This window comes from Vanessa cardui, chromosome 10 (assembly GCF_905220365.1).
Source record: "Vanessa cardui chromosome 10, ilVanCard2.1, whole genome shotgun sequence".
Lineage (NCBI taxonomy): Eukaryota > Metazoa > Arthropoda > Insecta > Lepidoptera > Nymphalidae > Vanessa > Vanessa cardui.
In genome coordinates this window covers 11,964,410-12,108,588 of record NC_061132.1, presented here as the reverse complement: position 1 = coordinate 12,108,588, position 144,179 = coordinate 11,964,410, and the positions used below count along the sequence as shown (strand labels likewise).

The 144,179-nt window shown below is 34.8% G+C and overlaps 3 protein-coding genes, 1 long non-coding RNA gene and 1 other non-coding gene across 5 annotated transcripts; all 5 read left to right on the top strand.

Moving 5' to 3' along the window:
• Positions 1-5,062: 5,062 nt before the first annotated feature.
• Positions 5,063-9,284, top strand: LOC124533127. Its single transcript, XM_047108291.1, has 4 exons — positions 5,063-5,132; positions 6,826-6,939; positions 7,491-7,681; positions 9,054-9,284. Exons 1-4 carry the CDS (start codon positions 5,063-5,065, stop codon positions 9,195-9,197), a joined length of 519 nt encoding a protein of 172 aa, XP_046964247.1. The 3' UTR covers positions 9,198-9,284.
• Positions 9,285-11,023: 1,739 nt separating this feature from the next.
• On the top strand, positions 11,024-15,711 carry LOC124532888. The gene is made up of 4 exons (XM_047108001.1): positions 11,024-11,129; positions 13,585-13,698; positions 14,177-14,367; positions 15,335-15,711. The coding sequence occupies exons 1-4, from the start codon at positions 11,060-11,062 to the stop codon at positions 15,476-15,478; spliced, it is 519 nt and encodes a 172-aa protein (XP_046963957.1). The 5' UTR covers positions 11,024-11,059; the 3' UTR covers positions 15,479-15,711.
• Positions 15,712-40,506: 24,795 nt separating this feature from the next.
• Positions 40,507-116,166, top strand: LOC124532941 (somatomedin-B and thrombospondin type-1 domain-containing protein). Its single transcript, XM_047108073.1, has 6 exons — positions 40,507-40,606; positions 62,248-62,576; positions 108,043-108,237; positions 112,941-113,064; positions 114,875-114,951; positions 115,721-116,166. Exons 2-6 carry the CDS (start codon positions 62,345-62,347, stop codon positions 115,921-115,923), a joined length of 831 nt encoding a protein of 276 aa, XP_046964029.1. The 5' UTR covers positions 40,507-40,606; positions 62,248-62,344; the 3' UTR covers positions 115,924-116,166.
• On the top strand, positions 61,006-61,077 carry Trnat-cgu. The gene has a single exon. It is a non-coding gene; the product is annotated as a tRNA-Thr (tRNA).
• A 12,761-nt stretch (positions 116,167-128,927) lies between the features above and the next one.
• LOC124532719 lies at positions 128,928-135,046 on the top strand. The gene is made up of 3 exons (XR_006966661.1): positions 128,928-129,185; positions 130,866-130,963; positions 134,992-135,046. It is a non-coding gene; the product is annotated as an uncharacterized LOC124532719 (long non-coding RNA).
• Positions 135,047-144,179: the final 9,133 nt, after the last annotated feature.

Here is a 144,179-nt window from a genome sequence, read left to right as displayed (position 1 = left end):
ACAGCTAATTAGTGACTTCTTGTAACAGATAAGAGTGAGCATTATACGGTTTTTAGTGTCGGGTAATATAAAAACTAACACAAGGTTTATCACTGTACGTCTATTTAGCAAGTAGTCCTTTATGTAGCCTAAATTACTTATTACTACCTGCCAGTGAAAATTCCGTACAAATCGGTCCGGCCGTTTAAAAGATTAACCAGAACAAACTGACAGTAAAGTAAAAAAAAATAACGTAACAGCCTGGTAAATTTCCCACTGCTGGGCTAAGGCCTCCTCTCCCATTAAAGAGAGGGTTTGGAACATATTCCACCACGCTGTTCCAGTGCGGTTTGGTGGAATGCAAATGTGTCAGAATTTCAATGAAATTAGACACATGCAGATTTCCTCACGATGTTTTCCTTCACCGCCGAGCACGAGATGAATTATAAACACAAATTAAGCACATACATATATATTGTGGTGCTTGCCTGGGGTTGAACTCGAAATCATCGGTTAAGATGCACGCGTTCTAACCACTGGGCCATCTCGGCTCAACAAACAGACAGACAGACAGCAATTGTAAAAAAAAAAATATTTTAGTATATGTACCGTGTAAATACATATGCATTTAGTAAAAAGGGTTACACTAATATTACAAACAAACATTCCAATTTTATTACATGTATCTATTGCTCCGAACTGTCGTTTAAGTCCAGGATCAATGATTAATAACTAAAATAGTTCCATAAAAGTATTCTATCCTAAACAAAGTTCATTATTATTATGATCGACACAAATATACTTGTAATACAAAAGGATTGGTCTTTCGAGAGGCAATTTTATTCTCAATTTTCTATTTCATTTAACATCCAATCCGTTCAATTGTTTCGGGCGAAATAATCTCACGCTCCTTTTACTTAATGCGTACAAATCGTCACGATCTACAACAGTTACCTTCTAAATGAAGTAACAGAAGAAAATTCATAGTTTATGCATGTGTATCATATACGTTCAACGGCTTGACAAACCCGTCGTGGAGGAAAAAGGGAAGCTTTTTATTACGCTAGTTCATTGCCTGTGGATATACAGGGTTATTGGTAATTCGACGTATATCCGTTTGGAGGTGATAGGGGTGACTATTTGCAATAATTTGCATTCAACCCCCATATGCATGTTGCAAAAGTTTGACTATTTTTGAGTTATCCCATTTTTTAGCTTTTTTCAAAATTTGTCAAAAATGCAATTTTCTAAGCGCAGGGTCGTGTTTTTCTGGGTTCAGGAGCTTAAGGTTTAATTTTGAGGGCCCCCTAAAATCCGGGGGCCTGGTGCACCACCTGCCCTACGATAGCTACGTCAATGTGTGTAATCAGTATAGTACACCTTAAAAATATCTAACATAAAAGGCTCGCGATGGTATATATCTTAGGGTTAACGCACAATAACAAGTATTATCTTATACTTTTTCCAGAAATTATAGCTGATATGAAGCAATACAAAATTAATTATCCAATTATGTACATTTAATGAATTGTTCATTATTAATAAAGATAAACTGATATGATATGACTAATGGTAGCTTCACTTGATATAGTTGTTAATATATTGATTTGATTTGACTAAAAATTGAAAATGTTATATGTAAAGAACTTCTGTAGTATATTTGTTTTCAGCATTGCACTCGTGCGAAGCCGGGGCGAGTTTTAGTTTTAAATAAAACTAAGTACAAGACGAATTTGTGTTTGCTCGGGTTTAAATTTGCATTTATTATTATTTAAGAGTTTTATTTAATCGATACAATAACAACAACAACAGCCTGTAAATGCCCACTGCTGGGCTAAAGGCCTCCTCTCCCTGTAAGGAGAAGGTTTGAAACATATTCCACCACGCTGTTCCAATGCGGGTTGGTGGAATACACATGTGGCAGAATTTCTATGAAATTTGTCACATGCAGGTATCCTCACGATGTTTTCCTTCACCGCTGAGCACGAGATGAATTATAAAGACAAATTAAGCACATGAATCAGCGGTGCTTGCCTGGGTTTGAACCCGCAATCGTCGGTTAAGATGCACGCGTTCTAACCACTGGGCCATCTCGACTCGACTTTAATCGATAAATGCGTCACAATTTAACTTAGATGATAAGTTATACATATGTATATCAAAATGGCAGTTTTGTCCGTCCGCTTCGATATTTTATTAAAAAAAACACAAGTGTTTTGATAACCGTGTATTTATGTTTGTTTTCGTTTATAATTGTTTTTGTCCGTGTTGTTGTATTGGAATCTTGTTTCGCCTTATTTTCGAGGTCATTGGACTCAGAAACCTCCGATTTTAATAACAATGTATCGTTGTATGTAAGTTTTTGGAAAAATACGGTACATGTTTTGGTCAGACATTATGTTAAAGATCCTATCGACCTTATCGTATAATGGAAACACTTTCGACTCTGTGCAATAAATCAATTCAATTTTATTCAAGTTAACTTCACAATGAAGCGTTTTTGAATCGTCGATGTTTAAATAATAACACCGTTTCGGAAAGCAGCCCGCATTGAGAAAAAAAATTGCTCTTTCCAAATAAACAAATTTACAATGCTGTTCATTACAATAATTAGTGTCCTGTGATCAATGATGTTGTAGTAAACAGATATGTTATTAACGCGCAAAAAGTGAAGACTAGAAAACGTCCTAATTGGGACGTTTGCCTTTAGTTGTTTTACGTAGTAATACGTTATAATACATCATAATTACGTAGTAATACGTTTTGCGTAATTAAAACATCTAGTTATCCCTTTTATTTATTGTTTTTATCAAGCTATCCTTTTTACTTTTAATGAAATTTAAAAATAAACTAAAATAAACGGTCCCCGACTCGGCACACTTTTTTCTGTTGTTTAGTATGGATATAACATATCTGTTTATTAGAATATCATTGCCTGTGATGGAAACAAATCCAGGCATTTTTGTCTTAAGTACTCTTAATAAATGATTAGATTAATTTAGTTTTAGTTCTTGTCGCACATGTGGGCGAAGCCACGGCAGGATACTAGTTATTGTTAATTAATCAAACAGCTTTCATCATAAACCTTGTATATCTTAAGGTACGAAACCTCAACATATGTAACTGTAATTGATAATAGGTAAATTATCATTATATAGTATAAAACAAAGTCGTTTACCGCAGTCTGTCCCTATCTCTTTAAAATTACCCAATGGATTTTGATGCGTTTTTTTTTTAAATACATAGTGATTCGTGAGGAAGGTTTTTGTATATATATTACATAAGAAAATATAGTAAAGAAACATTCATAATTGAAGAAGTTTCTAATGTGATGCCGTAAAAAATCAAATTCTGTAGTATATTAAGTATCAGTGTTGCACCCGTGCGATGCCGGGTCGGGTGGTTAGTTCTCAATAAAGAGAGTTGTTTTTGAGAGAAATTCTTTAATCAATTTCCCAGAGCACGTGTAATATCAAACCAAATTTACAAAGATTTATTATTTCATGGCGTGATAGACGTTTTTATTACATTTCAGTAATTTAGAAAGTGAACGATAAAAAAATTCGCAAACCATTTATGATTCCCACAGGATAATAAATCAAATTATATCGTTAGGGGTTTCCCTTAAAAATACAAAATAATTTCGTTAAATATCGGCGAAGGGAAAATATTTATACAGTCTAAACGATGTGCAGCCTAAAATATTACTTTAGGCTGTTTGAATATTATGCGATTAAACTAAAAAAAAACTGTAAAAAAATTTACTCGTAACGTTGGAATTCATTTATCAAAAAATAGCTCGCACTTTGAACTAGCAAAGCGCTTCGAAAAACTTTGATGCCCTGACCGGCTTTCAGCGGACGTGCGATCCGGCCCGCCCGATTTTAAAGGACGTGCGATCCGGCTCACCCGATTTTATAGGACGTGCGATCCGGCCCGCCCGATTTTAAAGGTCTTGCGATCCGGCCAGCCCGATTTTAAGGGGTCGCGCGATTCGATTGCATACTTGGTTCGCAGTATTTTACTATAATACAAATAGACTTTAAAAGTGTGATTTGAGTAGACGAAGAAGACTCCATCTCTCTCTGACTCCGATGATCTTTGTCATCTCGTATTCCTTCTAAATCTTGTCAAATCGACAATCTATACTAATATTATAAATGTGAAAGTAATAGTAAAGTCTGTCTGTCTGTCGCTTTTTCACGACCAAACCGCTGAACCGAATTTGATGAAATTTGGTATGAAGCAAATTTGAATACAAAGGAAGGACATCAGCTACTTTTTTGCCTACCAAAGGACAAGCAAACCTCTTAAACGCGAGCGAATCCGCGGGCAGCAACTAGTAAAATATGAAATATAAAACATTAGTGATAACTCTATGGCTTCATCCACATGCAAGTGGAAGCGGGTATTAGGCATGTGTGTAATGTCAGGATTTAAGCTTTCTCGTTCCAAATTTAATGCAAATCTTTGTTTTATGGTTTTGCCAGCGCCTAGTCATCGCAGAATAAATTAACGTACGCTAACCGTCACGGTAGTGCACTAAAGTAATTCTTCGGCGTCCGCAAAAACGATGAAGATGCCACCGCTGGTTCATGTAGTCTGTCCGACGCCTTATGCACCCTAGTACACCAGTATAGTTATATATATATAGTTTAATTACCTCGTATTGTTTTTCCACCGGGAAATCACCAGGAAAAAAAGTTATACACAATCTTTCCTATTATTATTATAATAAATCCTGTTGACATTATAAATTTGAGAGTGACTCTGTCTATCCGTTAGATTAAATTTAATTAAACTCGGTATAAATTCAAATTGGAAACCTACAAAAGGGCGTAGGTTACATTTCATAACAAAACCTTATACGTGGGTGGGCGGGCGAAGTCACGGGCAAGATATATAAAAAAATCCTGAATGACTAAACAATTATCATACAACAGATTAATTTCGTGATTCGTAATCTTAAAGGAATCATTTGTTTTTAGTTAAAATTAAATGTTATCGCTTAGATGAACACCTGTCTGATAAGTGAGAGAGTATATTTTGGTTGATCAGACAATATGGTATCATTTTCTACAACATGTTGCGAGCGATCGTGTTCTGTGTGCTCCTCGCTCTTGTGAAGGGGCAGACTACTTTCGTCGATAAATGTAAGTTTTATTTCGTAATTCTTTAGTGGTAAAATCTCTTGCTTTCAGAGATTGCAGGTTAAATCCTTTTCAATACGGTTAAAACTGGTATTTGCTTTTCAAGGGCTAAGTTAGTTTTACTTGACATTTATAGCTAATATTAAGTAGACTAAGTTGGGCAATATAGATGAAAGTGGAGTAGCCTGGTTATTTGCGGTTAGCCTTTTCTTTATATTTTTGTTATAATTTTAGTGAACTATAAAGATTTTTGTGGTCATTAAAAACCAGCGGTACCTAGACCGTCTTTTCAGAGGGCGCCACGGCATTGCTTTCGAATGCTACCGTGACGTTTCAACGGTCAGCCTATACGGTTCCTCCAATTCATAGGGGGGATTCCCGGGGTACTGAGACTCTCCAAATCCGTCTAAAGAATGCAGCTCTCGCTCCTTTTCCGCTGCCTCCTTCTGCGACATAAAGTTTTCGCAGAAGGAACGCAATTCCACCCGGCACGCCTTGCTACCGAGCATAACGTTATTCATGCTCGGCAATGGGAGGTCTTCGCCTAAAGCCGCAATCAGGGAAAGCCGCTGGGCCCCAACGCAGCAGACTCAGTCAGGGTGTGATACGCCATGTCCACTGGCGCACCACACTCGTGGCAGGAGGGTGACACACGCGCTATCCCCTGCTGGTACTTATCAAAGCATACCATGCCCACCTGCGTCATCTTGAAGATGAGTGTGCCACGTTTCTGAAAGATGCAGACTCGAAGTGGGACGCACCGTCTTCACTTTCGCCAGGCCCACTGTTGGTGATTCCAGAGCCTCTTTTCATCGGACGATCAGGACTTGCTGGCTTATGAACCTGATCTACATCAATAACCACTAATTTGCAATGAAAAAGAATCATGAAAAAAAAAATACCGGATCATAAATAATATATGTCGATAATGTTAAAAGTTTTATAACAATGTGTTAAAGAGAATCAGAGAAAATTCAAAGAATTATCAAAGTTTATGTGACAATAACTTTGACTATAGATGTTAATTCTCATAGTAACGCTTACGAAATAAGAAATATACACTTTCTTATATCTATTTTTTGATGATGGCAGAGTCTCGACGAATACTGTTGGAGAAATCATATATATTAGTGTATTTGAGTGAAATCTTGTATCTACATTTTTGACTTGTTAGTACTATTGCTACTCAATGTTATTTTGTTCCATTTTGAAAAATTAGAGAGTTTGATAAACTGCGGGCCCAATAAACATAACTTCTATAACATATATTTTAAATATATGAATATTTCACTCATAATTTATTTATTATGTTTATATCTGCTATGTACACCTCTACCTCTTTCTATATCTGTTTCAAGGTTGACTGCAAGAGAAGGCTGTTTTAGATAAGCCCGCCTTTGCGCATTTTTTAATCATGACTAAATTTGTTTATTGGTGTACGATAAAGAGTATTCTGTTTTGATTTTGATTTGATTTGAACCCAGTTTTAGTAGCACATTGATATAAGGATTGGTAAGTGCTTTTAACAGCACTTTGGCGTTTTACGTTCAGTGGTAGCTGTGGCACTTACTGTGAAAACACTAGAAAAATGTACATACTATGCCATTTAACCCAATAAGGGTAAATTTACGGATTTCTCATTTCATGTCAATCCTTTAAATAGAGTGCTATCTGTAATAAATATCTTATTTTTCAGGTATTCTCAATGATGGTGACCTTCCCATCCACCAGTATCTGGAAGGCTGCGACGAGCCCCCTTGTCTCCTGCCTCAGCTACAGGACGCTGTTATCAACGTCGTTTTCAGAGCACGTACGTGATTAATCTTATATTTAAAACTAGCCGCGACCTTGAACGCGTTAGAATAAAAAATATTATTGTAGCCTAAGTTACCCCTTATTATATCAGTTGTCTGCCAGTGAAAGTCCCGTAAAAATCGGTCCAGCCGTTCCAGAGCCGGAACAAACAGACAGTCGAAAATTGGTAAAAAATATTTTGGTATACGTACCGTGCATACATTTGCACAAAAAAGGGTTATTTTAATATTACAAACAGACACTTAAGATTATGAATCTATAGATGGATACATATTAAAATTGGACAATTATTTGGCGGTTTATTGATTTAATATAAATTAAATTAAATCGTTATCACCAAGCACCATTTTATCATAATATATGCGCACGCGCAAATAGATCGAGTTTAAGACGTAAGCTCTGTCTCTCGTGTTCTGAAGTACGGATGTATGCAACATGTCCCGAAATAGTAACGTATCTGAGAGCACTGCTCCGAATTAGCGAGATCACATCTGCTCTATCTCGTCTCCAAATTTGAAACCCAGCCTAACTCTAAGCATCTTGCAGCTCGCACTTTCAGAACTTTGAGGACCCACGCAACTGTCTTCGTGACCTTCCTTGGCGGCTACTCTTTTGAATATGTGTTAGGAGCTGATGCAGACACTTGCAACTTCCTGACGAACACCTACTGTCCGGTACTGAAGGACGAGGTTATACAATATACGTTGAACCTGTACATAGAGCCAATATTCTTTGTTGTAAGTATTTGATTGATTTATTTTCGAAATCACATCGTTCGATTAGATTATATATATAAAATAACAAGTCCTAACTGACTGACATATCATCGTCGAAAGTAAACTGTTAAAGTTAGGGACTTGAAATTTTAGTGGCATCGATTATATGATAATCATCATTATCATTAAGACCTCTTTTTAATGATAAATAAGAGACAATTACGATGTTTTTTAACTATATGACAAAAGTATGCCATCACCTCATTCAAATCGGAAAATGTTGGATCTGTTTAGGGGATCGTAGATCGAAGCCTAGCCTTGGTAGCGTCCTACTCTGTCAAATATATGTTCCGACCCTAGGAATTAGGGGAAGCTATAAAAGTTGTATAATAGAGAGTAAACGGTAAACGCCTAATTAAACAAAAAACGAATTAAACGCTTCCAAAGAATTTTGCTATTTCTTTTACGCACGATTGGATCGATACCATTTGAGCATATAAGTATTTTATGGGTACGCCATATATATTACCCAGTAAACAGAATAGGAGCTGAACTAACGGTAAATTGCGTGCATATTTAAAAGACTAGCGACCTACCCTGGCTTCAAATACTATGTCATCGCTATAGGAACTTCTAAAATTCTCAGTGTTTTTTTACTAAATTGTCCATGTTTTATACAAAAACCATCCTCTCGAATCAATCTATCTATTACAAAAACGCATTAAAATCCGTCGTGTGATTTTCAAGATCTGAGCATGCATAGGGTCAGAGCGATATACGACTTTGTTTTATACTACGTAAGAACGATAATCCTAAAAAATCCATATACTCATTTTTGACATACAACATATTTTCATTAAATACTTGTACTTTGTACTGACTTTAATATCATCTCAAGAACGCCTTGTAGCGTCTGTCATGTCCATGAGCGGTCACCATGGCTTATGATCTTGGCCCATTTAGACGTTCCCCTAAGTCTTTCATAAATGATTTGGGTTAATGAATTTTTGATAGCCGAGATGACGGTTAGAATGCGTGTATCATAACCGATGATTGCGGGTTCAAACACCATTGAATATTCATGTGCTTAATTTGTGTTTATAATTCATCTCGTGCTCGGCGGTGAAGGAAAACATCGTGAGGAAACCTGCATGTGTCAAATTTCATAGAAGTTCTACCACATGTGAATTCAACCAACCCGCATTGGAACAGCGTGGTGGAAAATGTTCCAAATCATCTCCTCAAAGTGAGAGGAGGCCTTAGCCCAGCAGTGGGAAATTTACAGGCTGTTGTTGTTGTAATGAGTTCTTGAGACGGTCATTAATTTGATACCAAAAAAAGTGTTCAGTTAAACCCATCTCTGTGCTGATTGGTGCTAATATTATTTTTCCAGGGCGCATCCGCGGTGATTGAGTTCCGGGTTGTGGGCGACGGCCATGAGCCTGTGTGGTGCATTCGAGTACCAATCAGAGTCGTGCCCGCTATCAACAATCCTGCAAAACAGATTGAACAAGACACAACACGCTTGACAGCATAAACTGAAGTCTGTACTTTAAATGAATATATAGGCCTTTTAAAATTCCAAAGTATCTTGATTAACATACGGCAAACAACAACAACAAAAAAGGCATATTATTGGATACAAGATTTTAATAGATGACATAAAAGCGTAGATTTAATACCTGTTGACTTCCGGACTTTAAAATAATATATGTATGTAATATATCTTAATACCTTCTTTAACTAACATGAATGTATTTTTTAAATGTTGAAAAAGAGTAACTAGTGACTTTCTTGCCGTTTTTTCTCGGTAGAATCTACTTTCCCAATCGGTGGTAGCTTCACTCAATTGTAACATGACGATTCAAAAGTGCTCGTATAAAGTTTATTTGATTTTGATTTTGTATGAATAACATTAAACGCTTAAATATGTACAAAACTGGTTACTGTATAAATCTTGACCGCGTGCAGTGGTGGCAAGAATGCTAGCAGCATTTCCCCGTTGAATGGCAAATCCGATCCTCTGGGCAAAAAACGAACCAGTCATCCTGTCACCAGTGGAGGAAAAAAATCTAAAGGAAGATTTAATAGCTGTAAGTCAATTTTGTATTAGAATTACATTATTAGATATTTACATTATTAGATATATAAATGTGTATATTTTTAATAATTACTGTGCAATAAATCGCCTGAAATATTTACATGAGAAATTTCTTCGTAAAACAAAATTTGTCAATAGTGTATACAATAAAGCATTGTGTTAAATATTTGGTTTGTGTTATTATTCCGGTTTTAGAAGCAAGCGTTGTCTAAACTATATGCACGAAAGTTATACATGGTTCATGCATAATATTCATTATAATATATACATATAAATTTTCAGAACGTGTGTAAGCAACCGAAGTTTTCGATTATTTTTTAAACGTATTTGCATAGTTGCCTGGATAGTTTAGGTTATTTAGTTTAGGTTCACTAGATGGCGTTGCGATTGGGAAATTAAAACTAAGGTTAATTTTAATAACAAAAACCTACGTCACTAACCGTCTGGCCACAGGAAATTCGCGGACGCGAATATTCGCGCGGTGCGAACGGCAAAGCGTCTTGCGAATGAGAAAAACGTATAGCAATGTATAGTACGATACAAGCATAGTAGCATCGGAAAATGCAATGGAATGAAAATAAAACCCATTACTGCCGATTTACACAACCAATAGAAATAGCTCCCTATCGCGCCATTCGACGCTATTCGTCGCTATAGATTCACCCGTCAGAGAAAGCAAGTGCATGTAAATCGACGCGTCAAATTGACGAATAAATTAGGTCACATGATATTACAAGTTATTACGTTTGTGCAAAGATCATATTCACATGAGAAATAAATATTGATAATTTGGGATAGCGTACTCAATTCGGATGTGATCGGTTTTACGAATTTTGCCGATGCTACATCTAAGTTGTGTCGTACTTTACACGCCTCGTCGTTCGCATCGCGCGAAATTTTGCGTCGGCGAATTTCCCGTGGCCAGGCGGTTAGTGACGTAGGTTTTTGTTATTAAAATTAACCTTAGTTTTAATTTCCCAATCGCAACGCCATCTAGTGAACTTAAACTATACAGGCAACTATGCAAATACGTTTAAAAAATAAGCTAAAGCTAAGATAACTAGGCCAGCGGACGAAGCTGCGGGCAATATATATATTTTAAATAATTTCTGAATGATTTCCCACATTTAACGAAGAATAAATTAATTTTACGTTTTGTAATCTTAAAAAAGAGATCATTAGTTTTAAGTCAATTAATAAAAATGATTTACAATTAAATGTTATCGCTTAGATAAACACCTGTTCGATAAGTAAACGTATATTTTGGTTGGTATGACGATAACGTATCAATCGGTAACATGTTGCGATCAATTGTGTTGTGTGCGCTCATCGCCTTTGTGAAGGGGGAGACTACTTCCGTCGATAGATGTAAGTTTATTTGTTGTCTGGTCAAATACTCCGGATTGCAGATATCGTAGCTTAAATCCTATTCAATCCGTATCACTAGTCTGGTAATTTGAGGTTATCCATATTTTTATTGCATCTCTTTATCTTCATGTTATCATAATATAGTGAATTACTATGATTTTTATGATCATGAAATAACAGATTAAACATACATTTTTATGATCTATGTCTATATAAAATAAAGAAGGTTCTAAAATTGATCCTTGCGTGACCCCAGTGTAGCCTTTTTATGTAATGTGGAACATTTTTGAATTATCTTTTGTACCATATTGTTCAATTTTATTTCACATTGAACAATATGGTACAAAAGATAATTCAAAAATTATATTATACACACAACATTATTTGTAATGCAATGTGACGGATCTATGAAATATCAAAATTGTTTTGATATTTCATAGATCGAAGATCAAAAAAGCAAGCACGTAGTAATAGTGAAGATATTTAAGGTCATTTAATATTAACCCGAGTAACCACTTACTTTGGTCATAATTCATTTGCAACTAATCTAGTTAAAAGAAAAGGGTCCTCGTAATTACCAATAACATTTACTTAGTTACCTGCATCTGGTTAACATGGACTACTTCTCATTATTAGAGTTAAGTTGTAGTTGACCCATCTAGTTTAATGCGAGTTGATACCATTCCGAGGATTTTCAGACAGGTAGGTTTCCTCACGATGTGTTCTTCACCGTAAAATATGGCAATTACCTCTAATTAATATTGACATATTGAAATAAAACTAGTTATAACGGATTTGAATCGCGTATATTAATTATTTTTGACATCCCGACGTTTCGAGCACTTTACAGCGTTCGTGGTTCGTTCGTCGTCTACCCGTGACCGTAATTAATATATGCGATTCAAATCCGTTATAACTAGCTTTACTTCAATGTGTAATAATCGCGAAAATTTAAGACAGCATTAATATGGACATAACTAATGAGGGAAGTTATTATATAGAGGACATGGATGAATTATGTGAGAATATGAGACAGATGGATGGGAGCGATCAGCTGATAGCCAAATATTAAAGAGGCATAATGGCAGACAGTGAAGGATTTTTGTCACAAACTGAATACGCGGATGGCGCGCAGGTAGTCACACAGTGACGTAGCTAGGTGAAGAAGGGCATAGAAAAAGAATCAGAATTTAACTAGTAATTTTTACCTTAAAAATTATAGATACCAAAGCTTAAGGTTTAGCTTAGAGGGCCCCCTGAATTCCGGGGCCCTGGTGCACTGCACCTCCTGGCCCTACGATAGTAGTCACATCACCAATTGTTTCCATCTCGAACAGAAGCAATCACTATTGATTCATTATTAAGTATTTATGAAGCTGCCAACGCTCATATAACGCCATATTTTTTATGGTATAGGTTGGCAGACGAGCATATGGGACACCTGTTGGTAAGTGGTCACCATCACCTATAGACAATGAAGCTGTAAGATATATTAACTATTCCTTACATCGTCAATGTGCAACCAAACTTGAGAACTAAGATGTTATGTCCCTTGTGCCTGTAGTTACACTGGCTCAAACGCCCTTCAAATCGGAACACAACCATACTGAGTACTGTTATTTGGCGGTAGAATAACTGATGAGTGGTTGGTACCTACCCAGACGGGCTTGCTCAAAGCCACCAAGTGAATATAATATGTCTCTTGATGATATTACAAGTTTTATGACAATGATGTTTAAATGATTAATGAGAATTAGAGAGAATTATGCGATAAGAATTTTGATTTCAGACGTTAATTCGTATAGCAAGAGATACGTTATCAGAAATGTACGCCTTCAACTGTTATTTGATGACGACAAAGATTACCTGTTAGATATACCGTTCATTGATAAATCGCTAAAGGTTTGCTTAACTCGCGGGCCAATACTCTTACATATGATAAACTTTAAACAACTTTTTTCATCAACTTCCCCGGTCTGTTACACGACTGCTTTTCATTTAAGTGTTTATTTATCGCTTAAACCTGACATTTAAAATTTGAGCAATCATTCATATGAATAATAATTGACAATTGATTAATACTGGGGAAAGAAGATATAAATAAATATTGGACAACATCACATACATTATTCTGATCCCAATGTAAGTAGCTAAAGCACTTGTGTCATGAAAAATCAATTACGACAGTACCACAAACTCAAGATAATACAAAAAATTAATGAACGTTTTCTACATCGACTTTAGCGTACCCATGAAAACCAGTTTACACACTACTAGATCACGGAAGGTCAAATATATACATTAGTATATTTGTGTCAAAATTTCTTACAACTGAATTTATGACTAGTTTTTTTATTTATTTTACTGCTACACGATACAATTTATTCCTTTTTAACAGGTGAGAAATTTAGTGTGGATGACCAATTTTTATTGCAATAAACTATTTATTTTTAAGGTGTTATCAATGAAGGTGATCTCCCCATCAACCAGCATGTGGAAGGCTGCACCGAGCCGCCTTGCCTCCTACCTCAGCTGCAGGATGTCGTTATCAACGTTGTCTTCAGAGCGCGTAAGTGATCAATCTTATATGTAAAACTAACGCACCAGTAATACTAAATATACTAAATACAGAATTTGTTTATTTACGTCATGACATTAGAAACTTCTAAAATTTTCAGTGTTTCTTTACTATATTATTCATGTATTATATATAAGAAAACCTACCTCTTGAATCACTCTATCAATAAAAAAACCGCATCAAAATCCGTTGCGTAATTTTAAAGATCTGTGCATACATACGGAGAGACATCGCTAAGCGACTTTGTTTTATATAATGAATCTATAGATGGATACATAGCATAGTTTTATCAAAATATGAACAGCGCTTTTGTGCTCTCTCTATGCAACATGTCTTTCTTACTTACCGACTGCGCTTAGCTTTCACGAAACAGTAACATCCCTGAGAGTACTGCTCTCATCAGAAAGATTACGCATGCTCTATATCGTCTCCAATTTTGAAACTCAGCCTAAGTCTCAACATCTTACAGCTCGCACTTACAGAAGTATGAGGACTCTCGCAACAGCCAGTGTGAACTTCGGTATCACGATTGATTTGGAATACGATTTGGGAGCCAATGCAGTCACTTGCAACTTCCTGACGAACACCTACTGTCCTATACTGAAGGACGAAGTGGTTCAGTATACACTGAAAATGTACATCGAACCATTGTTCTTTGTGGTAAGTATTTGATTTGTTTTGAATAGTTTTACTCGGTGCGGCTTTGTGTAAGTCCGTCGGTGTAGGTACCACCCACTCATCAGATATTCTACCGCCAAACAACAATGTTTGGTATCGTTGTGTTACAAATCTAACAACGATTAAAAAACTTAATTATATTTTTTTTTGTATGATGTAGGCAGACGAGCATATGGGCCTGATGGTAAGTGCTAACCACCGCCCATAGATGTTGTAGGAAATATGAGCTTTCCTTACATCACCAATGCGCCTCCAACCTTGGGAACTAAAATGTTATGTCCCTTGTGCCTGTGGCTCACTCGCTCTTTAAACCGGAACATAACTACACTAAGTACTGTTGTTTGACGGTGGAATCTACCTACCTACCTACCCAGAATATAGCAAATAGCAAACAATAAAGTTTATATATAAATTTAACTTTAAATTTGTTAGTTAAAATATTTTTAAATTCCGTCCCGGTAAATGAATCCTTTTAATCTGAGCTCGTGAGTTTAATACTTTCTGAAAAGTTGTCCAGATTTATTACGAGTTAGTCGACGGTGGATATTTTTTAGGATACTTTTGTTTTTTACTTTTCATCTTAATATAATCGCCTTAGCAAAGAACGCGTTTGGTCGTATGGGTTTAATGCAAGTTATTCTAGATAGGTACCACCTATTTCATATATTCTACTGATAAACAGCAATGCCTTGTATTATTGTCTTCCGGTTTGAAGGGTGTGTGAGCCAGTGTAACTACAGACACAAGGGGCGCATTGAATATCTTACAGGGCTTTCCATGAGCGGTTACTTGTGACCACCACGGCTTATCATCGTGGTCCATTTGCACGTTCGCCTATTTCATAAAATAGGGTTGATGAGTTCCTGATTCGGTCCATAAATATTTGACACACAATATAACCTGGCTAAAACTGACTCTGCGCTGATTGGTGCTAAAATTATCTTTCCAGGGCACATCCGCGATAGTTGAGTTCCGGGTTGTGGGCGAAGCCAATGAGCCAGTCTGGTGCATACGAATACCAATCAGGATCGTGCCCGCTGTCACCAATCCCGCAAAACAGATTGAGCAGAACACAACACGTTTGGCACCTTAAACTGACGTCTATACTCGAAACAAACAATTCCAAATGTAAAAGATCATGCAATAGTTGTAAGGCATTTTTATATTAGATTTATTTACATTTTTCGATGTATAAAATACTAATTTTAACTAATTACTGTGTTATAAATCGCCTGACTATATAAGAGTAGCACTCTTGAACTTGGGAAAAATATCAATGTTAATTCTCCGATCAAAAGTGGATACAATAAAGCAATGTATTACATATTTGGATTGTGTGTTATTATTCCAACATTGAAGTGTTTTAAATGCAAGAAAACAATTTAGCATCGGGGACGAATACTTGGATCAATTACAATATTTTCCACCGAGTCTTCGTATTCCCAGGTAAGAGGCAGAATTTCGTTGAAATTAGAAACTAAAAGTTCACTCTTCCATCACCAACAAACAAACAACAATAACAACAGCTTATAAATTTCTCACTGCTGGGCCAAGGCCTCTTTTCTCGTACAGGGGAAGGTTTAGAACATATTCCACTATGCTGTTCCAATACGGATTGGTGGAATAAACATGTGGCACAATTCCTATGACATTAGACATATGCAGGTTTCCTTATATTTTCCTTCACCAAGCATTATAAAGAATTATAAACACAAATTAAGCATATGAACAATCAGTGGTTATAATCCACAATCATCGGTTAAGATGCACGCATTCTAACCTGGTGGTGGTTCTCGGCTATCAAGAAGTCATTAACTCAAATCATTTATGAAATACTTAGGGGAACGTCCAAATGAACCAAGATCTTGGACATGACAAGATTTTATAATCTTACTTATCATATCGTCTTGCGTCATAATGATTGGATGATGAGAGTGTTTGTCGCTTCTAATTTATCTGTTTTGTTATAATTTTCTTTGCCTACCCTGTTTTTGTTCTCTTTCTTGATTTTTTTTTATTGATATTTCTTTATATAAATAAAATACGGTGACTGTGGTACACGGTAGAGTTTATAAAACTTATGCTGTACTATAATAATTTGTTGCTATTTTGTATCACGCTAAAAGAATAAATAAATAAAATAAATATATCAATTTGGGACAGACGCTACAAGACGTATCCACAATCATCGGTTAAGATGTACGCGTGTATAAAAATAAATTTTTCATACAGGCTTTTTATTACAATTTTCTGATAAATATTCTGACGTATCCATTACGTTCCTGTACCATCCCTGGATGTGGAACTACAAAGAATCGCTACATTGACCCTGTATCAATTTCTCGCAAAGCTTGCTTTCAAATACCCTTAACGATACACTTTGACGTGTATTCTACGTTTTATACAACAATGCATTGTCAGGGGAGACATCCGTTTTTGTTAGCCGTCTCTCACACCGTAATATCACAATATAGAGGCTGTAATATCACGTTGTTTTTTTATATGAAAACTATTCAATTACAAGCCATTGACTTTTTTTAAACTACTACCAAATAGACTTATGTAAAACAAATAATCCAATTTTTATTTGAGTATTTTAAGAGATTTAAGAAGTCATACATTACATTTAGACTTTTTTGCAATATAGATCTATTCAACCGTTCTGATGTAACAAACATCCATCCATCCCTACTTATAATAGCAAACTGCTCAAAGCGCTGAGTTCAAACCCTTAGTCGGATCTAAAAGAGGTAATTGGGGTTTACAGAAAACTTATTGAAAAACTCTTAGTAACACACTGCAACTGTAATATTCATTGTACTATGTATAAATTTTCCGAACGTGTGATTTCAAATGTGTATTTCTGTGAGTCTGGATAGTGTAGGTATCATTCACAAGATGGCTCTAAAGTTCATCAAATAGAAATAATAATCTTAGTTTACCAACGAGCCAACTTTATCATCTTGGTGTGAGTGACAGCTACACTCAACGTCATATTACTAAACTAGTGTGCGTGTAATTTGTTTATGAAGGCTATACATATTAACAATCAAATGAAACATTTAATGTGAGCGACGGTGTGATAGGGTGCCGTGTTTGCTCTGCATTTTTGTGTAAGATATTTTCCCTGTCGTCGAACTTTCATGTCTGTATGATACGATAATTTGACAAAGATTATTCAAATACAATTTGTATGTGTTTATTGCAAACATTTTATATATTTGGTTGAACATTTTTTTTAAAATACTCTGATAGTTTTAGTGATAGATAATTTATTATCTTTTTAAAAAATTGTGAGAAATAAATATTGGACAACATCACATACATTATTCTGATCCCAATGTAAGTAGCTAAAGCACTTGTGTTATGGAAAATCAGAAGTATCGACGGTAGTTTACACTACTACTACATTACTGTACTTTCGTAAAAAAACTTCTTGTCACAAAACCAAAATCAAAAAGAGTTATATGGAAACACAGATACACAAGTTCACTTTTTATTATTTCGCAGACGATACAAAACGCATCTTACCATAACACAGCCACATTTCTCAATTGTCTTGAACATTCGTTTTAAATATTCAAAGCGATTTTGATTCGTACTGAAAGAAAACTACGTCTTTGTTTAAACTTAGACTCTCTTGAATATCCTTTAGCAATACAAAAGTGCTTTTGAAGTTTATCCTGTTTTAAGCGCAGTCGTTTAAAATGCCAAGAAATCTATACCTAGAAACATCTGATGGTAATTCAAGTCGCAAAATTATAAACAATATCTTACTTTTTAAAGAGTGAAGCTCATTGATTCAATTTTGATACTTGCAAAGCATAACATTCATAAATTATGGTCAAGATTGTTTTATATAACTAACAAACTAACCGGACTTCGCACGGGTGAAATGCTGGTACTAAATATATTATAGAATTTTTCATGTTTCTTTACTATATTATCTTTGTATTATATACAAAAACCTTCCTCTCAAATCACTCTATATTTAAAAAAAACCGCATCAAAATGCGTTGCGTAATTTAAAAAATCTTAGCATACATAGACAGGACAGACAGTGGTAAGCGACTTTGTTTTACACTATGCAATGATAGGATTCGATTGTTTAGCCTATTCAAAAAATGAAATCTCAGGCCAAAAAAATATTCCTTGTTTATCAAAACATAATATAAACAAAGCAATATAACAAAACTATATAACAAAGCAATAACATAATATAATACACAATACAAGACCATATTAAAGATAAAAAGTGTTTATTGATTTCCAAACAAGATATAAAAATTGTATTGTACTTTACGGACCTACTATGTAATTCAATTTGTGAATGATTACTGAGTTTCTTGCTTGTTCTTCTCGGTAGAATCTACTTTCCGAACCGGTGGTAACATTACATAATATAGTTGTTAAGTGACGATTCAAAAGTGTTCGTAAAAGCCTATTTGAATGAAGTAGATTTTGATTTATGAGAATAATTTTATAATTACTTCATTACATTGTCCTCCACTTTACCTCTCTGCCTCTTTCTCTCGTAAAACCGAATAGCTTGCTAAATGGACGATAAGTTGATTCAAAATAATTAGTTGCAGTTTCAAATAAAAACTGCGTAACATCATAATTTTCTTTATTGTATTCTATACTTAAATGTTTTACAATTTTTATAACATATTTTTACTACTGGTAACCCCAAGTAAAGAATCATTTCAAAAACAAAGTCATTTAAATTAACGAGATCACATTAAATAATAATTATTATGTAGATTTAAAGTAATTCAACATCTTTATTAATATTGGCACATATTATTTTGCTTGGTAGGCGGGAAATATCATTGTACACCATTATAAGGCCCATGGGTGAGTTTGCGTCGAAATTTGCGTCATTACGAGAGGTTCTGTATTGGCCTCTCATATTGGCTATGTACGATTTCGTTGTTTGGACTTCTGCATCTGACGTTTTTGGTAACGAAACGTCATTCAGCTGAAAACATTCGTAGAAATATTAAAGCGAGCGAAAATACAAAACAATCTTCTGTTTATTTTCGTATAAAAAGCCACGTTCAAATATAACATTATATAGACTTAAATTTGCCCTTACAATATACATACTTCAGCCTTCAGTTTTAACACACATTACAATTTTTGAGTTATCAACGAATCAAGAAATGCAACTTCAAAAATGTATTTAAAAAAAGTATCAAATTTTTTTTTCTTATGTTTTATAAAAATGATTAAACACTGGATAATTTTCAATATTTAAACAATAATTATCGGTCCAAATATAAAAATGCGAGATGCAAAATTATTTCAATATTTTTACATTTTTTTTCCTCAAAAATACTATAAAATCTATAAAAATCATTATGAAACTTGGCCTGCAGATTATTTCAAAAACTATAGAAATATACGTCGAATTACCAAAAAGCCTATATATTTCGATATATATTTAGTTAAATTGAAGCGTAATATATACTTGATGATAGTTCTTAGGTATTCAGATATCGGTATGACCAATTATATTCTAATAAACTGATATGTTATATCCATACTAAACAACAGAAAAAAGTGTGCCGCGCCGGAGACCGTTTATTTTACATTTCGTTACAAGTAAAAAGGATAGCTTGATAAAAACAATAAGAAAAAGGGATAACTAGATGTTTTAATTACGCAAAACGTATTACTACATAATAATCATGTATTATAACATGTTACTACGTAAAACGACTAAAGGCAAACGTCCCAATTAGGACGTTTTCTAGTCTTCACTTTTTGCGCTTTAATAACAAATCTGTTTACTGAAACATCATTGGGTATGACGGTATTTGTGTAATCTAAGGTTTACTTACGTCAGAATTCGTAGAATTTGTTTCAAAGCTTTTAACCTGCCGTATCGAACCCTCAAACACCCGTCGACCCTCCGCTAGCGATCTCTGTGAATTATTTTTAGATATTCCGTGACGTTTTCTATTTCTGCGACGTTTGTTATTGTTTGAAGGATCTGAAATGTTTTATTATTTACTAGCTAGCACTAACTCTGCCCCGTGACCTTGTAAGCGTTTGAATTTAACAAAAAATAAATGTTATTGTATTCTAAGTTACCCCCTATTATATCAGTTATTTGCCTGTGAAAGTCCCGTCAAAATCAGTCCAGCCGTTCCCGAGATTAGCCGGAACAAACAGACAGACAGACAGACGGACAGACCGCCAAAAATTGATTATCAAGAAACTTGCCTTCAGATCGTTGATAACGAAATTATACAGTTATTATGTTAACATATTTCAATTAGTGATTACATAACATATATTTTGAATATGTATTGCTTTGTATGTATAGACGAACGGACAAAAAAAGTCGGGTTTTCAACTTAACACATTTTCAATAATACCTCGGAGTCTGGTCATTAGAAGTCTACTATGTACCCTGGGAATCTCCCCAAGAAGTTGGAGGCCCGCATAGGCAGGCCGACTGTCAAGTCATCACGGTAGCATGTGAATCCCATGGCCTCAACCGAAAATACAGAGATGGTACTGCTGGTTTTTTAGTGGGAATTCATCAGTGGCGTCCAGCGCAACAGCGAGCATACCCACTGCCTGTAGGGGAAACGCATAACGCGCTTTTCCGGAGAAATACAAAAACAAAAAAGAGTGAGTTACCACGGCGTAATACACACATTCCAGCGCCGACTCCCACACATTCCGCTGACACCGCATTTAAGAAGACAATGGGCTACATATTTTACAAATTTACTTAATAACATATTATTATAATTAATTTAGTCTTAATCCAGTTTCCAATCCATAAAGTTATGTTTTTGTATAATTAATTGTAATAAATCTTTTTAAAAAGACTTTCTCCGGTCGTCGTATCATAACTAGTGTTATGTTTTTTTTTGTTATTTAAAATGTATAATCTAACTACCGCATAGGATTTTGTTTTACTCAGTAATTTGTGAATATGCCGATGGTGTTTCGAAAATATACAAATGGAACAAAATTAATAATTTTCTCCTTACGAAGTCGAACGAACTAGTATAACTAGAGATAATTACTTCTGGACAGTTCTCCCTCTGGCGAAGATGAGTGATTATCATCTGTGACGGATGAGTTTAGCGAGCGACGACACAGCATCCTTTTGTCCAGTTGAATACAATCTGAAACGTAGTAAGCATTATTAAATCATTTGAGAATGAATCAATCAAAATACACTTAATCACTACATAGTATACACAAAGTCGCTTTCTCTGCTTCTATATCCCTGTGTATGCTTAATTCTTTAATACTACGTAATAGAATTTGATAGATAGGGTCATACGAGAGGAAGGTTTTTGTATATAATACACGGACAAAATAGTAAAGAAACAATGATTATTTTAGAAGTTTCTAATTATATTTTTCTAGTTATTATTTCTAGTTTATTGCCCAGAGGATCGGAATTGCGATTCAACGGGGAAATGCTGCTAGCATTCTTGCCACCATTCCACGCGGTCAAGATTTGTACTGTAACTAGTTTTAGTTCATATTTGTATATATTTAAGCATTTAATGTTATTAATTCTTATGTTAATAAATTCTGTATTACATTTAGTATCAGCTTTGCACCCAAGCGAAGATGGGACAGGTCACTAGTACTTTATATAGTCGATTTTCTATTGTGTTTTTTCTTTGAGATAGTTTAACTTCGTATTATTCTGTAAATCACTTCGTATTTCACTTGTATAATTTGTCTAAGTCAAATAGTATAGTATAGCCACAGCCTATAAATTTACCACTGCTAAGGCCATTTGAGGAGAAGGTTTAAAGCATATTCCACCACGCTACTCCAATGCGGGTTGGTGGATTCAAATGTGGCAGAATTTCGTTGAAATTAGACACATGCAGGTTTCCTCACGATATTTTTCTTCACCGCATAACTCGAGATGAATATTGAACACAAATCTAGCATATGAAAAGTCATCGGTGCTAGGTTTGAACACGCAATCATCGGTTAAGATGTACGCGCTTTAACTACTGGGCTATTTCGGCTTTATAGTGTCAAAGTAACTAATAGTCATACGATAATTTTATGCGTGTATCCTGTTATCTTATAACAGATATCGCTTATCACAGCATATCCTGTAATCTTAGATTATAAATCATAAGGCATAGGCAAGATAGAGCGAGCGTTACATTATAATAAATCAATCGTTCACATTATAACTCTATGGTGTGAAACATGCTGTTTTACTTGATGGTAGGGCGTTATGCAAGCCCGCCTGGGTATGGACCACCCACTCATCAGATATTCTACCCAACAACAACAACAACAACGACAGCCTGTAAATTCCCACTGCTGTTTTCCTTCACCGCTGAGCACGAGATGAATTATAAAGACAAATTAAGCACATGAATCAGCGGTGCTTGCCTGGGTTTGAACACGAAATCATCGGATAAAATATAACCATTGGGCCATCTCGACTCGATATTCTACCGCTAAACAACAATCATATCGGTATTGTTGTGTTCCGGCTTGAAGGGTGAGTGAACCAGTGTAACTGGCACAAGGGACATAGCATCTTAGTTCCCAAGGTTGGTGGCGCATTGAAGATGTAAGGAATAGTTAATATTTTTTACAGCGTCATTGTCTATGGGCGATGGTGACCACTTACCATCAGATGGCCCATATGCTCGTCTGCAAACCAATTCCATTTTCATTTTGTATTCGATTTCCTCGCTTGAATATAATGTTCTCATCGCTCCATCTCCTTTATATTTTACCATCTAAGCCAACGAATGCTATAATAATTATGAAAGCCGCTTATCACTGATGTTTCACACGAATTCTCAAGTTGGAACTATTCCAGAATCAACTGCGGGGTTCGTTGTTTTTACACAATAGGCATATTGAAGTTATACTATTGTACAGTCGGGGTAAGAAAAGGTTCGTCACCTTAAGATCTATTTTCGTTTGCTCAGTGTGAGCGATAGTCTGCTTTACCGATCGAGAATGACATATTGCGTCGCAATTTTTCAGTGTTTAGATTCAAAAGGTATTAATTACAACAGGATCCCAGAAAACGTTGAACAATATTCAATTTTATGAGATTGCAATGAAGCAAAGTTTATAAATTACAAATTACAGTCAGAGTAAGAAAACCTTTGTCGGTTTTCAAATTCATTCATTTAAAGTAGTAAAGTAAAATAACAGCCCGTAAATTACCCACTGCTGGTATAAGGCCTCCTCTTCCGTTAAGAAGAGGGTTTGAAGCAGGGTTGCCAATGTGTGGGGAATTCCCCAAATTGCGGGAAATCGTAAGTCGATCGGGGATTAGTGTGGGGATTGTTACATGTGGGGAAAATGAGGGGAATTTACACTTATGCGTTTTATACCAAAACGATCAGTAATTGATTGTCTATTTTTTCTTCCGTCTTTTAATTAGTACAAAATGGAATTGTAGTCGATATTAGTTAGCATAGTAACAAAAAAAACACACAACATACAGACATTAACCAAGACTAGTCTGATTCAATGAAAAAAAAAAAGTAACGATGACCAGTCTGAGGCAACGAAAAAAAAAAAAGGTCGTCAGTAACCATGGACTAGTCTAATGTAACGAAAGTTACCTCGAAAATTGGATTTTATTGTTAGGAAATGAAAAACAAACATACAAAAACATGTTTTTTTCCTTTATTTCTGTGTGGGGAATTTGTGGGGATTTGAGACATTTCTTTCCCACAAATTGAGGAATTTAGCTAATATTTTTGGGGAATTAGGTGAATAGACATCGGCAACCCTGGTTTGAAGCATATTCCGCCACGCTGTTCCAATGCGGGTTGGTAGAATGCACATGTTGTAGAATTTAGATGAAATAAGACATATGCAGGTTTTCTCACGATGTTTTCCTTCACCGCCAAACACGAGATGAATTATAAACACAAATTAAGCACATATATATAGTGGTACTTGCCTGGGTTTGAACCCGCAATCATCGTTTAAGATGCACGCGTTCTAACCACTGGGCCATCTCAGCTCAAATGGTATATAAATATAGTTTATATATATACCTGTGTATAGCTTGTCGAGTTCTTCCCTATATAAGCGAGCTGCGCCGTTAAGTAACAGTGTTGATGTCCGCAGGGACAGCCGTCCTCGTTGCGTGCCATCGTGATTAACCCATTTCTCTAAAGCAGAACTGAAAATTATATTTAAATATAAAGATATTTTTTAAAAATAGTTTCTGCTCATGTTCTATTTTGTCGTGTTTAAAATATTTGAAAGCTATTTTAAGCATTAATTGTTATAAAACAAAGTCGCTTCCCGACGTCTGTTACTATGTATGCTTAGATCTTTAAAATTACGCAACGGATTTTGATGCGGTTTTTGTTAATAGATAGAGTGATTCAAGAGGAAGGTTTTTGTATATAATACATGGACAATATAGTAAAGAAACACTGATAATTTTAGATGTTTCTAATGTGATGTCGTAAATAAACAAATTCAGTATATAGTATATAAATATATATATATATATATATATAGTATATTTGGTACCAGTATTGCACCCGTGCGAAGCCGGGAGTACACCGGTTTTCATGGGTATGCCACTCCGAGGTCCCGGGCTCGATTCACGACCGTGTCGATGTATATAAAGCTCATTAGTTTTGTACGTTGTCTTGGGTCTGTGTGTTTGTGATACCGTCGTTACTTCTGATTTTCCACAACACAAGTGTTTTAGCTACTTACATTGGGATCAGAGTAATGTATGTGATGTTGTCCAATATTTATTTATATTTATTAGACACATCGGTAAAATAATTTCAGGACAAGAACGACCTTCAGTAATGAAGAAGAAGCAGTGTTTGGGAGTGGTGACTTATTATCAGGTGGCTTGCAGTCCCATACACTAAGTTGAGAGTGAGCCAGTGTAACTACAGACACAAGGGACATAACATCTTAGTTCCCAAGGTTGGTGGCACATTGACGATGTAAGGAATAGTTGATGTTTCTTACAGCGTCATTGTCTATGGGTGATGGTGACCACTTACCATCAGGTGGTCCATAAGCTCATCCGCAAACCTATACGATAAAAAAAATAAGGTTGCTATACGTCTGAAAGTATGACCTTACCATATTTTCGGTAATGCTGGGCTATCACTGACAATTCTCTGTTGATTCGCATAACACCAAACGATTCCAAATGTACTATTCATCAAACTGGGATTGTAAAACATTTCTAGATAAAAACACTAAATCGATGACGTAAATGTAATGACGGATATCTTTTAAGTACCCGCTTTTAATTTATTTAATTTTAATTTTAATGCTGCATTGGATACCGGTGTTTTTGTTTAGCTTCTAATAATAACATAGTTATATATATATATATATATATATATATATATATATATATATATATATATATATATCTTTTTTTCTATGATTATACCTATTAAATAATCTTCGAACACAGTCACATTAATGTCTTGTAAATTTTTCTTTAAACATTTCTAAATAACCCAACATACATAATCGAATGTATTCGAAACAATCGGATAATCGGTAATAAAATATCGAATCCGTATCGAAAACCGGTAAAATATTATTCATAAATCGATATCCCAGATCCGAAATGACGTATCAACAACATCCTTGCACCAAACCCTTAGTGGACTGTTAGTTTACAAAAAGAAATAGTCAGTTAAAGAATATAGACGTTCGATATTTAAATTACATCAAAACAAATTCATTTTTAAATTATTATTTTTTTATAAATATGAGACAACATGATATACATTACTCTGATTCTAATGTAAATAGCTAAAGCACTTGTGTTATAGAAAATCAGATGTAACCGCGGTACTACAAACACCCAGACCCAAGACAACATAGAAATCTACATTGACTCGTCCGGGAATCGAACCCGGGACCTCGTAGTGGCGTACCCATGAAAAACGGTGTACACACCACTCGACCACGGAGGTCGTCAATCATAAATATTATTTAAGAGTGTATGAGTGAATAATTTTAATTTTATTACTAAAAGGTTTTAGTGTTAATGTGATAATAAAAAACATACTAAAATAAGCCATCTTTAACGAAATAAATTAAGACAGATGGTACACATGTCAAAGTTTATTATTTTTTTAAACGTTGAATATAAAGCGATGTGTAGATTAGTGTAATCCGCGTCATTAGGCGAAGTGTACATTTTCATCCGGAGCAATGGATGGAATTCACACCGTTTTGTCAGTTTGACAAAACGGTGTGAATTAACATTAAAAAAAGTAAAGGTAAAAATATGTTTTGTATATTTTATACCTTTTTCGTACTATTAGAAAGTTAAGAAATTTGAAATAAGAACATCAAGATCAATTTATAATCCGAACTTATTAGCAATTACAATAACAGCCTGTTCATTTCTTACTGCATTGCTAAGGCCTCCTCTCCTTTGAGAATGTTCGGAACATATTCCACCACGCTGTTTCAATGCGGGTTGGTAGAATACACATGTGGCTGAATTTCTATGAAATTAGACACAAGTTTAGAGCCGAGATGGCCCAGTGGCTAGAACACGTGCGTCTTAACCAATGATTTCGGGTTCAAACCCAGGCAAGCACCACTATATATATGTGCTTAATTTGTGTTTATAATTCATCTCGTGCTCGGCGGTGAAGGAAAACATCGTGAGGAAACCTGCATGTGTCTAATTTCATCGAAATTCTGCCACATGTGCATTCCACCAACCCGCATTGGAACAGCGTGGTGGAATATGTTCCAAACCCTCTCCTTAATGGGAGAGGAGTCCATTAGCCCAGCAGTGGGAAATTTACAGGCTGTTACTAATTTCCTGGCGATGTTTTCCTTCACTGCCAAGCTCGTGAATTATAAACACAAATTAAGGACAAGAAAATCTATTGGTGCTTGCCTGGGTTCGAACAGCATTCATCGGTTAAGATGTAATGTAAAAATATAAAATGTATTTGCGTAAAAGACTGGCGGTGAGCGTGCTAATTAATCTGTCTTTGTCCCTCGTCCAAACGTCACGCGATACATTTCTGGCACTGTGTGGGATGTTTTAATACGTCACGTTAATTATATCTTACCTATTTCACGCATATTTATTTTCATTATTAAGGAAATATGAGAGCTTATTAGGTAATACCCTGAAAATAATTATATTATTCCTTTATTAAGTGACAGAAGATTATGTTGCTAATAAAATATAGAAAAAAATGAAGAATAAACGACCCATTTTGTATGTTGTCTTGGGTCTGAATGTTTGTGGTACCGTCGTTACTTCTATTTTTCTATAACACAAGTACAGTAGCCACTTACGTTGGGATCAGAGTAATGTGTCTGATGCTGTCGAATTTTTCATGTGTTATTGTTTCTCCACAGGAAAGCACAATGCTATTTGAGTCGTTGTCACATCATCTTATATTAATAGTGTCATCATCTTATAGTTCTAGTGTTTATGGGACGATAGCTGCACATAGTGAAGTAAAGTAACAGCCTGTAAATCTCCCACCGCTGGGATAAGGCCTCGTCTTCCATTAAGGAGAGGGTTTGGAACATATTCCACCACGCTGTTCCAATGCGGGTTGGTGGAATGCTATGCGGCAGAATTTCGATGAAATTAGTCACATGTAGGTTTCCTCACGATGTTTTCCTTCACCGTCGAGCACCAGATGAATTATAAACATAAATTAAGCACATGTATATTCAGTGGTGTTTGAACCCGCAATCATCGGTCAAGATGCACGCGTTCTAACCACAGGGCCATCTCAGCTCTCTCCACAGGAAAGCACGGTGGTATCCGAGTGTTGTCACATCATCTTATATTAATAATGTACGATTTTTGATATAATGTTTATGGGACGATAGCTGCACTAAGACAATCGGCTCTAGTCTCATTTTGAAGAGTTCCCGCTGTAGATATGCAGAAAAATAAAGTCGATTCTTGAACGCAATTAATTAATTTGTTGCTATATAACAAAGATTTAATATTAGTAAGTGACAAGTTACTGGCCGGTTAGTTGGCATGACAAATGAAAACGTAAACATTCTAAATGAACTAATGTATAGTGCAGTTAATATTAAAAGAAAACATTTAAAAGATGTTTCATTAATTTGGCACCAAATGTTGGCCAGTGACTTACAGTTTTCAAAAAAATGAAATCAAAATGAAATCTGTCATAATTTTTGAAATTTAACACGAAGATTCATAGGAGACCCTATAGTATTATCTTAATGTGTTTACATTTTATTGCCGGTCAGCATCACAGACTGAAATTATTGGATTGAAAAAATTGACGTTGAAAAGTTTGCGTTTTAAATCTTTGATTACTTCTTCGTTGATTTTTAATTTGTCTTTGTGATTAAAAGCGATACTTTGGAATTCATATTTGTCGTTAAAGACTTTCCCAGGAGTTCTAACAGTCAGTTGCCTTCTCGGGGACTTTTTCGGGAATATAAAATCGTCCCAAGATCGGCCTTGTTGGTTTAGCCTATATATAAATCTCTAAGATTTTGTTTTCTTAGGTCCACCTGAGCCAACACACTCAACTTGAATAACAATTTAGGTCAGGATTTCATAGGTTTGAAAACTCAGATCGAGCATTTTCTTGTCAGGATTTTTTAAATATATTCATATAATTGTAATTGAAATAATAATATTTAGTATGATATTCGGTTATCGACACCGTATTGTGCGACTCCCGTCACTTCTTCTCGTGGCGTGGTGCGGCGACTGGTACTGCCTGGCACGAGAAAAACAAAAGACGGTTGATTTTGAACGGGGAGTAGAAAAAAAAACGAGATTCGGAGATGGGCGGTAAAAGGATAATTAATATACAATTAGCGGATAATTAATAAATGTATCGATTGGTAAATTATTATAGTGACATAAATTAATGTTATGTGAGTAGTTTTATTACATTCTGTATCCAAAGTTCCTCGCCCTATTAATGTTGAATGTTTGTTAATGTGTGTATTAAGTCCACTTTGTAAATTTTTATGTAAATATAATATATTGAGCGTAATAAAATTAAGTTGTAAATATTTTTGTGATCGTTCTTATTTGTTGTCTTAATAATAATGCTATATATTTATCTAATTATTTATATGTTATTGTATTGTTTTAGGTTATGGGTTAACATAGAGTCTACTACTACTGTGCCCTTAAAATTAATTTAACCCTGCAATCTCGACTGCACCGTTCAATCTCCATCGTGTCTTCTTCATCGCACGTGACATTGGCGAAATAATCTGTGCCCGCTTGGCACAAACAAAAGCCATTAAAAAAATACATTCTTTCTAATCTTATCGTCAGCAAAAGTGCAAAAAATTTTACCAGAACTTCTCATTGTTAATGCAAGTCAAATATCTGTCGTTAAAACGAAAAGGTAGTAACTTAACCATTTCGAAAGACGAATTGAGTTTCTGCCAAACTATCTCGAGATTTAGCAAACCAAGTTTTTCTTATATGTTTTACTTACAGCTCTATAGTCATATTGGTCATGCTTTTTAACCGACTTCAAAAAAAGGAGGAGGTTCTCAATTCGTCGGGGCCTTTTTTTTTTTTTTTTTTATTTTTTATGTATGTTACCGAATTACTCGAAGATGGCTAGGCCGATTTTGACAATTCTTTTTTTGTTTGAAAGGGCATGTTTTACAGGTGGTCCCATTGTCAGGAAATGAGGATCTGATGATGGGATCCTGGAGAAATCGAGGGAACTCCTCAAATTTTATAGGCACACTTATAGTGATTTCGGTTTCATTCAAAGTGCCTTGGTCATATGCTCACGAAAAGTGACATTTGATGAAGTGGAACTGATGATGAAGACCACAACTGGTAATCAGAACCTATTAGTAAGTAACTATTTTACGGGTTTAGTTCTATTTCTTTAAGATAGTCGTCAAGCAATTGATGTTAGTTAACATGCCTATGATAAAGTCTAGCTGATGGTGGACTACCACGAGAACTCCTCAATGATTAACGGCATTGCATCGGGAAAAATGGTATTTTCTAATTGGCGATGAGACAGTTAACATTAGGCTATTGTAACTTAGGTTACGCTTAATTTGAGTTGCAATCCACATCGTATTGAAACGACGTTGAGTTATGTTTAGAGTCGAAAGGCGAAATGTACTGAGTATAATAAAGTGAATGACAAATACTACCAATTGTAATTATAAATAACAAAACAACACTGAAAAGCAGTAAATAAATTTTTATAAATAAAAAAAAACCGCCTTCAAAAATGAACTAAAAAGAAAAAAATAATCTGTTACATCCATATCCAATTTACGATTTTTTAATCACCTTTTGAAGGCGGTGCCAACAAAGTAAATAAATTCCTATATTGAAATCATTTAATTTGTATCGATAGTACCTAAGGTTTGTCTAATGGTGTAATCTATACAACAAAAAAAAGATTTAGTTTTTTTATGTATGTATTCTGTACCTATATTAGCAATGTTGGCACCGACTTTGAGAGGTGATTAAAAAATCGTAAATTGGATATGGATGTAACAGATTATTTTTTCTTTTTAGTTCATTTTTGAAGGCGGTTTTTTTTTATTTATAAAAATTTATGGAGTATCTTATCTGTATTCATGTAATTTTTTCCCTTGTTTTTATTATCAGACAGGATCACAAGGGCTGAGATAGTTCTGTGGTTTAAGTGCATCTAAATCGATGATTGCGTTCAAACTCAGGTTATGTTGAATTCTCATTAAATTGTGTTTATAATCACATCATCATGACATCGTGAGGAAACCTGCATATATCTAATTTCAATGATATCCTGCCACATTTGTAGCCACCAATTGCCTAAGTTGCCTCTTGCAACACCCACAGGACCGAAGGGCATGAATTGAAAAAAAACCGCCAATAAATCACTAAAATGTGCAGAGATATTGTATATTTCGTATACTCACTATATTTGTAGCTAATTGGAGCAGCGTGCTGGAATAGGCTGCCAATTTTCTCATCAAAAAGGTTGAGGAGACCTTAACCCATCTGTGGGACTTTATCGAAATTTAAGTTTTAGATATTAAATTCTTCAAATAATTCTAATATATTTGAACTAAATACAGCATAATTTAACAGAGTGTATTTGTTAGAGCATTAGAATAATCAGAACGTTGGATCTCTTCCAGGCTTCATAATTTTTATTCCACTATTTCATTTCAAAGATTCTGGAATAATTCTAGATAAAATGCTATTTAACGTCTCCAGAAATTCAGCTTTAATTGAAATCTTAAGACAGGTTATTAGTAAGGTATGCTATTTTGACAAAATGAAATTTCAGAAAGGGAAAGAAATATTAGAAAATATTAATAAACAGTTTTGATTTGAAGTCGCTTCCATGATGATTTATTAATTTTAGTTAATGTATAAAGCGTGGTTTGAGGGGGACTCATTGGGGGTCTGAGACGGAGGTTCATTACCCTACCCTAAATCGTGTGCATCAAATTGAGAACCTTTAATTTTAAACATTTAAATAAATAAATAAGGAATTTATATTTTTTTTCTAAATCATATTCCGTCTATTTATTAAGGCCCCCAATTAATTAGTTCAGAGCAAGTAGGATTATTTTTTATGTATAGGTTTGCGGACGAGCATATGGGCCACCTGATGGTAAATGGTCACCATCACCCATAGACAATGATAATGTAAGAAATATTAACTATTCCTTACATCGTTAATGTGGAACCTTGGGAACTAAGATGTTATGTCCCTTGTACCTCTAGTTACATTGGCTCATTCACCCTTCAAACCGGAACACAACAATACTGAGCACTGTTGTTTGGCGGTAGAATAACTGATGAGTGGGTGATACCTACCCAGACGGGCTTGCACGTTAGCATTATAATTAACTATTATTTTACATTGTACACATTTAAAATAAAACACAATATGATAAATTGGAAGTAATAATAATAGCAGTTTTAAAATAATACCTAATATTTTTTTATAATACCTTGATTTGTATTAAGCGTAGTAAAGTAAGAGAAAAAATCTAATATAAATAATTGGGTATATTAATATAATTCTGTCGGTGTTAGCAGCGGTACATTTATGGTCGCCGTGGGGGGTTTGATGCCACATGCTGTAAATTTTATAGAGACATAAAAATAAAACCGTAAAATCCTGCATTGATGTCTGTCTGTCATAATCTATATATAGTACAGTCATATTTATTGGTATATGTGACTTTCACGTTGGTCTCGTGGCTAAGTGTAGAGGTCCTGGGTCCAATGATTAAAAAGAAGATTCCCCACCCAGTCACGCTGTCTTTTTTTGGATGGTAAGTGGTCACCATCACCCATAGACAATGAAGCTGTAAGTGTAAGTAATATTAACTATTCCTTGCATCGACAATGTGGCACCAACCTTTGGAACTAAGATGTTATGTCTCCTGTACCTGTAGTTACACTTGCTCACTCACCCTTCAAACCGGAACACAACAATATTGAGTACTGTTATTTGGCGGTAGAAAAACTGATGAGTGGGTGGTACCTACCCAGACGGGCTTGCACAAAGCCCTACCACCAAGTGAAGCTATCAGGTTTAATCATTTTCAGTAACAACTTGGAGAGTGGATGATATAAGTGTACACTCATGTGTGGCCCGGGAAGCAAATATAACGCGTTCCTGTGCCTGATATATAGTCCAATAGGAGAGCGAGATGGGTCCACCTGTTTGCGCATGCGCAAGCATATAATTTGTCCTGTGTTAGCTGATCTCCCTGTTGGATATCGGTCAGGACAACGTCGATTTATCGTTGCTGTTGCGTACTAGTGGCCTTAACAGCTGCAGATCTTGCTGTAATGCGTTTGTATCTACTTGAAGCAGTGAAAGTTTTTCGGTTATATATTTTAAGTGTTCTTAACAATAGCTTAAACAACAACTCGGTGGGTTTTTGGAGATAAGGGTGTTACACACTCTGTATTTGCATATGGAAATTCGATCAAAACTTAAGCCCATTACACAATAAAAAATAATATATAAGGAATACAACGAAGTGTCGTAAAACTAATAGCAGCACGTAACTAGTAGCAGGTATTCAACCGCTGTGTTTGGTTAAATATTGTAGTCTATCGCCTATTGTGTTTTGGTTGCTGTGCTATTCCTTATTCCTTGTCCCTTATTCCTTATTTTTTTCATTGTGTAATGGGCTTTACGTAAAGCTAAAGTTATGTTAATATTAAATCAATTTATGTTTGATGAATAATCTTTGTAGCGAGTGAGTGTAACTGGGATTCAAAATTAAGTTTTTTTTTTAGTTCGTAGTGTAGATCACATCAGTCTTTTTCCAGTCAATGCGTTGTAAACGAGAAACTAAAACAAAAATTGTGAAACCTTGTTAATAAAGAACAAAAAGTATTCCATTTTTTACCACAGAAGAAATGATAATTTAGCTTAATTTATAGATGCGTTAAAGTGCTTAAACAATATTCTGACGACGTAGCCGGCATAATACCAATTTTAATTAACCGTATGTACGCGTGAGCTGAAATCACTGAACACTACGAGCGGAATGGTAAAGTAATATTACGATTTGGTAAAGTAAAAGTGATATTACCATAACTGGCTAAACCACGAGCTCCGTCTATTTCATTGTTTTGGATTGAATGAATTCAAATTACTTTCATTTTCAATTAAAACAATCTCGAGGCGGATAAAATAATTCACAGAAGATACTCTTATTAACATAATGATTAATAATAACTTGGTAATACTGTACTACCCCCCGGGTAGGGGGAGATATTTATCATACATACCGCCTATCAGCAATATTTATTGTTGAGTTCCGGTTTGAAGGTTAAGTAAGTATACAAGGTAATACCTCAGTCCCCAGGGTTGGTGGTGCATTGGTGACGTAAGAAATGGTAAAAGTTTTTTACTTGGTGATAGGGCTTTGTGCAAGCCCGGGTACCACCCGCCCATCACTTATTCTACCGCCAAATAACAGTACTCAGTATTGTTGTGTTCCGGTTTCAAGGGTGAGTCAGTGTAACTACAGGCACAAGGGACATAACATCTTAGTTCCCAAGGATGGTTGCACAATGACGATGACAGGAATAGTTAATATTTCTTTAACGGCACTAATGGTTATGTACTTATTTACAGTGGTTGCCACATGCGGTATTTGTGCCAGAAGTTTGTCCTATTCCAAAAACGTATAAGACGATGTAGTATTAGTGTGAACACCGGTTTTTATGGGTATGCCGCTTTGAGGTCCCGGATTCCCAGTCGAGTCGATGTGGAAAATATGTTGTTCATTGGTCCATGTTGTCTTGGGTCTTGGTGTTTGTGGTACCGTCGTTACTTCTGATTTTCCATAACACAAATGCTTTAGCTACTTACATTGGGATCAGAGTAATGTTTGTGATGTTGTCCAATATTTATAATTATTTTATTGTAATATAAAAAAAATCCCTAAAATTTTTAAGTTAGTTTTGATGTCATGGATTGGAAATCTCAATTAGTTTTTACTGATTACTAAATAAATCGCGCCATAAATGATCCTTCAAACTGTTAGTCTTAAGCTTAATATCTTGTGTTTATCACTTATCTAATACTATGTACAAACTCTTAGAGATTGCTAACTTATTTATCTAAGCCGAGCTGTCTCATACGAACAGGGTTTGGACCTACACATATTCCATATGAAACTACAGTACTGAATTACCAAGTTCTTTTTTTAATCAAATTGGTTTTACCGCCCGTGCCGAAAACTTTACGTGCCACAAAAATACACTTATATGAATAATATATATACCGTCTGGTATGCTCGAAAAAGTCTTTATACAATAAGGAAAAAAAATTATCCGTTGCTACTTTTCATTTTTGTAAAAAAAAATTATTTCATGTTTATTAAACTTTTCTAATATGGCAACCCTGAAACAAGAAAATTAATGTAAATGTTGCCTCCGAACACAATGTCAGATCTTTGATATAATGTATAAGATAAGTGTCATGTCAGCTTCACGTTACAGATGTTGGCGCTAATTTGTTTCATAGCGTGATGTATTTGTACTCCTTGAAATTGTCGGTATTTGTACATTTGACACTTCTAGAAGATATGAAGGATACATTATGATTTATTAAGATTGACTCATATTTGAACACATAATAATCACAACATATTATAAATGCCAGTGTAACTACAGACACGAGGGACATAATATCTTAGTTCCGTAGGTTAGTGGCGCATTGACGATTTAAGGAATAGTTAATATTTCTTACAGCTTCATTGTCTATGGGTAATGGTGACTTACCATCAAATGGCCCATATGCTCGTCCGCCAACCTATACCATAAAAAAACTCCACAACTACGAAAGGGATTTTCCTGCGGTTTACTTATATATGTAATAACTAGATATATACCATAACTAGTAGATGAATGATAGGTATGTAATTTATTAACGTACGATATTTCGGTTTAGTAAATAAGTTGAAATATAACGATAATTGTCAAACATGTCTGAAAAAGACAACAAAAAACATATAAATAAAAGGTAATAATATAAAAAAAATAATGTCCACTCTTGCGAAGCCAGGACGTGCCGATAGTATTGTTATATTGTTGAGATGTGACTGGCAACATCAAGTAATCACAAAGGGATAAGTAACTGATATTTTTAATAAAATAAATTTAATTGAAGTAAAACCGAGTGCTAATGAAATTCCACAATTCGTATAAAAATTCGTATAATTGAGATAGGTATATCGATATTAAATGTATTTCATTCAATAACTTGACAGTTCAAAATGGCGGCCATGTTCGATATTTACGGGTGCGTTCATAAAGTGTTCTAAATTATATTTATGCAGAGGTATATATAGTTAGTATATTTAATTATTAATATTTGTTTAGTTTTATTTATATTATCGAGCGAAATCTAGCAGGCTATTATTTATAAAGCTGTCTGAATACCTGACAACCAGCCCCCAAAAAGCGAGCGGAGAAAAGTAACTAATAATTGACAGTAATGTGACGTCTGAAAATAGGCCGGTTATATCGTCTTAACCGACTACGAAAACGAAAGTTTTCTAGTGTGTAAAATATTTGGTTATTTATATATAGAGGCTATTAAGTTGTTTTATACCTTAAACGGCACGTAAATCCTTAAGTATCACCTGTAGAAGTATTCTGTAAGATCTCGAAGACGAACTCGAAAGTCACGGCAGAACTCGAGAGTATGTTTCTCATCTCAGAATGTTTAATGCGACATTGATTATAATGATAATAAATGTTATAGGATACATTTATAAAAATGGAAAAAAAAACATCAATATACATCATAATAAAACCTAAACCTATTTGTCGATATTTGACGAGTGAGATGTGAAGTGAATTCCTATAGAATTACACTACCTAATTAACCTACTAATAACCTCTTAGGTTTGGCAATATGGTTTATTAAATAATTGAACTCAGTACCCCGGCCTGTAAGCTTGCTATTAAATCACAGATACATTTCGAAAAATTTAATAGGAATCGATACAGTTCGAATAATCGAATAGGAATCGATACAGTTCGAATAATCGAATAGGACCATAATTAGACGTTAACCCGAATTCGTTACCGATAAGCAATTCGCTTCTAGCGCTTTAGATCGCTTAACAAACTTTAGTATCCAAATTTTGTAAGCGTATTGATTCTGTGCATCATCCGCTATAATGGACATTTATACTGATATTCATTGAGACACGCTTTTTCACTCGCATTGCACCGAAATAAATCAAATACGTATAAAGCTTGAACTCCATAAGAATTAGTTTTGTTGCTTACCTTTATTATATGCCTAACACCTGATTTTTAATACGTCCCTTTTTTTTCGCTGGAATAAAGCGTTACGCACTTTCCCCACGTGGATGGAAGTGGAGGGGTATGTGCGACTACCCGGTGCCCTGGTCGCCGAGTGTACCCAGGAACACCGGAATACCTACTAAAAAACCAGCGGTACCCTTTCTGTCTTTTCGGTGGGCGCCACGGGATCGCTTTCGCATGCTACCGTGACGCCCTGACGGTCAGTCTCTAACACCTAGGGAGGATGCCCTGGGTTCTAAATACGAACCTAATTGAAGGGAAAAAAATTTAAAAATTAAAGGTACATATTCTAAAATAACAATATCATATCAGAAATGAAAATGATATCCATTGCTGCTTGCTTGGAAGTATAGGATAATCTCAGTAACTAATAATCAAATTCTTTAATTTATTCGCGTATATTATAGGTTAGGTCGCTTAAATTGTACCCGTGCGAAGTTGAGGCGGGTCGCTAATAATCTTTAAATAATGCGTCAATATATTTGACGGAGAGCCGCGATGGCCCAGTGGTTAGAACGCGTGCATCTTAACCTATGATTGCGAGTTCAAACCCAGGCAAGCACCACTGAATAATGAATATTCATGTGCTTAATTTGCCTTTATAATTCATTTTGTACTCAGCGATGAATAAAAACATCGTGAGGATATCTGCATGTGTCAAATTTCATATAAATTATGCCATATATGTATTCTACCACTCCGCATTGGAACAGCGTGGTGGAATACGTTTCAAACTTTCTTCTCAAAACGAGAGGAGGCATCCCAGCAGTGGGAATATTTACAGGCTGTTGTCGTTGTTTGACAGTATACGTAATACGACTCTCCTTTTCTAACCAGCGCGTCATCGTGACTGTTGTATATTTCTATCTCTTTTTATTAGTGAAACAAAAGATAACCTGTATTAATAACCTTGATGAGCTACTAATAAGGATCAACTTTTTTTTGGGTTAACGGTAATAAATTTTGTAGCTTTATATGTTGAAGTTATCTATTTCAACTTTAGTACTTAAGTGAGGTTCCCATATAACAAAAATATTTTTTGCCGTTTTATAGATGGTATGGAACCCTACGTGCGCGCGAACGGCTCGCACTTAGCCGGCTTTTTATTACTATACGTATACATGAATGTTAAAATAGTAACTTGGTTTTAGGGTTAATAACCCTTGTCTGTTCTGAATGAAGTACTCGGAGGTTTCTTGCAAGCCTTTGGGAAGCCAACTCATCACAAATCTACCTTCAAAGAATACTTAGTAACTATACCGGTTTGGAATTAGTTCAAATATGCCATATATAAATTAATGTTTTTTTAATGTTATAGTTTGACGATGGTACCTGATGGTAAGTGGTCAACACCTCCCATAGACAATGACGCTGTAAGAAATATTAACTATACCTTACATCGCCGATACGCCACTAACCTTGGGAACTAAGATGTTATATTCCTTGTGCATGTAGTTTACACTGGCTCACTCACCCTTCAAACCGGAACACTACAAAACTAAGTACTGTTGCTTGGCGGTAGAATATTGGATGTGTGGATGAAGTAAACAATAATTAATTTTTAAGAAGTTTTATACTGTTTAATTATTATTACAAAGTCATATACGAAATATATTCTTGTAACAATGAGAATTCATTGGGGTCATTCGAACACATACATACATACACACAATCACAGTAATCGGTTACTATTTGTGTCGTCTTATCTCGAGAAGAAACCAAAAGGCGTTCACCTCTCAGACAGTTCAAAATTAAGGCGCACTACACACTTATTACTCATTTAAAATAATTTTCCAGGAAATATGTCATCTCATTTTAATATACAATATACTCTAAAATATTAAATAGTAAATAATTTCAAATTTAAAAATAATATTTTTTTTTTTTAAATTATGTTACTATGCTCCTAAGCAAAAAGACTTGATATTATGCTGTTAAATGAAAAAGTACCGTTACCCGAACGAACGTGTACATAGCAAATGAAAAATTAAATAAAAGAAAAACAATGTATATCAACAGTGTATATATGTATATATATATATATATATATATATATATATATATATATGTATATTTACGTCAGATATGTTTCATTTGAACGTTAAATCGTGTACTATACTGATTACACATAACATTATCCATCTCGTAGGGTTCAGCCAGCTTTTGCCATGTAATGACATCACATTAGAAACCTCTAAAATTATTAGTGTTTCTCTACTATATTATACATATATTATCGATATAAATCTCCTCCTCGAATCCCTCTATCTATTGAAAAAAACCGAATCAAAATCCGTTGCGTAATTTAAAAGATTTAAGCATACATACTTACAGACAGCGGTAAGAAACTTGGTTTTATAATATGTAATGATGATGATATATGTTTAGACTCGAGAGTGCATCCCTCGTTTAGCATATGCACCCATTTGAGAAACGTTCTTTTCGCACTTAATTTGTCTATGAAAATGGACGTTGTCTCCGGATAGAAGAGATCATAATAATTATATATATAATATTCCAGCACATTCGAGAATAATAACATGTACAGATAGACAACTCAATACACGATAAACAGTTAATCTAATATAAACAATTCCTTTTACAAAAATAGCACGTGGAGTCTTTTATATTATTCATAGTTGTTATTTCTTTGTTAAATTTCTAAGCAAGATTACATTCGAATACAGATTAAAAATATATTTTAAATAGGAGATCCTGTAAACAATGAATCAACTCTTAGTTTTATGTTAATCTTTGAGTGCCATTGTACTTGAAGATCTATAAAAACAAATATAGATTTGAACAAAAGCTTTACAACGTAGCGGCTTCTTTTTACCATTACAAATATTTATACTAGTCCAGTCATTATATTAATTAAAAATAGGGGATTGTAGGATTGCCGCCATTTTGAAAAAAGGGGTAAAATTTGGTCCCGGCAATAACTCGGCTATCCGATGAGATTCGATTTTTTTTATTTTTTGTAGCTTTTTTGTGCTCTACAATTAAATGTTGACCATTTTTAGCGTGGCATGCATCGTTATCGAAAGATCGAAAAGTCAAAAAATTTGCACACAAATGTTTTAATTTTTATTTTTAACAAAAGTTGCGATCTTCACAGCGACGCAAAGTCGGTGAATCCATGCTCAGCGTCGAGTGAAGCTATATTTTTGACTCACTAAAATGACACATGAAAATCATAAGTCCTTGAAAAAAAATATTATGAATAATATAGTCTGTGGTCGTCCTGCACTAAATCGGGAACTGTTTCCCCGTAGCCTGTTCTCTTCCCTTGCTTGGGCGCTAGTCGCAGCACGCCCGCGCGCCACGCCGGTCGTGTAGTCGGGTTTTCGGGGTAAAAGTTCAATTCTTATTAGTGATTGCATCTGTGTACATCACGTAAGTGTTCTTTTTTTAAATATGATTTGTATTTTTTTTTAATTCGAAGGCAAAGGCTGTTGCAGTTTTTTTTAATTCGTAAAAAAGTTATTCGTTATAATTCAATAAATGTTTAAAAAAACAATTGAATATTTAAAAAAAAATAATATAATGTATTCGTTAAAGACTAGAAAAATTTATCGACAGATAATTAATGAAAGATTACAATTGAAACATAAATTTAAATGAATATTAGAAACACTTCATCAGTGAACTAAAACGTTTTGACGTTCAATGAATAACAAATACTTCAAACGATATTAAAGTTGAAGATTCTTGGGCACAGACAATACTGATGTACAATTTTTTTTTTTATTATCACCGACCCCATTGTCTTCGGTTCTATTTTGAGATAAAACTGATTTTGAATACAAAACAATACAACAACAATTAATAGATTGGAAACGCTGTGATAAATTAAACGTATTCTTTTTTTAAACCGAATTCATTTGATATATTTATTTTTTATCTGTGGTATGAAAATTTTGGGATTTATTTAAGTCCTGACAAAATATTTTAGAGTTAGCATTGACAAATACAATTGTCTGCTTATTAGATGATTTTATATATTACTCGATATAAATTAATACTTAGACTACACCACAGACTAAAAATAAAAAAAAAACAAGGATAGTAGGTATATATGTAGTAATTACTTAATACGAATTATCATTTATCATGTCTTTAATTATTAATTTATTCTCGACTAGTAATAACACGTGGCTTCGCTCGTTTTAGGGTGTTGATTGTCATGTGTTTGGCAAAAAAAGTAACCTATGTCCTTTCTTTGTGTTCAAGCTTGCTTCATATCAAATTTAATCAAAATCGGTTCAGCGGTTTGGTCGTCCAAGAGCAACAGACAAACAGAGTTACTTTCACATTTATAATATTAAAATAATAATAAAGATTTAAAATTATTTTTATAAGCAATGCCTTTTTTAAATAATATATAGTAGGACACAAATTAGATGTAGCATCGGAAAATGCAATGGAATGAAAATAAAACCGATTACTGCCGATTTACACAACCAACAGAAATAGCTCCCTATCGCGCCATTCGACGCTATTCGTCGCTATAGATTCACGCGTCAGAGAAAGCAAATGTATGTAAATCCACGCGTCAAATTGACGAATATATTAGTTCATATGACATTACAAGTTATTACGTTTGTGCAAAGATCATATTCGGATGAGAAATAAATATTGATAATTTGGGATAGCGTACTCAATTCGGATGTGATCGGTTTTACGAATTTTGCCGATGCGACATCTAAGTTGTGTCGTACTATACCTACTTCCTATTTAAAACAATATCCGCTTTAAGCTAATATGAAATTAAAAGGATGAGATCTATTAAAAACTATTTGAATTCCATTCATTTAGGTTGGCATACATTCATTTAAAATACTTGTAACTATAACCTCCTTGGTGGTTGGGCTTTAGACGAGTTCCTTTGGGTAAGTACCCTCTTATAATAATTATGTTATACCGCCAAAAACAATCGTTATTGTAGAGTTCGGTTGGAAGGGTTGAATGAGCTAATATACAGGTACAAGGGATGTAAGGAATGAATGAATGAAATACTAAATCATCCTTCAAGCTATCTTAAAGATCGAATACGAATCATTCTAAATATATCTGTCCGTATGAGACAATGACTTAATTTAAAAAAAAAGTATGTATTATAAGGATGTAAGTTCTGTTACTTTTTACAGTTTCACCCAATAGCTAATTTATATGGAATTTTCATAGAGATATAGGTTTCTATTGTATGTGAATATGTTGTAGCTGGTTTCATAAACCATTTTATATGTCACACAAAACTTTAAAAGATATATAAAAAATATGTTTAGGAGATCCATCGAAATCACAATACACACATTAAAATATTTTACATACGAAAGACTATGACTAGAATATGTAGATAATTACTTTAAGATACTACGACCACGAATACTAGCTGGTCTAATTGACATAAGGGCGTTCGTATTCGAATTCAGGTTGTGTCAAAAAAGTGTCAAGTCCTGGAACGTCTGTGCCGAAGCGTAAAGCAGAACCTGCATATGCTTTTTGATTTTTTCAGATTATATGAGAGAGGAAATAGAGGGTACATTTATGTTTTTGCACAAAAGGTTTCAAATTAATTCCTTTATCAACTCTTAGTACCTTTTGAAACTAAAGCACTAAATTGACAATTGCATATTAAACTTAAATAGTATGATTACTTGTTACGAAATAGTCTTTGGACTACGTCTAGTTTTATATCAACATGAAATCTTTTTAATGGCGTAATTAGATATTACAAATTCAAATTAGATATGATCTCTACTTCTTCTCTTCTACGGAATTTTTAAAATATGTCTGTCAGAGTCATATGTTCTCGATCGGGGAAGCAGATTGTCTCTCACACTGAGCACACGAAAATAGATCTTAAGGTGACGAACTTTTTCTTACCCCGACTGTACATTAATCATATAATATGTCTTTGGTGGTAACTTAACTATTTCTCTTGAGATTGTCCGTGTGACGACCCTTTGTACCAAAATCGAAGGCGTCTGTCTGATGTGGAGTTCATTGAAGTTAAAATTGATCTATTTTCTAGTATAGGGAAATATATATTAATTTAACAAAAAATATATATTGTAGCCTAAGTTACTCCCTATTATATCAGCCATCTGCCAGTGTAAGTCCCGCCAAAATCGGTCCAGCCGTTTCAGAGATTAGCCGGAACAAAAAAACCGACAGACCGACAAAAATTGTAATAAATGTTATTTTAGTATGTGTACCGAGTATAAATACATAAGAATTGAGTAAAAAGGGTTTTTTTAGTATTTCAAACAGACACTCCAATTTTATTATACTATGTATAGAAGATTAAATTAATCCATGTTATAATATGACCTTTAGTCATGGACTAGTAAAATGTCACAGCTTTGGAATACCAAAGAATTTATGGTATTAGTGGTTTGGTTGAATGCCGACGAATAAAATATGATTTATGGAATAGGCATTTCGTGTGGTATGTGGTCATTACATACATATAGCGAGTATATATCGCAGCATTAAAATTTACGTAAAATTATTTGTAATTTTCAATCTTTATTAATATTGAGCTGAGATGGCCCAGTGGTTAGAACGCGTGCATATTAACCGATGATTGCGGGTTCAAACCCAGGCAAGCTCCACTGTATATACGTGCTTAAATTGTGTTTATAATTCATTTCGTGCTTGGTGGTGAAGGAAAACATCGTGAGGAAACCTGCTGTGTCTAATTTCATCGAAATTCTGCCACATGTGCATATCACTAACCCGCATTGAAACAGGGTGATGGAATATGTTCTAAACCCTCTCCTTAATGGAAGAGGACGACAAGCAGTGGGAAATTTACAAGTAGTTACCTACTTAACTTTTTTAAATGTTATAAATGTAAAAGTAATACTATCTGTTTGTCTGTCGCTCCTACGCGACAAAACCAATGAAGCGATATTGATGAAATTTGGTATGAAGCAAACTTGAAGTCCTAGGAAGGACATTTTTTGCCTTATACATGTTGCACACACTCTTGCCTCTGTTAAACTCTTCCATGACTGAAATTGGTCACTAAAACATTATTGTAAACAAATGTGATTTCACGTCATCTAAAATTTTAGTTCTCTTAGTTTTTTTATGGAGTAGATTGGTGGGCCAGCGTATAGGCCAACTGATGGTAAGTGGTCACCAACACCCATAGACAATGACGCTGTAAGAAATATTAACTATTCCTTACATCGTCAATGTGCCACCAACCGAGGGAACTAAGATGCTATGTCCCTTGTGCCTGTAGTGCCTCTTCCATTAAGGAGCCATTCTAAATACATGGTCAATATTTCTTATAGCGCCATTGTCTATGAACGGTGGATAATTTACCATCAGGTGACCCATATGCTCGACAATGTTTATAGGAGCTGGTGGCCTCTTGCTTGTCACTTCACCTATCTATAACTTGAAAAGAAAGCCCCCATACTGTTATTATGAATATACCTTAGAAATTAAGAATATATCTTAGAAACAGGCTATCGCGAACCAAAACACCTTTTTGAGACCTATGATTATCTATCTTTGATGTAACTAAAGTTTAGCCAGTGTTAGCTAAGTAAACATATGTTGAAACAGCGTTATAGGACAGTCATTTTGTACAGAATATTTACGTAAAAATCTCCCTCGTTTATCAAAAAACGTTGAGTGGTTTCGTGCGCCCCCATCCGTGTATTTACCGTAAAAAGGAGTACAAAGTTCTTGCTTGACGCCATGTGTGGAAGGTATCTTAATGTATTTTGTTATTCTTATAGAATAATTTATAAAAAGATCAACTAATTTCGAAGTCCGTTTAAATTTTTAAACCGATTTCGAAATTAGAAACAGCGAATGATCTTAAAATATAATAATATATAAATAAATATAATAATAAAAATAAGTAAATAAAAATATATATGTATTTATAAAACTACTCGACGTATCTATAAACTACGTTTAATGAAACTTATAGTGTTCCCTATGTATAAGTGTACTTAACTTAGATTAAAAATGGTCATCTTAATACGACTTTCAGTTTTCGAGAATTTCGTGGACAAACATACAAACATACATTTATGTAATTGAGCACATATGCTTAGATATCTAAATGAATCATCATCCTCGTTATATACATACCTGTCAAATTTCCTTTTAAAATCAAATCAAATCAAAATAAACTTTATTCAAGTAGGGTTTTACAAGTACTTTTGAATCGTTATTCTACCGTGAGTACCGGTAAGAAACTCAGTAGTTACTCTTTTTCAACATTTAAAAAATACAAAGTCATGTTAGTTAATACAATTATTTAAATTAATATATCCTGATTGGAAGTCAACAGGTATTAACTCCACGTTTAAGATGTCGGTTAATAAATCTGTGTTAAATATCTTTATTTAATTGTTTTCATTCGTAAGATGGCGTTACTTTGATACTTTGATGTTTTATTATTCTCAGATATATAAAATTTCTGTGCCACCAAATAATTAAAATAGGTTGGTGAATGGTGAATTAGATTCAATGGTTGTTTTAGACATATTTTAACTTTAAAAAAAAAAAACAAAAATGAGTAAAGTTTGTTTTTTATATATTGCCAAGATCAAGAGTCTTTTATCGCAGTATGTTTATATTATGCCTATTAAAAAAGGCTTAGATCCCTGCTCGTATCAGCATCCCGAGAGACGAGGGTATCCTTTAAGGGAACCTTAAGGCATAACCTTTAATTCGGCATCTCGATACAAATCAGGATTTTCATACATTAGACGTATCGAACGTTTCTTTTGTTTTATAAATAAAATTTTAACAAAAAGAAAAACCGACTTCAAACAAAACGAACTATTTTAAAACGAATAAAAATGCACTAAAAAGTAATAAAAATAATTGCATATTTAACATATTTTTGAGAGTCCTCCTAGGTAAAATGAAATGAAAAATATTAGACTACTTAAAAGTCGATTTACGATTATATAACGTAGTTATAGTTATTGTTATATTTGGAGCCGGTGTCAGCCACGGGTACACGCTTCAACAATCAAAAGAAAGAAGCGATACGAGCCTCTTGATTGACCCAGTATAATATCGTATAAAAGGTGATTTGTAAGAAACATATTTCTTAAAGTATTCTCGTATTGTTTTTTGATAGATATAGTATAGGTTGGCTGTAGTATATGTATAGTATAAAACAAAGTCGCTTTCTCTGTCCCTATATCTTCAAAACTACGCAACGGATTTTGATGCGGTTTTTTTTAATAGATAGTGTGATTCAAGGGGAAGGTTTGTGTATATAATAAATGAACAATATAGTAAAGAAACACTGACAATTTTAGAAGTTTGCAATGTGATGTCGTAAATAAACAAATTCTTTAGTATATTTACTATCAGTTTTGCACCCGTGAGAAGTCGGGGCGGGTCGCTAGTTAATTATAATATTCGATTATGACAATTACATGAACATAACCACGTTCCGGAAGGTGATTTAAATATCCAAGTAACCCATAAATAAAAGATTCGACCGAGTATTGCTAACGTGCTCCTCAGAATTGTTCCGTTCCCTCCCGTTCCCTAAATTTGTCATGGATTCTATACTCAGAACCTTACCAAACTTTCACCAAACTACCCTTAAAGTATGTCCTTTATAATTTTAAAAGAATCATCAAAATTGTGCCAACCAATTTTGAGTTATTCACCTATTTATCGCGCACATACATAATGCAAATTTAAGACTTATGTCGTTTTCATACGGATACCATCATCGGAAAAAAAATAAAAAAAATGGGACCCCACGGGAAGCACTACCTTTCAAACAAAAAAAATTATCAAAATCGGTCCACCTAGTAAAAAGTTATGAGGTAACAAACATAAAAAAAAAAAAATACTGACGAATTGATAACCTCCTCCTTTTTGAAGTCGGTTGAAAATGTATCTTTTTTAGTAATGAACAGACAGATTAAAAATGAATAATATTTATTTCATTATACGTCTGTGCCGTGTTACAAACCGGTGTAAACCACTACTAACCAGAGTGGGAGTTCAGATTTGCATCTTGTCAAATTTAATATGTACTCTATTCTACCACCAACGCTATGGAGCTGAGATGGCCCAGTGGTTAGAACGCGTGCCTGTTACCCAATGAGTTCGGGTTCAAACGGCAGGCTACGGCAGCGCTAATTTTAAATTTTGCCGATGCTACATCTTAGCTATATACTATACTTTCGCATTTATCATATTAGTCAACATAATATTTATCAAAATGAACACGCGATGTTTTTTAAAACAAATCAAACTCAAGTTATTTTACTTAGAACTTAAGTTGTGACTAAATCACTAAAGTTTGAAAATCGTTGTAGCACGTTGTAACTAACTTTCAATGCGATATGATGTTGTTCATAAAGTAACAAGATATATAACGCAACATACAATACATGTATAGATAATATGTAGCAAAGCTTTGTGGAAGTATATCTATATCGGTTACACTAACTCATATAATCTACTTTCAAATGGCAATAGTTGGTAATGTTGTGATCCGTTTTAAATGGCGAGTGACCCAGTGTAATTGCAGACACAAGGGAGAGACTTGGTGGTAGGGCTTTGTGCAAGCCTGTCTAGGTAGGTACTACCCACTCATCAGTTATTCTACCGCCAAATAACAGTACTCAGTATTGTTGTGTTTCCGGTTTGTAGGGTGAGCGAGCCAGTGTAACTACAGGCACATGGGACATAACATCTTAGTTCCCAAGGTTGGTGGCACATTGACGATGTAAGGAATAGTTAATATTTCTTACAGCTTCATTGTCTATGGTCGATGGTGACCACAAGCATATCATAAGGTGGCCCGTATGCTCGTCCGCCAACCTATACCATAAAAAATATAACATCTTAGTTCCCATGGTGCTAGTGTGTTGGTGATGCAAGGAATGGTTAATGTTTCTTACTGCGTCATTAGATTTCTTAGAGCTGGGGGCGGGGGGGCGTGGTTTGACTTCAATGAGGTGGCACAGTTCTGCCCAATTAAGCCCAAAAGAAGTTAGTTTTGGTATCAAACGTCTAACCGTGATAAATTCTACCGCCAAATATTAATACTTGCTATTGTTCTGTTCCGATTTGAAGGATGAGTGAGACAGGGGGTAATCCTACTTTATTTATAACAGTATGACTGTACCCGATACTATTTCGATGTTTCGTAACTCACCATACACTTTCTGACTATTCTTTGCTCCCAAGGTTATATTGTACATTGGTGATATTATATATGGGAGTTTAATCATCAAATTAACAATTCCACCCCAAAACAAGTCAATACATTTAACATTACGATTAATATTACTACATTAAAATCTATATTACATAATATTATAAATGTGAAAGTTACTATGTTTGTCTGTCGTTTTTTCATGACATTTGGTATGAAGCAAACTTCAAGGAAGAACATAGGCTTTTTTACATGACACATGACAAACAACACCCTAAACACGAGCGAATCCGCGCACGACTGCTAGTATTAATATAACAAGGAAAAGAAAATATTTCTGTTGATTTAGTGATGGCTGAGTTGCTATACAACGAAAGTTTGTAAACCGGATTCCTCCCCGGGGAGCCGGACCTTCTAAAGGTTTTCTTTGCTTAATAAGAAAAAGAAAACGTTCTTTGTCATAATAAATAATTGGATTGTGTGAACTGGTTTAATTTTAATATATTTGGATGCAAGTTTAATACAATAACAAGTTAAGATACAACTATACCATATAAAAGTAAAAATTCTCTCATTAACGAGAGTGCTTGGAACATATTCCACCACGCTGTTCTAATGCAAGTTGGTGGAATGCTCATATGGCAGAATTTCGATGAAATTAGACACATGTAGGTTTCTTCACGATGTTTTCCTTCACTGCCGAGCACGAGATGAATTATAAACATAAATTAAGCTCATATATATAGTAGTCCTTGCCTGGGTTTGAACCCGAAATTATCGGTTAAGATGCACGCGTTCTAACCACTGGACCATCTCAGCTCATAATACCATAATACCATATATATATGTTGATAAGCATCTTGTATAATTGAGCTGAGATGGCTCACTGGAACTGAAACTAGGTATGTGAATTTTAATATGCCTTATTTTGTGTTTATAATTGACTCGTAATCGGTGAAGGAAAACATCGTGAAGAAACCTACACGTGTCTGATTTCAATCAAAATAGGACACATGTATAGCCGCCAACCGATACTGGATCTGCGTCTTGGAACAAGGTCCAAGACTTCTCCTTAAAGGTCCAAGACTTCTCCTTAAAGTTGAGCTTAGTCCAGCAGTGTTTAAGAGCAGAATATTTTAAATTAGGTTGCTACCCTTTAAATAAACAATAGTAAAGTTATAAAAAAATCACAAACCGTTCATAAGATAAATACTTCCTACGATAAAAAAACGGTTCATAGTTCAACAAACTTTTTGAGTGATTATTAACTGTGTCAATATACGTATATTTGTAAACAAATTGATAGTTCATTGACTATTATTAAATACGTAAATAATAATGAAACAGTTTATTTTTTTATACATTTAATGATACACAGTGTACAGATTGAAAAAATAATTAAAGAAAAGTTTTTTATTAGCGACTTAATTCAGACAGGCTTTAATTCAACAAGAGAAGACTTGGTGATAGATACTACCATCAGATATTCTACCGCCAGACAGTAATACTACTACTATACTACAGCAATAATCCTTGTATGGTTGTATTCTGATACGAGGAATGAATGAGCCAGGGATACAGGCACAAGAAACATCTCGTCTTCGTGAGATTGTGTGACGTGTAAACGATGTAACGAACTTACTCTAAACGCTCTTGGGAAAATATCTTCTATTGTAAAGCCAAAATCATTTTGATGGCTCAATGTCTCCTGATATTTAGAGTTGGTCTTTGATTCGCTGCAATGATGTCTAATACGTACGAAAAAATAATTTATTAACATAAGAATTAATAACATTAAATGCTTAATGATTGACTTGACCGCATGGAATGGCGGCAAGAATGCTAGCAGCATTTCCCCGTTGAAAAAACGAGAAAAGATCATCTCATATTTTTGGACCTTCCCTGTCCGACAATAGTATAAAAGGGCGTTGGGCATGTCCAGACTCGACACCATGATGGTTGAGGACAACCTTTTTCTATTTCATTTACATAACAATCCAGTTTGCAATTCGGTTATTGGATCGAAATAAACTGATATAAAGATGTTGAATCGACTAATCGTATATGACAGTAGAATTTCCCCCAGGACGAAACCGGGGCGGGTTGCTAGTTATGTGCATATCTATTGGACGTGTCAATGGACAACCTTTAACCACAGCTGATCATTAAATGTTAACCCGACCGAGTTATTCACTTAGTTATATAACGAGCTTTGCTCCATTAAAATGAATTAAAGCTATTTAGTTTAATGAAATGTTCTGGCTCAAATTTAATTGGATGGTTTAAATTTATTTGGTGGTACTTAATTAGGTACCATAGATACCACTAAAAAGCATGTTTTGTATTTGTTGCCTTATGAGTGTTACAGCCTTATGATATATTTAATTTCCAAATTTGGTGGCGGTAAATATACTCTTACATTGTCAATGTCTATGGTTAGTGGTGACCATTCAATAGGCCAAAATAAGGTCAGCTGGTAGATTGATGATAAGAACCGTAAGAGGATAAGGTTAAGTTAGGCGATGGAATTTTGTATACAAGTTAGTTATTTTGACAGTTAGAAGCATAAAGTTGTCGTTGATTTTTGTTATATGTTTATTTACGCGGAACTACTTTTTCTTGACCATAAGTTGACGACAAGGGCCGTAGCAGGTTTACAGAAAGCTCAGAACATTCAAGAATAGCCGTTCCTGAGATATTGTCCTTGGGAAATCCCACCAGGAATACGTCTGGTTAATAAATAACTAAGTAACTACAGGCACAAGGGACATAACATCTTAGTTCCCAAGGTTGGTGGCACATTGACGATGTAAGGAATAGTAAATATTTCTTATAGCGTCATTGTCCATGGGTGATGGTGTCCACTTACCATCAGGTGGCCCTTGTGCTCGTCCGCCAACCTATACCATAAAAATAAAATAAAATAAATTAAAAAAAACTAGTAGTGTATGCACATTTTTATCAAATCAAATCCTTATGGATTTTCCTATATTTACTAATATTATAATGTGAAAGTTACTCTGTATGTCTGTCTGTCTTGTGCTCCTTCACTACCAAATCGCTGAACCGAATTCGATGAAATTTGGTATGAAGCAAATTTCAACTCCAAGGAAGGATATAGGCTTTGTCGACAACTAGTATTTAATATATATATATATTAAAACGTGAATATTTTATTAGATACATACATAAACTAGAGAACGTTTAATGTGTTTAGTGGTGGATTAAAGCTATATGTCAACGTAATATATTTTTATATAACACGACACGCCACTTCTAAATAACTTCCCGTTCTAGAACACTTAAGTTTTATAAGACCCTTGTATCCTGTTGCGTGATTCAGTGCTTTAGTTATATTATATATTATACTAGGACACTATTTCTTTATGAGGTTAATTAATGTAAAGTGGCTGCATCAAGTAATTAGCCTTTGAATCAACTTACAAAGATTTATCATTTTATTACTTCAAATATTAACGGCCGCCTAGCGTTGTAAATAGTCGTAGAATCGAACCTAAATTCTTGGGCTATTGTGTTCCCAACTCCTAACACAAGTGATGAGTTTAAAAGGAGGGGTAATTATAAATTTTAATTTATCCTTTAATAAAAAAAAGCAAGATCTAGGATGGAATTATTGTCTCTTGAAAAGCGTGTATAGTTTTGTTTTAAATTTTTGTTAGTTTTAGAAACTGAAACAAACTAACGCAAGAATAGTTTCCACTGAAGTGGTAACTTATTTAGACCTTTTTTTCACTGTAAAAAGAATTTATGCTTTTCCCTCTTGCGCATTGGATGCGATTTACTGGTAACCGATAGTCAGGATACCCAGTAAAAAACAGCGGTACCAACTCCGAGATAACTTAATAAACCTTCGTTAATTTTGCCAAACCTTATCAAAAGGAGATTTCAACTTGTAGTCTGCGTTTGTACCATTCACTCATCATATAATATTGAGTATAATATGTTCTTTATTTTTGTTCTTTGTTTTTATACTCTATATTCGTGCGATGTCCTAAATAAACATTTCTTTCTTTCTTGTTTTTCTCTCAGTACTAATATCTGAGGTCATTGATCTCTTACAGGCCATTACCAATTTACCTACCTAAAAAAAATTACATGGCTTTGACCAGGAGACTTTAAAGTAACAACAGTATTCCATAAGGCTTAGGATGTTATGTTCCTAACAATTATTACAACTTGATTACAACTCCACACGAACTCACTCCGAGTATAAACTCGTATCTAATTGTTAACTGTGCTGCTTCATTAACCAATGTCGAAAGTCACTTTTCGTTCGAGTTCTCGCTTTAAATGTGATTACTTACGTTAAAATCAAAACAAATCCGGAAACAATTTATAACGATTAATAATTAATAATTGCTTAATAGACTCGCTTCCCCGACAGATGTCTTGACTTCTTTTGAGTGACACTTCTTAAATAGAGCTTGATAAATGTTGTAATCAAGCCTTTTGGCAAGTACACAAAAATAACAGTCTGTAAATTTCCCACTGCTGGACTAAGGCTTCCTCTCCCTTTAAGGAGAAGGTTTGGAACATATTCTACCACGTTGTTCCAATGCGGATTCTGTTGTTGTGTATTCCACACATGTGGCAGAATTTCTATGAAATTCGACACATGCAAGAGATGAATTATGAACACAAATGAAGCACATGAATATGGTGGTGCTTGCCTGGGTTTAAACCTGCAATCACCGGTTAAGACGCGTTCTAACCACTGAGCCATCTCATTACACGTCAAAGCGGAATTGTAGTTATATTCTTTTCAAGACCCATTGGCTTTCTTAGTGTTTAAGTCTTTGTCAAATGACAATTTCAGATTTACCAGGTAGTAAGAAATTTGTTGATAAATTACACAAATTGTTTGGTAATAAATAAAATAGTTGGGTCATCCGGTTTCATTCTCACTGGGGCCGTAATCTTAAGAGAAGGCGTAAGAAATACGACGTAATTCTTTTTTAATCGTGTTGTTCTAAATGATTTTAGTATTGACCCTTTGGTATGTAAGGTTTAATATAGATAGAAAATCCTTATTATTTACAAGATATTTACTGACGTTTCATCCTTTTTAAAGTTCATCTTTAGGGTCCTTTCAATGTAGGCTTGTTTGTATGTTATTTTGTTAAACTAAAATCCAAAAACTTGAAAACAATCTTAATAAGAAAGTACCACGAACTCGTCCCTAGACGACGTCCCTAACTTTCCCGTGTAAAACTTTGATCTTAATTAATATGGAAATCAAACCGTATGTTGAAAAGTTAAAGAATTTTCGGAGATTTATAATTTACGTTAAGGCCGTGCGTTGTTGAAATTCTGCCGACATCCGCCGGGAAGTGGGAAGTGCTGGTACATAGATTGGCACGTTTGAAGAAAAGTTTTTTGAAAGCAAATTAATATGTTAATGTCCCCTCTAACCGATAAGAATAACAGCATATAAATTCCCACTGTTGGGATAGGGATCTCCCTTTTAGGAGAATATTTGGAGTTTATTCCACCACGCTCCAATGAGGGTTGGATTTATCTTCTATGTCAATGCTCTTTCTCTTAACGTCTACGGCTACTCTGGAGGAAATCTAGTCATATTGAACAGGATATAGTATATTATAGTGTGATTTTTTTTTTTTTTATGTGTGAAGTATTGCTGTTGGCCGGCCCTATTGGCCTTTACAGCGTCACCGATCTTTCGGGCGAGGACTAATGTCCCCTGCCCTGAGGTTGAGAGCGGGGCTCCAGATTAAATCCAAAGTTCGTCCTGAGGGAGGTCTCCTATGAGATCGCACCTCGGCTCAGAACGAAATCGGTGGAGATTATAGTGTGAATGAAACGCACTCTATATAGCTTAAATACCATAGTTCGATGAAACGGCAAATTAAACAGGATCGGACTTTACCTACTTTCAAAACACAGAAATGTAACTCTGCCAAATAGACTCCGGACTTTTGGTAATATTTTTTGACAGAAAAACGCAATAAGATCTTTCTGGACCAATGTGGATTAATTTTTCTTTAGTATCTGTGGACAACAAAGCAACCTGGATGACTGACTTAAGTCATTTATCTTATAAATACCAAAATGAAATATAGAAACAAACCTTGTCACGTCAATATTCCTTAATTTTAACACGGTTATTCGAAATAAACATACATTAAGTTATATACAACTTCAGTTAACAGCCCATGTTCGTCCACTGCTGGACATAGGCCTATCCGATTGCACGCCACTGTGATCGTTCTTGGGCTAATCGCATCCAGCTCCTGACAGCCGTCTTGCGTAAATCGTCACAAAAATTCGAATCATTAAAAAAACATTGATAAATAATAAATATAAATTCGAAATACTTGGTGGTAGGGCTTTGTAAGCCCGTCTGGGTAGGTACCACTCACTCATCAGTTATTCTACTGCCAAATAACAGTGCTCAGTATTGCTGTGTTCCGGTTTGAAGGGTGAGTGAGTGTAACTACAGGCACAAGGGACATAGCATCTTAGTTCCCAAGGTTGGTGGCACATGTAAGGAATAGTTAATGTTTCTTACAGCGTCATTGTCGATGGGTGATGGTGACCATTTACCATCAGGTGGCTCATATGCTCGTCTGCCAATCTATACCATAAAAAATCATTACAAAAATATTAATAAATCATAATAAATTATACTAAACTCAAAGTTATATATATGATAAAAAGCTTGGAGCTAATGCTTGTTGACGTTTCAACTTAATTGTTTGACATACGAAGGCATACAGTTCAGAACAAAAATAATGGAATTACTACGTTTTATTTGAAACGAGATAAAAGTCATGTATATCGACTTTAATCTTTGGAAGTTAAATAATATATTCAGGTACAACACATTTTCAAATATGACATTACGTTACCAATGTTGTCATTATGTGTTATCTATAGGCGTGAGTATTTACCATCAGATAGCTCATGCGCCCATATGCTTAGGCATATGGAGGCATGAGAATATCCGGATCTAATACCTAAGTAGGTATTTGGTTAATATGACGTAGCTCATCTGAGTTGGTTTAAAACCTATTTCGAATTTCAAAAATATGTGTCGTGGCACACCCGAAGCCTCTCTGTGCACGCGACTTCGGACGCATTTAAATTTACAAAAAAGTTATTGGTGTAGCTTCAGTTATTCCTAATTACATTATCTATTTGTCATTGAAAATTCTATCAAAATCGGTCTAGCCGTTCCAGAGAGTAGCCCGAAAAACAGATTGATCATAACTTTTCTGAACCAAAAAGTGGCAATTCCTGCCAGTTCACACTACTATGTGCCGCGTAAAAGAACTTCATTCCAATACTGTATGTAAATAAAAAAGAAAAACAATACTTCATTGTCCAAAAAGAGTAGTCCCCAAGATCGTGATCGGCATAAGACCTTAGACCTTCACTCCATCAAGCTTAAACCTTAATAGATTTTTTTGTACGGTCGGGTTAGTTTAAACGGCGTTTTGTATTCGGGTCCCCGAGTTTAAAACCATTGTTACGAAGGGACGAAAGCGCTCGTCATTGAGATATGTATTGTCATTCAGAATCTAATTTACATTTGCTGTTGTATTTTTTTTAATATACGTGTTTAAAATTGTACAAATCAACAAATAATTTTGTAAATTGAATATATGTTTAATAGTTTCATTATAGTGTATATATATAAGCCGAGATGGCACAGTGGTTAGAACGCGTGTATGTTAACCGATGATGTGCTTAATTTCTGTTTATAATTTATCTCGTGCTCGGCGGTGAAGAAAAACAACAACAAAACCTTCTCCTTCATAGGAGAGGAGGCCTTAGCCCAGAAGTGGGAATTAGGAGGCTGTTGTTGTTATGAAAGAGTAACTAATGAATTCCTTTCCAGTTCTTCTCGGTAGAATCTACTTTCCGAACGGATGGTAGCTTCACTTAAAATAGTTGTTAAATTATGATTCAAAAGTACAAAATACACAAGGGGCATACTTATCACCCCCTTGTTATTATTTGGCCCACTTGCTATCCTGTTAACGAATGGTAAAAAATATACAGTTCTGGTGAAGTTCGCTTTGGGCTTATTTTATACAGAAGTTCACTAACTTCAATAAACGTCTGACTGATGAATTGTTGCCTATCTTGGATAAAAAGAGTCGAGATGGCCCAGTGGTTCGAACGAGTGCATCTTAACCGTTGATTGCGGGTTCAAACCCAGGCAAGCACCTCTGATTAATGTGCTTAATTTGTCTTTATAATTCATCTCGTGCTCAGCGGTGAAGGAAAACATGGTAAGGAAACCTGCATGTAACAAATTTCATAGAAATTCTGCCACATGTGTATTCCACCAACCCGCACTGGAACAGTAACTTCGCCTCTAAGGGAGAGGAGGCCTTTAGCCCCGCAGTGGGAATTTACAGGCTGTTGTTGTTATTTGTTAATTTATCTCGTGCATATAATCAATGAAGATTATATGCAACCAGTGTATCCGTATGGTGTCGGAACCAACCACCACCAAACCTTCTGAGGAGAAGTCTGTGTTTCATTTACGAGCTGATACTCCTTTTTATACATTTTTGTTTGGACATTGGTCAATAGTAATTTAACTCCACCAGCTGATATATAGAGGTCGTAAAACAAAATATAAAAGTGCATATCAAAGCTGACTTTCGAAGCTCCGTTCAAATTTTGATTGCAAATGTACGTGTGAGGAAATATGGCAAGTCCGACACGTAGATAGTAGATAGGGTTCCGTAATACTAAAAATTATTGTTATGAAATAATAAAATTGAGTTTATTTATATATTCAAGTCTTAATTACTCAGTCGAACTTCACAAAATTGTATTAGAAATATTTCAGAGGTACAGATAAGGTCAGAGGGTACCTAACACCTATCATTCCCTCACGATATTGTTGTAATCTCATCAAAAATAAAAATATGCTTTATACAAGTACGGTTTTACAAGCACTTTTGAATCGTCAATTTAACATCTATACTAAGTGATACTACCATTGGTTCGGAAAGTAGATTCTACCGAGAACTGGCAAGAAACTCAGTAGTTACTTTTAGAAAATTTAATAATACATTCATGTTTGTTAAATACACTTATATATGTGTGTAATGTCGTGACTAGAAGTCAACCAATCATAAGTTCACTCAATGGCTTTTTATCATTAACTAGCAACCCGCCCCGGCTTTGCGTGGGTATAAAGCTGACATTAAATGTACTAAGGAATTTGTTTGTTTAAGACATCGCATCGGAAACTTCTAAAATTATCAGTGTTTCTTTACTATATGCACATGCACAAAAACTTTCCTCTCGAATAACTCAACAAGTAACAGCCCGTAATTTCCCACTGCTGGGATAATGCCTCCTCTCTCATTAAGGAGAGGGCTTGCAACATATTCCATGACGTTGCTCCAATGCGGGTTGGTGAAATGCACATGTGGCAGAATTTCGATGAAATTGGACACATGCAGGTTTCCTCACGATGTTTCCCTTCACCGCCGAGCACGAGATGAATTATAAACACAAATTAAGCACATACATATAGTGGTGCCTGCCTGAGTTTGAACCCGAAATCATCAGTTAACCACTGGGCCATAACTATCTATTAAAAAAAGCGCATCAAAATCCGTTGCGTAGTTTTAAAGATTTAAGAGTATACATTGGGATATGGCGCCAAAGCGACTTTATACTATGTAGTGATTTCGTATTTTTATTAAGTAATTAAGTATTTACATTACATTAAGTAATATTAATCAATGGTTTTTTGACATGAATTTGAAATACGCAACCCTAAAACAGAAATATGAGTTTCAAAGTCAGTATATGACTATATGTACGTTTCATATAAATATGTTTTAAAACGTTCGTCGTGGGAACACATACAATATTCCCTCGTTTTGAACTTGTATGTTGAAACGTGACGAGACTTCTCAGTCGTATTGTGTTTTAAACATAAAGCCATTTGTAAAACAATGTTAGTTTATGTACTTGTGTTTGTTTGTGGTTGTAATAGACTTTATAATGAATTAATAACGCCATTAAGGCATAATAAATATTACTAGCGACCCGCCCCGGCTTCCCAGCAGTCCAATGCTGATACTCAATTTAGTACTACAGAATTTGTTTATCGAAATCGCATTAGAAACTTCTAAAATGATCAGTGTTTCTTTACTATATTGTCCATGTATTATATGCAATAATATTCCTCTCGAATCACTCTATCTATTAGATAAACAGCATCAAAATCCGTTGCGTGGTTTAAAAGATCTAAGCATACATAGGGACAGTCGTCGTCTGTCGGTATGTTTGTTTCGACTAATCTCTGGAAAGGCTGAACCGATTTTAATGGGACTGTTACTGGTAGATAGCTGATGTTATAAGGAGTAACTTAGGCTACAATTATAACTTTTTTGTTTAATTCAAAATGCGTTTAAAGTCGCGGGCACAGTTTGTAGATAAAGAAATTGTTTATTAAGTATAGAATATACATATATTATAAATTATATTTAATTACAACGCCAATCTGTTTTGGATAATAATAGCTATTGAATTTCTTGCCGGTATATCTGGGTAGAATCTACATTACGATCCGGTATGGTAGTTTAAAATTTAATCCAATATTGTAACATGACGTTTCAAAAGTGATTTTTAATACTTTAATAATAAATAATATTCGATTTTGATTACAATGTTTTTTTTTTGTAGAAGGTTGCACTGCAGCTGAGGTTGCATATATAATAGTTATCAAAATAAAAATTAAAATTTGTGGTACTAATCTTATTTCTTTTCTGTATATATAGATGCATATATATAGTTGTATAGATACAGTTTAATATTAAATGAAGTGAGCTTGAACTTTAAGGAAGTAATTAGCTTACTTTTTACATGTAACTTAATGTAAGCCTAAAACGCGAAGTCGTGGGCGACAAACAGCGACAAATATTACATACATTTAATGGTATTTGGAAAGACTAGAAAAGAGTAACTATTAAGTTTCTTACCGGTTCTCGGTAGAATCTACATTTCGTACCGGTTGATTTAAATTGAATATAAATAGCAAAAAGATACAAAACTGCTTATAAAAATTAGCCTGAATTGTGTGAATTTTGATTTTTGTTAATTAGATTCTCATATCGAAGTTATGTATATAAAATACTATTACGAAATTAAGGAATTAACTCGTCATCAAGAGCCGAGATGGCCCAGTGGCTAAAAAGGGGGCATCTTAACCGATGACTGCGGATTCAAACCTAGACAAGCACCATTGACTTTGTGTGCCTTATTTGAATTTATAATTCATCTCGAGCTTGGCGATGAAGGAAAACATCGTGAGGAAACCTGCATTTTAACTGGGATGAGATACTACGTTTTTTATCCTATTATATATAAGTGCCGAGATGACCCAGTGGTTAGAACACGTGCATCTTAACCGATGATTGCGGGTTCAACCCCAGGCAGGCACCGCTGATTCATATGCTTAATTTGCCTTTATAATTCATCTCGTGCTCAGCAGTGAAGAAAAACATCGTGAGAAAACCTACATGTGACAAATTTCATAGAATTTCTGCCACATGTGTATTCCACCAATCCGCATTATAGCAGCGTGGTGGAATATGTTCCAAACCTTCTCCTCAAAGGGAGAGGAGGCCTTTAGCCTAGCAGTGGGAATTTACAGGCTGTTGTTGTTGTTGTTATATATAAGTAATAGGCACAGGTGTTAGTGAGTATAGATTGTTACATAATATTGTCGTTAATTGTGTATTAGGTTTTTTAAATGAATTTCTTTTTAGAACGAACTGGTAGGAATCGTCACATAATGAAAAAAGCGTTTTCCCGCCTTCAGGCGATCATTTGTTCGCTTTCCTTATGTATTATTTTTTTTTAGGGTTCCGCACCCAATATTCAACTAATACTGTATCTCACGAATTATATTTACAGTTAAAATTTATACATATGATGTATTGATTTAAGAATACTAAAATAAATATTGAAGAGTAATTTCACACAGCCCTTACTATTGAACCCCTTAGTGCACTTTCTTATTCAGCAAACATTGATGATTTATTTCGTCTCTAATACAAGGATACCTTATTCAAGTTGGCTTTTACAAGCACATTTGAATCGTCATTTAACAACTATATTAATTGAAGCTACCACCGTTTCGGAACGTAGATTCTATCGAGAAGAATCAGCAAGAAACTCAGTAGTTACTCTTTTTTTTATATGGCTTCAACTTGATGTTTCAATTAAGGGGATATAACCCTTATTTCCTACAAGCATAACTTTATCCTTTGTACATTGCACTATAATTATAAAAAAAAAACTTATTTTCTATTGAAGTTTTGACTAAAACTATAATAAAATATGTATCTAATTAAATTATTATAATTCCCTTTCTTAATTGTATAAGTATATAATATAAAACTTTTGTTAAGTTTCAAGTACATATAAGTTGTAACAATAACAAAATAAAACAAATTTTAATTTCCTTAGCCAAACTCGAGAATGAAGATAATAATTTAATTGTAAAGAATAAATAAAAGTAAAATCCTTTATTATTATTTCTTAATACATATAGACAACTACGTAACTGTACTGTTATTTCGTCTCGCAATCACAAGCCTCTTTAGCTCAGTGGTAGAGCACTGGTCTCGTAAACCAGGGGTCGTGAGTTCAAACCTCACAGGAGGCATATGCCATTCACAATATTATTATATTTTTTTTTAAGCATTATTTTACTATTTATATAATCTTATATATTGCAATATATGTTATATATTTGAGATCAGCATTATCGCTGTTTATCTGATACTAGGAAACTTGGAACATAGGTATGTATATTTATTGTACATGGAGACGACAATGGTACATATATATACCATCAATATTGTTCTATGTTGACGCTAGATGGCGCTGCAGATATTATACCGTCCATTTGATTGTCGTGACAAACATATATAAATATATGAGTATACATTTATATGTACAAATAGGACAATAGCTACCGAGTATAACTATATGTTTAATATATAGTATACAGGGATAATAATATATTAAATTATCTATGTGTATTTCTGTTACATTTTGCTACTGAAATTAAAAGATAGTTTTTTTTTTAATTGCAATTTACATAGTGACAAAGTTCACCGAAGCGAACCTTCACATAAACTAAAGCTCGTTCCAAATCCAATCATCCCTTAAAATAAAATCGATTACGGAATCAAAAATTTCAATCAAAACCGCACGTGAACCTCCGGTAAAGCTGCGGTCACACGTGTGGGATGGAGGGCAAACACGTGTAAATTAATTGGAATTTGTGATATTTTACTGCAGCCGAATCTTTACCGGGTATCAGATGGCCTTGACGCAAGGGTGTAACCGCGAGGGTTGTTCACCAACGAACTCTTGAAATACTTCGCTTTATATGTTTTAAACTGGAACAATAGACCCATTTGCAATTACCTAAATTTTTTTTTTTAGTTACCTAAATGTAAAACATTTCTTTAGACTCTTGACTTGGCACCGCATTTGAATCCACGACCTCTGTGTACTTTTATACGCTATAACTACAGTCTATTTAACTTATGTATTTTATGCTATTTACTTATATTAACAATACTTGATAAATATATGTTTATTTTAAATACAACTATTCACTTAAATACTTATAACCACTTTTATTTTATTTCCAAAGTTCCAATAGCGTTCATTTACGTTCAAACGCCATTTTTTCGCCAATCAAAAATGAATATCACAGATTGCTAAAGCTCTCGACCAATGAAATCTCGCCAATTCGATGACAAATGTTATTTATGAATGGACGTATGTGCAATGTATTAATATGATATTTTGTTTGTTTCAGATTCATTGATGGATACATAAAAAACCAAATAAAAATAATATCGTAATTAAATTTGAAAAAGGAATTAGTTCTAAAATTTCAATTTATAATAATAAAAATGTTTCGCTACTGGGTCGGTATATTGAGTGCCGTCTATTTGGCGGGACAATGTAATGCAAATTACTGCCGGGACGCGAACCTGTGCTGTCCCGGGCGGGACAGCTCGTGCGTGGTACAAAAGGCCCATCAGAACGCGATAATAGAGGACTTGACGGATAAACCGTGTTATTGTGACCACGCTTGCTTGAAATTGGGTGATTGCTGTCCCGACTTTAGAGAGACTTGTGGAGGTATGTATATGTTTTTGAAACAACTATTTTACATAGTATGTAGCATGTATCATTTGTGTTAAGAAAAGCCTATACACTTGCAACTAAATATATATGAATCATTTATTAATAAGACTTTTTTAATGTATTGTTGTACTGAAAGAAAACTACTATTTCAATATATATATCTTATACATATATAGGTATATAATATGCAGTGCGTTTTTAAGAAGGTTATAATACTGTTATGAATGAATGAATTATTCTTTATTGCACACCACAAACAAATAACAAAAAAAAGAAAGTGACACAAAATTAATAAAATACAAAAAAATAATTTACAAAAAAACAAAAGAAGTACATTAAAAGTGTTGTACAACGGGCGGACTTATGGTTTATTAGCCATCTCTTCCAGACAACCCAAATGTTATATTGTTTGATAAACAATGGATTTTTATGCTAGTGACGTAACTAAGTACAAGACGCGTTCAAAATCTATCTAGAACTATAGATCGATAAAAAATAAAGATTTTTATAGTGGAACACATATATCTGCAAAATTATAATCGAGATATTTACTTGGTGGTAGGGCTTTGTGCAAGCCTGTCTGGGTAGGTACCACCCATTTACCAGTAATTCTACCGCCAAACAACAGCACTCAGTATTGTTGTGTTCCGGTTTGAAGGGTGAGTGAGCCAGTGTAACTACAGGCACAAGGGACATAACATCTTAGTTCCCAAGGTTGATGGCGCATTGATGATGTAAGGTATAGTTAATATTTCTTACAGTGTCATTGTTTATGAGTGATGGTGACCATTTACCATCAGGTGGCCCATATTTTCGTCCGCCAACCTATTTTATATAAGAAATAAAAATAAAAAAAACATAATCGTGTGCGTTCATTTGATGGTCCAGAAGGATATTTCGTGCAGGGATTTTAACATTTGTTTAATTTTATCTATTTTAGGCCGAGCAAAGATGGATTTTCATCTATTATATAATAATTAAACGGGGTTGTATGTTCAACACTGCACTATTTTTCTGTTCATACTACGTATATGAATTAAAGTTCCAATGCTGTAAAAACTCGTTTTATTAACTAGCATACAATATTCATAGTTGAATCAATTGTAGAACAAAATCAGCACGAAAAAAACTAGTAATTTCATTTATATAATTAAAAAAAAATGACAATTGACACAACACAAACTATTTTATGACATAATAATACAAACTATTTTTAAACATAACTATTTTATACATTGAAATAAAACTAGCTATAACGGATTTGAATCGCGTATATTAATTATTTTTTTTAACATCCCGACGTCTACCCGTGACTAGCTAGTTTTATTTCAATGTGTAATCCCGAAAATTTAAGACAACATTATTATTTTATACATTGTAGTTGAATCCGTTGTCATCGGTTTCACAGCTTAAAAAAACACCTCTATTCCACCAAAACTGCAATTTTAATAAATCACTTTCTTTGTCGTAATTATTATTACATCATGACAGCTGTCCCGTGGGGGCGTTTCATCACCCCTTTTTTAATAATGCTGAACATCCATAACATAAGTATGAATAATGAATGTTTTTTATGAAACACTAGCTCATACTTGCGGCTTTGCTTGTTTCGTTCAGGTGTAAAATTCTTTGTATTTTTTTGTTTATAAATTGTTGCTAAATTAAAGATTTCTTTTTTAAATTTTTAGGGGTAAAAAAAATCGTGAAAATAGGTGGAAATTTCGTGATCTAGAACACTGTGTCCTGTAAAGCTTATAAAAATTCAGTGGTGCTTGCCTGGATTAGAACCCGCAATCATCGGTTAAGTTGTACGCGCTCTAACCACTGGGCCATCTCGGCTCCCACGTCTCTTTACGAGCATAACTATACGGCATAAAAATGAAATGAAATTTTACGTGTCATTTATCCTGTCGTATGCATTCTGTGAGGTTATAAAATCGTAATCCCCATACAGCCTGAAGCTCTGACGGCTTATTTCCATGATCTGCCGATACATAGGGGGATTATTTTATTGAATAAAAGAACTTGAAATACTTTTTTTATGGTTTGAGTTAAAATGAGCAAATGGGAAATCTGATGGTCACCAGCGCGAGATTGAGGTGGCACTACTTATAAGTAAATAAACAAATAAATATGAGACAAAACCACATACATTACTCTGATCCCAATGTAAGTAGCTAAAGCACTTGTGTTATGGAAAATCAGAAGTAACGATGGTACCACAAACACACATATCCAAGACAACATAGAAAACTAATGATAATAATGTACAGTGGTCGTCAAAGTTTGTTTTGCGCACTTTTGCATGATAATAAAATCTTGCGTCGTAAGTTAGTATCTCTTGGTAATGAATGCCGTGGACAAATTCAGTCAGGAATGAGATTTTAAATATGTATATAGCTTTGACGGAAGTTTGACGACAGCGCATGCGTAACATCTAATTTTCAATGACCATTTAACGGCGAAGGAAAATATATTGAGGAAACCTGCATGTGTCTAATTTAAACGAAATTGTGCCACATTTGAATGAACCAGCGCGCATTGGAGCAGCGTGGAATTAGCTCCAAATCTCCTCCTCAAAACTGAAGAAGAGGTGTAGCCCAGCGGTGGGAAATTTACAGGCTGTTTTTGTCGTTGTCATTATTTCAGATTTGCTATGAATGTCTCACTAAAGCTAGGTTAAGGCTCTTATACTATTTTTGGAAACTTGGAATATATATCACAACCGCTGTAACAATAGAGTTTGGTACAAACGTTGCAAATGTATCCGATATTATATATCCGACATTAATTGTACCTACAACAAAATTAAGCATAATATGAATCCTTCTTCTGGTTGGAAATCTGACTTAAGATTCACATATCGCCAATGAGGCTTAGCTTAGTTAAAGTATGCAATTTTTAAATTGTTTGTTACTAAAGCCTGTTTAACAATTTAATTTAATAGTTGCTTAAAAATAATAATCCTTGACAACAGTTCGTTAAAAGTCAAGATTGTTGTCACGAAAATTAAAAATCTTTCATTGAGACTGTTGTTGTTGTTGTATAAATCAAAGGTTACATACGCACAAAAATAGCGCGTAAACCTCGAGTGGAATCGCGTGAATAAACTGGTCTGGTATAAGACATTTTTTTCTATATATAACCATTTGCATTCCCCTCCCTGGTGGCTGACTTTTTCAGACGCCTTTCATAAGGCTTCCCGTCTGGATTTTTAATAAAGTCTTTAAGCTGTCTGTCTCTTGTCATATTAGAATGATATTACTTAACGTTACACTTTGTACTTTTAATCAAATACTCTCATATTCCCACCATTATGTATATTATATTATGTTAAGTTATCGCGGTGTTAACAGATTATTAAGTTCACTAATATTATTATTATTTTTTAAACCATTCATACATTTCGTTTTAGATACAAATCATATTTATAATTTACGACTTCAGTCATAATTTGATTTTTTTCATTTGTTTAACTATTATGCGATTAATACTACATATAATTACAGTAGGTATTAATATATCAAAATGTCATGTATGTGTAGACCAAGTTAGTTATAAATATATATATTTGTACGACCAAAATACTTCTGAATATGACAAATTAATTCAAAATAAGATTATATAGATGATAAAAATCGTTAGGCTAATGCTTGTTGACTGCCAGACAGGATTTGTGTAATATACACATATATTGCAGTAATTATATTTAACTCACATGACTCTGTATTTTTAAATATTGATAAAGATGAACTAGTGATTTTCCTGTTCTTCTCGGTAGTAGGCATGGTGACCATTTACCATTAGGTGGCACATATGCTCGTCCGCGAACCTATAAAAAAAACCATTAGGTACAACGCTTTGGCTTTCAAATTGTTAAGTAAAAGCAATTAATAACAGTTTTAATAACATAAAAAGCAAGTTATACAAAACAAATAAACATGTTTTATCATGGTTTAACAATTAATTAATATAACATGACAATATGTATAAAAAAAATGTACTTACATATTACACGAACGACGTATGAAATTATTTTGGGCATGTACAATTTGTAGGAGGCAAATCAAAAAGGGCATATCTTCGCTTTCAATATTTGTAATCTGAGTACCTAATTATATTTGGAGATTATGCGAGTGCGCTCTGCGTCGAGAAGCTCCCGTTGATATATCAGAGCACTCAGTGTGTGGGTGTATTTGCGTCTTATAAAGTTTTAGGCGACGAACTGAGGTGAACAACTTTGCTTTTCACACCGAGCTTCAGAGGCAAATTTGGTGTTAACTTCCAATTGGTGAAGTTTTTACGATTATCATTTATGTATTTATAAATACCAATCATAAATAATAGAATATTGATACTTTTTAATTTAAGTGTGTTATATATTTGTTAAATTTAATGGAATGTTGATGATGATTGCGGGTTCAAACCCAGGCAAGCACCACTGTTTATTCATGTGTTTATAATACATCTCGTACTCGGCGGTTAAGGAAAACATCGCGAGGGAATCTGCATGTGTCTAATTTCATAGAAATCCTGCGACCATATTCCACTGGAATTGCATTTGAATTTGCATTGCAACAGCGTGGTGGAATATGTTCCAAACCTTCTCCAAAGAGGAGGCCTTAGCCCAGCCGTGACAAATTTACAGGATGTTGTTATAGAGTAAGGAAAATATATCACACTATTATTTAGGGAATTCGTAGCATCCGTTTTTCTATTTCGTTTGGACCTTTTCATCCTTATGGCGTCTGGTTCGAGAACCCCATTACACGCCAGTTCAATTTAAAACACAATTTGCTAGTCCATTTTACCCCGACCTCCCATTACTCATATAAAAGATTTATCGCGCACGTATGCAGGTTAGATTATAAAAGACGCATTTTTGGGATAAATTTATTTTCAATTTTTTTTAAAATAATATAGGTAAGAAATTTTAATCATTCCTTACTGGAAATTTAATGCGTCACCAACCTTTCGAAAGTGACGCCATTATAAAATGTGGCTGAAATATGGCCAATATGGCAGATGTTCCAACATGGCAATTAATCATATCCATAATAACCCTTATCATTTATGGCTTTGTATAATTTTACTTACTAATAAGCGTAGGTGTTCTTATTTTAAATATTAGATAGTAGCGCAAAATTCGTTAGTTCTAAAAATACAGTGTTAATTTGGGCTTTTAAAAAGCCATTAATTTACGTGAAAGCGTTTTATATTAGTGACGTTTTAACTTAGCAAGATAATCGCTTTTCATTAACAATTTAATTTAATTTCTTTAATGACTTATCAGTAGCAGTACGAAGTATCGAGAAAATGTCACTTAAGATAAATATGTCCCGAAGGAGATTGATCGGAACGCTCAAGATTGCAAAATTACTTAACAATTTTATTCTTTACTTGTAGTCGTCCCCGGCTTCTCTCCTGTTTTAAAGTGTGGGTTGTCATGTGTTAAGCAAAAAAATAGCCTATGTCTTTTCTTTGGAGTTCAAGTTTGCTTGAGCAAATTTCGTCAAATTCGGTTCAGCGGTTTGGTCGTGAAAGAGCGAAAGACAGGCAGACCGACTTTCACGTTTATAATATAAATATAGATTAGGTAACCGACCCGGTTTCACAGGGGTAAAATAAAGATCTATATACATAGGTATATACAGCTTTTTGATTGAAGCACAAACATCAAGAAAAATTAGGACAGTTACAATTCCCGGCTTTTCTCTACTATGAACCATCCACTTGAATCACTGTGTTTATTGACGAAAACCGCATTAAAATCCGTTGCGTGGCTCAAAAGTTCTAAGCGTAAAAATGCTGGAAGCGAACTTGGACTACACTGTATGGATATAAGGAACATATTAGTATGTATTATGTAATACTTTAATTGTGATGTATTCGCATTTCCTTCAACGTATTGCCTCAGGCTTGATCCTTGGGTGATCTCGTGAATGTTAATTGACAATTCTCGGCTGAAACCAGGGAAATAATAAATGGCTTTTAATGTACTTGATGTCTGATTATCTCGAGCACAACATTCTGCCTATACATCAAATCAAACCAAACCAATACCAAAACCATCCCCTTAAGAGGACTTTCCTAACAATGGGCATTTACTGGTAGATTGACCTCCCTTTTTAAGGGTTTTTAACAACATTTTTGACAACAATGATATGATATCATGGAGTTGTCTGCTTCGATGGTCTAGTCCGAGTGTAACTGGATTTCTGGACTCAGTAACAACCCAGAGAACCGTCATAGCTCGTGTACGTAGAGAGCTCGGAAAGCCATTCTTGTGCCTGAACTAATTCTAGTTGTGCCGTTGCCATCCTTTTATGAGAGTAAGATATTAGAGAGTGCACATTTGCACACTTATGAATGTTATATTTTAAGGGGACTACAGGAGCTAATTGCCCTTGAGAATCACGCGCACACACTTACACTAACGACAAAAACGGCATGTCCCCCCGCGCACTACGCTTAGCGAGGCGGCGAGGTTTTCATATTATCTTTCATATGTTCGGCTTTTTAATTTATATGAACCTTTTTTAGTTTTCTTCACAGATTGTACTTTATTTCCCATGTTTACAAAATTAAACTTTATAAAAAATAACTTAACAAAAAAATAAATGGCTAACTACAACTAGACTATTTGAACTTAATATATTTATTTACATAAAAGAATAATATTCGACAATTAATTTACAATTAAAATTACACAAAAATAAAATCTACGATTTTATTCGCAACGATGCGGTGAAAAGAGCGACACGTCTGTATAGCAACAGGCCTCGGCCGGCAGTGTCTGTACGAGGCGCTCACGCACACATGCTTACGCATTTTGGTCGAAAATAAGAAAATCTGATTTAAAAAAAATCTATTGATTTTACTAAATAATTAAGATAATAAATTTTTAGTATATTGTTTGTAGAATAATCTGACAAACAAAAAAAGACTTTTTTAGAGGGAACTTTGCGATTTTTTTCTATCGTACCAAATTAATTACATCATGTTTTCAACACAATTAATAACTAGCATCTATCCTGAAGATTAACATATATTTTTTTCATTGGGTTTATTGCATTGGATTATATACTTTTTGGCATTTTAAAACTTGCATTTAGCTCATGTAGTCCCCTTAGTAGCGTAAGCTACTTTTTGTTCAAGTGATTATAGGAAAATATATCTATGGTTTCCTTTTGAGGAGCTCCAGCCGTTGATGTTCGGAAAATTATAGAAAAGTCTTGATTGTAATTTATTGATTAATTACAATTAAATAAAGAACTCATTTAAGGTAGCTGAAAGAGTTACTGGTTGATCATAGAGAAGTAATATATTTGACACTAAAAAAAGGTTTTATTAAGTTAATATCTAAAATATATTTTTAATAAACGCAAAGTTTTGTGGGAGGTCCACTGTAGTTATGTAGTTGGCTAGTTTTCCTTGAGATAAGCTGTCGTGGCTGAAATCGGTCATGACATTGTTACTCTACCACCAAGTAACAATGCTTTGTGCAAGCCTGTCTGGGTAGGTACGAACCACTTATCAGATTTTCTACCGCTCAATCAACAGTATCAGTATAGCTACAGGCACAAGGGACCATCTTAGTTCCCAAGTTTGGTGGCATTTGGGCGAAATAACAGAAAAAATATGCTTTTAAAACCAGAATGTTTCAAATGAAATCACTGCGTCATTATAATCATCTTGATACATATATGAACCGATATGTTTATAAATCAATTTAGATCGAGGCTACGTAATCCGTATTGAAGTTATACTCCCAAAGGGACATTTTTACAAGCACAATGGTGAAACCGATAAGTTATTGAAAGGACTTTTCAAAATAAGTTTGATCTTAAGACCCTGAATGTCATGTAAAAGATGTCCTCAACAAATTGGGGAGGTATCCCATTTAAAAGTTTGACTTTTTATATTTCTGTATTCAAACTTCGTATTGTAATTTCTATTGAGCTGTTATCTCCCTAGACGTTACCTCCGACGTTATCAATATAAGCACATGACATATAATGTGTGTATCATATATTATGCATACTAATGTGTTAAACATAACCGGTAATGTGTAAACTAATAATTAAATCTTAATTGTATCCTAAATATTTAATTTTATATTATAAACGCTTCTGAGTGTTTATGTTGTATTAGCCGTATTCACAGGTTTTCTAAATCTAACCTTGAGTCAAATAACTATCATATACTTACGTATCGTAACTTAAAACAGATCTATAAACATATATATCTATTGAAAATATTCCAAATAAATAGTAATGATTTTATGACAGATTATTTGTTAAAAATTCTCTTTTCACAACTGTTTTCTAAAACTAACTTATAAGCCCAAATATATATAGGGAACTTAAAAAAAATACCGTACAATAGTTTAGTCTTTATTGATAGTATCTTTTGGGAAAGTTTTAAAATACTTTAGTCAAAAATTTGAATCGAAATCAAATATATTGAAGACATATTACATATATTCATAACAGTGAGCTATTCATCACGACGCTTCGACACTGGCGGGAAAAAGAAGACTTTAATTATATCAAATTATTCACTCTTTTAAATACATATTAATTATTGAAAGAAAAATAATCATTTTCATAAACTTCCCGTCTTGAATATAATGTTAATTAAACGTTAAATTCACAGCGTGTTTTAATAACTAAGGAAATAATTAATTGAGACCAGGGAATAAAAAGTCTACATCAACAGTAGCACTCCAATGGCCTCTTTTCACTTCTTTCATTCTTTTTTGTAACCTAGATTCTAGAGGGGAGAGAGTAGCCAATTTATCAAACAACCTTACAAATACTAGTCAAAAACTAAATAGTCTTTATTCAAATAGACTATTTTTTAGAATTTGGATGGATATAGAGGAAAGGCATGAAAGAAACGATGGATGGATTGTGTGAAAGACGATATGGCTGGAAATAATGTTACTTGTAAGATGACGTCAGACAGAGAAGTATGGAAGAATGCTGCGCCGATCTCAAGTAATTTTGGGATAAGGGTAGGAGGATGATAATGAAAACTATAGAATTTATTGAATGCTTTATGATTGATATGTACGGATTGTTAATGTAAAGTCCCAAAATTTTGTTCCAATAATGCTGTAGAGCTTGCATTAGTAATTATTTTGTCTCTTTTCATTTATCAAATCACCTCTCCCTATTATTGGTAAGAAATTAATTAAAGACTACCTCATCAGACGATAAAGTGTTGGCCTATGTGGTTAAAATGGCAAACAAGATCGTATTTAAAAAATTCAATGAATCTACAAATAGTCACAAGTCATCAATAATCACAAAGCAAAATAAGTCCTTTAACACTGAGCAGTTCCAATGCTGTCTCGGCCAATTTTTACTAAGTTAATAAACTGAGTGCACGACCATTCGCTGCCCACACGTTTCACCTGGTGGCATTTCCGTGTCAATGGCCGTATAGTAATAGTAACAGCCTGTAAATTTCCCACTACTGGGCTAAGGTCTATTCTCCTTTTGATGAGAAGGTTAGGAGCATATTCCACCAAGCTGCTCCAGTACGGGGTGATGGATTCACATGTGGCCGAATTTCTTTGAAATTAGACACCTACAGGTTTGTTTGTTTTGGTATGTTTTCCTTCACCTCTAACCTCGAGATGAATTATATATACAAACTAAGCACATGAATATTCAGTAATGCTTGCTTGGGTTCAAAGTCGCAATCATCGGTGAAGATGTACGCGCTCTGAGCAATTTCGGTCCGTATGACATGACGTAAAGACAATATGAGAAGTAATTCTAGTACTAATTCATGTTATACGGCTTAGTATATACATTGTCTAGCAGTGCACTTAGAGGGGCGTTACTTATTAAAAATCTAATTCATGCGCCTTACTGCTGATGTACAGTCGGGGTAAGAAAAGGTTCATCTTAAGATCTATTTTCGTGTGCTCAGTATGAGCGATAATCTGCTTTACCGATCGAGAATATATGAAATTAACAGCCATATTTTGAAAATTCAGTAAAATATATCATATCTAATTTAAATTTGTTATGACTAATTACGACATTAAAAAGATTTCATTTTAATATAAACTAGACGTAGTCCAAAGATGTTACACTATTTTGAACCAAGTTATCATACTATGTAAGTTTAATTTTATATGCAATTGTCAGTTTAGTGCTTTAGTTTCAAAAGGTATTAAGAGTTTAGGACTTGATAAAGGAATAAGTTCGAAAACTGACGATGGTTTTCTTACTCTGACTGTACACTGAGACACTTCTGAGGCACATGTTTCTTCGAGGCGTTTTCCATCACAGGATGCATTACATATTTACGACTTGAAAACTCAAAGTGACATTAAACTTTCATATACATTATCGTCACTACATAATATCAACTACAGCGTGATTAACTATAATATATGAGGCGACTGAATAATATTTTACGTGACATATAACGTTTTTGGGTAACATAAAACATATAACACAAAACGCAAGAAAACCGAACCAAAATTCGGTAAGATGTTTTTTATTTTGCATCTTTGTCGAATACGAATATTTAAATTAGCGGAATATAGCTGTAATATCTAATATGAAACGAAAAGCTTATACTAAAGATTCTTGTAGATGAGATTCTTGAACGGTTATATCTGTAAAATGTTTTGTTTTTTTTTTAAGAAATTTAGGTAAATAGTCTAGCGTTTTGTTCTTGGAGACAGACATTTATAAACTCGTGATCAATGTGCAATAGGAATGATGCAGACATTTTTAACTTTGCCGTCTCGTAAATTTAAATCGTTTATAAAAAAATACATTGGTATAAAAGGCGTATTATTCGATACATGATTTTGTAGATGATAAAAAGGCTTGGAAACCTGTTGACATCTAGGCAGGATATATTAATATAAATAATTGTATTAACTAACATGACTGTTTTTTTTTAAATGTTGAAAAAGAGTAACTACTGAGTTTCTTGCCGGTTCTTCTCGGTAGAATCAACTTTCCGAACCGGTGGTAGCTTCACTTGATTGTTAAATGACGATTCAAAAGTGCTTGTAAAAGCCCACTTGAATAAAGTTATTGAAATTTTATTTGAAAAATGTATTTGTACGTCTGTGAGAGAGAAAAATTGGTGAGGGACGATGGTGATTTCAGAACACACGTATATACTAAGACTAGTTGTCATGCGTCAGGCAAAAAAGTAGCCTAAAGTAGCCTAGTCCTTTATTGGAGTTCAAGTTTGCTGCATACCGAATTTCATCAAATTCGGTTCGTACGTTTGGTCGTGAAAGAGTGACAGACAGACAGAGTTACTTTCACATTTATAATATTAGTATATATATCTTCATGACTGCCTCTTCCTAGAGAACTTCTGTCCTTGAATTAAATTGAAACTAATTTTGATTTTTTTTTACCTGTACCTGTAGTACCAGTAGCCTGTAAATTGTCAATAATTTTGGACCTATGCCTGAATTCGATCTGAATTCTTCTATTGAAATCTATCGGATCATAAGCACAAAGAGCTCAAACTTGTGTTTGGTCATAACCTTTTGCACAATATCCTGTGCAGTCTCATCTCTTGGGAATGGAATACTCGTATCAAAATTCACTTCACTATACCTTGGAAATGAATACTTTTACCAAAATCAGTCAAGAATTCGTTATACTATCTTCTGTTCAGTTTTGTTCTGCAAATACCATAACCAAAATTCGTCCAGTAAAACTTCTTAACACATTAGTTGTACTTATTAACGCATAATAAGATAATTTGTGAACTTGAAGTTAAAGGTTGCATAGGAAAATAAATATATAATTTCAGTGGATTAGAATTTTTTTCTTGTGTAGAAAATAGATTATCTCATAATGAGGAATAAATACGTACTGTTTACTTTGACTTAGAGTTTTAATTATCAAGAGGAAATGAATCATTAACAATTTTTTAATGACTTTTTTAATGACAGCGTCATAGTAGTAGAGATTTCATTCATTATTTATTAAAACATTCCTTTGATATACATTTTCAACGACAGGCGAAGTTTTAAAGCGAGGCTATTTAATAAGTTTTTATTTAACCGGTGTATGGGTCAAATATGGTAGCTGAATTTCGAAGTCACTAAAATCTAGTGTGTTAAAATTTATTCATTTTGAAATATGGACCAAAGAAAAATTATTTATATTTTGACGTTTTCTATTCCATATACATATTATTTAGTAAAATCTAATTTAAAAACCAATAAATATTGTGGAATCAATCAATATGTATTATTATTATATATACCATTAAATATTATATAATGTAGCATTGACCATTACTTACAGGGGGGTGTAGAGACGCCTTATCAGGAGTCAAGCTGCGCGCCAACACATTTTTCAAATTAAAGAGATTTTCTTGCACGCAAATCAAATAAACCTTATTTTGCTCTCCTCCCAATCACGCTCAACTTGTCTCCTCTTATCACTTACTTAATCCTCAGTATATTCCTTCCAGCTAGAGCCCAATTCTATTTCAGAAAATCGCATGCATTTTCAAAATAGATTACAGTTCTAATAGAAGCTTTTAGCTCTAACAAGTGCATTCATACAGCGCTAGGTTGAAAATATCCAATATTTTTTTAGAAAACATGAAATTTTCATGTCGTAGGTCACATAGAGCCGAGCCCAGTTATAACGAGTGCGTTAACCGATGATTGCGGGTTCCAACTCAGCCAAGCACCCCTATATATATGTGCCTAATTTGTGTTTATAATTCATCTCGTGCTCGGCGGTTAAGGAAAACATTGCGAGGAAACCTAATTTCATCGAAATTCTGCCACATGTGCATTCCAGCAACAGACATTGGAACAGTGTGGTGGAATATGTTCCAAAACCCTCTCCTTAATGCAAGAGGAGGCCTTATCCCAGCAGTGGGAAATTTACAGGCTGTTACTTTACTTTTTTTTTTAAATATTCCTAAAAATATTCACAGTTGAAATTTGTTGACAGTCAAATAGCTAGTTAGAAATGCAAGCGGTGTGTTATATTTTTGAGGAAAAATGGTAACAAGCATCATTAGGGTACACTACGTGCCCTTTGGAATAGCGTATAAACTTTTTCAATGGAACAATTCACTGAGTATTCCCCTGTCGCATACAATTTTGAGCTACATTCAGAGGAATTTGAAGTACAATGTAAAAATATACAGTAATAATACCTACTTATAAGTTACTAATTGTCTCCTGCGGCTCCTTTCTCGTTTTATGGGTTCGGTTGTCATGTGTTAGGTAAAAAAGTAGCCTATGTCCATTCTTGGAGTTCAAATTTGTTCCATATCAAATTTCACCAAATTCAGTTCATTGGTTTGGTAGTAAAGGGCGACAGAGAGTGAGACAGAGTAACTTTCACATTTATAATATTAGTATAGGGTATAGATTATGGTGCTTAAAATTGAACGTAAGGTAACAGCCTTTATGTATCTCACTGCTTAGGAAATTTATTCGTATTGGAGATAAAATTTTGAGTGAACCAGACTCTAAAAAATATGTTAAATATGCAATTATTATTATTACTTTTTAGTGCATTTTTATTTGTTTTAAAATAGTGTTTTTTTGAAGTCGGTTTTTCTTTTTGTTAAAATTTTTATTTATTAATATTGAATGTCGATGGGAAATATATTTACGAAAAGTATAGATCGCTGTTTTATCAATACCGTAGTCTAGCGCAAATATAACACGCTTGTTTATCATAATTAATTTACGAGCTGTGTTTTTGACATATTGTAAGAGACAAGAATAACATCTGAAAAGCAATTTATGTCCGCGAATAACTCTTTGTCGTGAGGTCTTGTTAAATTAGGTATCCATAAAGTTATTGTGTATTGTTAATTTGTCAGCTTCTGTTTAAATATATTGTTGATATGTTTATTTCTTGATAAATGGGGACAGTCTAAAACAAATATAAATTGGTCAAATTATCATTTGTAGTGTAAATATATATTAAATCAATTAAATATTTTTGTTTTAGATTTTTATTATGCTTATCCTGTAGCTTTATCTGAATTTAATAAAACTTTACCTATGGGACGAAAACTGCCCCCCCCACTTTTACCCTCGAGGGGTGATTTAACCTACGTCCTCAGAACTCATACTATCTCTTTTCCAAGTTTCATCAAAATAGGTAGCATACAAAGTAATTATTGCATTTATTATTATTTATTAATATAATAGTAGTGGTTAGAACGTGGGCTTCTTAAGCAATGACTGTAGATTCTAAGTCAGGCAAGCACTACTGATTTTTCATGTTCTTAATTTGTGTCTATAATTCATCTCGTGCTTGGTTGTGAAGGAAAACACCACAAGAAACATGAATGTGTTTAATTTCAACGAAATTCTACTACATATGTAAACACCAAACTGCATTGGAGTTTAGTGGGATATGGTCCAATCTTTCTCCTCAAATGGAGAAGATGCCTTAGCCCATCAGTGCGATATTTACAGGCTGTTATGATTGATATAGAAATAGATTTGAATGACGACCTCCATGGTTGAGTGGTGTGTACACCGGTTTTCATGGGTACGCCACTCTGAGGTCCCGGGTTCGATTCCCGGCCGAGACCATGTAGATTACCATTAGTTTTCTATGTTGTCTTGGGTCTGGGTGTTTGTGGTACCGTCGTTACTTCTGATTTCCATAACACAAGTGCTTCAGCTACTTACATTGGGGTCAGAGTAATGTATGTGATGTAGTCTCATATTTAAAAAAAAAAAATGAACTCAAATTATTCTTAATTTAAGTACTATGACTATCATTAAGCACTGAACAGGATTAAAGTAAATTAAAAGTTATCACTGGTTTGAAAAGTAGATACTACTAAGATGACTCAGCAGTTATTCCATATCGCCAATTAAATTACAAAAATATACTTTATTATATGCAGACTAAAGATTAATATTGCTTGACAAATAATAGTAAGAATATAAATGCTAGAAGAAGTTTAAAAGATAGGCTTCATACTTCAAGGAATTCATACAATACTGAAGTCTAAGCACCGAAACCGGAATTAACCGGATTGTGCCGACAAAGGATACTTGATATACGGAGGGTTGGTCGAGACAGTTATTTATTTGTGTAATAAATATTTCGTTCACATAACATCGTTGTATGGAATTTTCGTATTGTTGGGAATACAGGATTATTTTATTAAGCTCATTTTTATTTATATAAGGACAGAACATGCTTGGAATGTTTTTGGGGGTGAAATTAGATGCTCGGCTTTCTGCCCGGAGTTTTAGACTTCGTTTACTTTAAAAGAACATACTGCTATCAATAATACTTTGAAATCGTTATCTTTAACTACTTATTCTTCTTTGTCAACATTACATGGTATAACAGTACCTATGTATGCTTAGATCTTTAATATTACACAACGGATTTTGATGAGGTTTTTTTAATAGATAGAGTGATTCGAGAGAAACATTTTTTGTATACATAATTCATGGCGTAAATAAACAAATTCTGTAGTATATTTTGGTATCAGTTATTGCATCCGTGCGAACCCGGGGCGGGGCGCTAGTTATATATAAACTAGCACTGGCTTTGCACGGGTGTAACATTGATAGTATATATGCCACAGAATGTCATTATATATAAAGTACATAGATTTTTGACATAAACAAACCTCTATGTACTTGTACCAGCGACCCGCCCCAAGATTCGCAAAGATCAATGCTGATACTAAATATACTACAGAATGTCTTACAACGTTCACAGCATTTTTGTCATTAGATAATACAAACCGCTGTGTCCCAGCATTTTAAATCTGTAATATCTTCGAAGATATTTATTTTAATTACACGCTGTATTTAGCCATATTGGTCTATATTTAATGCTTAATGTATTATGGGTACTTTATTGTATAGGATTAATGCTGTATTGCTTAATCGCTTTGAAAATAAGCCATTATGTCTCGTAAAAAGTAAAGGGTAAAAAATTATTATTGATTGGGATTGGGATATCCCAAAGTGATAGTCGTAAACCAGAGAGGACTTTTTTGAAGACCTTTTTAAGGTGTACATTATTTTTATTAATCTAGCAGTGCCCTCGTTTTCATCTACGTTTCCGTAGTAGCCAACATAACTACTTTTTTATATCAGCTATCTGCCAGTGAAAGTCCTTTCAAAATCGGTTCAGTAGTTCCTAACATCGTCGGAACAAAAACAGACAGAAAAACGAACAAAAATCGAAAAAAAAAAATATGTACCGTGCATTTAGTAAGAAGCTGTTATAGTAATATTACAAACAGACACTCCAATTTTATTATATGTACAGATTCTAATTCTGTACGATTTATATTTCCTTCTGAGCGATACCTAAGTCGGATCAACCACGGTGATGACCCTTAGGATGTGCGTAAAGAGGATTTATTTTCGGATCAGAACCTCCTAGGAACCAATTGTTGAGCAAACTTTTATTTTTCTTTTTATCTGACGATTTAATTTTGCTGTATCATTTTATTAAGTGAAATGAAGCGATCTTTTGACAGATTTTTTAATATAAGCTTGACGACCCCCATGATCGAGTGGTGTGTACACCGGTTTTCATGGGTACACCACTCCGAGGTCCTGGGTTCGATTCCCGGCCGAGTCAATGTAGATTATCATTGGTTTTCTATGTTGTCTTGGGTCTGGGTGTTTGTGGTACCGTTGTTGCTTCTGATTTTCCATAACACAAGTACTTCAGCTACTTACATTGGGATCATAGCAATGTATAATATGTGATGTTGTCTCATATTTATATTTATATTTATATTTATTTATATTTATATTAATAGGTAGGTGAACTGGCTACCTGATATATGAAATATTAACCATCCATTGCGCCACCAACCTTGGGAACCAATATAAGGTGTTCCTTGTGTCCCACGCTCCAATGCAGGTTTGTGGATGCAGGTATCCTCACGATGTTTTCCTTCACCGCGGAACACGTGTTGTGTGCTTCCATTTGAACCCGTATTCATCTGTTAAGATGCGTTCTAACCACTGGGCCATCTGTAAGAACAGTTATTTCTAATACAAATTTAAGTAGAAACAGCTCGTGAAAACATAACTTTATATGACTTTTGAAGTTTTCGATCAACAACAACAACAACAGCCTGTAAATTCCCACTTTTGGGATAACGGCCTCCTCTCCCTTTGAGGAGAAGGTTTGGAACATATTCCACCACGCTGCTCCAATGCGGGTTGGTGGAATACACATGTGGCAGTATTTCTATGAAATTTGTCACATGCAGGTTTCCTCACGATGTTTTCCTTCACTGCTGAGCACGAGATGAATTATAAAGACAAATTAAGCACATGAATCAGCGGTGCTTGCCTGGGTTTGAACCCGCAATCATCGGTTAAGATGCACGCGTTCTAACCACTGGGCCATCTCGACTTTTCAATCTTATATTTTTTATTATTTTTTACTAATGTTACTAAATTTGTTTCTAATGATGAAATAACAATCCCTTAGCATTTTTTTTTATAAAGCGTTAAGCCGAAAGTGTAAATTAATTAAAAAAAAATAAAACAATAATGTGTTAGTATCGATGTGTGCTCTTGATTATAGTGTACACATGCATAACGGTTTGCGTCACTGAAATAAAATGTCTCTTTTAATAAAATAATATTTTGTAAAATATTTATGTGAAAATTTAATATTCCGCTATAATTGGGTTAACGTTTATTGGAATATTATTCCAACGCTCAATTTAATTAACATTTATATAGAAAATGTATTTTATACAAATACATTTCGAAATATTTCAGACGAATAAAACAGTAGCCGTATTACAGATGAAAAAACCCACAGTATTTTAAAGTATTAATTATAATTAATTTACAGTATTTTAATCGGTTTTAGCAACACGCGAGTATTATTAAGAGGCTATATAGGTAAGTATAGTACGACACAACTTAGATGTAGCATCGGCAAATTCAATAACAACGATTACTGCCGATTTACACAACCAATAGAAATAGCTCCCTATCGCGCCATTCGACGCTATTCGTCGCTATAGATTCCCGCGTCAGTTCAACCCTACACAAGTGCATGTAAATCGACGTGTCAAATTGACGAATATATTAGGTCATACGATATTACAAGTTATTACGATTGTGTTAAGATCAATTCACATAAGAAATAATTATTGATAATTTGGGATAGTTCGGATGTGATCGGTTTTACGAATTTTGCCGATGCTGAACAGCCTTTTGATATACCACTGTAAGTTTTCTATGTTGCCTTGGGTCTGGGTGTTTGTGCTATCGTCATTACTTCTGTTTTTCCATAACACAAGTGCTTTAGCTACTTACATTGGGATCAGAGTAATGTATGTGATGTAGTTCACTAATTATTATAAATTTATATTTATGGCGCTGTAAGAAACATTAACTTTCATAGCCAATGCGCCACCAACCTTGGGAACTAAGATGTTATATCCCTTGTGCCTGTAGTTACACTGGCTCACTCACCCTTCAAACCGGAACACAACAATGCTGAGTACTGTTATTTGGCGGTAGAATATCTGATGAGTGGGTGACCTACTTAGACGGGATAGAACAGCAAATTCCACACAACGGGAAATACGTCAAGAAGTGTAAACTCTGCTTACTTTTCTGTAACTCAGTATTTCTTGGCGGCAAAATTACTTTTCATGATGCATTTTGAATTCGATTTGATCATAATCTTTAAGGAACTGAGATGGCCCAGTGTGACGCTTGCATCTTAACTGATGATTTCGGGTTCAAACCCAGGCAAGCACCACTATGAATATGTGCTTAATTTATGTTTATAACTCATCTCCTACCGGCATGTGTCTAATTTCATCGAAATTCTGCCACATGTGCATTCCACCAAAGCGCATTGGTTCAGCATAGTGGAATACGTTCCAAACCCTCTCCTTAATGGGGTAGGAGGCTATAGCCTAGCATTAGGAAATTTACAGACTGTAACTGTACTGTATAATTTTTTGAAGTGAAAATAATATCAATATACAATTTAAAACCGAGTCACTATATATCATTATATTAAAATAGTAAATTTTCATAATATTTATTACAAATGTGAAACGGAAAAACGACTCGCAGTTTCAAGAATCCGAACAAAAATAAATTGACTTTGATATTGTCAGATCGTTTTATGAATGTTCAACTATTTGTCAGATATAATCGCTTTTATCGTCCGTTGTAATTCCTAGATGTTCTATTTTCAAATCCAGAAGACTAACGTTCTTCGTTCTATAAATGTAGATTTACGTTACGATTCTTAAAGTTCAGCTCTTGCGTTGGAGTATCGTTTGCGGAATTCTAGCCCGTATTTCAAATGGAGCAGACCTCAAATTACAATGCAAATCTTCAGACGTCGCCTGCCATGTATTGTATATTTAAATTTTCTTCAAAACACGCGTCATCTTCTGGCTTAAGTTTTATGTTTAACGGTGAAGTATTTTTTTTTTTCAGTTAGAGAACACAAATTAATACGTCTTAACTTTTAATATCGGTTAGCTGTTCCCGCGATTCTGTGTGTGTTTGATTATAATATAAAAAATATTGTTCAGTTAGATTTAACTATAACTTATTAATTCTATATTAAGTAGGATTTGTGATATTTAGACGTTAGCAGACAGTGCAGTGCAGTGTGAGCTATTTATTTTATATATTATTATAAAAAATAGCTTAATTTATTATTATAAGATCAGGTATCTGCGTGTGAAAGTCTCGTCAAAATCGGTCCAGCCGTAACGTTAGTTTAAAATTCAGACGTATTTACATAAGATGCAGTTACATATGTTATGGTAGTTATGTCTACTTATATGGTCCTATGTTGAATTCAGTAACGGGGTTCTATACAAAAGGTACTATACTTTGGTAAGGAATAAAGACTATTCATATCTATAGTTATTTAATCCTTTGTAGCGACAGACACTCAAAATTATTGGGTATAAATTTGGAACAGTTAATCATAACATAGTATAAAACAAAGTCGCATACCGCTTATCCCTATGTTTGCTTAGAATTTTTCAACCGACTTCAAAAAGGATGAGGTTATGAATTCGTCTGTATTTTTTTTATTTGTTGTCTCATAACTCTTCACTGGGTGAACCGATTTTGATATTTTTTTTGTTTGTAAGGTACGGTCTCATTTTAATTTCCTCCTAAGTAAAATGAAATGAAAAACATTAAACTACTTAAAAGTCGATTTATGATTACAAAATGTAGTTACAATAATTGTTATATTTGAAGCCTAAAATTATTTTGTATACGCAATTATTTTAATTAATAATAATATATATTTGTTTCAAAATAATGTTTTCTTTGAATTCTGTTTTTCTTTTTGTTAAAATTTTTATTCATAAATTACGCAACGGATTTTAAAGCGTTTTTTTTAAATAGATAGAGTAATTCAAGAGGTTGGTTTTTTTTTAAATAATACGTGGACAATATAGTAAAGAAACAGTGACAAATAATTTAGACAATTTCTACTATATTTATTATAAGCATTGCACCCGTGCAAAGCCGGGTAGGGTGGCTAGTTTAGGTAAGTACTAAAGAAGGCTTTATGAAAATTGCAACTTTAATGTAAGTCTATATGAATTTTATACGTTCGAGGTCATGAGGGGGTATAGTGTCGCTAGCCATACTTGCTACGTTCATTACGATTTGAAAGATGCAGAAAAAAAAAACTCATTCGCAGATGTTTTTTGCGAAAGCACTTCGAGTTCTAATTAAAGGAAACAGCTTTGTTCGAAGGAACCGAGGTGGCTCTGAGACGTTCAACGCAGTGTGACCCCGTTACTTAATAGGCCGTCGTCAGAAGCCCTAGATACTAGGCGTACACTCTTACGGCCTTTCTTTTTATACTGGAAATTATACTGGTAATGCTTCGAGCATACCCTTAAATACTAGTATAAATGAAGAAGCGGTTCTGTTAATTGGGTCTTTTGAAGTTGTTGTACATCGCTCACAGTTACATAGATTCAACTACCTTTTTTTTTATTTATTGGACAAGACAAGGGCTATCTGATGGTAAGACACCTATAGAAAATGGCGCTGCAAGGAACTTAAACCATTCCTTACATCGTCAATGCGCCATCAACCTCGGAAACTAAGATGTTATGTTCCTTGTGCCTGTAGTTACACTGGCTCATTCACCCCTCAAATCGTAACACAACAATACTGAGTGCTGTTGTTTGGTTTAATATCTGAAGAGTGGGTGTATCTACCCAGACGGGCATATACAAAGCCCTACCACCAAGAAAAGCTGAAATGTCTGGTCGTTATAGTCTCTTCCATGTATTTCTACCTTTCGTTCTCACCGTCTCTTATTATTTATATACGGATTCATTTAATATATATATTTTTAAAAAATAAGTAAAGTAACAGCCTGTAAATTTCCCAGTGCTGGGATAAGGGCTCCTCTTCCATTAAGGAGAGGGTTTGGAACATATTCCACCACTCTGTTCCAATGCGTGTTGGTGGAATGCACATGTGGCAGAATTTCGATGAAATTAGACACATGCAGGTTTCCTCCCGATGTTTTCCTTCAACGCCGAGCATGAGATGAATGATAACCACAAATTTAGCACATATATATATATATATAGTGGTTTTTGCCTGGGTTTGAACCCGAAGTTATCGGTTAAGATGCACGTGTTCTCACCACTGGGCCATCTTAGCTCTAAATTTTTTGTATTGATTTAATTCACAAGGGTGACTCAATAACCAATTATTCTTAAATGTTGTTAATATTCTTAGTGTCTGTCTTTTAATCTTCTATACGTATAATAAAATTGAAATGTATGTTTGTAATATTAAAATAACACAGCACATATAACAAAATACATTTTTATATGACGGTCAGCTCGTTCCGACTAATCTCTGGAACAGCTGAACCAATTTTGACGGGACCTTCACTGGCAGAAAGCTGATGAAATAAGAAGTCACTGAGGCTAGAACAATAACTTTTTGTATATTTATAGAATCGAAAGCCACATCGTTCCCATCGGTTGTCCGACGGTAACTCACTTTCTTGTTTACTTTTTAAACTTTAACTACTCAATCGACCATTATGAAGATGACGACATCCCTGAGATGTCGGCAAAGATTATATACTAGAACCACATCCTTAAAACACACGAGCGAAACCACGGGTAAGCGCTAGTTTTCTACAATTATTTACTAGTCACCAGACTTGTTAGACCAGTGACTAGTTTATTAGACCATGCGGTTCTGGCATCATGGTTTGGCCATCGAGAAATTCTCACTAAGAGCCGTCAGAAAGTTAGCAGAGTTTACACTTCCGTGAAGTGGAAAGGACGTACAGATGTTGGTCTTGCACTTGATTTATTTCCGGTTGTGTGGAATTTTGATTTGAACTCTATCGGTTCATAAGACTGCACTCACTCACACTTGTGTACTAGTAATCTATACATAAAATAAATTGGAATGTCTGTTTGTAAAATGGTTATTGTTTGTATTATGGCTTTGGTTATACAATAACTTTTTTGTTAAATTCAAACTCACACGAAGTCACGGACTCAGCTGGTATGTATATATATACATATGTATAGTTGAAAAATTCCCCTTTAATAGTTATTCTAGTTAAATACATACACAAATAAATACAATTTAATTTAGCTGTACACAATCTTAAACTAGGTTTCGCCTTAAGCTTTGCTCGAGTTTTAGAGCTTGGTCCCAGATATTATTCACAAAAAATCTTTTTAACTTGTAAAGATTAAAATTCATTCAATATTTTTTGTGTGACAAACAATCAGACAAACTTCCTTTATAATATTAGTAAGGTTTAGTAATCTCAAGCACACTGTCATCTTGTAAGCATAAACGTCACAATTGCATTTATTCTACCATTAAATAGTCAGTCTGCCTAACTATAAACAAAATGTATCAAAATAAATTAAAACTCTGGCCATCGAAAGACCAATTTAAACCACAAACGTCGAATCCACATTTGAAGCCGAGTCAAAATATGTCTGAATAAATGTATTCTGAAATTCCCGGCCTCGTTAGTTCGTATATAACAGACGCTTCCTTGTAAACAACGTTAAAATTTAATTAAAACTCAGGTATAGCAAAGAAGCATCCATTTGTTTGAATTGAAAAACTCTACAATAGTATAAGTTTAAGAGGCGAGTTTTAAATGTGAAAAAGCAACGCCGTATCGATACTCGAAAGTTTTCGATGGGAGTTCAAATAAAACTTATGTTCGGAATTTTGTAGGCGATAGTTGAATTGATTCACTGAAGTCGGACGAGTATCCGAACGGCGTTCGCTATGAATTTTAAGTTACATCTCGGCTCCGTGATTCAGATGTGAAATATTTGAGAAGTGCTCTACGACTTATTCAAATATATTGTTTTATCGCCGACGTACTGTTTGAATTAACATACGTTGATATTATTGTGTTAATTTAAATTGTTATTGCATTAGTTATTATTTATTTAAAGTCACTGCGGTTTGTAAAATGGATGAGTTACAATTTTGGATTTATAGCCGATATGACGATGACACTTTTAATTAAGAAATAAAATTGCTGAACGACTGAAATGTTCTTTTGTTTTTATTGTTAATAGTGTTATAAAGTGGTAAATTTACAGGCCGTTTCTATTACTACTGCTTACCTTTCATACTGGAACATAGGTATACTAGGTACCGTTATTTGCCAGTGGAATATACGACGACTGGGTACATATCAAAACAGTTTTGCACATAAATAAAAATTTTAACAAGAAAAACCGACTTCAAACAAAACACTATTTTAAAACAAATTAATATGCACTAAAAAGTAATAAAAATAATTGCACACTCAACATATTTTCTAGAGTCCTCCTAAGTAAAATGAAATGAAAATATTAGGCTACTTAAAAGTCGATTTACGATTATATAATGTAATTATAATTATTGCTATATTTGGAGCCGGTGTCAGATACAGATATAGATACAGGCGAATTGATAACCTTTTCCCTTTTGAAGTCGGTTGAAAACCAAGTAACCACATAATAATAATAGTAAAAGCCACCAAATGTTGACCAAAATTCTTATAATTACTTACTTGTAAAAAACTTATAACATTATAAATAATAGTTACAATAAATTTGATTAATTTAAGTGGTATATAAAAATCTTCAGCAACCAGTTTATTAGTCAGGCTATCTTTTGACGTATGTCTATATATTGACTAGGAAGGGAGTCACAGTAGTATGTATGCATAAAACAATCCTGTGGCGCGCGCTGAAAAGACCTCACCGGCGATTCCTACATAACCTCCCCCCCCACTTCACGCGGGGCAAACGCGTAGTGCGTTTTCCAGCCAGAAAAAAACCTACCTTAGTTTCTTCCATTCGTGTCTGTCGCGAGCCCAACATCTAGGTAGGTCATCTTTCCATCTCTTGATTTGACGCCTTTTTGTCTTTTCCATTCCTATGATACGATTCCATTAGGTTTTTCGTCCATTTTCCCATAATGTGGCCAAGTAACCTTACTTCACTATAAATTCATTGATAGATATATTTATATAAGTAAAACATTTTATCAAGAGCTTTACAAACTAGATAACAAAATTAATATACTTGTCGACGATCTAAAATGTACGGAACAATTTGAATGTACCTGAAATTAAATGAAGTTGGAATACCGGAGCAATATTGAAAAACTACCGTCTCAACTGTAATGAAGTCTCATTAGTTATTTTCAAATAGGGTTACCACTTTAAATAATGAAGAAAAATTTTATTAGAATTTAAATAAAACTCTTTGGTTGAATATTTACTTTCAGAACGATACTATTGATTTTATAGACCATTTGAAAACTCTTAATGGTATGACGTTATCGCTTTTCGTTGGGACAAGTTATTACTTACTCTTACGGAATTATTTCGTGATAATATTTGGTATTTTATGCCATTAAGGTCTCGCTCCTCAGGGATCAGGGTTATTGCAATCATAACTGACTGATTTCCTTAGTCTATTAGCGAGTTTGAACAGCATATCATTTGATTTTGGGTTCTAATTCCAAGATCTTTTGCTATGACGATAGGTTAGAAGAAGTGACTTTTCTGATAATTATTATTTTATAGCAGGAAATTGATTGTATTACCCTCAACACTTTCGAAATGTTGTCTTGTGTTCGAAGAAACCATGTGCTATAAGTGTGAACAGTACACCTATTTTGTTCGGCAAACGTGTGATTTATAATATTGCCCTTATAATAATCGGAGACGAAATCAATCACAAGAATATTACCGTATAGTAGGACACAAATTAGATGTAGCATCGGAAAATGCAATGGAATGAAATTAAAACCGATTACTGCCGATTTATACAACCAATAGAAATAGTTCCCTATCGCGCTATTCGATGCTATTCGTTGCTATAGATTCACGCGTCAGAGAAAGCTAGTGCATGTAAATCTACGTGTCAAATTGACGAATATATTAGGTCATATGGTATTACAAGTTATTACGTTTGGGCAAAGATCATATTCGCATGAGAAATAAATATTGATAATTTGGTATAGCGTACTCAATTCGGATGTGATCGGTTTTACGAATTTTGCCGATGCGACATCTAAGTTGTGTCGTACTACACTTGACAAAAACTTACGAATTGCATTTGAATCATGACGATTTAAACCATACTATTGATTACAATATATTAAATACAGTATCGCCAGTTAAAAAATAACAGTTGTAGCAAAGTACAAAGAAGCTAGCCCTATTGTACATTAAACAAAGAACGCCTTCAGTAAGAACGAAGTTACTGCGATAAAAGCCGTCGCGAGACTTTCATAAAACGCGTAATGAATTAAACTTCCTTGTTAAAATAACTATTTAAACTGAATTTCTTCTAATCATCAACATCATACTTACAAAAGGTATATGATGTATATATATTTGAAAAAGATTGCTTTATTACTTATAGTATATCTGAAGATCAGAAGTTTTTTTCTGTAAGTGTATATAACGGAACTTCAAAAGGGCTGTACCGATTTTGATGATATTTTTTCATCTGTATGAATTCCATTTCGGTTTCCATTCCATTATAATATGATTAGTCTCCTACATATATTTTACTCGTACGTAGTTGGGACGCAGAGCTAGTATAAAATATTATTTGCATGATTACTTTTCATTACCAATTCATAATCAGTTTTAGTTTTACAAATGTATTTATTAATGTCATTAACAATATTCTTTTGCATTTAAATATTAATGGATTCGAACGCCAAGTATCCGTTTAAGTTCACGTATCATAACGACTGGTTCATCTCGTTTCATTCAGCATTAAGATCGAAAGATTAAATCAGATCAAAATTTTCGTTTACTTTGAACTAAATAATATCCATAAAACACTGTCGTAACTTTTTATGTCGACTGTATGCCAGGGGAACAAGTTCATGATATTCTTTTCCAAGGAGTTTCTATATTCCGCCTGTAAGGCTATAAACACACTATTTCACGAACGTTTCACCCCACGCAACTTTATCCAGTAAGCGGTGTAAGAGACTCGACTAACATAATTTTGTCGTTTAAGCTCCGTTTACTTCAAGAGAAATTATTTATTTCTTTCACAGCCGAGTTAGCCCAGTGGTTAGAACGCGTGCATCTTTAGCGATGATTACGGGTTCAAACCCTGGAAAGCGCCACTGAATTTTTATGTTAATTTGTGTTTATAATCGTCTTGTGCTCGGTCTCAAGGAAAACATCGTGATAAAACCTGCATGCTAATAATTTTAATGAAATTCAGCTACATGTGTATCCACAAAGTCGCGTTGGAGCGACGTGGAATATGCTCCTAAACTTCTCTTCAATGTAAAAAAAAAAATTCTGTTAATGTAAAAAAAATAATTAAATAGTAGTTTCTGCCTTTACGGGTAGATATATGTTATTAAGAATTTTATCTTTTTCTGATTCAGCGCATAGTAGGTAATTAAAATACACAAAACAGTTGCTAAAAAAGTATCCAATCTTTTTCGAGTTTAACTCGCTCTAAAAGTTTCGAATTTAGAATTAATTCTTTTTTTTTCAAGTTATAATGTTAAAATGAAATATTGAGATTAGCTCCAATCTAAATATTAATACTTTGAAATAATAAGATGTTTTATGGTGTAATAACTAAGTGAAAAAAAAACTACTAAATTTGAATAAAAGTTATACGACAAAATGTAACTCATTTCGGAGGAGGTTTTAGTATATAGTATGCTATTATATAATTCATTGACTAAATAAATTAACAACTTCGCTGAGGTACATTTCTTTTATTTCGTCCATTCCTACGGTACGGGGTATTTAAGACCACGAATTCAAACTATCATAATATCGGTACGGGGCTTATTAGACCCCGTGAAATTTAAGAAACTAAAACTCGATGTGATGTGATCGAATTTTATTTCCTCAGGAGGCACATGGTACAGCGGTACATGGTCAACGAGACCCCGTATTAAGTTGGTACACAATACAGTGCATCTGTTTTCAATAGGCATCATACAATATATCAAATAGACGTTACAGTCTCCATACGACAGAGAGATCAATGTTTTCTTAGCCGTACCCCAAGGGAGATGCATACGAGGCGTATAAGACCTCGCTCCCCATTGAACGTATTAAAATTTGCAAAATGTCAAACGAAGAGTCAAAAATTTCAAAAGCTCGAAGGTCACACTATAGACTCCGATTAAATAAGTTTGAACCTTCAAAATCTTTCTTCAATGATCTAGCCAGGCACATTGAGGTATAAAAAATATTTATACACACAGACACACGTAAACACACACTCTGAATTCGATTTTAGAAAATCGAACTATCAAAATAACCTTCCTAATATTTTTTCGAATGTCTTCGATTTTCAAAATAATGGAATAAAACCTTATACGATAGAATTATATTAAAAAATATCTGTTTATAAAAGCGTTCTCGCGTTGATAGTTCGATTTTCTAAAATCGAACTATCAAAATAACCTTCCTAATATTTTTTCGAATGTCTTCGATTTTCAAAATAATGGAATAAAACCTCATATGATAGAATTATTTAAAAAAATATCTGTTTATAAAAGCGTTCTCACGTCGAACCCTAAGAGATGCAATGTGATCATACTTTACACTCCCAACCGTTATGGCGAGGGTCTTGAGAGTAGCGAACATTTATTTTGACGATTACCGCTGATGACATGTGTCGGTTCGACGTGATAGGATTTCGTATTTTTATCTTCCTCGTTTCATCAGTTTTCATTTTTACAGATAATAACATTTCGAATCTCATTTATACATCTAGCTGTAACCGACGACTTCGTCTCCGCTTACAAATTCAGCAATTTTATATAAAAAAATTCAAAGGTGACAGGACATAAATTTTAACCAATGAGTTCAAAAGCAAGCATCTGAATTCACGTGCTTAATTTGTTATTGGATTTCATCTCGTGTTCGATGAAGGAAAGCATTATTAATTTGCACGTGGCGAATGATTATCATCCACCCATCTGCATTGGTTTAGCGTGGTGATGCTCCAAACCATCTCCTCAATGGAAAGGAGGTCTTGGACCAGTAGGACATAATAAACTGTAACTTTACTTTTTCTATTATTTTTATTGTGTTTGTATTTGATTTACCTGAATCTTTTGGTGTCTTATTCGAATCTAAATTTCGTTCAGATTTGATATGGGTAGTGAATCGCCCAATATCAGCCTATTGTTAAGTGGTCACCATCGTTAATAGATATTGGCGTCATAAGGATTATAGAGCATTCATCATCACCAATGCACCAACAATCTTGGAAAAGATGTTACGCCTTTGTGCCTTCTTCGAATACAGATACAATAATAAATACAAAAATAGGAACTATTGTTGTTTGATGGTAAAATATATGATAAGAGGGTGGTACCTACCCAGACAAGCATAAATTCCTACCACAAATATATAGTAGAAGTCTAAAAGAAAAATCACCTTACGTATCGTACCACAAAAGTCTATTATAGTTTCAATCTGTATAAATCTAACAATTGAACAAGTTTCATCCAAGAGTTTTATAAAAGAGTTAAGATAGTACGTTTTAAAACTTTTAAACTGTCTAGGAGAAGGATCTGCAGCGTCAGCGGTTTATTTTAATGTAGAGACATTGTATAGAGTGAAAAGAATGTGGTCACTCTTAGAGAATTACAAGTCTGATTGTGTATTCCACTATTTAAACAACAAATATTCTGAGGCTCTTTATTTCAAGACAAGTTTTCTGTAATAATTTACTTTAGTACCATATCTAAAATTCAGCCTCCTACCCTTATCCTAATTTTACTTTTTGCTGGCGCAGCATGTCTTCTCCTTCCATACTTCTCTGTCGGAGTTCATGTCACACATAACATTCTTTCTAACCATATCGTCTTTCACACAATCCATCCTTCGTTTTGGTCGCCCCCTACCTCTATCCTATGTACAGTCAGAGTAAGAAAAACTTCGTCGGTTTGCAAATTTATCAAGTAAAAATTATTAAAAAAAATAACAAAATTATGTTACACTTTATAAAATCATTAAGTTACAAATTTATGCTCTCTTGTGACTGCACAGGAGCTAGACTTACTGTCTGGCTTAGTAAGATCAATATGTTGAACGACAATACTGATCATTTCTATGGTCATCCATTTGAATCCATGACATACTCGTATAGTCAAGTCCTATATGTAGTATATACCTTTAATATCACACACGAAAAGAGAAGTTGACTTTGTGATATTTGTTTAGGTAATTAGAAAGTCAAACATCATTCCGAATAGTCTGAACGTTCCCGAGTAAAGTAAACGAAACAATTATAACTTAACTCATTTTAATTGATAATCGCTTATTATATGGGATTATATAAACATTATTAACAATAGTTTTTCAAGAGTTAATTCGTATAAGCTTTAAACTTTAATGTCTGTTTAATTTGTTTTTTTTTTTTAATATTATCAAAAATATTGGCTATCATGGTGATCGGTTCAACGGTATGTATTGCATGGTGGTAGACTATTTGCCAGCCCACCTGGATTGGTATCACTTCATTTTGACGACCTCTGTGGTAGAGCATACACCGGTTCCTGGCCGAGTTGGTGTAGAATAAATTCATTACTTTTCTATGTTGTCCTGGGTCTGGGTGTTTGTGGTACCGTCGTTACTTCTCATTATCCATAACACAAGTGCTTTAGCTGCTTACATTGGGATCAGAGTAATGTATGTGACGTTGTCCAATATTCATTTATTATTATTTTTTTTTGTAATGGCGGCAGATTTTAATGAAACGATTATTCATTTTTTTTTAATATAGATGGTCTTATATCAAGTAAAAATCACTTATCCGCGAATGTTGTTTAAAAATGGTACATCCTGTATATCTGGTCACCAACATTCCAATTGACACAATGTTATTAGAATAATCAATTAAATAGTATAATTTGTAAAGCCAAATTGCTTAAGGACATTAATGACATAATTTGTAGACAGACATCCACTAATAACATATTAGAGTATATTTACATTACCAGTGTGGCCCAGCGGTTAGAACGCGTGCATCTTAACCGATGATCGCGGGTTCAAACAGCAAGCACCGCTGAATATTCATGTGCTTAATTTGTGTTTATAATTCATCTCGTGCTCGGCGTTGAAGGAAAACATAGGCTGTCCAGCCTGCTCCACCGCCGAAAGCTGCACCCGCGTCAAAACGGGCGCCACCTGCTGTTCCGACGGCATCTATTGCTGGTCCCTCAGGCGTCCAGCCTACGTCGGTGATAATTCCGCCGCAGATGGTCCAGGAGGTGTCCTGGTCCACTGTGGTTAAAAAGGGAAAGAAGGGAAAGCAGGCTTCCCTTCCGACTGTTGCAACCACCACAGTTGCGCCTACGGTGCCTAAGGCAGGACAAGCAACTAAGCCTAAGCTGTCCGCGCCTCGTACAGCTGCAGTGGTATTAACGCTGCAGCCGGAAGCGGAGCAGAAAGGCATCACGTATGCTCAGGTCTTGGAGCGCGCTGAGCAGAGCGTAAAACTCCAAGACCTTGGGATCAATGGTGGGCTCAAAGTTCGACGCTCAGCGACGGGGGCCAGAGTGTTGGAGCTGCCGAAAGCACAGACGGAACAGGCAGAGAAACTAGCCGACAAGCTCCGTACGGTGCTGGATGGAGTGGCCAACGTTGCTCGCCCCATAAGAAAGGTGGACATCAAGGTGACGGGGTTAGACGACTCCGTCACTAAAGATAAAATTATTGCCGCAGTCGTTCGCGAGGGGAGTTGCCCCGCTGAAACGGTAAGGTGTGGGGAGATTTCTCGAGGACCCGGTTATATGGGTATGGTCTTCGTGTCCTGTCCAATAACTGCGGCAAAAAAGCTGGCTGACACTGGTCGTCTTTTAGTTGGGTGGAGCTCGGCCAGAGTGTATGTGCTTGAGCAGCGCCCTCTGCGCTGCTACAAGTGCATGGGTTTAGGCCATACAAGGATGCTCTGCCCATTCAGTGCGGAACGAGGAAGCCTTTGCTACCGGTGCGGCGTTGATGGACACAAATCGTCTGCGGCTCAGGATCTTCTACTGCAGTCCATGGCGGAGTGGCAGGTAGACCTGGCGGTGGCCTGTGAACCTTACTTCGTCCCTCCCCTACCTCACTGGCTGGGGGACTTGGACGACACCGTGGCGGTCCTCACGAGGAGCGGTACGGGCCCCTCCCTCTCGATCATCGAAAGGGGTTCGGGCTACGTAGTCGTGGGGTGGGGAGAGTACGTCGTCGTCGGGACGGACTTCTCCCCTAACCGCAGCCTGGCTGAGTTCGAGATCTATCTCGGCTTGGTCAGAGCTGCGGTGGCCAGGCAGTCGCCGAAACCGATAATGGTTCTTGGCGACTTAAACGCGAAGTCGCGTGCCTGGGGTAACCCTGTCACGAATCCGCGAGGGAGGGCCGTCCAGGTGTGGGCCCTGCTCTCCAACCTGTCCCTTCTCAACAGGGGACAGGTTCACACCTGCGTTCGCCATAACGGGGGTTCCGTGGTGGACGTTTCGTTCGCCACTCCTGTCGTAGCACGCAGAGTGGTTGATTGGAGAGTGGAGGAGGAGGTGGAGACTCTATCGGATCACCGGTACATCCGATTTGAGATCTCCACCTCTCGCAGGCCGGCGGAACCCCAGAGGGTGCCGACCACGCTGCCGAGGTGGTCTCTCGGCCAGGTCGATCGAGAGCTGGTCAAGGAGGCCGCAATCGTGCAGCGGTGGGGTTCCGCAGGGAGGAGGGAGGGCGCCAGCGCAGAGGAGCTGGCAGGCCGCATGCGCAGTTCACTCAAGGAAGTCTGCGATGCGGCCATGCCTCGGACCCGGCGCAGAGTTCCGCGCCGGCATGTATACTGGTGGTCGCCCGAAATCGCCGACCTTCGGGCGACGTGCTGTCGGGCACGGAGGGCCTACGTCCGCTGTCGAAGACGCAACGGCCTTGACAGGGATCTGGAGGGACAGTTGCTGGACTCTTATCGTCAGTTGAAAAAAGAGCTGCAGCTGGCGATACGCAAGGCCAAGGAGAAGGCCAGGGAGGAGCTTCTGGCGGGTCTCAATCGAGACCCGTGGGGGCGCCCGTACAGCGGTGTACGCGGGAAGTTCCGCACCCAAGGCGCCCCCGTCACCGAGACGATGCCGCCGGAACTCCTCCTTCGCCTGGTTGGGGAACTCTTCCCCCATCCAGGCGAGCACGTCCCTCCGCAGATGGCCCCCTGCTCCGTGACCGAAGACGCAGTGGTTCCACCACTAATTACGGAGCGGGAGATGGAGATGGCCCTCGGCCGCTTGAGGGCCAGGAAGACGGCGCCGGGTCCGGACGGGGTTCCAGGGCGTATTCTGTGCGACACCCTGGAATACCTAGGTGCAAGGCTTCGGGAGCTGTTCGACGAATGTCTGTGCAGCGGGCAGTTTCCGAAGCCTTGGAAAGAAGGGAAATTGGTCCTATTGCTGAAGGAAGGTCGGCCGTTGTATTCCCCTTCGGCATACAGGCCAATTGTGCTGCTGAACGAGACGGGAAAACTCTTCGAGAAGGTCCTTGCAGCCCGTCTCGTTCAGCACCTCGAGGAGGTCGGTCCGGGTCTCTCGGAGGCGCAGTACGGATTCAGGGCGGGCCGGTCGACGGTCGACGCCCTGAACGCCCTGAAGACTCGGACGACGGAAGCGGTGGCCCGGGGGCAGGTCGTCCTGGCTGTGTCGCTTGACGTGGCGAACGCCTTCAATAGTCTCCCTTTCGAGACGATACGGGAGGCACTCCGATACCATGGGGTGCCGACCTATCTGAGGAGACTGCTGGAGGCGTACCTCCAGGACAGGGAGGTCCTCTGGGCGGGGGTCGATGGGAGGATCGTTCGGCATCGAGTGGGTTGCGGCGTTCCACAGGGGTCGGTCCTCGGCCCAATTCTATGGAACGTCGGTTTCGACTGGCTCCTGCGGGCTCCCGTCCTTCCCGGGATGGGGGTGTTGTGTTATGCTGACGACACTCTCGTCACGGCGATTGGACGGGACTTCCGGGAGGCGGCTCGCCTTGCCGAAGTCGGAACGGCTCTCACCGTGGACCGCATGGGAATGCTGGGCTTGAGGGTCTCCATATCCAAAACAGAGGCCCTCCTCTTCCACGGTCCACGGAAAGGACCCCCACGAGGGGCGAGTATCACCGTCCACGGGACGGTGATCAAAGTGCAGGCCCAGATGAAGTATCTGGGCCTGATCCTGGACGGACGATGGAGCTTCGGGCAGCATTTTGTTCATCTCGGCCCGAGGCTCATCAATGCCGCCGCCGCTCTTGGTCGCCTCCTTCCGAATGTGGGGGGGCCGGGGTCGCTATGCCGGCGTCTTTATTCCGGCGTAGTGAGGTCGATGGCGCTGTACGGTGCCCCAATCTGGATAGACGCCCTCACCGCTAAAAATCGGGCCCTGCTGCGAAAGCCGCAGAGGGTCATAGCGGTGAGAGGCATCAGAGGGTACCGTACGGTGTCGTGGACTGCGGCGACACTTCTCGCGGGTGATCCGCCCTGGGAGCTCCAGGCGGAGGTGCTCGCGGAAGTGTACCGGTTCCGGGTCGAGGCAAGGGACCGCGGCGACCGTCCGGGGTCGGCGGAGGTCGGGCGGATCAGGGCTTTAGCCCAGCAAGCCCTGATCGCCCGATGGCAGGAGGATCTGGGGTCTCCCTCGGCGGGCCTAGCGACAGTGGAGGCGATCCGTCCCCACTTGAGTCGCTGGGTCGAGAGGAAGCACGGCACACTGTCGTACAGAATGACGCAGGTACTTACCGGACACGGGTGCTTCGGTAAGTACCTGCACGGGATAGCGCGGCGGGAGGAGTCACCCTCCTGCCACGAGTGTGGTGCGCCAGTGGACACGGCGTACCACACCCTGTACGAGTGTGCTGCGTGGGGGCCCCAGAGGCATACCCTTACGGCAAGTATGGGCGGAGACCTCTCGCTGTCGAGCGTTATCAACGCCATGCTCGGTAGCGAGATGTGCTGGTCGGAGATGCGCTCCTTCTGCGAAAGTGTCATGTCGCAGAAGGAAGCAGCGGAGCGGGAGCGGGAAAAGAATGCCGCCGCTGACTCGCTCCGCAGAAGACGACCGGGGAGAAGGAAAAGGCGCTACGCGCACCTTCTCCCTCCGCCTCAATAGGCGCCGTAGGGACCAGGGGGGGTCCCAGTACCCTGGGAATCCCCCCTAGCTGTTGGAGGCCCGTATAGACGGGCCGACCGTCAGGGCGTCACGGTAGCATGCGTAAGCGATCCCGTGGCGTCCGCCGAAAGACGGAGAGGGTACCGCTGGTTTTTTAGTGGGTAAACCCGGTGTGCTTGGGCGTACTCGGCGTTCAGGGCTCCGGGGAGTCCCACACACCCCCCCACTTTCCATCACGTGGGGGAAGCGCGTAAAGCGTTTTTCCAGCGAGAAAAAAAAAAAAAAAGAAAAAAAAAGCTATGTCATTTAACGTTATTTGGTGAGGGTTTCTTGCAAAACCGTCTGGGTAGGTACCACCCGTTTCTGGCACTCATCATGCAATCTACCGTTGTGCTATACTTTGTATTGTCGTGTTACTGTTTGAAGGGTAAGTGATCCAGTGTAGAGATACAAGGGACAAAACAACTTAGTTCCGAATATTGGTGGTGAGGATTGCTTAATAAGTTTTTGGTTGGAAACCTCTTACCATTTGGTGGCCCATTTTCTCTTCCACCTACTGATACCATAAACAAAAAGCATTGACCAAGTTTAATATTTATTATTCATGTTAATAAAATGCAATATCTCTGGTTGATAACTAGGAAGTTCTAAAAGTAGATTCTGTTCCTCGAACTGAAATCTCGAGGATATTCTAAGGTCATAACAAAGGTCATTAGATCGCTTTATAGCATCGCATTAGCATAGTGTAGCATTAGAATACTAAGAAAACATTCAAGCAATAATTTTAAAACAATAGCATTTATTTACATAACAATTACTTTCATTAAAGCCTCAATGAAATACAAATGAAAATATAAATTGGTTGCTGGAAATGATAATTTTATTTTATTTTCCAATAGTTCCAAAAGTAGACTATTGCCTTATTGCTGGTGGTGAATTTAAATAAAAACAATTTGGTTATACAATTGTTTAATACAATCGCATCGAGGCCTTGGCTAGCAACACTGATATATAGGAAGTGGAAAATGAGCTATAGCGCGTCAAGTGTAAGTTGGCGTGCGGCAAAAACATGTACTAATTTTTAATGTTCATTTAATATCTTGTTTGTTTTATTTACCCTTATTAAGAAAACTTACCCAAAATCTATTAAAAATGAGACGTAGAGATTTATTTTCTAGGGAGATATTAGTAAAATAAACAAAAAAGTGGCAAAACAAAGGTGCAGCAGGTGCTGCCACAGGAACGCCAACTTATACTTGACAGTCTATAACGGCACGCTTTAGCGAATTGACACTTTTGTGACGTTTCATATAGTGAACAAAAAAAAGTTAAAATTACAAAAATAATTTTTAATGTAACAAGATACAATATCACACAAAAATAAAAGGAATTGCGTTTCAAAATAATCCCGGCAAATGTTCTATCACCATCTACTATAACATTGAAAAATATGCTTTAAATAACAAACTCACTTTTATTTTATTACAGAAAGCAGTCATTCTGAATACATGTAGGATTGTGCGGAAATTTTTATCAAGTGATTAGGTAGTCCGTTTTTGTTTGGATAAAATCCCGCTAAAACGGAGAATAAAACCTCGTTAAAACGAGAGCATGAAAAAAGTTAAAAAAATAATAATAATAACAAGTCATGAATGGTGCCAGGAATGCCAGTAGGTAGCAATTCTCTTGTTTGTTGCAATTCCGAAATTCTGGCCAAAAAATGAAACCCTCCTGTCACAAGTGAAAGCAATAAGTTGTTTTACTAAAGATTTAATTATCACCCAATGTCCAAATCTCAACTTTAAACGGAACAATGACACACAAACACATTATGTATGTGTGCGTGTATGTGTATATATATAGGCTTGTATAGTACTACACAAATTAGATGTATCATCGGAAAATGCAATGGAATGAAAATAAAACCGATTACTGCCGATTTACACAACCAATAGAAATAGCTCCCTATCGCGCCTTTCGACGCTGTTCGTCGCTATAGATTCACGCGTCAGAGAAAGCAAGTGCATGTAAATCGACGCGTCAAATTGACTAATATAATTAGGTCATGTGATATTACAAGTTATTACGTTTGTGCAAATAACATATTCGCATGAGAAATAAATATTGATAATTTGGGATAGCGTACTCAATTCGGATGTGATCGGTTTTACGAATTTTGCCGATGCGACATCTAAGTTGTGTCGTACTAATAGGTTGGGGAAAAAGTTTCTTCGTATTTTATATAAAAATTCAAAAAGTTTTTTTTTATAGTTTATTTACATTTGACTAAAGTATGTAGGTGCCATTTTGTTCCATAACTTTTTGCCATCTTGTTGGTAGTGACATGATCCCATTGCTGTAAAAATTTTGGGGCTTCTGATCGAAAAACTGCGACAAGTGGTTTTGGCAGTCCTCTCGTGATGTTAACCTGACACTGCCTAAGGAATTCTGCAGAGACCGAAACAGATGAAAATCTGAAGGTGCAAGGTCAGGACTATACGGCGGATACATTAATACCTCCCAGCCAAACTCTCGTAATTTTTGTTGAGTGGCAAAAGATGTGTGAGGTCTAGCGTTGTCATGGTGAAAAACCACACCCCTTCTGTTGATCAATTCTGGCCGCTTTCTCTCAAATTCTTGCTTCAATCTCATCAATTGTTCGCAATACAGTTCTGAATCGATGGTCCTGCCGGGCGGTAACAGCTCATAATAAATGATGCCCTTCCAATCCCACCATACACACGGCATTACCTTGTTGCGAGTTAATCCGGGTTTTGCCACAGTCTGTGAAGCTTGACCGGCCTTTGACCACGATCTTTTTCGCACGTTCTTGTCGTATGTGATCCACTTTTCATCACCAGTTATCAGCTTCTTCAAAAAAGGTTCGATTTCATTACGTCGTAATAAAGAATCACAAATGAGTACACGGTTCATTAAGTTTCTTTCAGTGAGTTCATGAGGCACCCATATATCGAGCTTTTTTGTGTACCCAGCTTTATTCAAATGAGTCAAAACCGTTTTGTGGTCAATTGCCAGTTCTTCAGCTACATCGTAACTACTAATATGCCGATCTTGCTCCACTTTTTCAAAAATGGCATCAATTTTATTAGTCCGTAACAGGGCAACCAGAGCGAGATGCATCTTTGATATCAAAATTTCCGGCTTGAAAACGCTTAAACCAAACTTGCGCTACTCTCACAGATACTGCATTAGGTCCATAAACATCAAAAATTTTATTCGCGGCTTGAGTTGCATTTTTACCTTTTTTATAGTAATATTTTAAAATGTATCGAATTTCTTCTTTAGATTCACTCATTTTAACAACAACAAAAACAAATGAAAATCACACAAATTCCTAATTTGAATTTGGAAGTGCCTTCTTTAAAATTAAAACTTTTTAATGATACCAAAACCAGCCAGATGCAAATAGTATAGCCAAAGAGATTTTGTTACAAGTTCATACATACTATATGCGAAAAGACTTTTTCCCCAACCTAATATGTATACCTCAGAAGTCTTTCCGGTCATGTTGAATTTGCCATCCAGTTCAGAGTGAGGGAATAGAGAATGCACTATATTATTATGTCCTGCGTATTCTCCTTTGGGAGGAGAATATCGGTCAGAAGGACATCGATCATTTATAGATTCAAATTGATAAGGCGATGCAATGATTCTATTAAACTGTCTAAGAATGACACTGAGAGTTTTTGATACAATTTACGTCAAGAATTTTATGTCTAAGGACGACACTTTTCGATACAACTTAAGTTGAAATTAAATTAAATGTTTTTTTTTTCTTAACTTAAGAAAAAAAAACATTTATTAAATAAAAATTAGATTTATTTATACTTGGTGGTAGGGCTTTGTGCAAGCCCGTCTGGGTAGGTACCACCCACTCATCAGTTATTCGACCGCTAAATAACAGTACTCAGTATTGTTGTATTCCGGTTTGAAGGGTGAGTAAGCCAGTGTAACTACAGGCACAAGGGACATAACATTTTAGTTCCCGAGGTTGGTGGCACATTGACGATGTAAGGAATAGTTATTATTTCTTACAGCGTCATTGTCTATGGGTGATGGTGACCACTTACCATCAGGTGGCCCATATGCTCGTCCGCCAACAATAACATAAAAAAATGATTTATGTGGCTCCTTGATGAGACAATAATTATGTTATCACTAGTCGATGTAATTAAAGCGTCTGCAGGATACAGGAAACCAATGCGTTTTGAAGAGACATGATTACAGAATGGAATGGCGATTTTTGCGAGAAATTTTTTTTATTCCCGAATCTAAATGAACATAAATAAAAAATTTAACAAAAAGAAAAACCGACTTCAAACAAAACACTATTTTAAAACAAATAAAAATGCACTAAAAAGTAATAATAATAATTGCATATTTAACATATTTTTAGAGTCCTCCTAGGTAAAATGAAATGAAAAATATTAGACTATTTAAAAGTCAATTTACGATTATATAATGCAGTTATAGTTATTGTTATATTTGGAGCCGGCGTCAAAGAAACAATCAAAAGTAAGAAGCGATACGAGCCCCTTGATTAACACAGTATATTATCGTATAAAAGGTAATTTGTAAGAAATATATTATAGGGATATACTATAGGGTTTTCTCGGTTGACACCAACTCCAAATATAGCAATAATTATAACTGCATTATATAATCGTAAATTGACTTTTAAGTAGTCTAATATTTTTGTATATAATGCCTGGACTACACTAGGACATTTCAATTTATATTTAACCGAAAATATAGATAAAATATTAACTTATGACAGTGATAGCGTGATTTAAAGAAAAAGCCAAACCAACTTTTTCATCAACTAAAGTATGAACAATCCAGATAATATAAATCAGTTCCAATTAATGTTATCAATGTTAAATTGAGTTTGTTTGTTACGAATTGAGATCGAGAGCAATGATCGGTACACAAAATGACAAAAGGCACCTAATATCCGCTTTCATACGTCGGAATAAAATTCAAACTAGTAAAAACTAAAATAGAACGTGTTCCAATCAATCGCATTCCAATTTTAAATTTATAATTTTTTAATTATCCAACATAAATTCTGGACAAAGATATAAACGCAGTGAGCCTATGTATTACCAAAATAATTATTAATATCATGTGTTCGCGACACACGTTACGTTGGAGTTCAATATCAATTTCTAATTTATTCTATAATAGCCTTGTTGATTATAATGTTCCATCCAATAAGCTGTATCTACATTACAATTCAAAGCATTAATTCAAACAAGCTGATACGAATATATGTTGATATCTACATATCTGTCTATATTGTAATGGATGCAATATATGCTTGGGCTTGCACTGGATCGATTTAACTAATTTTCGCAATACGCGCAATGAAATTTAAAATTGAATTAGAATCTACTTTCCAAATGAAAATAAAATACCTTTTCTTTCTTGCACAGTGCTGCTTTAAGTACAATTTCGAAAAAATAAAGATTATGACTATTAAGAATAGGAAAGTTAATACATACTGGTTTTCACAATATATAGTATTTTTAGCAAGAATCCTCAGGTGAAGGTAAAGGCCTCCTCTAAAGAAGTCAATTTTTCTCGGTCCCGTCACTTCCCACATTATCAAAACAAACTGACCTTTTTAAGTCGGTACACTGGTTTGTAGGCAATAAATCGTTACATATTATTGTTTATTCAAGTAGGTAAATATCAAGCTACCATGAATTCGGAAAGTATACAATATTAAAACAGCGAATGTGCTGAAAACTCTTCGGAACAAAAGTACCACCATGCTTTCTTTCAATTCACCGACTAGATAAGTTGGGTAATATTTTGCTTACTGATTGTTTGTTGTGTATGATAGCCTTCCAAAATAAGAATGGTACAATAACAATCTATATAAAAAAGATTTTTTTTATTCCGGCTATGAAAGTTGACATTCTCGATTTTGCTATACTATAATATGCATGTATAATACATATGAACCTTTCTCTCGAATATGTTTATTGATGAAAACCGCATTAAAATCCGTTGCATAGTTTAAAAGATCTAAGCGCACAGGGCGTTTGAGGCGACTTTGATTTATACTGTGAAGAAATAAGTGTTATATTTCTTTCGTTGTATTTTGACTTGTCAAGGAATCCACTTAACTGTCTATTATATTTGAACCCTACATTGGTATCTTATTTCCCTAAGCCCTGTCCTCAAAGCAGATTCAAGTAATGACAGTAGAAGAAGTGCTCATATTAATTCCCTGGAGTGAATATATGTTACTGGATGATAGTAAGTTAGTCTTGAAATAACTTAATCTTAACCTAAAAATAAAACAAAGTTTCTTCCTTATATAATTTTAACATAATAAACAAAATTTCCAATGAATGACAAAAGCCATACTAAAATTGCCAAAAATCAAAATCGGTTTTGAAATAGAATCAAACCTAACATATCATACCAGCTACGCCGATAAAACAACCTCTTTTTAAGCCTAGTACCTCTAAACTACGAGAGGGAATAACTCTTAGCTTATTATTTAATTTCATCATTATTCGTAGCGCTACGTTTCAATGCCTACGTGATACGCTTAGTGTCTACATAATAAAATTAATCATTTCTTTTGTTTAGGCTTCATAATAAAACTAAAAATCAAGACTTCTTGTGAATGCAGGATTGGTTATATATCTTTCTGTTAATTGCCGTAAACTATACCTACGAAGGTTGTTGACATTATTATTAATATGGTTTACTTGGTGGTAGGGCTTTGTGCAAGCCCGTCTGATTAGGTAGGTACCACCCACTCATTCTTTTTGTTATTTTACCGCCAAACAACACTCAGTATTGTTGTGTTCCGGTATTAGAAATCAAAGTCCTCCGGTTGCATCTCGTTAATATTACTTTAGTTTAAGCGTGGGTGATATCTTACTGAAAAGTGATCAATTTTCAGTCGACGTTTGTATGTTAGCTCACAATTACCTCTAGTGTTTAATCATAAACAAAACACAATCTCGAAAATGGATCCGCCATCTTTTATTTAAACATTCTTGATATGTAACATCTGTCGTGTCTTAGAGGTAATTACCCACTTTGATGACGTCACCCCCAATCCATACTTCTATACTATTATAAATGCGAAAGTAACTCTGTCTGTATTGCTTTCACGCCAAATCTACTGGACCAATTTAAATGTAATTTGGTACACAAATAGTCTAGAGCCTGAGAAACGATATAGGCTACTTTTTTGGAAAGAAAGAGGTAAGACCTAGTATACCAATCATTATAGTATTTTAAGTTAATTTGTAAATATATTCATATTCTATGCGAGAAAATCAACAGCATTTCAACCGACTTCAAAAAGGAGGAGCTATCAATTCGTCTGTACTTTTTTATGTTTGTTACCTCACTCTTTACTGGGTGGACCGATTTTTTTTTTGTTTGAAAGCTAGTGCTTCCCGTGTGGTCTCATTTTACACCGGACACGCACATTTGACACCGGCTCTAAATATAACAATAACCATAACTACGTTATATAATCGTACATCGACTTTTAAGTAGTCTAATATTTTTCATTTCATTTTACTTAGAAGGACTCTAAAAATATGTTGAATACTTTTAATGCATATTCATTTGTTTTAATATAGTGTATTCGGTTTTTCTTTTTGTTAAAATTTTTATGTATTAAAAATAAGTTTTGGACACATAAAAATAATCTGCTATATTTTGGAACTAGATTCGGTCTATGCAATAATTGTACTCTTGTGGCGTGAAGTATAATAATATCACATGTTCTCGACCGAATTCCTGAGTAAAATCCGCAAAAGGAGGCACTACAATCTTGTGTGACATGAGCGCGCATTTCGCAACACGGACGCCATTTTGTTTCATCATAACAATGGCGCGACAAAACCACATGGTACACGTTTAAAAATGGAACCTTTTTATTTTTCACTCGTAATTATTGTGTTGCCAGTGTGAGCTTAAATGTTCTCACGAAAATTTTCACTTTAAATGCAAAATGTACTATTGTATAAAAATGTGTTTTTATTTGTATAGACTGAGCTTGTTGATTTAATTACTCTGTGTTTTCGCAGCGGCGATCTCATAGAATTAGCTACCGGTTGTATTATTCCAATGATTCGTTATTTTAAGGAAATTAATAAAAAAAGTAGTACAAAATTTGGCAAAAGTACATTATGTACATCAGTATCTAAATTAATGTAATTTAATTTTATGACAATTTATAAATAATACTTAATGAATTTAAATGTATGATTCCAAGTTAAAACCCGGGCAAGCACTAGAAAATTCATATACTTAATTTATTTATAACTAGCTGTGCCCGCGACCTCATACGTGTTTGAATTTAACAAAAAAATATATTATTGTAGCCCCGTCAAAACCGGTCCAGCCTTTCCAGAGATTAGCCGGAACAAACAGACAGACAGACAAAAATAGTAAAAAATGTTATTTTGGTTTATGTACCGTGTATACATACATATGCATTGAGTAAAATAGGGCTATTTTAATATTACAAACAGACACTCCAATTTTATTACATGTGTAGATATATCTCGTGCTTGGCAGTAAAGGTCAACATCGTAATAACCTCAAAGAAGGCTTTTACGCAGAAGAAGGATATTTAAAGGCTAATCATTTACTTTGGCATCTTTAAAAAGAACTAATTTATTATATTCATATTATTTTATAATCATATCATTCAAACATCTAATCATTTTTTTTAAATCCTTTAAGTAACTAATACCTAATCTTACCGAACATGTATAAATATTTGTATGTATGTGTAAAACATTAATCGTATAAGGTTACGAAATTATAAATTTAATCAAATATCTTTGACAGACAGACAGACAGAATCACCGTCGCATTTGTAGTTCAGACGTTTATGTATGTGAGATATGAATAATTCTAAATTTGAATCGTTATAAATTTATTGCCAACATAAAATTCCAAAGCAAAATCCGGCGTAACACCTTTTCATAGGCGAGCTTCTTTCAACAGGTTTATTCTCGCTATAAAACTCCTCAAATACCCTCGCACTCCATGAGAACGTCATAAACCCCGCCATAATGGGCCCAGTTGACTAATGGCCTCTTAAAGCCCGCCACACATTATCTGTCTCAGTTATATTATATATGACAAAAAAACTTAGAATTAATACCTGTTGAATTCCAGGCAGGATATATTACATAGGTACATATATTGGATTTAACTAATATGATTGTATTTTTTAAATATTGAAAAAGAGTAACTAATGACTTTCTTGTCGGTTATTCTCAGTAGAATATACTTTCCGAACCGGTGGTGGCTTCACTTAATTGTTAAATGACGATTCAAAAGTGCTTGTAAAAGCCCACTTAAATAAAGTTTATTTTGATTTTGATTTTTGATATGAAAGCGTTCTATTGTTTATATTTTTCAAAGTGATATTATTATTAATAAACGATGGTTATATACAGTCTGTTTATAAAATATTAGAAAATAAATTAAATAAGAATTTATTTAGATTAACAATAACAACAGCCTGTTAATTTCCCACTGCTGGGCTAAGGCCTCCTCTCCTTTTCAGGAGAAAATTTCGAACATATTCCACCACGCTGTTCACATGCGAGTTGGTGGCAGAATTTCTATGAAATTAGGCACATGCAGGTTTCCTCACGATGTTCTCATTTACCACCGACTACGATATAAATTATAAACACAAATTAAGCACATGAGTATTCAGTCGTTCTTACCTGGGTTTGAACCCGCAATCATCGGTTAGGATACACGCGTTCTAACCACTGGGCCATCTCGGCTCACTTATATATTAAATATATTTAGACTAATTAACATTTAAATTGAAAACTAGGCTGTATGAATTTACCTTTGCCTAAAATTATAATATACGACAATAAAAGTAAACATGTCAATAAATTCAAATTTATGGTAAACACGTACGAATTTGAGATAGTTTAATTGGTTTCATGAAATTGATTTATTGTTTGTTACACCTGTTTTTAAGTCTTTCAAACATTACCACAGAAACGAGAAGTACGATGCAAAGTATATTACTTTTTAATCTTCATTTATTCACAAAGTTGCCTCGCGAGAAATTTCATCCGCTTACTGTATATAATTGAACAAAATATTATCATAACTCAGGGAATATTATATATACATACTAACCGTGCCCGCGACTTTGTACACGTTTGAATTTAAAAAAAAAATATATGTTAATGTAGCTTAAGTTACTCCTATAGAGTCGAGATGGCCCAGTGGTTAGAACGCGTGCATCCTAACCGATGATTGCGGGTTCAAACCCAGGCAAGCACTGCTGATTCATGTGCTTAATTTGTCTCTATAATTCATCTCGTACTCGGCGGTGAAGGAAAACATCGTGAGAAAACCTGCATGTGACAAATTTCATAGAAATTCTGCCACATGTGTATTTCCACCAACCCGCATTAGAACAGCGTGGTGGAATATGTTCCAAACCTTTTCTTCTAAGGGAGAGGAGGCCTTTAGCCCAGCAGTGGGAATTTACAGGCTGTTGTTGTTGTTGTTGTTGTAAGTTACTCCTATATATCCAGTTATTTGCATTTTACAATTTCTTCCTTTATTCCTTTTCAATTCACTCCTGGTGGGGGTAAAATAACCTATTTTATCCCCATGAGGGGTGATGACGGTTTGTGTGTTTTAGGTCACGTTTTGTAACTTTCATACAGTTATACTTTGATTAAGTTAGTAAATTCGTAAATCAAAATAGTTGAGATAAAGGAATTAAAAGAACAGATTTTCTTTCAGTCTTAGATTGCGTGGTGTCAGGATGGGGCGAGTGGTCAGATTGCGACACGACATGCGGGTCCGGCAGCATGGTGAGGAGCAGACGGGTCATGCAGGCGCCTGCGCATGGTGGTCGCCACTGTCCCTCGCTCGTGCAGCGCCGGGCATGCCAAGCGCACCACGGCTGTCTACCGGACAGTGATATTCCTTTACGAGGTACGTATCATATAAAGTAATTTAATACATGAATGTATTTCTTATGGTATAGGTTGGCGGACGAGCATGTGGGCCACCTGATGGTAAGTGGTCACCGTCACCAATAGACAATGAAGCTGTAAGAAATGTTAACTATTCCCTACATCGTCAAAGTGCCACCAACCTTGGGAACTAAGATGTTATGTCCCTTGTGCATGTATTTACTCTGGCTCACTCACCCTTCAAATCGGAACACAACAATACTGAGTTCTGTTATTTGGCGGTAGAATAACTGATGAGTGGGTGGCACCTACCCAGACTGGCTTGCGCAAAGCCATACCGCCTAGTAATTTAAAAAAGTATTGCCATTTTGAATCAATTATGAAGAAATTTTGTACGAAGTAAACCTAAACTCTAAGGAACTGACGAACAAATCTCAAAACGACCGAGCCGCGGGTAACAACTGTCCATACTTGTACTAATAAACATTATACTGTTGTTAAAAACTTGAAATTTTATTAAAGTAAATAAATGTATTGTACGAATAAATAAACAAAACTATTGCGCTATCTAGGATTAGTACAACGCCATCTAGTGGTCGAAAGTGCAAAGCAAAATCAGTATGATTTTAAAGCAAGCGAAAATTACTGCGATTCAGTATACTAGCGCCATCTATTACGCGTATGTTAAGTTATTTCCAATACTAATAAAATACAATATTTAAGACTTTATGTGGCAAATTAATATTGAATTAAGCAACTGCTTGTATAAATTACATAGACTTTGACAATGATCGATTACTTTGGATGTTGGAATATATGTAGAACATATATGTATATGTATTTACTCGGAGGTTTGTCTGCTATCCACTAAGTTGCACATCGACACTAATTGGCGACATAGAGCATCAATATCTATGCTGTCCGAGGCGTCGTCATAAATATTCGTATATACACTCTGGTCAATATTTCTCTATTTTGGTTAGTTAATATAACTAATGGTTTTGGCTCTGCCTGTGTTATCGAAAGATTTTATCACTGGCAATTTTTCTGAGGTAATGAACGTCGGAAAAATACACATGTTCACCGAGAAACATTTTGAGTCGAGATGGCCCAGTGGTTAGAACGCGTGCATCTTAACCGATGATTGCGAGTTCAAACCCAGGCAAGCACCGCTGATTCATGTGCTTAATATGTCTTTATAATTCATCTCGAGCTCAGCGGTGAAGGAAAACATCGTGAGGAAACCTGCATGTGACAAATTTCATAGAAATTCTGCCACATGTGTATTCCACCAACCATCATTGGAAAAAGCGTGGTGGAATATGTTGCAAACCTTCTCCTCAAAGGGAGAGGAGGCCTTTGGCCCAACAGTGGGAATGTACAGGCTGTTGTTGTTGTTGTGTTAAGGAAAAGCTTAAAAAACTTCTTTTTTCTGACCAAAATTTTCTTGAGGACATTCTGCATTCAAGTAGGTCATAAGAGCCGTCAAGAGGTAATTTTGAACCGTCACATTGCAATATTGAATTAAATGTGAACCACCGGTTCGGAAAGTGGATTCTACCGAGAACCGCCAAGAATCTTAGTAGTTACGTTTTTAAACCATTTTTATTACGGAGTATGTCAATAAAGTACAATTGAATCACTGCATAGTATAAAACAAAGTCGCTTTCTCTGTCCCTATGTCCCTTTGTACGCTTAAATCTTTAAAACTACGCAACGGATTTTGATGAGGTTGTATTTAATAGATAGACTGATTCGAGAGGAAGGTTTTTGTATATAATAAATACATGGACAATATAGTAAAGAATCTTCGATAATTTTAGAAGTTTATTATGTGACGTAAGTAAACAAATTCTGTAGTATATTTAGTATCAGTATTGCACCCGTGCGAAGCCAGGCCGTGTCGCTAGTTAATATATATATATATATATATATATATATATATCTTGCCTATAAATCACCAAATATTAAATTCACGTTTTTTTATCTTAGATATTATCTTGTTTTGATGTATATACCTTTTTATTCACTGTTTTTTTTTGTCATGAGCTTAAATTTTTAATAGGCTTACTCATTTGGAACAAAAGGATAAATTTTGTTTTCTTTTGAATGTTAGCTCTTTGTAAAGATAAAAGATTACAAATATCAACAAATAAGTTTATTACGTTTGTTTTTGTGGTGTTTTTTTTTTGTTGAGATAATGTTCAAGAAACTTAAAAATAATGAGATGAAATTAACTTTTAGCTCTTCTACTTGATTCAGAACATCTCATTTTCCTTCCCTTATCCCAATTTAACTTGGGATCGAATCAGCATTTCTTCTTCTATACATCTTTGTTTGACGTCATCTCATAAACAATATTCTGTCCAGCCATATCGTTTTTCACACAAGCAATCAATTGTTTCTTTGGGTTACTGGATTCATAACATCTATACTAATATTACAAATTTGAAAGAAACTCGAGTCGAGATGGCCCAATGGTTAGAACGCGTGCATCTTAACCGATGTTTGCGGGTTCAAACCCAGGCAAGCATCGCTGTTTCATATGCTTAATTTGTCTTTATAATTCATCTCGTGCTCAGCAAAGCTCAGTGAAGGTACACATCGTGAGGAAACCTGCATGTGACAGAATTCACAGAAATTCTGCCACATGTGTATTCCACTAACCCGCATTGGAACAGCGTGGTGGAATATGTTCGAAACCTTATTCTCAAATGGAGAGGAGGCCTTTAGCCCAGCAATGGGAATTTACGGGCTGTTGTTGTTTTTTTGTTGTTGTTTGTTGAAAGAAACTCTGTCTGTCTATCTGTTGCTCTTTCACTACCAAACCAATGAACCGAATTTGATGAAATTTGGTATGGCACAAACTTTAACTTCAAGGAAGGACACGCTACTTTTTTGCCTAACACGTGACAATCAACCCTTAACATGCGAGATATATTTTGTGTTAATATCGTAATTTCTTCACTGTTTGGGAAAGCATCACTATTGAGAATTATGAGAACAGCAGTTACAATTGTTAAAGATATTGCATTAAATAAACATTCAAGACGTATAATGTCATAAAAATATTTAACTTGGTAGTAAGTCTTTGTCCTAGGTTGGGTAGCAACCCATCACTGATCATATATTTCTTCCACCGACCAGCATTGGAATAGTTGTGTTCCAGTTTAAAATGTGAGCCAGTGTAACAAGCAGAAGGCATATAAGATTTTAGTGTCCAACGTTGGTGCATTGGTGATATGAGAATTGGTTCGTCCAAAGCAATTCTCCAAGTGACCAATCATCATAAGTTGGCCCTTTTGCCATTCAGCCAACTTTTTTCAGTCATAATCGACAAGTCTACAGAAAACTCTTATAAGCGTCCATTGAAACTAACTACGAACTCTCTACTAAATAGACACGTCCGAATATTTATCAGCGAGAATACCTCATCATTTCCCCTCTCCCCCTACTTTATCGTGTTAATTAGATTAGTTCGCTGTCCGTTCGTCTACGTAAATAGAAGTCTAGAAATAGTTGAACATCCTTGATCGATTGAATAGTTCAGGGAGCTTTACTTGGAACGTATATGTTAAAACTATATAGTTAGAGAAATTTATTGTGGAATGATTATAAGTCGATACCATTACAGATTACCAGTATATATGGCACTACATATTTGGCAAGAACGCATTCACAAATGACATAAAAAAATTAGCGACTGACTTTTTCTAATATAAGAGTGACCATTTACCATCAATATCAAGTGACTGTTCATACACATTAATGACCTCCGTGGTCGAATAGTGTGTACACCGGTTTTCATGGATACGCCACTCCGAAGACCAGGGTTTGATTTTCGGCCGGGTCAATATTGAAAAAGATGATTAGTTTTCTATGTTGTCTTGGGTCTGGGTGTATGTGGTACCGTCTGATTTTCCATAACACAAGTTCTTAGCTACTTACATTGGGATAAGAGTAATGCATGTGATGTTGTGTAATACTTATTAATTTATTATATTGACTTAGTAAGACACATGAATATTTTCATACATAGCCGATGTTGTAGACGAAGACTCTAATGACAGGTGTAATTAATTAATTACACTGGTTCACTCACGTTTCAAGCATGATGATAAATTGATAGCTTCTCGAACGAGTTTGTGTGTACGTGCGTGCTTTTCAACATAACCATTCATTTCAGAACTCACTTAAAATTTGAATTCAACGAATAATTCTGAATTTATATTTGTAAGACTAATTCAAAGAAATGTATGCTAACATTAGTTTTTGAAAAATATCTTGAATAAGACATATTGTAATATTAATCAAAATATACTTTTTTTAAGTTAGTTTTTACAAGCACTTTTGAATCGTTATTTAACAACTATATTGAGTGAAGTTACCGCCGGTTCGGAACGTAGAATCTACCGAGAAGAACCGGCAATAAACTTAGTAGTTACTCTTTTTCGACATTTAAAAATACATTCATGTTATTTAATTATAATTATATATGTATGTAATTTATCCTGCCTGGAAGTCATCACGTTTTAAATCCACGCTTTTTTATCTTCTGCATAATCTTGTAATGAATAATTATCGATTACATTTTTAGGAATTACTTATGGTTCGATACTTCTGTAGAGTTCTCTTTTACTACCTTAACAAGATGCCAATCATGCAATATAACTTTTAATGGCCATTTTAAATCAGTACTAACCATTAATTATTTGTTTATAGAGGAATCAGCGATGATTCTGCCAGGAGGTCTGTCAGTGAGCCGGCATTCGAACGAAACTGTCGACATCAGAAAGAACCTGCGCTTGAGGAACCCAGACGATCCAGAATCCAATTCACATAGAGAGTGAGTAATCGCATGAAATACTTTTCATCCAATAAAACCTACTTTAACAAATTTATGGGGACAGGAAAATATGTGAACAAATTTCTAGTAACTTCGAAAGAAGGTATATTCTTTACAGACATGAGTTACTATTGTAATTTGTTATTTTTATATAAAGTAGCTGCTATAGTAGAGGGACGCTATTATGGCCGTTTTGACGTTTGCCCGCTCATGAAGTTTCGTATTTAATAAATAATTACATCAAAGGAGCAAATTGTTGTTCTTTATTGTCAATAGTGACGTCCAGTTAGTCATAAAATTTGTCGAATGTGATTTCTAAACTACAAATATTAGGGTACCGCGAAGATAACTTTTTTTTTTTCGTAAACGTGTACATCACACTCTCACACTCGACCTCGTAGTCGGTGTTATATTTGTGTTAACAGTAAATATTTTATCTATTTTATAAATTATATATTTTCTTTCTTTTCTCTTCTTCCGTTTCTTTTTTGCATCAATTTATTTCTTGTGTGTAATGTGTTTATAAAGTTATTCATTCTAATTCCATTTTTTGATTTAAATTGATTTCGTTCGAATATATTACGTAAACTTATTTTATATTTTTTTTATTAAACCTTTTTAATTAGATACTTGCAACAAAAACTTGAATTAAATTAATGCATAAAAACAAAGATTTGAATATATTATATCGATAATAAATTTACATTTCACATCACTTTTTTAATGTGTCAAAATGGCCATCGTATCTTGCCGCTAGTATAATATTTCACTGATGGGCTCACTTAAGAGAAGAAGATTTGGAGTTTATATGCATCTCCAATATGGTTTGATGGATACACAATGTAGCATTTCATTGAAATAAGGCACATGCAGGTATTCTAACGATATAAGCTTTTAAATATCCATGGTTATTTTTATTACTAAAGTTATTAATTTCGGAATATTTACCATGTTTTTTATTTTTATTCGGTGGAGCTCGATATTTCGACATTATCTACGAATGTCTTGTTCACGAGACTGTGAGACTGTGAAATTTCATGAACAAAACATGGTAAATATCCCGGAATTAATAACTTTATCCAACGATGTTTTCCTTCACCACCAAGGATGGATTACTAACAAAAATGAAGCACATGCTTCAATAGTTCTTGGACTTGAGACCACAATTTTCGGTTAAGATGCAAACGTTCTTAGCACTTGGCGATCCCTTTTATAAATATGTCCAATAAAGATCCTATCAGTCTTTCAGATGGACGGTATTGATATAATCTTTGATGATAATGCGGGCAGATATTTGAGTAATCGAGCAATGATACAATTATATCTGTAACGTTCTCTGTTTGCTCAAAATTTGCTCACTCCATAAATATGGTATTCCATTCCATCCTTCAAAAGAATGAAAAATATTTTAAATAATTATTAGTGCTCGACTTGTTCCTTCATTTTCGTGTGGCAATTTTTTGTCTTAAAATAAAGTAAGTCTCTAAAAAAAAGTAAAGTAACAACCTGTAAATTTCCCACTGCTTTGACAAGGCCTCCTCTTCCATTAAGGAGGAGGAGTTCCAATGCTTGGTGGAATGCACATGTTGCAGAATTTCGATGAAATTAGACACATGCAGGTTTTCTCACTATGTTTTCCTTCACTGCTGAGCACGAGATGAATTATAAACACAAATTAAGCTCATATATATAGTGGTTCTTGCCTGGGTTTGAACCCGCAATCATCGGTTAAGATGCACGCGTTCTAACCACTGGGCTATCTCGCCATTTTTAGATATATTTATAATTATAATGTATGTGTTTGTTACAGATATTGTGTACAGTTTGAAGTAACGAAAGTGTCTAAAGCCTGTCACACCGATTCCGATTACAAGCCCTTGCGTGAAGGTACATTGATATTAAGTTATATTATATGATACATGTACACTGTACAGCCTGTTAATTTTCCACTACTGGACTAAACCTCTCCCTTTGAGGAGAAGGTTAGAAGCCTAGACCACTAAGCTGCTCCAATTCTACACATGCAGGTTTCCTTATGATATTTTTCTTCACCGCCGAGCACGAGAAGAATTATAAACATAAATTAAGTACATGCAAATTCAGTGGTCATTACCTAGGTTTGAACACGCAATTATTCGTTATGATATACGTGTTCTGACCACTGGGCCATCTCGGCTCTTATGTGATAACTTTGGTAAAATAATGTAAATTTAAGAGAATGGGTAAAAATGGAAGTTAAGGCTTAATTTACGAATGGGCTCGGCTGCTTGTTAAATTAGATATACTTTTTAGGCTATTAGAGTATTGCTGTTTTCTTCAATTCTGAAATGCAAAAAGTACTGGTCCGTTTTGGTTGTGAATGCAGAATTCTGCAACCTCTTAAGCCAGGTCGCGAAACCAAAGAGATATTCACATTATTTTATGCATTTAGGACGTAATTAAATATGAAATGCTGCTACTGCTTAAGCCTTAGACTTTTTATTCCTCCAAGATGCTCTACCAGTTGGATATACATGGTTTCATCACGATGTTTTCGATGCAGTTCAATAAATTCTAGCCATTAGGCTTTCTCTGTTGTAAATAATGGAACGAGTGTTAGAAATGATTCCGCTGAACCATAATTCCGATATTCCTAATATAATGTGAATGTTACTAGGTGGTACAGTTTGCGTGATGTGTGAAGCAGCAGCCCTCAGACGCGACCTGAACTGGCGATGTGGTGGTCACGGCGTGAGTGGTCACACCACGCGCTTCTACGCGCTGGTGGCACCACACTGTCACGGGAAGTGGATACGTGCCAAGGAGAATCCAGATAGAAAGAGCGACTGCTGTTCCAATCCTGATTTTATTTTCGTATAAGATAGTTTGTATATTTATGTACGGTATAGTAATAAGTATTTGTTAAGAATTTATTGCTGAAGGTAATAAAATTCCATCCCTGGTGTAATGATTTCGTATACAGTTTTGTTCCAATATTGCACCTATAATTTGAGTCTCATTAATTTAAAAAAATATATTTTACGAATCGAGCTTCTCTCTATTACTTGAGAGAACTGTAAACAAGAGATCAGAGATGTACACTAAAGTTTACAGGTATAAACAACCGTATCAAAATAAGTAAAGTTCGTTCATTTACATAATCAAAATCAGTAAGAAATTAAAAGGTCGTATATACGCATAGTGACAAGCAAAAATACACTAATTTTCTTTAAACTGAACAAGGTTCCCCCATTCGTCGTTTTATCTATACATCTAATAAAATTGGAGTGTCTGTTTGTAATATTAAAAAGCCCTTTTTTACTCAATGTGTGTATATGTATAAGTATACACAGTACATATATCAAAATAACATTTTTTACGATTTTTGTCTGTCTGTCTGTTTGTTCCGGCTAATCTTTGGAATGGCTGGACCGATTTTGATGGGACTTTCACTGGCAGATAACTGATATAATAAGGAGCAACTTAGAGTACAATTTTTTTTTTAATTCAAACGCGTCCAAGGTCGCGGGCACAGATAGTCAGATTCTTTAACTGTAATCGTTTTACACTTTGATAAAAATCAAATAAATATTACTCTCTGACCTAATTGAAGCGTCAAATTACAAATTATATACAGCAACGTTACGATCCAATAACATTCCGACCAATCAACAATCAAGCTGTTTGTGAAGATCAAATTAACGGCAGTTAATCACTAATTAATTAATTAATTAGTCTACCAAACTGACCTAATGTAATTGACCACGAAACATGTTTTAGTAATCTGATAGCTTGAAATTACAATAATAGATGTTTGTATAAAAGCGGTCAAGTGTGAATTTGCTTTCACTTAAGGTCCATTAACGTTTGATTCTGTAGCCTCGTGTTGAAAGGGCCTATGAGAGACGCAATGGACTATGAAATTTTAATATATCATATGTAAATGCATTTTTGTTAAAAGATTAAAATCGATCGGTGCATAGTACAAAAAAAACCTCAATACGGAGCAGTAAACGAGGAACATCAAGATTTATGGTTTTTGATATGATTTATGATAATACAAAACCAATATATAATTATGTTTATGTATAATATGGTTATTACAACGAAGTATATGTTACACGACCCGTAGACGTAACGTACGTCTACTCTCGTTACGTGTAAGGGTGGAGTCATGATGGTATAAGAAAATGTCAAGCCGTATTCCGTAACGTCATACGACTCGGATTTCCCAAGGTGTGCCAATAGATGTTTTATTCAAAAAATCTTTAATCCAATCATCCTACATGAATTTAGATACGTATCTCGCAATTCGAGATACTCATCTATGAACTTGTACGAACATTTTATTTTGACATCTCAAAGCTTCTCTAAAAACCTACATATAGTAATAATTGTCAAAGTTCACAAAAATCTATGTTTTACGTAATGTTTTGTATAAACCATGTGCAAGTTTTGAGACAAGTTTTAGGGAGTCCAAAATAAAACTTTTTACAAGTTTATAGACGAGTATCTCAAATACTTAGATGAACTCCTAAGATGTCTGGACTTAACTATTATGCCAAGCGATTAATGACACCTATTAATTACACATTAAATTTATCCATAAAAAAGTGCCAATCATTAGGCTCTCCGCACACATAAATACAGGGTGAGTTATTAAATGAGATTTGGACAGTCGGTTAAAAGATCAGATACGATTATGTGAGATTATACTCCATAAGATTAGTATGAATTTCAAAATTGGTACCAAATTTATTTCATATTATTAAATTGTAAATAAAATAATCATTAACGATATATTTTAAGTTAAATGAAACTATAGCTTATTCCAATGCGATAAAGTATAGAATATCCCAAACGATTTGTTAATAGCTCTCCTATCTACAGTCGGATTAAGAAATCTTTCGTTAGTTTTCAAATTAATTCCTTTATCAAGTCTTAAACTCTTAGTACCTTTTGAATCTAAACATCAAAACATTTCGTCGCAATATGTCATTCTCAGTGAAGCAGATTATCGCTCATACTGATCACAAGAAAATAGATCTTAAGGTGACGAACCTTTTCTTACCCCGACTGTACAGAGTCATTTATTAATATATCTTTATTTATATATCTTTTCAACTTAAATAGTTACATTCCCTTTAATTTTACTGCCAAAGTTCTGAAAACAAGTTTGCCAGTGAAAAGACAACTTTGCCAACCCATAATGAATATCTAATATTCAAAACCTCGACCAATGATATCGTGTCAATTCTATCGCCAATAATTTATATGCCTGTATTCGCTCTGCTATTGGAATAAGCTATAGCTTCAAAAACAATACTTATTTCTACTTAGATACAGTGTTAGACTAGTTTAATAGACATATAATAATAATTATTAATGATAATAAAACAAGACTATGAAACATGTGAAGACATATCTCTGACGTATGTTGTAAATAAATTATAATAAATGCATTCAAATAAATGGTAGTTTTTATTGCTGTTCCAAAATCCATAACCTACTTTGTAGCTTTTATTATAATTATCTGAAGCACAACAAGTAACCAGAAATCATTTACTTAAAATGAGAACAGGCTTTATCGAGTTATAAGAATGACCATATCAATAAAATCTACTTGAGAAGTGAAGTGAAGTCAAAATATACACCATAAGACATGATCTTAGATCCCACGTATCTTTAATTGGACTGGCTAAATCTTACCAACATAATTGAGCCCATCAACTAAACATAGTAAAAAAATCTTTGCTCTTCAAGCAATTGTTGGTTAAATGTGAAGCAATATAAAGGATAATGCCCAGAGTAGAGGTACATCACTATTACATGTAGTATGTTATCACTTACAGACGACTGTCCCTATGTATGCTTAGATCTTTTAAATTACGCTTACGCTTTAATTATTATTAATTAATTACGGATTTTGATACAATTTTTTAATAGATAAAGTGATTCAAGGGGACAGTTTTTCTATAGAATATATAAGAAGAAAAGTTTTGTATTATATTTAGTATAAGAACTGCACCTGTATGAAGCCAAGGCCTGAAAACTAGTGGTTTCATATATATATATATATATATATAGGTCATATAGCTATATACGAAACCACTAGTTTTCAGTGCATTTTAATTGTAGGTACATAAAAGAATCAAGAAAATTTAGATTGCTTTACGCTACCTCTCTGCTTATCCTAGTGATATCTTATCAATAATAATAACGACATTTTGATAGCAAATATCCAAGCGCCTTATTCTTCTACGTAATCTCGATTCCAGTATCCAATATACATGCAAATTCGAAGAAATTGTATTTTGGGAGAATGCGCTGAAGGCGCCCAGAATAGGGACATTGGAAGCAATATCTTGTGATCAAATGTAAGAAATAACATGAATAGATATGAAGAATAGTCCTCCTAACAGAGGCTCGGTAGAAGTTGTAAGAACAAGCTCATTATCATTTTTGGTATTTTATTCCCTACAACAACAACAACAACAGCCTGTAAATTCCCACGGCTGGGCTAAAGGCCTCCTCTCCCTTTGAGGAGAAGGTTTTGGAACATATTCCACCACGCTGTTCCAATGCGGGTTGGTGGAATACACATGTGGCAGAATTTCTATGAAATTTGTCACATGCAGGTTTCCTCACGATGTTTTCCTTCACCGCTGAGCACGAGATGAATTATAAAGAGAAATTAAGCACATGAATCAGCGGTGCTTGCCTGGGTTTGAACCCGCAACCATCGGTTAAGATGCACGCGTTCTAACCACTGGGCCATCTCGACTCATACCCTAAAGAGGTATTAAACACTTTTGTTTAATACCTCAAAACTCTTTGGTTTTGTAACATCAATCTTGACTTTAACGATCTATAGTTAAGGTTTAATGTTTGTTAAGCAAATATTAAATTATATTGTAATGTTTAACAGGCTTCAGTAAGGAACAATTTAAAAATTGAATACTTTAACTAAGCTGAGGTGCCTCATTGGCGATACGTGAATCTTAAGTCAGATTTTCAGCCAGGAGGGGGATTCATCATGCGCTTAATTTTGCTGTACAATTCATTTCGTATTGGGCAATTAAAGAAAACATCGTAACTTTATGTTTTGGATGCTGTTACTACGAGTAAACCATCAAATTGGTTTGTTACAGCGTTGTGATAAATATATTAAGTTCCCAAAAATAGTATATGAGCCTAACCTAGCCTTACATTCATAACAAATCTGAAATAACGACAACAATAACATCAGCCGGTAAATTTCCCACTACTGGGCTAAGGCCTTCTCTCATTTTGAGGAGAGGGGTTGGAACATATTCCACCATGCTGTTCCAACGCGAATTGGTGGAATACACATGTGGCAAAATTTCTATGAAATTAGATACATAAAGGTTTCCTCACAATGTTTTCCTTCGCAAGGAAAGTATCTTGAATTAAGTACATGAATATTCAGTGGTGCTTGCCTGGGTTTGAACCCGCAATCATCGGTTAAGATGCACGCGTTCTTACCACTGGGCCATCTCGGCTCTTCGGGTGGAAATAATAATGTCCAATTAAATGCCCAACAATATGTTATGTATTGTATTCGTTAATTTTGTCACGGTATTATAAAATATGATCGTTCTTTGTAGCCAGCCTCAATTAGCCGCTGTTTTGCAATAAATTATAACTAATTCGGAAACGATCGTTTATCACGCGCAAACCGTAACAGATGTTACGTAAATTAATCGACGTTTTCCCTTAATTCACGAGGACCACAAACAATGACAGCCTTATCAAATAATTTTAAACATGGATTACGATTTGTCTTCATGAGATCGTTTGCTGAATGATTTTTGGGATAATATGGACTAAATGTCATAAGGTATGTTAACACATAAGACAGGGAAGCTTAAATTGTAGGTAAGATACATTTTGCCATTCAAAAATTTCACAAACCCAGGATCACTGACAATATATCTCGAGGTGTCTAAACTCGTAGTCATTCGAATATTATATCTACTGGAATATTCATTTTTCACATTGATGTAGCTGCTTAGTTGTTTTATGTTGTAATCACGTTGGTGTGAGTGAGTCATTATGTGTGTGTGTGTAATGTTTGGTACACCGCATATTAAAGAACAATTTGGAAATACAGTTGCGATCTAAACTTTTATTTGGGAAATTGCGAATGTTTTACTCGTAACATAAATAAAAAGTGCGTGTGTGCAAGTCATACGATGGAAGTGAATCTTAGTAACATTTTTTCGTATATTTGCCGAGATGCTTTTTTAATGTTTGGTATTAATTGTATTGATCATAATGTTAGTAATATAGTACTGTATCGACTGCCTCATTTGTCTATTGAATAGATAGTGATCTAGGGTCCGGGGTTGAAACTCCAGACGGAGCCAATAATAGTTATTATGCTTTTCTATTGAATTTCTTAGGAACAGCCTAGAGTCTGGAAATTTTAAGTGTATACATGTCACGATTTTTTAACTATACTCATATAATTTTAATTGAAATAATAATATTAAGCATGGCTTTGATTTTAAAATACGTCTGTTTAATTGAAATAACATGTATTAGTATGATTATTGATTCGATTATCGACACCGTATTGTAGGACTCCCGTCACTTCCTCTCGTGGCGTGGTGCGGCGACTGGTACTTCCTGGCACGAGAAAAACAATAGGCTTTTGGACAAGGCAAGGATTTTGAAAGGGGAGTGGAGGAGAAAAGAGCTGAGATGGCCCAGTGGTTCGAACGCGTGCATCTTAACCGATGATTGCGGGTTCAAACCCAGCCAAGCACCGCTGATTCATGTGCTTAATTTGTCTTTATAATTCATCTCGTGCTCAGCGGTGAAGGAAAACATCGTGAGGAAACCTGCATGTGACAAATTTCATAGAAATTCCGCCACATGTGCATTCCACCAACCCGCATTGGAACAGCGTGGTGGAATATGTTCCAAACCTTCTCCTCAAAGGGAGAGGAGGCCTTTAGCCCAGCAGTGGGAATTAACAGGCTGCTGTTGTCGTTGTTGTTGTTGTGGAGGAGAAAACTAGATTCCGAGATGGGCGGTAAAAGGATAATTAGTATACAATAAGCGGATAATTAATAAATGTCTCGATTGGTAAATTAATCTAGTGACCAAAATTAATGTTATGTGAGTAGTTTTATTACACTCCTGTGCCTTGGAAAGCACGTAACAAAGCCTGAACTCTTTTTGGTAAAGTCAAAATTATCATCCAACCGAATTATGAGAGTCAGGAAGGGAGGGACTTTTCTATATACTGATAACGTTGTAGGTGTAAATTATAAATATTCGTTTTTTGTTCGGGGTAAATAAACTATTTAAAAACCAATATATATCTAATAAGTGGAGATCATAGTCCATTTCTATTAGCATACAAATTGGTCTTTAGCGTTTCAATACATATTTTACATATAAACAAACGTGGAAATAAATATGGCTGGTCTATATTTCAATTTAAGCCGAGCGATATTGCACCGCTAAACAACAGAACGCAGTATTATTATATTCCGGTTTGAAGGGTGTGTCAGCCAGTGTAACTACAAGCACAAGGGACATAGCATCTTAGTTTCCAAGGTTGGGGCGCATTGACGATGTAAGAAACAGTTAATTTTTTTTTACAGCGTCATTGTCTATGGGTAATGGTGACCTTACGATTAGTTGGCCCATATGCTCTTCCGCCAACCTATTCCACAAAAAAAAGCGATCTAGATGTTTCAGAAGAATTCTTAATTAATTTATCCTTTATAGCTAATCATAATTCTGTAATTAATATTCCACGACGCTCCAGATTCTTAACTCGGATAAAAACACTTAAGGAGATCCTGTCCCGTGCTCCGCGCCCACGGACGCACCCCAGTAGCTATATTTGCATAAATTTCCAATTTCCTCTAACGTTATTTTAAAATCGTCGATTTCAAACGGATATTATTAAAAAAGTATTAATAGAATTTTAATATTTAAATTGAGATTTTTGTTTTTTCATATCTTAATTGCGTATGCTGAATTTCGTCCTAGTGATAGTGCGATAGATGCGAATAGAAGATCTTATGTGGTCTTATTTTGAAAAGGTTTGAAAGCCTTAGATGTGCAGAGAATAATAGAGTATTATTAATTGCAATTTACTAATTTATTAATTTAATAAAGCACTAATTTTAGAGAGCGATAAAAGTAACTGGCCACGTAGAGGGCGGCGCCAGGGCTGTATAAAAAAAAAACAAATGTAGAACGTGCGAACAGGTTATGACCTGTTACTGTGTACTGTAATTTACAACGAAATTAAATCAAAACAAAACCTGTCATACAACAACAACAGTTATTATAAGAATTTGCTACACGTGAACCATCATTCTGTATTGTAGCAGCCTTGTGATATATGTTCTGAGTTTTCAAAAATAGTATAAGAGCCATAACATAGCCTTAATGAGACATTCATAACTAATCGGAAAGAAACAACAAAAACAACAGCCTGTAAATTTCCCACTGATGGATCTCCTCTCCTTTTGAGGAAAGGTTTGAAACATATTCCACCACGCGGCAGAATTTCTATGAAATTAGACACACGCAGGCTTCCTCACGATGTTTTCTTTCACCGCCGAGCACAAGATAAATTACAACCACAAACTAAGCTCATGAATATTCAGTGGTGCTTGCTTGGGTTTGAACTCGCAATCATCGCGTTCTAACCACTGAGCCATATCGGCTCACATAGACATATCAGTTTCCAAAATTTTGGAAAATCTGTTGAATAAACGTGAAATTTCGCCAACGAGCCACTAGTGAAAGATTAATAGCCGTTGACGTCTGGGGAAGAAGTCGCGTAAATTATACTCCCATCAATTAAAGATGATACACAAAAGCTAGATATTCAGTACAAACAAAGGCTCTGCAAATTGGCATCCTAATTGTTAACTCGACTGCGTATAATGTCGACTGTCTAAATAATTTGTTTTGTGAATCTTGTATTATTTACTGTACTGATACTTATTCGTGTTAAATTTAGTAACGTTTAATATATTTCGATTTTATTTTCATTTGTTTTATATTATTTAACTAGCTGTGACTGCGACTTCGTGTCTTTTGCAGACCCAGCTTCAGATAAACAAGAACATCAAATTGAAATAAAATTACTTATAACGGATTTGAATCGCGTATATTAATTATTTTTGACATCCCGAAGTTTCGAGCACTTTACAGCGTTCGTGGTCACGGGTAGACTCACGTTATAAGTAGTTTTTTTTTCAATGTGTAATAATCGCGAAAATTTAAGACAACATTATAAAGAACATCAAATAATAACAATATTTAATATGGTTTACAATATTTATTTTTACAGTTTTCTTTACAATCATCCATTATCTTATTTAAAGACAGATTAACAATTCCCATGTCAAATTTAATAATGTTCTATTTCTACTTTTGCTTATAAAAATGTCAAACCAATTCATTCATTGCATTCATATAATTCTGTGACTGAATATAGCTCAACAGCTAGAAGTTATATAACCTTTAATGATTATTTATAAATATTATATTTAAAATACTTTATAGGCTTACACTTTGGCTTAAACTGAAATTTATATATAAATTAAAAAAAGCTAAGGAAAGTATAGATTTCTCTGCCGCGAGGAGGCCGTAACATCTATTTGAAGTAATCTAATATCAACGTAGGAAAGTGACAAATACATTTATGTGATGTCTATTGAAAACAGAATACTTAGTGTACCTACTTCAATATGGGGTATATTTGCCTACGTACCGCATAGAAGAAATAAAATTCGATCACATCACATCACATTGATTTAGTTTCTTAAATGTTACGGGGTCTAATACGCCCCGTACCGGTATTATGATACTTTTCATACGAGGTCTTAAACGCCCCGAAAAAGGGATAGAAAAAAAAATAATAAATATGAGACAATATCACATACATTACTCTGATCTCAATGTAAGTAGCTAATGCACTTGTGTTATGGAAAATCAGAAGTAACGAAGGTACCACAAACACCCAGACCCAAGACAACATAGAAAACTCATGATAATCTATATCGACTCGGCCGGGAATCGAACCCTGGATCTCGGAGTGGCTTACCCTTGAATACACACCACTCGACCACGGAGGTCGTATGTCGCTGCCAACGTGTTAAATAATGTTACTGATGCCAATGCATCTAGATAACAACGGGCTTGATCTCACTTTCCTGTTTATATTCTCAGTGAAAGAAAAAGTACAATTATTGCATATGGTCCAAATATAAGTCTGCTAATTCATATGTCGAATAAATATTATGAGTAATGTTATACAATGATAATACAGAGTCACTTCGTTTTTCCAGACCTAAAAAAATAGTACTTATACATTCAAAAAGCTGTCTCTGACAAGGATTTACGTAAAAATACTTAATGGATTTAGGTCAACAATATTTTTTAATGTTGTAACATTAAGCCGAGATTATACCTACGTTTTATTTATACAAAATTATTATTTAACTTAATACATTTTGTGATAGACACTAAGCCCATCAAGAGCCAAGATAGTGTATCAAATGAAATCAAAAATAAACTTTATTCAGGTAGGCTTTTCAAGTACTTTTGAATCGCCATTTTATAATTAAGTGAAGCTACCACCGGTTCGGAAAGTATATTCTACCGAGAAAAACCGGCAAGAAACTCAGTAGTTAATCTTTTTCAACATTTAAAAAATACAATGTCAAGTTAGTTAAATACAATTATTTAAATTAATATATCAATTTTAATCAATTGGAAGTCAACAGGTATTAACTCCACGCTTATTTATCATCTATAAAATCTTGTATCGAATAATATGCCTTTTTTACCAATGTATTTTTTATAAACGATTTGATTTACCAAACGGCAAAAATAAAAATGTCTGCAGAATTTTATTATAGAAACTGGTACCATATATATAGATAGTGTAGTTATCTTAACCGATGATAGTAGATTGAAACAGATTTTCCATGTGCTTAAAATGAATTGATAGATTTATGTAGAAAAAGCAAACAAATGTAACGATGCCAAAGGATTTTATTATCGTCCTAACTTATTCGAGACCATTCTAGAATACAAGTAAACTTGTTTGACACACAAACGAAAAAAGAACAAAAATCTATATAGCCAGTAAACGTTATTAAAGACCTATATATTGATAAGTCATTTTGTAAGACCCAATGGCTTACGACATTGTCTATATCAGACAGCTCTAATATTTATAATTCACATCGTGCTCGACAGTGATAGAAAACTGAAACTCAACTTTTTCCTTTCTATCAACAAATTCCTGTACTCAATATGGAAGTTTTACACTTACTTATAGATCATCACAGATCAATCACCACCGGTTCGGAAAAGAAAATACCCAGACCTGAGAAGAATCGGCGAAAGAAATCGGCGAGTTTTTTTTTTTTCGAAAACCACCAAGAAAGCCTTCGTGTGTCTAATTTCAATGGTATTCTGTCACGGATGTATTCGCCAACCAGCATTGGAGCAGCGTAGAATACGCTCCACAAACTTCTCCTAAAGGATGAGAGGCCTTAGATCTTAGTGGGACAGTTACAGGATGTTTAAGTGAGCCCATTTGTTTGTGAGTTGAATGGATATTAGCCAAAGTCCAAACTATACCATTGTTAGCGTATCGGTATAAGGCTTGCAAGCCAACTCTGAGTTTCCAAGTCCCTATTATAAGCCAGCTCGGTCTTGTGGCGCTTAAAACATCTCGAGGAAACCTGATGAAAACGGTAAGTCGCCCAAAGTTCTAAGACCTATATATGGTCTATGTATTAACTAGCACGTTGGAATACACCTTAAATATTTCATCAGAACAGCTCTTTTGTGACATTAGATTGGCTTGGAGCTTATAATACTAATTATAGGTATATAATATTATGTAACGTAAATGCACGAGAAATTTATTGAGAAAATAATAGATATACTGACTTTTTGGTATATATTTATTACTTTTTTACTGCACTTGAAAAAGCATGGTCCAAGATCGCCTGGGTAAGTGTCGGTTTGAAGAGTGAGTGAGTCAGTAATACTTAACGCACAAAGGCATTAGATAACAACTTTGTTGGCATATCGATGTGATGTAAGGAATGGTTATAGTGTACAGAGCTAATGTCAATGGGCGATGGTGACCACCACCATCATGTGGTGCATTTGCACATCCGTCCATATTACCTGAAAAGGAACATTTTTATGAAATAATTGTTCCCATTTAAAGCGTCGTAGATAAATTTAAATTAACGAAGGGTTCTTTACAGAAATACCAATGGTGTGATTAATATTATGAGAATAAGGTTTTGTGAATCTCAAAAGACATTACAGGTTCTTTATATAATGGATTAAGATTGATAGTCCATTCATTATATATATTATTGATTTTCTTATATGTTGTAGAGATTACCTAGAAATACTTAACTTGAGTTTTTAGACCATGTGTGTGATCCTTAATTTGCTGTTCTATTTATTTATTTTGTATCCCATCTATTACCTGAATAACTTACAACCTGATTCAACATGGAGACACAACGTGGACGTTCAAAAAAATTAGCTTGTTAATCATTTTCATTTATTTGCCTTTTTTCCGAAATGACTGGACTATGAGTGAAGACAGTAATGTAAAGTGTATAGAATTATGTGACAGATCTGTGACATAACTCTATACACATATTATAGACATAGCAGTTCATTATCAAGGGTTAACCTTGGTCTGCTACAATTATTACCTGAACCCTCCCGGAATAGAGGATCATCAATCACAAGATATCGGTATAAAATCAGTGAACCTCCGAAATCTGTCGCATTATAGCAAACAGGCTTTGCATTGTACCTTAGACCTTTTCGATCTAGAGGGATTGGTACTCGAACTCTTTGAAACCCCGGAATGTCTAGTAAGGTCCAAGTATTGCACATAAATATTTAACTGTGTTTTAACAATGAATATACAACAGCCAGTAAATTTCCCACTGCTAGGCTAAGGCTTCTTCTTCCTTTAAGGAGAAGGTTTGGAACATATTCCACCACGCTGTTCCGATACGGGTTGGTGGAATGGACATGTGGCAGAATTTAAATGAAATTAGACACATGCAGGTTTCCTCACGATGTTTTCCTTCACTGCCGAGCACGAGTTGAAATGCAAACACAAGTTAAGCATATGAATATTCATTGGTGCTTCCCTGGGTTTAAACCCGTACGCGTTCTAACCACTGGGCCATCTCAGCTCCAAAAAATGAAAATGAAAATAAAATAAAAATGTAAAATACTTAAATCATACCAACGATGTTTTGACATTTTATCTTAATACCCCATTAATTACTTATAATCGATATTCGGCTTGTGAAATATTGTTAGTAATACATAAAACATTTGGACCTTGTTAAAAGTTGTACTCGTACGAGTAAATTCGGCTTTTATTGAATAACTTCTTTTAAATATTTCAACGAACATAATGTTAATGTAAAGTTTGCTTCAGTGTAGGTTCACTCTAATTTAATATATATTTTGTAATGTGTGAGTCCCAAAAGGTCAATCCGGAAACTTCGGTAGCAACTTTTGTTTAACATTTCACCTTTAACCTTGTGATATAAATATATATTAAACAAGTTATCTTGTCTGACTTTGCATTTATAATCACATAGTTCATTCAAATTCGTTCGTATTTAGTTAAAAAATTATTAAAAATGAAAATATCGATAAACGATGCTATCGATTTTTACATCCTTAGCATACCTATACGTCTGTCTTTAAACGTCAAAATGAAATTTGATTAGTAAATTTTCAAAATACATGTATTCATAAATAATTTTAAACTATTATTTATTAAACAATGGAAAATTGTCCAAATTTTAATAATGATTACAATATTACAGTAAAAGAATTGAACAAAACAGGATTGGCTCACAAATGTCCTCACAAATCTTGTGACAAATCAAATTGCAAGATAAATTGGCAGAATATATGCTTATCTAGAGAAAAATTGGTGTCCAAACTTTGGCCAATGTTGGTGGGAGTTGGCGTTGCTGAAATCGGAGTTGGCATAACATTGTTAATCATTATATTGCTATATGCCAAGGAATATGATCAGCTTTACAATACAGAGGATACGAGAGGTACAATTCAAGTTTATTTATAAACTGAACTGAGATATATGAGCTGAACTGATTTAGATTAAATTTGGTATTGAGATAGGATAGAAAAGTAGTTAATGTATGATTAACTACTTTTCTAATTCTTCTAATTACTATAGCTAAAGTTTTCTAAATTTTGTTGCGGCGCTCGTCAAATGCGGCGCTATCTATTTGATTATTATTCAATTAATTTGTAAAGTTTTGATTATTGGACGAGGGTGAGTTAAGCGTGCTCTGGTGAAACGTTTCATACCAACTTTTATTTCTGGAATCAATAACAACATTCCCACGCTCTCATGATGAGTAATACAAATCTAATATTAAGAGACAAAGATGATAATGGCGCTCTAGTGCCGTTATATATTTTATTACAATGCAACACTAATATAAAATAAAATATTTGCTAACTAACAATCAAAAATAATTTGATAAAGGAAAAATAGTCTGAAACACACACTAATATATCAACCAGATAATATACATTTGTATTATTTCAAGAGATCTTTTATAAGCGACAAATGCAAATAGTCCACTTTTTCGATGTGGTGCCCATAATTTTAACATGACAAGGGGCAAAGTGTCTTCGCCTGTGGCACCCTCCAGAAGCCCCACATATGTTTCGAGATCATCAGATGTCTTGTCATCATGAAGATTAATTCCCGAGGATTTCGCTCGAGATACGACGTGGGAGATCCCTTTGGATTTTTATTCATTTTGAAATAATAAGAGGAAATAAAATCCACATCTCATATAAATTTAAACCTTATTTTTACGTCTAAAGAAATCAAAATTATATTAAGGTATAGTTAAGTGATTTCGAAGAAAAAAGTAGTTTAGAGGGAAGAGAATCTTCTTAGAAGTGGCTAATTTACATGCGAAGCACGTTTCAATCTAATGGATTTCAGTTATCCTTTGAAATTCATTTTCATAACGCACATTTTATTGCAAAGCGATGAAATTAAATTATTACATAATTCGTCGAGGTTACTTTTTCTAAGATTATTTTACTTTTCACGTCAGACGAAAATTGGAAGGAGCTGTTCCAAATTTAGAATAATCTAGATTATATAGTAAGAGTCGAGATGGCCCAGTGGTTTGAACGCGTGCATCTTAACCGATGAATGCGGGTTCAAACCCAGGCAAGCACCGCTGATTCATGTGCTTAATTTGTCTGTATAATTCATCTCGTGCTCAGCGGTGAAGGAAAACATCGTGAGGAAACCTGCATGTGACAAATTTCATAGAAATTCTACCACATGTGTATTCCATCAACCCGCATTGGAACAGCGTGGTGGAATATGTTCCATACCTTCTCCTCAAAGGGCGAGGAGGCCTTTAGCCCAGCAGTGGGAATTAACAGGCTGTTGTTGTTGTTGTTGTAGATTATATAGAATAAGTTAGATTTGGCAAATATTATTCAAATCAAAAACTACTAAACATGGAATAATATTTTGATACACATTTGCTTAGCACAAATTTAGAATAATTTCGCCAAACAGCAATAGTACTGTTTTTTCTGGTTTAATCTAATAGCACTTACAGTCCTAATATTTATGGTGCTAACATACTATCATGGTCTATTTGTCAATCTGTACCAACACCTGTGCTCCCATGGGTATGACAGCGAATGGAAGTTAGTATAGTCTGATCAATTTGTTTCAGCCATAAGTTTTGCCACAGTTTGTGTTTTCTTCGTCCTCTTATTAACCGGTTCGATGTTATTGTCATCGATCGCTCTGAAAAGACGAAGACTTATGCTGGTTTGTACAAATCTTTTTTTTCTAATAACTAGTGTTTTTATTCTGGGAACTGTCTTCGAAATGAATTCGTCAATTATTGAGAACTGACACGGCGATACGCTTCTGGGAGTACCAGTTTAAATTTAAAGGGCCGAGATATCCCAGTGGTTAGAACACGTGCATCTTAACTAATGATTGCAGGGTTTATAATTCATCTCGTGCTCAGCGTTGAAGGAAAACATCGTGAAGTATCGTAAATGTTCCTAATTGTATTGAAATTCTGCCACATGAGTATCCCACGTTTGAGATGGAGTAGGCTCCCAACCTTGTCCATTAAAGGAAGAGTCTTACCCAGCAGTGGGACATTAACAGGTAACTTTATGTATTATAATTTTTACCATCAAGCTCACATATCATTTTGGCATTACAAGATCGTGTTCTAAGGTGAGTTTCGAATACGATTCTGTAAGAAGACTTTTCGCATCTCACTCATAAAATATTGTCCACCATGTGATACGTCATATTGATATGTTTCTCCAATAAATTTTAAAATTATTAACTCTATAATTCTATATGTATATCATAGTTCATTCCTTTTGTTATTTATGGAAATAATTGATTAGATTCAAATATAGAACCAATCTAAATTACATATCTGTGCCATCTGTTTGATGAGAACAGATTAAAACAAAAATGGAACTTTTTTCAAACCTTTTACGTTAAATCTTTTTATCTGAATGTTAGCAGTGCTATTTAGCTCTATAGAATCAAATGGAAGCTAATGGAAATAGACTTTTTTTATACCAGTTAGGTGCTATAAAATGGTTTTTATAAAATGATAGCGATACTATGTAGGTCAGCTGAATAAAATGAAATAATTTTAGCCAAATTGTAGCTGTAACTGTTGCGACGAGAGCGTTAAAAGCTTTTTCCAGGACGAGATTATCATTACATATTTTAATATTTATGCTTCGTGATAAACACAGCGTGACTGCGAAATCATTACCGTGATTTTGAAACAAGAGCCTTATCATAGTAATTATTTTTGGATTTAAATAATGCGAATTGAAAGTTAATTTTTAGTATCAAGATTTATTATTGTTGAAGTTAATTGTTAAATGAAATAAATGTATAAATTTAAAGTGATCAAATAAACAGAAGTCGTTAATATAATATTTGAAAAATATTTGATACTTTCGATTGAGACGCATACACAAGAAAGTAATGGTGTTTGCCATAACGATGGAGAATCTTGTAGAACAGCTTTACTTAACATAATCTTTCAAACAAATTATTTGTAGCAAACAACAGCGATTAACAAAGTATCAAAATTGCAATGCTAGCTACATCGACAAGCGCCATCCTAGTAATGTTATCTACCGCCCAGTCAATCAAAGGAATGCCGGTTTTATTGCCGTGCCTTCGGTTGAACTGCGATACGAACGACAAAATACGTGTCGAGCTTCAGCCACGTTCAAAATAAAACCTGTTTGAGAATTGCATTTACGACATTATTAACTCTGCCGTTTCATTATTTTAAATAATTTGTTAAAGATACTTTGGTAAAGGTAATAACAATGATGTTTTAGTAAACAGATATGTTATTAACGCGCAAAAAGTGAAGACTACAAAACGTCCTAATTGGGACGTTTTCCTTTAATCGTTTTACGTAGTAATACGTTATAACACATCATAATTACGTAGTAATACGTTTTGCGTAATTAAAACATCTAGTTATCCCTTTTACTTATTGTTTTAATCAAGCTATCCTTTTTACTTTTAACGAAATGTAAAAATAAACTAAAATAAACGGTCCCAGCCGCGGCACACTTTTTTCTGTTGTTTAGTATGGATATAACATATCTGTTTAGTAGATTATCATTGGGCAATAAAGTACAAGATTACATAGACGATAAAAAAGCGTGTAATTAATACTTGTTAACTTCCAGGATATATTACATGCATATAAAATTGTATTGAACTAACAAGACTGTTTTTTTAAATGTTGAAAAAGAGTAACTACTGAGTTTCTTGACGGTTCTTCTCGGTGGAGTTTGCTTTCCGAACAGGTGGTAGCTTCCCTTAATACAGTTGTTAATTGACGATTCAAAAATGCTTGTAAAAGCCCACTTGCATAAAGTTTATTTGTTTTTGTTTGATTTTGATTTGTTTAATGCGACCTTCATTTATTGAATTACATAGTAATCTGAATGTTGAAATGAGAATTTTTTTATGAATCAACAATCAGCTGTTTCAAGTGCAAACACTGTATAGTCCGATATTGAAATAAAAATTTTAACAAAAAGAAAAAATATTTCAAACCAAACACTATTTTAAAACAAAAAAAAGGCACTAAAAAGTAATAAAAATATTTGCGTATTCAACATATTTTTCGAGTCCTCCTAAAATTACGGAAAAGTTAAGGAAGATGACTCAAATACCGAAATAATCTATAAATAAAAGATTTGTTACGTTCCCGTCCGTTCCGTTACTTTGTCATGGATCCTATGCACAGAACCTTACCAAACTTTCACCAAACTACCCTTGAAGTATATATATCCTTTATAATAAAAAAAGAATCATCAAAGTTGGTTGTGGCAATTTTGAGTTATTCACCTATAGACGAATTGATAACCTCTTATTTTGAAGTAGGTTAAAAAGTAATATACATATGTTCTCGTATGAGAGTATGACTAAAGTTTTCTTGCTAACTTTTTTTTGTTGGAAAAATGCTCGGACACGTTGGAGCCTGGTAAGTCTGAGAGAGGCTGGTACCACTAAAAATTTCGTCTCCTCGGAGTATCATGGAATCACTTGTACATTTACATTGAGTTAGATCGACATGAAAGTATCTCTCGGCGCTCAGCTCTTATTTGGTTAGTTTCTTGAACAGCGCAATGCGCTGTTTTTATCAAAATTATCAACTTGTCTTGTGGATATTCTCATAAGTTGTTTCCATTTTAACTCGTGAGTTGTGAAATTATACTTTGATGTTGAAATTTAATTGCGAGAGTCTCTTTGAATTAAATTTTGACGCTGCAGTTGTTGTACGCATAATTAGCATATACAAGTTCGGAAAATAATATTGTTTAAATTGTATATATACATATATATGTATACAGAGGTAGTATCTTTTCCCGCAGACATTTTTAACTTTGCCGTCTCGTAAATTCAAATCGTTTATAATAAATACATTGGTAAAAAAAGGGGAATTACCTAATATCTTTTGATTCCAGGCAGGATATATTAATTTAAATAATTGTATTAACTAACATGACTGTATTTTTTGAAATTTTGAAAAAGAGTAACTACTGAGTTTCTTGCCGGTTCTTCTCGGTAGAATCTACTTTCCGAACCGGTGGTAACTTCCATTAATTGTTAAATGACGATTCAAAAGTGCTTGTAAAAGCCCACTTGAATAAAGTTTATTTTGATTTTGATTTTCATTTTTCTAACCGGTCAGTAACTATTTTCAGCTCTCTACAATTAATTCTTTGTTACATCATAATAATTTAAATTGCAAACAAAATTCCTCTTAAATTTTCCGCATATTTATTGCTGGAGGTCTTCAAATAAGACTGTAGCCGATTTCTTATATGCAGCTTTATCTATTATTATCTCATGATCACTGGGATCGGCTTATGCCATTAATATATGTCTATTACTAAGACACTGCAGTCCGAACTCAATTAAACAAAAAATTGCTTTAATAATTAGCACTATACATTGTTACGTTGTCATTAATAGCTAGGAAGAGAATAAAAAAACAAAAGAAGATCACATAACATTCGATTTTCCACATTACTTTTTCTTTTTGAATGTTTTTAAAAAAGGTTTTATATATGGCAAAATTATGTTAATTAAAATTAAATAAATTTAGATGTTTGTATAATATAGATATAATTAAAATAAAAATAGCAGGCGCGAACAATATAATATAAGATTATTGTATGCCTAGTGTTCATCAGATACGTCCTTTTTTGAACTTTGTGCTCTAGTCCTTAGCACGTGTTTAGCACGTGAGTGTACAGTGATCATTTCTTTTTTAGGTTTACATATTGTTAGCTGCCATTCTCAACATTTGTATATTCACATTGGCTGTGTTCAAGATACATATTGGAATATTGCTTCTTAGAACTGGTAGGTAACATAAGCAATAAATAACAAATGCAAATGTAATATTTTGATTTTTATGACAAAATTATTATTCAATATCATTGATTTTAAAGTGAAAAACTGTATCCATATTTTCGTATAATTGATTACGGAATGTAATTAAACTGATAATAATTTATAAACTTAGAATATATAATCACATTATTAAAAAAATAATGTTCTACTTTTAGACATATTTACATTGGATGGCAAAAATGCTTTGATAAATTCACCTTGCATTATTGGAATTGTTAATCTTCTGGGTTCCGGTGAGTACAATTTACCATCATCATCAAATCCGTTACGCAATTTTAAAGATCTAAGCATACATAGGGACAGTCAGCGGTGAGCGGCTTTGTTTTATACCATGTAATTATATACAAATAATGAAATTGTATTGTCTATTTGTAATATTAAAATAACTACCAATTATTACACGGATCGTTAAAAAAAATATAATAAAAAATGGCTAATCTCTGGAACGGCTGGGTCGATTTTGATTGGAATTTCACTGGTATATGATGTAAGAAGTAACTAACGAATTTATATTACAAAAGCTGTCTAATTCACAATTAATAATTTATAGTAAACTAGCGCACGCACGGCTTCGCACGGGTGCAATGATATGACATCACAGTGGATACTTCTAAAATTATTATCAGTGTTTCTTTACTATATTGTATATATATTATATCTTTTCGAATCACGCAATAAAAATCCGTTGCGTAGTTTTAAAAATTTATGCATACGTCGGGATATAGGGACAAAGAAAGCGACTTTGTTATATACTATGTAGTGAAACGGCGAATTGAACAATATTTTTTTTTATGAATTTCATACGCTCATGAAGTCGCGGCTACAGTTAATACGACATCAAATATTTCTTTCATAAATCATTTTATTTCAGCCTTAGTTTCATTCAAAATAAGGTCATGTTTTTATTAGGATTAATAAGCGTAATTATCTTATATGAATTACAAATAAACTAATTTTTCTTTCCAGTGATCCACTTCATTGGAAACATAGCTGTCATCTCGTATTACAATTTCAAATTTATACAACCAGCGCCATTTAATCATGAACTTAAATAAATTAATATATATATGAAAAACGTGTTTTTTTTCTTACCATTTAATAGTTCAATTGATTTTACATTTTTATACGATCTTTATAATCTGTCTATAAAAAATCTGATGTTGATTGTTCCTCAATGGAACCTATTCTGTCATCAGCTTATTTCGAGAGGTAATAGCGTTATCATATTTGACAGGTAAGATATTTGCTATTTATATCAATAAGTGCAAATTAATTAAAATGTTTAAGAAAGGTGCAGAAATATATACTGTCCTTAATTATTAGACATAAAAAACAGCGAAATTTCTAAGACATTTTTTGACAAGCGCAACCACCATGTGGAACCAGCTTTCGCCGACGGTTTTTCCGAACCGATACGACATGGGAACCTTCAAGAAAAAAGCGTACTCGTTCCGTAAAGGCCGGCAACGCACCTGCAAGCCCCCTGATGTTGCAGGTGTCCATGGGTGAATCACTTTCCATCAGGTGAGCCTGCTCGTTTGCCACCAATCACATAAAAAAAGAAAGGAAAATTTCAAAACATACGTTCTCTCAATTGTGATCAATGAAAAATAATTATTACTCGATGTTAAGGAGATACATTATTCTACTAAAATTAATATTTATTTAAATATTTATAATTACTTTATTTAATCTCAATGAAGATGAATTCAATGTCTTCTACATATTTGTATCTGTGTAAAAAAAACTAATTATCTTTTTAAAAAAAAATTATGAAAATCTATTTTTGAAATTGGAAGCGTCATTTTTCTAGATCTACATATTAGCGGCGTTTTTTCCAATAATCCACTTCGCTCCACTGACAGCCGATCTAACTAGTGACGTTCATATCACTCTGATTTAATTTTAGTTTCAAACGTGCGATATAAATACGAATTTATATAAGTCTGCCAATACTTTGCATAGTAAGAACAGTATTATAATTTGATGATTGATTTCTTGGTATAGTACGACACAACTTAGATGTAGCATAATTATGTCTAATTTCATCTAAATTCTGCCACATGTGCATTCCACCAACCCACATTAGAACAGCGTGGTGGAATATGTTTCAAACCTTCTCCTCAAAGGGAGAGGAGGCCTTTAGCCCAGCAGTGGGAATTTACAGGCTGTTGTTGTTGTTGTTAAGTAAAAAAGGGCTATTTTAATATTACAAACAGACACTCTTATTTTATTATATGTATAGAAGGTTAAATTAATCCATGTTATAATATGACCTTTAGTCATGGATAAGTAAAATATCACAGCTTTGGAATACCAAAGATCCCTCTCCTTGATGGAAGAGGAGGCCTTAGCCCAGCAGTGGGAAATTAACAGGCTGTTACTTTACATCTAAGTTGTGTCGTATTATAACAGAAAAGTCTCGATTTATATAAAATAATATCTTCTTGGTTGGACTTTCAGCTGTGTTGTGTTTTAATTGTATAAATTAAGTTGCAGGTGTGTGTGTGAATATACGCTAGCGTTCTAAATTTAATTTTTAGAGTAATTGTCAAACGGTGTTGTCAGTTACTAAAATTAGGGCAGAAATGTGTATATGCTCATAAAGTATTTTTGCGAAACTTCATTTATTACAATTAAGTTTTATCAGATTTTTTTCTAACAGCACTAATATATTACTTGCTTAAAAGCAGCGGATCTGTTAAGTTTTAACTTTTAACACGAAATATATAACTTTTTACCTTAAAATTAAAAATAGTAACTGTATACATCCTGACTACGTGAATTGGTGGCAAGAATGCCAGCAGAATTTCCTCATTGAATCAGATCCTCTGGTCAAATTCCTCTGTTAAATTACCACTCCAAGTGCTTGCCTACTTGAATAAAGTATATTTTGATTTTGGTTTTTGCTCTGTTACCAGTAGAAACAACAAGGCGAGGAGGTTATACTTTTAATAAAGACTGCACAGAGTTGAATTATTAGGATTAACAAACTTGTATGAACCTCCAGACTCAAATATAACAAATAACCTACTTTAACACACCAATATTTCATAATATATTTAGGAAATTTCCTACAAAATAACCAAAACAATTTCTGTTAAAATATTACACGTAATATTCAGAAATTGTTCGAACAGTAATAACTTTACTGAGCGTACAAAGTGTTCACAAAGTGAGAAAAAATATTATAATCATAAACGTAGAACATCGTTCGACCTCCGTGGTCGAGTCGTGTGTACGATTTTCATGGGTACCCCACTCTGAAGTCTCGGGTTCGATACCCGGTCGAGTCCTCCTAGTTATTTCATTTCATCTCAATTGTTTATATAATATAGACAAAATATGAAAAATGAGACAAAAAACCCGCTGAGTTTCTTTCGCCGGTTCTTCTCAGGTCAGGGTATTTTCTTTTCCGAACCGGTGGTACTGTTTCAATTGACCATCAGTAATAAAGTGTAATAATTCTATATTGAATTAAGCAGTTTGAGTTTAAGTTTGAGTCGATGTAGATTATCATTAGTTTTCTATGTTGTCTTGGGTCTGGGTGTTTGTGCGTACGCAAGTTTGTGCGTTAACCGCTAAAAAAAAACCATTTGTCGTATCTCCACGATTTGAGAACATTCCGATAGCCGCTACACGTAGTATATAATACTTGGCGTTGATATTTCGAGCCTCGTTCAGTTCCGCGATCAATTGGAAGGCAAAGCCAAATTGGCTTCAAAAAAGCTGAGCGTGCTCAGCAAGGCGAGACATTTCACGTCGGCCCATCGCCTAAAACTTTACAATTCGTAAATTCGGCCTCACATGGAGTACTGCTCTCATCTCTGGGCACACAGTGCGATTTCTCAGACATTTTCTGCCTCGCACAACCACTTTGTGGAACCAGCTTTCGCCGGCGGTTTTTCCGAACCGATACGACATGGGAACCTTCAAGAAAAGAGCGTACTCCTTTTTGAAAGGCCGGCAACGCACCTGCAAGCCTCCTGGTGTTGCAGATGTTCATGGGCGGTGGTAGTCACTTTCCATCAGGTGAGCCTCCTTAGCTTGCCACCTATGCCATAAAAAAAAAGTAAAACATAAATAAATATATAAACAGTTTAAACTTTAATGATTTCCAAAACCTCAACAACACTTCTCTTCCGCTTAATTAACTAATTAAAGTATACACTTCGTGTATCAGGCGACGTTGAATTAACTCGTTATTTCGAACTAATTAGAAATACCTCGATGCTCTAGTAGAATTGCTTGCTTTTGGGTACGGGGCCAATATAAGCGAGATTAGAAAAACTTTGCTATTAATTTTGTTACTGTTTTTTTTTAAATCCATTATTTTGAAAATCTAAGATGTTCGAAAAAATATTAGGAACGTTATTTTGATAGTTTGATTTTCAAAAATCGATTTCTGACTGTGTTTTTACGTGTGTCTGTGTGTGTGTATAAATATATTTTTTTATATCTCAGGACGCATCAACTGATTGAAAATCGACACGGCGCGGCGCTTAGTGTAGGTCGTCGATACAGCAATTCGATTAAATATTGGAATCGATCCGTTCAAGTTTTCTGATTTTGGAAAATTATTTTTGTTAGTTCGAATTTTAAAAATCGATTTATCATCGATCTTGACATCCTAAGAAACCATTCTGACTGTGTGTTTGCGTGTATATCTATGTATGTATAGAAATATTGTTACGAGAGTAACCTTAGCCTTCAATACGGTGTTATTACATTTGATTCTATATCATAATTTATATCACATTATTATTGCATATTATGAATATAGCACGAGCTATTTAATTTACTTTATTATATACAATTATAATGGTAATTAATTGATCAATAATTTGTAAAACGATTATATTTATATAGATGTATGCGTTTGTGTATATTGGATGTATGTATTTATTATTGTAGTCGACATTTACTTATTATTATTTTGACATAAACTTTCTATGCACTTAACGTAATAGGTTGGGGAAAAAGTTTCTTCGTATTTTATATGAAAATTCAAAAAGTTTTTTTATAGTTTATTTACATTTGACTAAAGTATGTAGGTGCCATTTTGTTCAATAACTTTTTGCCATCTTGTTGGTAGTGACATGATCCCATTGCTGTAAAAATTTTGGGGCTTCTGATCGAAAAACTGCGACAAGTGGTTTTGGCAGTCCTCTTGTGATGTTAACCTGACACTGCCTAAGGAATTTTGCAGAGACCGAAACAGATGAAAATCTGAAGGTGCAAGGTCAGGACTATACGGCGGATGCATTTATATCTCCTAGCCAAACTCTCGTAATTTTTGTTGAGTGGCTAAAGATGTGTAAGGTCTAGCGTTGTCATGGTGAAAAACCACACCCCTTCTGTTGATCAATTCTGGCCGCTTTCTCTCAATTTCTTGCTTCAATCTCATCAATTGTTCGCAATACAGTTCTGAATCGATGGTCCTGCCGGGCGGTAACAGCTCATAATGAATGATGCCCTTCCAATCCCACCATACACACAGCATTACCTTATTGCGAGTTAATCCGGGTTTTGCCGCAGTCTGTGAAGCTTGACCGGCCTTTGACCACGATCTTTTTCGCACGTTCTTGTCGTATGTGATCCACTTTTCATCACCAGTTATCAGCTTCTTCAAAAATGGTTCGGTTTCATTACGTCGTAATAAAGAATCACAAATGAGTACACGGTTCATTAGGTTTCTTTCAGTGAGTTCATGAGGCACCCATATATCGAGCTTTTTTGTGTACCCAGCTTTATTCAAATGAGTCAAAACCGTTTTGTGGTCAATTGCCAGTTCTTCAGCTACATCGTAACTTCTAATATGCCGATCTTGCTCCACTTTTTCAAAAATGGCATCAATTTTGTCCGTAACAGGGCGACCAGAGCGAGATGCATCTTTGATATCAAAATTTCCGGCTTGAAAACGCTTAAACCAAACTTGCGCTACTCTCACAGATACTGCATTAGGTCCATAAACATCACAAATTTTTTTCGCGGCTTGATTTGCATTTTTACCTTTTTTATAGTAAAATTTTAAAATGTATCGAATTTCTTCTATAGATTCACTCATTTTAACAACAACAAAAACAAATGAAAATCACACAAATTCCTAATTTGAATTTGGAAGTGCCTTCTTTAAAATTAAAACTTTTTAATGATACCAAAACCAGCCAGATACAAATGGTATAGCCAAAGAGATTTTATTACAAGTTCATACATACTATATGCGAAAATACTCTTTCCCCAACCTAATATTACTTATATAATAGCTTTTTACTCCTGAGGTTGTCTGTAAGATATCACTAATAGTGATAAGACCGTCTTTGCATACTAATTTCTCTTGTCAATTTCTTTTACTTATTGTCAACTTTACGTGTTTGCAATAAAGAAGTTTATCTATCTAATGTTGTCTTAAATTTTCGCGATGATTACACATTTAAATAAAACTATTTATAACGGATGAATCGCGTATATTAATTATTTTTAAACATCCCGACGTTTCGAGCACTTTGCAGTGTTCGTGGTCACGGGCAGACTAAGATGACATTTGTCTATTTGAAGAACAAAGGAAATATTATTAACAACTACCGCCAACGATTTCTCAATTGATATCTTGAGTAACGTTCCGGTTGCACGCAGAAGGCACTAACTGTATCTTTAGGTCTTGCAGTCTGTTGGATTTGGGATTTTAAATTTTTAATAAGTGGATCCCAGGTGTTAGAAAGTCTCCAACCATCTTCTCTATTGAAGTTCGGATGTTTTTGAATTTCAATAGCCTCGCGTATCATTCTAGGAATGAATCTGTGTTCTCTAGCGAGGATCTGTGGTTTATCAAATCGGATAAAATGGTTAGGTTTATCCAGAGCATGTTCACAGACTGCAGACTTCAAAAATAGGCGTTCTTCTAAGTCTGCAGTCTGTGAACATGCTCTGGATAAACCTAACCATTTTATCCGATTTGATAAACCACAGATCCTCGCTAGAGAACACAGATTCATTCCTAGAATGATACGCGAGGCTATTGAAATTCAAAAACATCCGAACTTCAATAGAGAAGATGGTTGGAGACTTTCTAACACCTGGGATCCACTTATTAAAAATTTAAAATCCCAAATCCAACAGACTGCAAGACCTAAAGATACAGTTAGTGCCTTCTGCGTGCAACCGGAACGTTACTCAAGATATCAATTGAGAAATCGTTGGCGGTAGTTGTTAATAATATTTCCTTTGTTCTTCAAATAGACAAATGTCATCTTAGTCTGCCCGTGACCACGAACACTGCAAAGTGCTCGAAACGTCGGGATGTTTAAAAATAATTAATATACGCGATTCATCCGTTATAAATAGTTTTATTTAAAAGTTTATCTATCTATTTATCTACCTAAAACTGTAATTAATATTATTTTATACGTAATATTTAATACCGGCATGTAACACTATTTCTTATTTTAAATACGATTGAGCTGTCATTAGAAAACAATTGGACGATAGCGTGACATTGTAACAAAAGATAGAGAGATTGAAGCATCATTGTAAAAGCGATAATATTATTTTGGCCATCTCGAACTACTGAAATTACAATATCTTCTAAATCAACTGATTGAGATCTGCAATACGGCGCTTAATGTAGTTCCTCAATACATTGATTCGATTATATATTGGAATAAATCCGTTAGAGATAAGATATTCGATTAATTCGATTAAAAATTCTAATGAAATAAAATCCACAAATCCATCATCTAGTATGTTTCAAGTACCTTGACTTAGTTATTATTTCAGTTATTAATAAATAGAAGAACATAAAAATATCCTAATGTTATAGCTCATCATCATCATCATCAGCCCACTGCTGTCCTCTGCTGAACATAGGCCTCCCCCAGAGCGCGCCACGCTGCTCGGTCCTCTGCCTCCCTCATCCAGCTTCTACCGGCGATCCTGCGAATGTCGTCGGACCAGCGGGAGATCGTCCTACATCACGCTTTCCGAGACGCGGTCTGCACTTTAGGACTCGTCTGCTCCAACGGCCATGATAGATTAATGTGGAAAAGCAAACAAAATATAAAGATGTCAAAGCCTTTTATCGTCGTACTAACTTATACGAGACTATTCTAGAATGCAAGTAAACTCGTTTGACACACAAACTAAAAAAGACTATATATACAGTAAACATTATTAAAGACCTATTTATTGTTAAGTCATTTTGTAAGACCCTTGTCTTATGAAATTGTTTATATCAGACAGCTCTAATAGGCCATCGGTCCTACGACAGATATGGCCAGCCCACTCGTAACAACGCACTCGAATCTCACCGTAGAATACGACCGTATAATGTATCAATGTGTAATTTCAGTAGTTCGGGATGGCCAAAATAATATTATCATTTTACAAAGATGCTTCAATCTCTCTATCTTTTGTTAGAATGCCACGCTATCGTCCAATTGTTTTATAATGACAGCTCAATCATATTAGTGTTACATGCCAGTATTAAATGCTATGCCATATAAAATAATATTAATTACAGTTTTACATAATATTGATCAATTAATTACAATAATAATTGTATATAATAAAGTAAATTCAATAGCTCCTGCTATATTAATAATATGCAATAATAATGTGATATAAATTATGATATAGAATCAAATGTCATAACACCGCATTGAAGGCTAAGGTTACTCTCGTAACAAATGTGATATGTGTAAGGTATAATAATTACAAAATTTATAGGATACACATTTTAATATGGCGTATCATGTAAGTCAATTATCAATATTACAGTGAGATACGAAGTGAGAATCGCACTGCAGATATAAAGTATTTTTCACTTCACCGAACAAATGTGACGCTGCAATTAAATGATAATTATGAGAAATAAGTATCGAACACTTTTGCCAGTTAGACTTTCTCTCGAACCCCACACAATAAATTCGTTTCAATTACTGCAGGAGATACACGATTCCCGCAAGCGTTCGAGGTGAAAACGGTTAATATTATTAGCTATATAAATTAGTACGGTGCGTTGTGTATCAGGATTAGACAGGAAATACGT

Excerpts from the sequence above, each read along its gene's own strand:
- LOC124533127 (XM_047108291.1), top strand. The coding sequence starts at position 5,063 with ATGTTGCGAGCGATCGTGTTCTGTGTGCTCCTCGCTCTTGTGAAGGGG. Across the intron at positions 5,133-6,825 it reads GACTACTTTCGTCGATAAAT|GTATTCTCAATGATGGTGAC; the intron begins GTAAGTTTTATT and ends CTTATTTTTCAG. Across the intron at positions 6,940-7,490 it reads CAACGTCGTTTTCAGAGCAC|CTCGCACTTTCAGAACTTTG; the intron begins GTACGTGATTAA and ends AGCATCTTGCAG.
- LOC124532888 (XM_047108001.1), top strand. The coding sequence starts at position 11,060 with ATGTTGCGATCAATTGTGTTGTGTGCGCTCATCGCCTTTGTGAAGGGG. Across the intron at positions 11,130-13,584 it reads GACTACTTCCGTCGATAGAT|GTGTTATCAATGAAGGTGAT; the intron begins GTAAGTTTATTT and ends TTTATTTTTAAG. Across the intron at positions 14,368-15,334 it reads TCGAACCATTGTTCTTTGTG|GGCACATCCGCGATAGTTGA; the intron begins GTAAGTATTTGA and ends TTATCTTTCCAG.
- LOC124532941 (XM_047108073.1), top strand. The coding sequence starts at position 62,345 with ATGTTTCGCTACTGGGTCGGTATATTGAGTGCCGTCTATTTGGCGGGA. Across the intron at positions 62,577-108,042 it reads CTTTAGAGAGACTTGTGGAG|TCTTAGATTGCGTGGTGTCA; the intron begins GTATGTATATGT and ends ATTTTCTTTCAG. Across the intron at positions 108,238-112,940 it reads CAGTGATATTCCTTTACGAG|AGGAATCAGCGATGATTCTG; the intron begins GTACGTATCATA and ends ATTTGTTTATAG.